The 111,969-nt window shown below is 53.7% G+C and overlaps 8 protein-coding genes across 11 annotated transcripts; 5 read left to right on the forward strand and 3 right to left on the reverse strand.

Annotated features, from left to right (window-relative positions):
• Positions 1 to 1,519: 1,519 nt before the first annotated feature.
• RBPJL (recombination signal binding protein for immunoglobulin kappa J region like) lies at positions 1,520 to 18,043 on the forward strand. Its single transcript, XM_059480560.1, has 14 exons — positions 1,520 to 1,549; positions 3,629 to 3,732; positions 3,941 to 4,293; positions 4,332 to 4,407; positions 10,874 to 10,999; positions 12,822 to 12,892; positions 13,120 to 13,235; positions 14,100 to 14,274; positions 15,031 to 15,168; positions 15,631 to 15,740; positions 16,158 to 16,298; positions 16,939 to 17,094; positions 17,282 to 17,385; positions 17,770 to 18,043. The coding sequence occupies exons 1-14, from the start codon at positions 1,520 to 1,522 to the stop codon at positions 18,041 to 18,043; spliced, it is 1,974 nt and encodes a 657-aa protein (XP_059336543.1).
• A 9,786-nt stretch (positions 18,044 to 27,829) lies between these two features.
• SDC4 (syndecan 4) lies at positions 27,830 to 46,689 on the reverse strand. The gene is made up of 5 exons (XM_059480637.1): positions 46,568 to 46,689; positions 32,942 to 33,083; positions 32,021 to 32,073; positions 31,596 to 31,779; positions 27,830 to 30,261 (listed from the first exon to the last, which is right to left on the reverse strand). The coding sequence occupies exons 1-5, from the start codon at positions 46,640 to 46,642 to the stop codon at positions 30,110 to 30,112; spliced, it is 606 nt and encodes a 201-aa protein (XP_059336620.1). The 5' UTR covers positions 46,643 to 46,689; the 3' UTR covers positions 27,830 to 30,109.
• Positions 46,690 to 53,278: 6,589 nt separating this feature from the next.
• SYS1 (SYS1 golgi trafficking protein) lies at positions 53,279 to 55,730 on the forward strand. The gene is made up of 3 exons (XM_059480793.1): positions 53,279 to 53,448; positions 54,084 to 54,151; positions 54,700 to 55,730. Exons 1-3 carry the CDS (start codon positions 53,287 to 53,289, stop codon positions 54,938 to 54,940), a joined length of 471 nt encoding a protein of 156 aa, XP_059336776.1. The 5' UTR covers positions 53,279 to 53,286; the 3' UTR covers positions 54,941 to 55,730.
• A 3,729-nt stretch (positions 55,731 to 59,459) lies between these two features.
• On the reverse strand, positions 59,460 to 62,854 carry LOC132078820 (neuritin-like). Its single transcript, XM_059481147.1, has 3 exons — positions 62,806 to 62,854; positions 62,300 to 62,447; positions 59,460 to 59,724 (listed from the first exon to the last, which is right to left on the reverse strand). Exons 1-3 carry the CDS (start codon positions 62,852 to 62,854, stop codon positions 59,499 to 59,501), a joined length of 423 nt encoding a protein of 140 aa, XP_059337130.1. The 3' UTR covers positions 59,460 to 59,498.
• Positions 62,855 to 66,393: 3,539 nt separating this feature from the next.
• Positions 66,394 to 73,801, forward strand: DBNDD2 (dysbindin domain containing 2). 2 transcript variants are annotated; one of them, XM_059480835.1, is made up of 4 exons: positions 66,394 to 66,565; positions 71,681 to 71,836; positions 72,290 to 72,433; positions 73,205 to 73,801. In XM_059480835.1, exons 1-4 carry the CDS (start codon positions 66,559 to 66,561, stop codon positions 73,411 to 73,413), a joined length of 516 nt encoding a protein of 171 aa, XP_059336818.1. In that variant the 5' UTR covers positions 66,394 to 66,558; the 3' UTR covers positions 73,414 to 73,801. The 2 variants fall into 2 exon arrangements, with proteins under 2 accessions (XP_059336818.1, XP_059336817.1); XM_059480834.1 differs by lacking the exon at positions 66,394 to 66,565 and adding an exon at positions 66,971 to 67,113.
• Positions 73,802 to 75,590: 1,789 nt separating this feature from the next.
• Positions 75,591 to 81,017, forward strand: PIGT (phosphatidylinositol glycan anchor biosynthesis class T). Its single transcript, XM_059480674.1, has 12 exons — positions 75,591 to 75,787; positions 76,187 to 76,364; positions 77,273 to 77,400; positions 77,870 to 77,970; positions 78,124 to 78,210; positions 78,458 to 78,545; positions 78,620 to 78,717; positions 78,989 to 79,154; positions 79,243 to 79,443; positions 79,981 to 80,146; positions 80,265 to 80,348; positions 80,473 to 81,017. The coding sequence occupies exons 1-12, from the start codon at positions 75,598 to 75,600 to the stop codon at positions 80,723 to 80,725; spliced, it is 1,740 nt and encodes a 579-aa protein (XP_059336657.1). The 5' UTR covers positions 75,591 to 75,597; the 3' UTR covers positions 80,726 to 81,017.
• Positions 81,018 to 89,781: 8,764 nt separating this feature from the next.
• BLCAP (BLCAP apoptosis inducing factor) lies at positions 89,782 to 91,384 on the forward strand. The gene has a single exon (XM_059481127.1). It carries the CDS (start codon positions 89,851 to 89,853, stop codon positions 90,112 to 90,114), a length of 264 nt encoding a protein of 87 aa, XP_059337110.1. The 5' UTR covers positions 89,782 to 89,850; the 3' UTR covers positions 90,115 to 91,384.
• Positions 91,385 to 94,888: 3,504 nt separating this feature from the next.
• SRC (SRC proto-oncogene, non-receptor tyrosine kinase) lies at positions 94,889 to 107,398 on the reverse strand. Of its 3 annotated transcripts, XM_059480890.1 has the most exons (12): positions 107,158 to 107,398; positions 106,484 to 106,583; positions 106,000 to 106,017; positions 102,662 to 102,760; positions 101,821 to 101,924; positions 100,145 to 100,294; positions 99,730 to 99,885; positions 99,390 to 99,569; positions 99,233 to 99,309; positions 98,705 to 98,858; positions 98,462 to 98,593; positions 94,889 to 97,926 (listed from the first exon to the last, which is right to left on the reverse strand). In XM_059480890.1, the coding sequence occupies exons 1-12, from the start codon at positions 107,396 to 107,398 to the stop codon at positions 97,718 to 97,720; spliced, it is 1,620 nt and encodes a 539-aa protein (XP_059336873.1). In that variant the 3' UTR covers positions 94,889 to 97,717. The 3 variants fall into 3 exon arrangements, with proteins under 3 accessions (XP_059336873.1, XP_059336874.1, XP_059336875.1); XM_059480891.1 differs by lacking the exon at positions 106,000 to 106,017; XM_059480892.1 differs by lacking the exon at positions 106,000 to 106,017 and having other exon boundaries at positions 106,484 to 106,562; positions 107,158 to 107,389.
• Between the last annotated feature and the right edge of the window lie 4,571 nt (positions 107,399 to 111,969).

Here is a 111,969-nt window from a genome sequence, read left to right on the forward strand (position 1 = left end):
ACAGATAAAAGCCACATTCACTTGCAAATTAAAATGTTAAAGATCTAGCCAAGAGGAAAACACATCTGCCAAATCTCCTTGTTCAACTAACCATGTCAGAGATGACTCCTGTTTCAGGACTGCTGGTGCCATTGCTCTGTTCTCTCTGTCCCACCCAAGACCTTTAGGCCACACTTGTCCCCTGAGCTGCACAACTCAGCTCATCTCCTAACTGCTATTTTCAACAAAACTGGAGTACTCTGATTTTGATGAAGAGTGATCAACAGGGGACAGATCCACTCTCTTTAAAAAGCAAATGCTCTTCTGCAAACAGGTCCTTGGAGGACAGCTGAGCTGGGCCAAGAGACTTCAAACCTTGGAGAGAAGGATGTCCTGGCCATCCAGAAGCTGACGCAGCAATCCATTGCCCAAGTTTTTGTTTTGGGAGGAAGGTGTTAGCATTTTTTTCCCCCAGAAATATGCATGTTCAACCACAAAGGAAAAGTCATGGGCCCAGACCAGCCACTGGGCTGGTGCAGAGTTTGTCAGCTAAGCTCCTGATGCAGCAGTGCTGGTATGAGATTGAGAGTTCCCAGCAGGACAGCTGCCTCCCAGATCTGCTAGGACCACAATCCCAGATGACCTCAGGAAGTTTGCATGGCACAGACAACCACAGAGCCCGCCTGCTATTCCAGCCCAGCAATCACAGATTCATTGCCTGACCTCCTTCTCAAAGTCTTTATATCATATTTCTCACTCTAGAGATGTGACTCAATGTGTTGGCATAAGAAAACACGCCAGGAGAATTATTCTTGTGCCTCTCCCCTTTATCCTACCCATCCTGCTATGTGTTTAATTGAAATAGCAGAAAGTGAGGAACGTCTGGCAGCTGCGGAAAGGCACGCGGGGACTTTTTGTCCCTCCTCAGAACAGAAAAGCAAATTTGTGTAGATACTTTTCACAGGGAGAACCTCAAAGGTAGCACAGGAAATGTCTCACACCCAAATTCACAGCTTCCACGTCCCTCTGGCAGCAGGAGATCTGTCCTGGGACTGGGATGCTGTCACCCCTTAGGAGATGCATCAAAGGAGAGCTTCACCAGCAGCACAGTGGCTGTGGCCTCCCTTCTGCCCACACTGAAGAGCAGGTGACATTCTGGGAAAGCCATCCAAGCCCAGCTGCAGGTGTGTGAGCTGTGAATGCCCAAAGGCAGTGTTTGAGCTGTATGAACTCCCAAAGGCAGTGTTTTTCCACATGTGGAGCTTGCCTGATTTTGCAGCCCAGACAGAGACTCTTGTACAGGGGGTTATCTCTGCTGCCAACAGATCTGCTCCCACTGGCTCCTGCCACAGAGCATGCCCTCATATGGATCCACAGACTGCAAAGATTCCTGAACTTACACACTGGCAAAGCACAACACAGCCCAGAGACAGAAAAGCTGGAGTCTGGAGAGAAAGCAAGGTACTGCCACCTCTCTGCAAGGGACAGCAGCTGAGCCCTGTGGATGTCCCTGAGGGGCACCAGAGGGACCAGGCTAGGGATGGACTCGTGTGCAAGCAGAGCCTTCAAGGTGAGAGGATCAGAAGTTTGCAGATAGACAGGCAAAGACAGAATATTGGTGGGAAAGATGGATTCTGACTCCAGTAAAAAACGCCAGGAAGGACAAGCTGTGTGAGAACCAAGAAAGATTCAGGCACAGGACAAGACTCAGTCTGGAGCATCCCACGTGGAAATGCTGCCATTGCTGTGAACCAGCCTCTGGAGTCTGCTGGGCACACACCTCTACCCTCTCCTGCTTTAACAGAGCTGGTTTAAAACCCTTTCTATTTAGCCCAGGCAGGAGAAAACCAAAGCCTTCTAAGAGCTGAAAACATTACCTGTCACCCAAAGGTACATCTGTGCTGTGAGTACCTACAGGGGAGTGATGCTCACCAGCCCCAGCAGGTAATGCAGAGCACTGGGTCAGGGTCCCCAGGGCCAGCAGATCAGTGCAGCCCTTGTGGCAGCTGCATGAGCTGCTGAAGGTGCCCAAGTGCTCAATTTGCTACTGTGTGAGCCCACAAACAGGATTACTGAGAGGTAATGACAAGTGTCAGGAGCCACTCAGCCTCCTGGCTTGGCTGGAGGAGACATCTGGCATGAAAGGGCCCAAGTGGTGCAGGGGGAGTAGCTGACTTTTATAAGTTTCTTCATAAGCACCACTCCCATCTATTTTATTTTTTTTTCTGTTTTTTCTAGGTCCCACTTATTCACTCACAGTAGGGCCTGTCTTCTGTAAGTCCTGTGTGTGTGTGTAGGTACAAACTCTATTTATCTCCCCTCCATGTTTCAGCCCTATTCATCAGGCATTTGTAAATGGCATTTTATGAGTGCTGAGTTTTTAACAGGGCAGGCACGCTGCTCCAGAGCGAACAAAGGGGCCCCTATTGGAAACTTTAAAGATGTTTAAACAAAGACTTCTCTTGAAAACCTTTAACCCCTCATGCCAACCTCAAGGGAAACGCTATGTTATGAGCAATGGGAGCACAAACATCTTCTGTGACCACAGATTTTCTACAACAGGCTGCCTTGTTGGCCACAGCTCCTCTGTTTGCTCCAGCCACCAGGCAGGGCAGCCCCTGAGCCCATCTTGTTCTGAGCACATACGGTTTCTTTAATTCTTCAACAAAAAATGAAAGTTACAACTTCCACAAAAATCAACAACAGCTTTTTCCCATTGGATGCAGCAATACCCTGCCTGCTTTGATGAAAAGTGTTGTTTTACTGCAGACACCAAAATCCGTCGCCTGGTTTCCAGAGGGAAGTTTGCATTTTGGATGAGGCTGAATTTATCCATATCCTGGTGGCAAAGATCAGGGCTGAGATCTGAGAGATTTCCTCACACACAGCTTTTTGCTGGTATCAACAGCAATCTAATGAACTCCTGCAGAGATTGCAAGAATCTGCTTGTGAAATGCAGTTTCTACTTGTTATTGAGAGCCTGCACACTCACTGCCTGGGATTAACTGCTCCTGTCCTTGAAAAAATAAAAATCTTTACTATCAAGAGATGCTACAGAGTGTCCCACAGGGAGATGTCCCACAGGGAGAACTTCATAATAACTTTATAAATAATCCGGGTTTAAGTGAAGCAAAAATCCAGTGTGATTAAGCAAAAGAGGCAAAGCCCCATGCTTTGTCTCAGAGTTGGACTGAGAACAGGCCCCTCTCACGGACCCCTGCTCCCCTCAGTCCCACTGCACCCATGGTGGCTTCTATCGACACAGGACTGTCCCACTTCCCTGCCAGCCTCCTTACCCACTCTGCAGCCTGCCTGCTGAAGGATTCAGCAGCTCTCTGCTCCACAGCAAAGGCTGTCCCTGCAAAACCCCAGCAGAGCACATACCACCACCACAGCATGGATCTGCTCAGCTCACTCGAGTGCAGGTCCACACAAACACCATGAGTGCAGAATAATCTGATTTTCCAAACAAGTTTTCCCATGCAATTGCTTGGAACAGAAATGCCCAAAGCTAATTTTATCCTGTGTAACAGTTGGAATGATAAGCCGAAGGTGGGTGATTGCTTGTGCAAACGAGTATGCACAGACCCAATTTTCCAGTCGTGCAGAAACAAACTTAGGGTACACTTCTGAGCTTATCTTTCTGCAGGATCTCCATTTCCTGCTGCTCAGCACGCCTTGCCCAGGTGTACCAGACATTATTATTCTCTGCTATGAGATCCTCGGCTGTATAAGCAGGGACCTGCCCGACAGGTAGGCAAAAGGCGAGCAGGGCAGGCAGCGGGAAGAGCTCACTCACATCGCTGCCACAGCACCGAGGAGCCGAGCGGGTTCCGTGCCCCGGCACCGTGCGCCCGGGGACCGGGAGGGCTCCAGCCCCCAGACGGGAAGAAAAACCCTTTGGGGCGAAGGATGTGCTCTTCCCCTCCTCCCGGCTTTGCTTTCTCCTCCTGGCGCCCAGGATCGCCGCTCCCCTTCCTGCCAGCCCCGCTCCGAGGAAAAGCGCCCTCGGAGGGTGCCAATGTCCGCTCGGCACGGCGCACAGCCCCACTGGACCGGGCTGGGACCGGCACCGGGACCGGGATCGGAATCGGGACAGAAATCGAGATCGGGATAGGGATCGGGATGGGGATCGGGAGCGGGACCAGGATGGGGATCGGGACGGGGACTGGGATCGGGATCTGCATGAGGATCGAGACCGGGACCGGGACTGGGATGGGGATCGAGATCGGAATGGGGATCGGTTCCGGGAGCGGGACACGGATCGAGATCGGGATGGGGACCGGATCACGGACCGGGACCGGACTCACCCGCGCCCTCCTGACCCTGCTCGTGTGCTGTGCTCCCCGCAGGAGCGGCGGTGCCCGCGGAGCCGCCGCCTCAGCCGTGCCGGGCTCGGAGCCGCTCCCCGCCGCGCTGCTGGCTCAGGTACGCGCTGCGGGCGGTGCGGGGCGGCGGCAGCGCCGGGGCCCGCCGGCTTTAACGGGGCGGGGGAGCGAGCGGGGGGGCGGCGGGGCGGGCACGGCCCGGCCCCGGGGCTGCGCCGGGAGCGGGGGGGAACGGGGGGAACGGGGGGAACCGGGGGCTCCCCCCCGCCCCGCCGAGCGCGGCCCCGCGGGAGCTGCGCGCAGGTGGAGCCGGCACCGGAGGGTGCCGGGACGGGACGGCCGGGGGCTCACGGGCGAGGCGGGCCCCGCTGCTTTTAGCGGTTTTGCTTCATTTTTTCTTTATTTTTCTCTGTTTTTCCTTTTTTACCCCTTTATTTCTCTTTCTTAATTTTTTAAAATTTTTTCTTTATTTTCTCTATTTTATTTATTTATTTATTATTTTCTCTAATTTATTTATTGTTCTTTTTTATCTTGCTTTATTTTTTCTTTATTTTTCGCTGTTTTTCCTTTTTTACCCCTTTATTTCACTTTCTTAATTTTTTAAAATTTTTTCTTTATTTTCTCTATTTTATTTATTTATTTATTTATTATTTTCTCTAATTTATTTATTGTTCTTTTTATCTTGCTTTATTTTTTCTTTATTTTTCTCTGTTTTTCCTTTTTTACCCCTTTATTTCTCTTTCTTAATTTTTTAAAATTTTTTCTTTATTTTCTCTATTTTATTTATTTATTTATTATTTTCTCTAATTTATTTATTGTTCTTTTTATCTTGCTTTATTTTTTCTTTATTTTTCTCTGTTTTTCCTTTTTTACCCCTTTATTTCTCTTTCTTAATTTTTTAATTTTTTTTCTTTATTTTCTCTATCTTATTTATTTATTATTTTCTCTAATTTATTTATTGTTCTTTATCTTGCTTTATTTTTCTTTATTTTATCTATTTCTTCTCCTTTCGCTTTTTTCTTTTTTTATATATTTTTATTATTTTCTCCTTTTCTCCCTTTTTTTTTTTTTTTTTTTACCCTTTTGTTGTCTCTTCCCCTACTGGGGTAATGCATGTGGTAGCCCCATAAACTCAAAAGTTCATGAAAAAAGGAGAGTCTAAGCTTAATACCCATTTGACTTGCAGTGTCCTTGGAGTTTAGGAGCATCAGTGTCCTTGGAGTTTAGGAGCATCAGCAGGTAGTGGTGCAGTGTGGGGAGGTGGGTTTGAGCCAGGAGACTGCAGAGCAGAGCTTGGAGGGCTGTAGAGCCTCAGGTTAATTTTCCATCAAGAAGGTCAACTGATGTGCATTGGAGATCTTCAGCAGAGGCTTCTGGGAAACTCTGGAATAGACCTTCCCAGTCCCCCAGCGCCTAGATCAGTCTGGTGGTGGCAGGAACCACCTTTAGTGCTTTTTAGGACTGTGTTGTGGTGTTTTAATAGCATTTCCCTTCTTCTTTGCACACGAGGAACAGAGAAAGGAGACTCCAGTAAATCACTGTCTGAATTTTCTAGCAGATGTACCAATGCTGTTTTATCAAACTTGGGCATTTTGGGGGTGTTGGTGCTGCTGAGGTGCCCAGCCCAGCTGGCCCCTGCTCCCTGCAGAGCTCACTGCCACAGGCTTTTCCTGCTCTCAGCCGCTGCTTGCCCTTGGTGTGGTCAATAAATCCCCCAGGCCTAGAAAAGGCTGAATTTCACTTGTGTGTGCAGTGAGGAAAATACAGGATTTATAAATACCCATGCATATACAAGGGCTGTGGGTTGGGTTGGTCTGGATTAAAGGAGGTATTGAAAAATGAGGGAAGCCAGAAACTGCAGGCTTCTCATTTCTGTGATTTCTAATGGCTTTTCCTTTTGCATAAACATTGCCTTGACTCCATACCCAAGAGCACTGCAGGCGTTTTCTCCCCTGATCTGCACAAAATATAACCCAGACCTCTAAAATGGATATTTTTTATTAGGATGTTTGGTTTCCCCAAACTGAGGGAAGAACAGTTGCCCTCTGTGGCAGCAAATCCCCACCAAGCTTCAGGGCAGCTGTATCCTGAGCAAGGCAAACCACAGCTCCTTTTTTGGGGGGGAGAAAAGCAGAAAATTAGGTCTCTGCACTTCAATTCAGAGTGCTAACTGCACTTGGGGACACTGTTACTGTGAGTTACAGTTCTTGTCTAAAGAGGTGATTTAAAGACCCAGTTTTTAAACAATAGCTGCTGGGATTGCATTTTGGTCTCCAGAGTTGGGTACTTTCATTCCCAGGGGACCAAATATATCAGATCCTTTCCTGAGCTGGTGGAGCTCACTGAACTGAGCTGGTGGAGCTCACTGAACTGAAAAGCAGCAGGGCAGAGGGCAGTTTGCTTCTCCCGGTGCCTGTAAAGCGCTTTTTCCTTCTGCTGCGGTTGCCCCAGGGTGTGGGCATCACACAGAGGTGATGTGTGGAGCAGGGCATGTCCCACACAGGGAGCAGCATTCCCCAGCTGCAGGCAGCACAAAGCACTGAGTGATGCCCCTGAGCACTTGCTGCAGGGAGGGAGAGGGATAATTTTCAGCTGTGGTGTTAAACATCACTTCTCCTAAAATCAGCCACGGGGCTGTGGGGTCCAGCCCTCCCAAAGCCTCCCGGCGCCTCGGTGTGCCCACATGAAACAGCCCCGTGCGAGGTGGTCCAGCTGCGTGTCTCCTGTGGAAAGCACACAGAGCACTCCTCCTTTTCTGCCTCATTTCCCATGGGAGAGGGCACAGGAACCCAGACAGGGTTTACAAATCCCCCGGGGTACCCTGGGTGTCCCCCAGCTCAAGCAGCAGGGCAGAGACACCCTGGAGATGCACCACAAATGCTCTCACAGCCTCTCCTGAGGCACAGCCTGACCTAAAGCAAAGGAAAAGCCTTGGTGAGTGGTGCCAGGCTGAGCAGGGGAGGGGAAAGGCTTACAGAAATCAGTGTAGGAGAAAGGTGGTGGATGCCCCCTTGCTCCCCCTCCTTTTTCCACATAATGCCCAACTGTGTGGAGAGCAGCAGAGCCCCAGCCAAGACCTCAGGCTCTGAAAAGGCAGCTTTTAGTGAGAGCTGTGAGAGCCCAGCCCGTGTGGGGCTGCTAACATGACACTGAACTAACACTGCACTACAGCCTAAGCATTTTAATAATTTAATATAATAAATGTCAGAAGGAGTGAATAATTCTCTGTAACCCTGAGGAGGCTGGAGGTGCCAGAAGGAGCCAAGTGGGCATACTGAGCTGCTTTAGCAAGAGCCCTTTGACTCTCTGAAGAGAAATTTATAGCAGATGATGGATGCTGGGTGGTCGCCTCTGTGGGCAGAATGGCAAACACTGTTCAGGAGTGCGTCACTCACACAATTTAGCCCCAAAATTTGGAAGGCAAGGGCTGCAGAAAATGGACAAAGAAAAGAAAGCCAAGTTTCTAGGTAGCTGTTCCTCCAGCTGGACATCAAATCTGAAGAGTTCTCATCTGTTTACCTGCCTTTGGCATGCACATTCCCCCTTCAAGCAGTGAGTAGCACGGGGATAATTGTTCCAGAAGGTTCTTTAATCATCTCCAGGCAGTGACCCACGTGCCTCTGGAATTCTGCAGGGATGGCAGGGAGCAGTGATACCTGCACAAGCCTGGCCCTGCCCTGAGCCAGGGCTGTGGGAGGCTCTGCAGAGCAGGCACTGCTGCTGCCCACACTGTCAGCACACATCTCAATCCACAGCTTTTGGCAATTCACTCCTGAACACTCCCTGGCCTCCGTGCCAGGCTGTTCCACACTTTGCCAAGGGGTTAATAGCAGAGGAGCCCCACAGGGAGACATCAAGCTGCGTGGATGGGCAGTGGTGACTGCATTGGTGACACTAAGAGGGATGGAGCATGTGGCTCTGCAGCTGAGGCACAAGTACCCAGCTATGCTCCTAATTTTACACAGCACACTGAACCATGAGACTCACCAGGAAAAAATTCACACACCCAGCCTGGTTCTTCCCTGCTGTGTGCCCGTTGTCTCTGACAAACTGAGGGTGAAATGCTACTGAACAGAGCCAGCCAGGTTCAGTACTCATTTAACACTCTGTTAGTTAATTTAACACTGCATTAGTGTAAAAGGGTATCCAGGGTCAGGCCAATTTCCTTGATATATTTCCATATTTATCCCAATCATAATAAGTTGTTCTGAAAAAAAAAAAAAAAAGAAAAAAGAAAATAACAACTAAACCAACCAACCGGAAAAAAAAAAAAAAAAGAAGAAAGACCCAAAACCAAACCCAGAGTTTTGCTGAGAGATTCCCAAATAGTGCTTTTATATGAAGGAAAGGAAAAATAGCAAAGGCAGATCAAAGCTGAAATCACACCATTGCTTGGCAGCAGAGGAGTGAAACAGCTGCAGATTGCCACTATGGAAAAAGATGAAATAACTTTCTTATGGGATCTCTTTGGCTGTGCAAAGATATAAACTATTCATTGCCTAGGAAGAGGAGTGAAACTCCAGCAAGCCTAAGTGACCCACCCTGGAGCAGCCACTGGTGGGATACTGGTAAATATAAAGCTCTGTTTCAGTGTGCTGCAGTGCTGGAGCAGGAGTCTCCCAGCACCTGGATGGAGGGAATAGGTACAGCCTTGGCAAAGGAGCTGCTTGTCACAAAATGAAAGCCTCGTCCTTCATTTGCAGATAAACAGCTTTTAAAAATGTCCCAGTTGATCCCAAAGTTCAAATCCTTCAGCAGAGCTCTGGCATTTTTTGATTGGAGGGGAAAAAAAGGAGAAAAATCATTATCTGGGGTCCCATTGAGTGCTGTGGGCTGAGCCCAGAGCCCTGTGCTGGCAGCAGCTCTGGGGCTGCCACAGGAGCAGAGCCTGGTGGCAGCCTGTGCTCTGCACTCAGCAATGGCCATAAAACATTCATTTTCCAGGCACAGAGCAGCAGTTAATGCTGTGGGTGACACTGACACTGGCCCTGGCTGTAAATCTGATTCTGGCAGGGCTCTGGTGATTTATATTTACTAGCTAACACATCTAGGATAAGGAGCTGGGAACAAGGAGGGCAGGAGATTATATTGCCCCTCTGGTAACCTAACAGAGCACATCTGTGCAGTGCAAAGTGTCAGGTCCCCGTGGCACTGCTCAGAGAAGACACTGGGCATGGATTTGTTTATATGGGACATGTGGTTTTCTTCCTCAACAACAGCAGAGCATCAGCTCCATCCAAAGGTGGGAAAGCTGGAACTGAAATGTGTTGAAAGTGAATTGCAACATGGTGTAAAAGCTGTAAGGGGCACAGCCTTTTTAAAGCACTGCACTGTGAAGAACAGAGCTGGCAGGCAAACCCTGCTAGCAGGATGCCTGGGGTGACTGTGTGCAGCTTCTCCTGCTCTGCCCTCTGAGCCCAGAGGAGCTCAGCACGAGGAGCCTGCCTTGGGGTGATGGCAGGACCAGACTTACCTCTCCTCGCACATCTGATCATTTCTGCTCTCAACTTTCTCCCCTTCTAGCCCACTTGAGAGAGAGACTTGTGTTTAAAGGGAATGCTCCCCTGCACATCTCTTGCAAGCTCCTCCTTGGGTGGCCATGGCTGATGCCCCTAGTGTCACCCCTTTTCCCCAGTGGTGCCCTCAGCCCCCAGATGCTCTCTCACAGTTACTCTGCCCTGTGTTTTCCACTGTGGCTGGAGCTTCACAGCCTTCTCTGGGCATTGCTTTGCCTCTGCCTCTGATAGGAGAGTCATTGACCAGCTGGGTCCCCTCAGCAGGAGCTGTGTGTTCCCAGTGACCACATTGACAGATGTGCCAAGGAGGGACCCCTAGACAGGCATCTCCTCTGGTTTCATCTTATCCAGTCAAATATCCCAAACTCAGAGAATGCTCCTGTCCCAGACTCAGGGGGTTTAGGGGCTTTCAGCAGGGCAGGAGCTGTGCTGTTCAGTGAGTGGTGCACCACAGAAGGCCTCCACAGCTGCCATCCCAGAGCTCTCCCCCCCTTGCACTCGTGTCCCTGGTGGCAGAGCAGGGCATCTCAGACCCACCTCCTCTCTCTGCAGCTGGTTAACACCCAGCCTACCGAGTTAGCAGAGTTAAATGCCAGGTGTCTGGAAACTCCTTCTAGTTAATAGAGCAGAAACAATCAGCAGAAGCACCTACTCCTTAGGTCTCAGAGAAAAACGCAGCTGTTTTCACCCAACATCCCTTGCAGAAGCCAGTGAGTGGCTCAATCTTGCAATGCAGCTCCCAGCTCACCCAAAAGCCATACAGCAACAAGCACAGCAGGCTGAAAAACAAATTAATAATGAGTTAGGGTTGCATGGGGGGCTGGAAGTCTTAGAAATGCTCTCTGTGTGTTTGGTGGCAAACTGGTGAAGCAGTTACTCCATCGTCCAAACTTTCTGTTTTTCAATGCCAGCCCCATTCTGCAGTTCCTTCTGAAGCCTTTCCACCTTCCCCACCCCATCAGGCTGGGGATGGAGGGAGCTCCTTGCTGCCTGCAGGGCTGGGCAGGAGCTGCTCTGGTGCCCCCATGCCAGGGAAATTGTGTCTTGCAGACCCAAGCCGTGCCAAGGCAGCCTGCTCCAGGACAGCGTGAGGAGGTACCTGCAGCTGCCAGCAGACCAGACAGTGCTCATCCTGCATGCCAAGGTGGCTCAGAAGTCCTATGGCAACGAGAAAAGGTGGGAGATTGTCAGGACCAGGCAATAAGTTACATAATCTCCATATATCACACAAAGCTGATTGTTGTTTATCAACAAACCCATGCTTTTATATCCTAATGCACTACAGGTTGACCTAACTGGTCCTCCAGTCAAAACACCATCACCATGGGCTAATTAAAAAACACCCTTTGGTGAACAAATCTCCATAACTCATTCCACATGTTCACAATGCCAGGTGCAGCAAGTGAAGATAAGAATTGTTTCTCATTCTTTTCTCTGATCCTCTCACAGCCTTTCCCAGAATGAAGCTGTAAAGTTGTGTGTTCCTCTCTTGTGTGGCCAGAGAGCTGCTGCCACAGGAGATGGTCCCAGCTACCCTGATAGCCACTTCTAAACCCAGCTACCTAAAGCTTCATTTCAGCCTTGCTGGATTTCACTGATCTAAACTGGTGAAATTTAACCCCCCTATTCACTCATCTTTTCATCCAAAGCCATCATTTATTTTCCATTAATTTAATTACACAAGAAAGAATTATCTCCAACCTGTATCCATCCCAGTTAGACATTCCCAGTGGAGAGGTTCTTTCCATGCAGCAGTAAAGAAAGACAAAGTAAAAGAAATCAAGATTCTGTTCAAATCTCAGCCCCCAAGAAGGAAAGGCTGATGTTTTAACTGCCCTCTAACTCTTGCATTAAAATCAGCATGGCCACAGGAGGGACTGGGCTGTTTCCATCCATGCCAGTGGTCTCCAAAGCTGCTATTTTTGAAAATCCTCCCCACACTGAACACCTTGAGGTTCTGGCTTGAATCTCCAAAATTGCCACTCACTAGCAGTGACGTCAGACTGCAGCACTGCAATGTAATTAATCCTCCATTAATCCTTGAGATATAAATACTGCTCCGTTATTACCCAGCATGGAGCAGCTGGGAGGGAACCAGCTCAGCCTCCAAGGTGCAACCACCCAGACCCCAGGAGACAGCTCTGGGATGGGCTGGCTGTGCCTACAAAGCTCTCACCACATCCACTCTCCTGCCAGGGGCTGCTGGTCCACAGGTAAAAAAAGTTATTTCAGGACTGAATCTTCCAGCCAGGAGGGAGCCCTCTCATCACAGCCTCTGCTCCTGACCATATGCAAGGGGTGAAAATCAGATGCCAGGTCTGAAAAGGGAGAGAAAAACCTGCACAGAGCTCCCAGGTTTAAGTTTGAAGGTGCTGCTGCCATTTTCCTTAATAATGAGAGTCAGGGGCCTGCGCTGTGGATGAGTTGTTGAAATAAACTTGGACCTCCAGGGCTCCAAGATATCCAACCCCCTGCACTGGTGTTTTCTCTGCTAGTGCTTTACTCAGTGTCCGTAGAGGATGAATTTACACCATTCACACAAGTGCAAAGACAGTGGAAACCCAAATAAAACACAGGAAAATGGGCTTGCAAACTCCTGGCTATGGGTTTATTTGCACTGGGCTGCAGAAGTGATTGTGAATGCAAACTCTGTTCCCAGCCTGCTGAAACTCCCACATGGCAGGCAGGCAGGCAGGCAGGCAGGGGCTGATGGCTCCCTGTCTCTGGGAGAGCTGGGGATGCCAGGCTCCCTGTCCTCCCATGCCAGGGCCATCTGTCACTGCTGGGATTGTGGCCACAGTGGCAGCACCAGATGTGGCAGCTGCCGAGGCTGGAACCAGGCACAGGGTCCCCAGCCCCTGGCTGAGCTCCCTGTGCCTCCCAGGTGCAGGAGTGTCCCCAGTGAAGGTCTCTGCTCTCAGCACAGCCATGCAGCCCCTCCTGAGCACCTTCTCAGGGTGCTGGAGGGCAGTGAGAAAATGCCCTCTTGTCTCTGCAGGTTTTTCTGCCCCCCACCTTGTGTTTACCTGAGCGGGCCGGGATGGAAGTTAAAGCAGGAGCAGATAAAAGGTGAGCAGAGCCCTGGACCTCTCCTCCCTCTCTTCCTCCACCATGCCTCTGCAAAGGGGACAGTGAGTCTGTTTATGTTGGTTTTGGCCCTCCAAACTCCTTTCTTGCTCAAGCCTGAGCCCCCCGAAATCCAGACCCAGGGAGAGCTGGGGCTTGGTGATGCTGTGCTCCTGGAGAAGCTGAGCCTGTGCAGGGGGATGGAAGGTGCTGCTCCTTGTCTGTTCCAGCCAGGGACCTGGGAGAGGCTGGATTTCGGGTGTGTGGGTACATGGGGCTGGACAGCATGGGCAGCAGCCTGATGGAGACGCAGAAGCTGAGCTTTGAGGAGCAGCCAGATGCAAAGGTAAAGCCCGTGGGGCTGTGGGGATCCCCCTCATGCAGGGGCTGGGCTGTCACCAGCAGCACCCCACACCCTGGGATGTCACACCCTCCCCATCCTCAGGATGTCACAGCTCTTTCTTCCTAGCCATAACTCCCCACTCCCACTCCCCACACCATTCACACGAGTGCAAAGACTGTGAAAACCCAATAAGACACAGGAAAGACTGCTGTGGTATGTGCAGCAATCCAGGCAGCCCAAAGATCCCTGTCTTTCTCTGAAACCATATTTTCAGGTCAACAGGACTGTAGCTGTCAAAATCTGCACAGCTCCCTCAGCCCTGGTTCCTTTTCCTGCTTGTCACAAAATGAAAGCCTGGTCCTTCATTTGCAGATAAACAGCTTTTAAAAATGGCCCAGTTGATCCCAAAGTTCAAATCCTTCAGCAGAGCTCTGGCATCTTTTGATTGGAGGGGGAAAAAAGGAGAAAAAGCATTATCTAGGGTCCCTGAAGAGCATGGGGTCTGAGGCAGGCCAGGAGCTCACAGAAAGAGCCTTTGTCCACAGTGCTTGCCTTGCTGCTAAAGCACAGCATATCGGCCAGGCTGAGGGAAACCATAAACCCAGGGTGATTTCTCATGTTATGTGGGATAAATCACACATGAACATTCATTTCCATAAGGAATACTCTGCGCCCAGTGTAAATAAAGCCTCTGCTGATCCCCAGCTCTTCATTCCACCTGTAATAACATCTCTGGTCGTTTCTCCCTTTAAATGAACCCGGGGCTCATTGAAGGGAGCTATTATGTCATTGTGGGGTGGTGAGGAAGGTGAGGAGGGCTGGTGGGGCTGGCTGGAGCTGCTGGCAGCCCCTGTGTGCCCCTGGCAGGGGTTCAGCTGTGCCAAGGCCCTGTACATCTCGGACACGGACAAGCGCAAGCATTTCCGCCTGGTCCTGAAGCTCTTCTTCAGCAACGGGCAGGAGATCGGCACCTTCCACAGCAAACTCATCAAGGTCATCTCCAAACCCTCGCAGAAGAAGCAGTCCCTGAAGAACACGGACCGTGAGTGGCTCTCTGGGGAGGGAGGTGGGTGCCAGCCCAGCATGGGATGCTCTCTGCTCACAGCTTGGCTCTGGAGGGACCCAGGCTGGACCCAAATGTTTCAATGCTGTGAAGGTCCCAATGAGGAGAGAGAATGATGCAGCTGACTCCATGGATATCAGAAGGCTAATTAATTATTTTATTATACTATATTGTTCTATACATCTAAAACTGAACCTGCCAAGCTCTCAACACTGCTCACACTGCACTGAATCTTGTGTTGTGACTGTCACCTGACAGTCCTCACACACACACTTGGCCCTGACAGGCCAAGGAAACAAAACACCATCACTTTGGGTAAACAATCTCCATATTGCATTCTACTTTTGCATAAACGCAGGCACAGCAAATGGTAAGAATTGTGTTTTCTTTCTCTGAGGTTCAGAGAATGTGAATCCCAGAAATATTATTGGGAAGAATTGTGCCTTGCTTTTCTCTGTGAAGGGAAACGTGGCTACGTCCACAGCCCATGGGAACTCCCAAAAGAGGATGTAGAACTCCCAAAAGAGGATTTATCTGGCACAGTGATGTCTCATTTCCAAGTGGTTCACCCAGCACGGGGTGTAATGCCGTGATGCCAATGTGGTCCCCACACCATGGGCCTCACCCCACTCACACAGAGGGGAGGGTTTTGGCTTCTGGATACCCAGGAACCAAGGCTTGACAGAGCCATCATTCAGTCCTGGCAAGCACTAACCCGGGCACCTCTCCCCTCAGTGTGCATCTCCTCAGGCTCCAAAGTGTCCCTCTTCAACCGCCTGCGCTCCCAGACCGTCAGCACCCGGTACCTGTCCGTGGAGGGAGGAGCCTTCATCGCCAGCGCCCGGCAGTGGGCAGCCTTCACCCTCCACCTGGGTAAGGACCCTCGGGGACAATGATGCCACCATGCCTCCAGCCCTGGCTCTCCCGTCCTGCAAAGCCGGTTCTTGGGGGCAGAAAGCATGGGAATTAGCCAGGGGAGGCAGGAATCCAGCTCAGTCTCACCTCTGCCCGGCATTCCTGGTGCGTCTCTGGACATTTCCCACTGGCTTTGAGGGCACAGGGCTGTGACTAGGGCTGTACTGGTCTGGAGGTTTACAAATCCAAGCAAGAAATTGCCTGGAAGAGGCCAGAGCCCAACAATATTCCTGCCTTGCAAGGAATGGGCCAGAGCCCAACTGCTCTCCCGGGCTGGGCTCCCAGGAAATGATGCTCTCTCCAAGCATCATTCCCTATGAGCCCAGGTAAGACAGCAGCAGGAGCAGGGCCAGACCTGTGCCCAGCTGGGTTAACCAGCTCTCCAGGCTGACTCTGCCTCTCCCTCTCCCTCCCGGGCAGCCGACGAGCGCTGCAGCCGCAGCGAGTTCCCCCTGCGGGAAGGGTACATCCGCTACGGCTCCGTGGTCCAGCTGGTCTGCACGGCCACCGGCGTCACGCTGCCGCCCCTGGTGAGCCCCTCACACCCTGGTGAGCCCCTGGTGAGCCCCTGGTGAGCCCCTCACACCCTGGTGAGCCCCTGGTAAGCTCCGTGCCTGTGCTGCCAGCGCACAGAGCCGCCCACACCACGGCTCCGAGCGTGGCGCCGAGCCGGGGATCCATGCTGGGAATCTGTGCTGGGGATCCACACCAGGGATCCATGCTGGAGATCCATGCTGGGGATCCATGCCAGGATCGATGCTGGGAATCCGTGCTGGGGATCCATGCCGAGATCCACACCAGGGATCCATGCTGAGGATCCATGCTAGGGATCCCCACCAGGAATCCATGCCGGGGATCTGTGCTGGGATCCACACCAGGGATCCACGCTAGGGATCCGTGCCAGGATCCACACCATGGATCCATGCCGGCGATGCTGCTGCCCACAGATCATCCGGAAGGTGATGAAGCAGTACGCCATGCTGGACGTGGATGAGCCCATCTCCCAGCTGCACAAGTGTGCCTTCCAGCTGCAGGGCAGTGACCGCATGTACCTGTGCCTCTCCACAGACAAGGTGATCCAGTTCCAGGTATGCCAGTGCAGGAGCAGGATGCTTGCTGCCGTCTCTCCAAGCTCCTGTGTTGCTTCAGGCTGGGGAGCGTGTCCCTGGGAGGAGCCTTGCATCCAAACTCAGGGCAGAATCATGGCAAAGCTTGAGTGGGGACGCTGGAACTGAGGTCTTTGAAAGGAATCACAATCCCCATTTCCCCATGAGCAAAGCAGTCACTTGCTGGAACCAAGATGCTGAGGGTAGAAGCCAGGCATCCCATCCCCATTCCCCACCACCTCCTCTGCAACAGTAATCCTAGCTCAACTATTCATCCCCCTAGCCTTCTCAGCCTCAGAACTAATACTCTTACATCACATTCAAAGCCGCCCTCATCCCCACTCCTATCCTCATCACACAATGAGGAAACCAACCAGAACACCTGAACGCTGGCATTTACCTCCTATTTTATACACTCACCAGCTCACTCTCACTACTAATTGCTATCCTCCACCTGCACAATCAAATTGGTACACTACACTTCCCAATGCTCAAACTCTCACATCCTACATTAAACTCTTCTTGATCGGGCCTGGCTGCAAGCCTAGCTCTTCTACTAGCCTTCATAGTTAAGGCCCTCCTATACCACCTGACATATTTGGAGCTCTGACACTCTCCACAGGCATCTCCCTGCCCGAAGGAAGCCAACAGGGAGCTGCTGAACGACGGCTCGTGCTGGACCATCATCAGCACGGAGACAGTGGAGTACACCTTCAGCGAGAGCCTGGCGTGCATCCGCGAGCCCGTCAGCCCCGTGCCCCTCATCGCTGCCCTGCAGGTGGGCACAGCCCCGGGCTGCCCCTCCCTGTCACCTGCCTGCCTCGTGCCTCCTCCTCCTGAGCCCTTCTCCCCCTGTGGCACCTCCCATTCTCAAGTGGGAATGAGATGCAGAGGCAGAGCAGCCTGCGGGAGAAGCAGTCTGGCTTCATAACCCACCCAGCCCTGCCACACTCTGCCTGTCACAGCTCACAGGTGGTGGGGACGTGGCCATGCTGGAGGTGCAGGGGGAGTATTTCCATGCACACCTCAAGGTCTGGTTCGGAGATGTGGAAGCAGAGACCATGTACAGGTAAGGTGGATAGGGGAGCTGAAGGCAGGGAACAGCAGGCAGGTGTGGGCTGTGCTGGGCAGGTCTGGGAAGGATGTGGCTGCAGACACTGGGGACAAGGACACTTGCAGGAGCAAGGAAAGGCAGGAATGGGTCTGGTGCCTGCTCTCTGCCCTGGCTGCAGTCTGGGCATAGCCATGGGTGGGGAATAACAGGGATTTCAGGGAACTGCAAACAACCAAGCAGCCCTGGCAGAGAGGAATGCAAGACTGGGAGGAGAGAGGGAGCTGGGTGGAGACTCACACTGAGCTCCAGGATGGAGGAGAAGTGCAGACACTCAGTGCTGGCTGCCCCTGCATGGGATCTTCCCTGGTTAATGCACGTTTTCCTCTCCTGCACTGACAGGAGCCCCAAGTCCCTGGTGTGTGTGGTCCCTGATGTCTCTGCCTTCGGCAGCGACTGGAGGTGGCTGCGCTATCCCATCACAGTCCCGCTCCTGCTCATCAGGGATGACGGCCTCATCTACTCCAGCTCCTTCACATTCACCTACACCCCGGAGCAGAGCTGCATCCCAGGGCAGCAGGTCCTCTCTGATGTTCCCCAGGACTCAGACAAATTACTGGACAGCATCCACCAGGAGTTCACCAGGACCAACTTCCACCTCTTCATGCAGACCTAGCAGGCTGGGCTGGAACAGGCTTGGCCTCCCTGCTGGCCTAGGGAAGGGGAGCAGCCCTGAGCCATGCTGGAGGGGCTCATCCAGGGCTTGGGGTGGCCCTGCCAAAGGGCTCTCCCCACTCACTGAACCCACACCGTGCTCCTGTGATTTACTGATTTATCTCTTTCTCACAGCAGCATCTCACGCTGCTAAGATCTCACATGAGAGCATCAATAAATCAGGCTTGAAGGACTCTGCACTGCTTCAATTGCCTTTTTACTGACTTGCATGATTTACCTGCATGCTGGCATCGAGCACCACAGCTCCCTCAGTGTCCCCAGGCCATATATTCAAAGTCCAGGAGGGACAGGGATAATGCCCAAATGCAACCTTAAGTGTTACTGATCCATACCAGGAATCCCTGCATCGCTGCTGTGCTTTTCAGCTCAGCAGGAGCTGCTTCCCAGCAGCCAAATACCCAGCACCAGATGTTTTGGTTTTTTATTGGAGGCCCAAATGGGGTTATTTAAGAAGGAAAAGGGAAAAAGAGAGAAAAAACTTCAGTGTGAAACCCAGCTCCTCCCTAGCTGGCGTGGCTCTGCCAAGCTCTGTTGTTTTATACAATTAGACACACTGCTGGCATCAGCAGCAAACTGCTGATTTGGATGCCATAAAAAGCAGCCAGCTTTCCTGGAGCTGGACATGAGCATTTTGCAGAGTAGGCGTTAAAGGCTTTATTTAGATCTCCGTGGCATCCAAAGGCCCATGGTGTACCTGGAAACCTTCTGGTTTGGCAGTCCTGAGCTGGGGTTTGAAACAGCCCAGCAGCCAGACTACAGTGGCAGCCAACCCACCCTGACCTGGGGGCAGGGGAGCAGGGGAAGCACAGCCCCCATGGCCTGCAGCACCCGGAGCAGCACCTGGGTTACCTGTGTGTTCTCAGTGATCTGGAATGTCTCAGATGCAGCACTGCCCTGTGTGCAGTCCGTGCTCAGCCTTGTTGTATGCCCCCCATGCCTCACTGTGGCCCCAGGTGCTGAATTTGGGGCTGCAGAGGACTCACAGCCTCACACCAGCCAGCAGGAGATGCTCAGCCATGCCTGGATCTTGGCCTCCCCCCTCTGCAGCTTGTACCTGTGTTCCCATGGGAACACAAGAGCTTGGGTCCCATCATCCTCACCCAGGGCTTCCCAGGGAGCAGCACCTCCCTAAACTCCACCAGGAGACGGGATTCCTTCCTCCTCAAAACAGGAACCTCACTGAGGGCAAAAAGCTGTAGCAGACACATCTCTGCATCTGGAGCTGCTGTGGAAAACTGCGAGAATGTTACAGCCTGTGCCAACAGCCAAGGGCTGGTGGAGGAAAAGGCTGGAGGAGAGCAGAAGGATGATCACATGGAGATCCACAAGGGATCCAAAAGCAAGTTCCTCCAGCAGGAGGCAAAGTCCTAATGTGCTCATTTGGTGTTGGGAGAAGTGGTACAGGACTCTACTGCTCCCATTTCTGGAAAATGCTCAAATATCTTACACAGCTCTGGGGGCACTGGGGGCTTCCCCTGTGCCGCTGCTGGGCCACCTCATCAGCCCACACTTACCATGCCCTGCACTCACCTCCCCAGCAAATCCACCCCAGCCCTAATGCACCGAGGGTGAAATGCAAGAAAATACTTTAATCAAGTATTTTCAATCAACCCAGAGGATCCCCCACATTTCCCCCAACAGCATTTCCTCCCCCATCTGCTCAGTGGAGGGCTGGAGGGCTGTGCAAGGATGGGCTGAAGCCTTTTGGTTGCTGCCTGCATCAGGAGTATCCAGAGCCCTCAGCTCCTCAGCCCATTCTCCACCCTCACAGGCCAGGGCATAATTCACATTTTATGAATGGAAAGCATCCTGGGTTATATTTAGCACCAAAGGGCAAGAGGAACGCTGCTTCTTGACTTCAGGGGCTTGGAACAAGCCTGCCTTGTTATGTTTACAGCACTTTGCTGGATGGAGAGGCCAAGAAAGCTCTGAGTGGCTCATTCTTGCAGCCCGATGGATTGAGCAAACAGCCGCAGTAATTCAAGCCACATGGGGAAAGGGGAGAGGTGGCAGGGCGGGCTGGGGGAGCCTCCCGGGGCTCCTGCCTTCCCCACCGGCCTCTGCCTGCCTTTAATCTGCTTTTCACAGCGGGTCCCACGCTGGGGACGAGGAGCCGGGAGCTCCTGCAGGGGACACTCGCCTGCCACAGGAACAGATGCTCCCATCGCGCCGGGAGCGTGGCAGAGCTGTTTATTTGCATAATCGCTGATTAACACAAATGTCTCGGACAGGAGCCAGGCAGGCAGTTGCGTGTTCTCGCTCGGGAACGTCTCTGCCGGATCCCACAATAACGCAGCGTGTGTCCGGGCAGGGAGCACGGCCCGTCCGCCGGCCCTGGCTCTGTGCTGCCCGTCTGACAGCGCTGCTCTGAGCTCTGCCAGGCAGCCAGGAACACGGGCATGAAAACACCTTTACATGGCTCCAAGAGCTGGATTTAGGAAAAGCATCGAATGCTTGAAGGATGCACGGGATAATTCATGTGTAGGATGTGGTGTGACAGGAGCATCTCCAGGTGATGGTGAGGCTGGAAGGCGATGGGGATCTGCAGCTTCTGCCCGTCCCCAGGCAGCAGAAACACGTCTGGACATAAAATCGGGCATGAAAACACCGTTATATGGCTCCAAGAGCTGGATTTAGGAAAAGCATCGAATGTTTTAGGGATGCACGGGATAATTCATCTGTGGGATGTGGTGTAGCATTAGCACCTCCAGTGATGGTGAGGCTCGAAGGCAATGGGGATCCCCTGCTTTCACCAGCCCCACCACATCAAGCAGTCACTTCAGGTCCCAGAGCAGAGCATTCCCTTTAAAAACATCAAGAAGAAAATGAAATCCTGGCTTTCCCGCCGTGACACAGCATCCCAGAGGAGCGCTCAGCCCGTGTTGGTGCCTCCCTCCCTGCCCGGGCTGTGTCACTGAGCTGTGTGGAAGAAGCTGCTGCCATCTAGTGAAGCCAGCCCGGTGATCACAGTGACTGCCCATCGTGCCCGGGGCTCGGGACAGCCCGGGACACACGCTGGGCACCTCCGGGGAACATCTTCTGTCCAAATCAAAGGGTTTGGCTGCTTTCTGAACAGCCCCTGCGCTGCATTTTGCCCCACATCACCCAGCAGGTTTTCCTGTGGGTTGGTTGGGTGTTTTTCAGAAAGGGGAGGGCAGCTGTGGGACAGTGGAGGGTGGGCACTGTCCCTTCCCTGCTCACTCAGCCCAGCTGGTGGCACTGCTCCTGGCACTGAGGTGGCAGCTGGGCTGGATTGCCTGTAGGACAATTTGTAACCACACCTGCAGGAAAACCAGAAAAACTCTGTTAAAGCAGGGGATTTACAACCCCTGAGTGCAAGGGGTGGGTGAAGGGGGAGCTGTAAAAAGTGGGGCTGTTCTGTAGCAGAGGTGTTTGCCTCAGCAAGGACAGCCCCAGGGCAGGTCCCTCTGCTGTGCTGTGACTCGGTGACCTCCCTGACAGGAGTGTGGCAGTTCTCCAGGTTCTGTCCATCCCCTGTGGAAAAGCACCAGCAGGGAATGTGCACCAGGATGAGCAGCAGACACTCACTGAGAGCAGCCTGCCTCCCCTGCTCTGAGCCCCCACAGCCCAAGCACAGCCTCCAGGAGGGCCAGGGGCCCACAGCCCACCCTGTTCAGTGTAAATATCTGCATCCTGGCCCTCAGGAGCAGGGGATGTGGGAATGCTGCTCTGCCCATCAGCCAGGGGAAGGGAGCAGGGAGAAACCTCTTATTGAAAGCTGCCCCCAAGGTGTTGGTGCCCAGGGCACAAAAGGGACTCAGCCAGCCAGACTGAACCAAGGGGCTGTGTTGTCATCGTATTTCAAAAGTTCCATACATTCTCAGTGATTTCTCACAGGCATCTCCTTGCAGCACTGACTTCTTCTTCTGCACAATCCAGCCAACGAACACCAAATCTCTTCACAGCACAAACAACAAACTCCATCTCTCTTCACAGCCAAAACCTCCAACTCTCTTCTGGACCAGCTAACCCACTCTTTTGTAGCACTCTTCCTTACTAGTCTCAGCTGTGGCCTATCAAGGGCAGGCCTGTTCCTAATTTTTGGTGATCAGTACAGCTGCAACTCCTCAGGGGTGAGATTACCTTCTGCACTATCTTTATTTTCTCACATTCTATCCTCCCACAGGGCCAGTCACTGCACCACAAGGCATAAAATCCCTCTCCTAGCAAGGCTGGTCCCAGCACTGCCCACACACCCCAGTGGGGTCCCTGAGCATCCCACCATGGGCACTCCCAGCCCCAGCACACAGGGCCATAGATCTGCACAGTGCCCAAAAACGCTGTGCTGATTTTATCCTTTTTCTGACAGAGCTATAAATTACCCAGCTGGGCCTCAGGATGCAAAACTATGCTGGGGCCAAAATAAGCCAAGCTGGGTTGCTGAGGAATTACAATTACCTGCTCAAGAGGCTTCAAGCACATCAGGAACTGCTCAGGCGTGTGGCCCTGCTGGCCAGGCTCTGAAATAAACCCAAACAGCAGCAAGGACAGAGTTAGACACCCGTGGGTGCCTGTGGCACCAGCAGTGCCAGGAGTGGGTGTTATTAGCCCTGAGACTGCCACGCTTCTGTGCCCAGAGCCCTGGGCACTCAGCCCTGCCCATGCAGCCAAAAAGCCTGTGGAAAATTAGGCTTGCTTTTTGTCAGTGGTTTTGGGTATTTTGCCTAAAAGCAAGCTGAAAACAAGCTAATTCCTGTCAAGCTCTGGGCTCCCTGCAACTCAGGGAAGGACCAAGCCCAGTGGTCAGCAGTGTCCCCAAGGCTGGAACTGGGGTTTGATGGCCTCTTTAGGGGTGGGGTCAGTGCTGGCACAGCTCCCTGTGGTCAGCCCCACGCTGCAGCACTGCTGGGGGCTTTGGGGATCCAGTGAGGGGGACAGAGCACTGGCAATCTCCTTTCATCCTGCTCTCAAAAGAAACACATGCATAGTTTTCTTAGGATTCACTAGGGAAGGAAAGTTGCTTTTTAAACAGCTTAAATAAACAACTGGGCTTGAAAACATGGCCCTGATTTCCATGCACTGCTGCAGGAATTGGGGTGCAGAGCAGGCAGGCAGTCACAGATCAGCACTGAGGAGGAAAGGACTGGACTCAGCTCCCTCCCCGTGAGGCCAGGGGGGATTAGGCACCAGTGGAGCTGCCAATGGAGGGGCTGAGCAGCACCCCTGGGTGCCCATGCACAGCCCCAAGGCTGTGGGGCTTGGCAGGACCCATGGCTTTGCCCAGAGCACTGTGGGGAGCAGGCAGGACCGTGCAGTGCCATGTGTGTCAGTGTTCACAGGGGTCTCAGGTTGAGGGAAGAGACGAGGATCTGACTCCATGTTTCAGAAGGCTGATTTATTATTTTATTATATGTATTACATTAAAACTATACTAAAAGAATAGAAGAAAGGATTTAATCAGAAGGCTAGCTAAGAATAGAATAGGAAGGAATGATAACAAAGGTTTGTGGCTCGGGCTCTCTGTCCAAGCCAGCTGACTGTGATTGGCCATTAATTACAAACATCTAACATGGGCCAATCACAGATGCACCTGTTGCATTCCACAGCAGCAGATACCCATTGTTTACATTTTGTTCCTGAGGCTGCTCAGCTTCTCAGGAGGAAAAATCCTAAGGAAAGGATTTTCCATAGAAGATGTCTGTGACAGCCATGCATGGAGCACACTGGCACCCGGCTGCGTGGTGGTGCTGCCTGCAAGAACCCCCTGCCCCACGCCCTGCTAAATCAAACCTCCCGCCCTGGCTGGTGTGGGCTGGGACAGCTTAGGGGTGAAGCCTCAGCTGTCCCACTGATGCCCCTTGCTTCTGCAGCAGATTTGGCCAGAGGCAGAAGGAAAGGCACTTCATAAATGAACAGCAAGAGCAGGGTGGGTGCCAAGAGGCAGGGTGGGATTTGCTCTTTGCTTTCTGCCTTGGGGTGCTCACCAGGAGTGTGGCTGTGCGAGAGGAGCCTCCCCACTGCAGCTGTGGCTCCCAAGGAAGCTGGGGATGCACCCAAGGTTTGTTCTTAAGCCCTGCCCAGTGTCACCATCCCCCTGGGCTGTTTTTGTGGGTGTGCATGGTCACTGTCCCCTCACACCCTGCTGAGCACCAACACGTGTGTGTGCCCACAGCCCCGGGCTGTGCTGGGGGGTTTGAAGGGCTCTTTGTTCCCCTGTGTAATTATACCTGAGCAGCGGAATAGGAACGTGCTGAAAACCCCTCGCTGGACCTTTCTGACGGAGCCGGGCCTGAGGCTGCACAGTGGCTCCATTGTTCCCCTCCATGTGCCTCAAGCAGCCAGACCAGCTCCTGCACCCCCCACTTCCCCAAAATAACCAGCCTGGGAGTATAAACCAGGTCTTTTCCCTCCAATACTGGGCAAAATGCCCCAAGGCTCCGCCCTACCCAGAGCTGGCAGGGCAACACTGTGGCAGCAAGGGCAGGGCCCACAGGTCAGGCAGTGCCTTTGGCACTGGGGACATCCCCAGCACCCAGGACCTTCACAGAGCTATGGGGACATCCATGGGGACATAAAGGGAAATCCATGAGGACATCCATGGGACTTGTATCCATCCCTGCCCATGGCCAACCCCACGGGCGGAATGGGGCAGGGGGGAAGGCAGAGGGGGGGGGAAAAAGGGGGGGAAGAAGGGAGGAAAGGGGAAAAAAGAAAACAGGAAAGGACAAATTCCTGCATCCAGCAGGATTCACCACCATTAGTGAGATCACAGAATTCCCACCCACAGCGGGGCAGGTCGGGCAGCCTGTAACCAGCAGAGACGGCCCCTAAAAGATGCTCTTGACTGTGGGAGCCAGCAGGAAGCCCCCTAAAGGAGCCCTTGGCGGTGGACGGCAGCAGGAAGGTTCTTAAAGGTGCCTTTGGCTTTGGGAGCCGGGGCAAGGCCCCTAAAGGTGCCCTCGGCTGTGGGAGGCAGCGGGAAGGTCCCTAAAAGTGCCCTTGGCTTTGGGAGCCGGGGCAAGGCCCCTGAAGGTGCCCTCGGCTGTGGGAGGCAGCGGGAGCGGGGCAGAGCCGGGGGCAGGGGGCCCTGCAGTACCGGGCATGCCCAGGAGGGGGCAGCAGACACGCGGGGAGCGGGACGGGATAACGGGGAGGGATAACGGGGGGAACCGGCGTAACAGGGGGGAACGGGGATAACGGGGAGGAACCGGGATAACGGGGAGGGATAACGGGGGGAACCGGGACAACCGGGGAACCAGGAGAACGGGGAGGGACAGGGATAACGGGGGGAACAGGGAAAACGGGGGAACCGGGATAACGAGGCGAATCGGGATGACCGGGGAACCAGGATAACGGGGAGGGATAACGGGGGGAACAGGGATAACGGGGGAACCGGGATAACGGGGGAAACCGGGACAACTGGGGAACCAGGAGAACGGGGAGGGACAGGGATAACGGGGGGAACAGGGATTACGGGGCAACCGGGATAACGGGGGGATAGGGATAACGGGGGGAACAGGGATAACGGGAGAACCGGGATAACGGGGGGATAGGGATAACGGGAGAACCGGGATAACGGGGGGAACAGGGATAACGGGGGGAACAGGGATAACGGGGGGTACTGGGATAACCGGGGAGACAGAGCCGGGATAACGGGGCGGGGGGGGGGGGTTGTGGCAGAGCTGGGGTAACGGAGGGAACAGGGACAACGGGGGAAACGGGATAACGAGGGGGATCGAGATGACGGGGGGGGGAACAGGGATAACGGGGAGGAGCCGGGATAACGGGCAGAAGCGGGATAACGGGGGAAACAGGGATAATGAGGGGAGGCGGATAAAGGGGGGAAACAGGGATAATGGGGCAGGGGGAGCAGAACCGGGATAACTGGAGTAGTCAGGATGATGGGGAGGAACCGGGATATCGGGTGGGCCAGGGCGTGTCACGGTGTCCTGCCACAGGGAGCCCAGCTGAGCACCTGGCTCAGCACCCAGGGGTCTGGGGAGGGTCATGGGATGCTCATGGCAAACACCACAGCTCCAGGCCACAGGAATTGTGCTCTCCCAGACTCTGCAGGTTCCAGGTGTTGGGAACAGACACAATCACCAGCACATCACTGCTGTGAGCCATTTTGGCACCTTTGGCACACAACCCAGTGCCTCAGCTCACACTGCTAAACAAGGGGCTCAAACACCCACAAACATCACCTCAAAACCCCCTGGAAACCATAAAGGTCAGCAAGGTTACACCTAATTTTGCAGCTCCTCCATGTCCCTCATTCAGGGAGCATTTGGGAATGACAGACCTTCCCTGGCTGCTCAATCACATCAGTACCTGGGAGGGTTCCAGCTATTTTTAAGCCAGATAAAGATCCTCAGCCTTTTGGTTTTAAACCAGAGTAGCACTAAGAAAAAAAACCAAAAGTGCCATCTGTGAGGTCAGAGATGAAGACCAGGAATTGTCACAGTGCTGGTGCCTCTCAGCACACAACCAGGTACAGGCAGGCTGGCTGGAAGGGCAGGAAGGCAGATGGACAAATCCATCTCAGGAGCTGGGGCTCTGCAAGGACAGGCAGGCAGCCAGGCTGGAGCTCTGGGGATTTGCAGGCTGCCCGTCCAGATTGCTTTGCAAAAACAAGGCACTTCTACGCTGAGCGAGGGCAGTTTTGGAAAGTACACAGCATTCTTGCAACCAAGAGACGAAGCCCAGGAGAGAAAGAAAGGGAAAAGCAAAATAGAAAAAAAAAACAACAAAAAGTGACAAACGTAGGTTGTTCCAAGCAGCAGCACTTCCAAGAAGCTGTCAGAGGCAGGAGAACACGGAGCTGGCAGGGTACGTCAGCCATGTGCTGACAAACAGCAGCTCCCATGGGCACTGCAGGGCCCTGGGAGCACAGGGCTCTGCTTTTCCTGGCACTGCAGGAGACTCCCAGAGCACCTGAGAGCACACCTGGCACAGGGCAGGCAGCAAGGAGCATAGGAGCACGTGCTCCCTCACCCTGAGTGCTAGTCCCAATTTGTTTCCTCTGTCCGTGCTAATCCAAAGCACCTGGAGCAGGAATTCCCACCGGGGAGAAGGGAATTAGATTTTCTCGAGGATGATAATCCATTTAAATGCCGCACTTGTGAGGAGCCTCACACTGTTCCCAGTGAGCAGCCCCTGCTCTCCCACCTGCCAGGGGAGAGGTGAGCCCTGTCCATGGAGAGCACCAAGCTGACAGAGCAGGGGAGCTTGGATGAACTGCTAGCAGATTCCTCCTGCCTGAAAGTGCAGCTGTTTAACCCCAAACAGCATGAAATCACTGTGGACTTGCTCCCAGAGCAGCTGATCAGCTCTGCACCCTGCATTGGTTAAACAGGGTTGGCTTGAAACTTGATTAAGCAAAACACCCAGTGCACTGCTTTCATTTCAGGGGACGGGCACAGGGGATGTGCCTTCTACCTCCCTCTGCCCCTCCTGATCACAAGGGGACAGCACCCTCAGAGTGCCATCACAGAACTGATCACAAGCAGGACACTCACCCCATGGCTCTGTGCTGTGCCTGCTTCACCTGAGCAGCTCCAGAGGCCCAGGGCTGCTGCTGCTCTGGGAATCCTGCATGGCTGAGCACTGCAGGCAGCTCAGGAGCTGCTGACAAAGCCCCTTTGAGCTGCAGGCCAGGTCCCAGCCTGCCTCCCCCTTCAGTAACCAAGCAGTTACACAAACATTTAGCTCCCAGTTATCCGGCTCCCAAAAGTAATTTCAGATCAGAAACAGTCCAAAAAGCCAGTTTTAGAAAGTACCATTTATTTGAAGGGAAAAAAAAACCAAACAAAAACCAAAAAAAACCAACAAAACCAGTAACAGTGGAAAATCCCCAAGAGCAATTACACAAGAGAATGTGAATATCCCAAGAAGCAGCCACAGCTCCTGTCTGCCTGGCAGTGCTGTCCACAGGCAGTACAGCCCTCCCTCTCCTTTCCAGCCTCCTGTGAACTCTGTGCAGCTTTGAGAGCCTCCCAGAGCCCCCAGTTTCCCAAAAACACTCATACTGGGACTGAGTCACCCAGAGGAGGATCTCTCCTCTGCCCTGATGTCTCAACACACATTCCTGCCTCACCCCGACAAGGGGACACATTTTATTCTATCTCCTCCCTGGATTTGGCCTCAAGCCCACAAGCAAAGCCTCAGGAAGGAGCTTTCAGGAGCCATGAAGATTTCCAAGCAGCCTTTGCAACTGCCTGGCTCAGTGCTGCCTGCTCAGGTGCTCAGTCTGGGGAGCCACACACAGATTTTCGTCTCACACCACGTCAGACTGGGAGATGCAGGAGGACCCAGCTTGCTCATGGTTCTGTAACACCTTCCTGGCACCAGGCACACATCACCCTCTGCTCTGGGGACTGGGGGCTGCTCCCACCCTCAGGGGAGGTTAAAGATCCAGAGCAGGGGAGCTCAGAGCCTGCCCCAGTGGAGATGCAGAGCTCAGACCCAGCCTGCCCTGAAGCAGGGCTTGGCACAGCACCACAGGGGACAGAAAGTTGTCACCTCCACACTGAAGCTCCCAAGGGCAGCTGGAGGTGGGGATCTCTGCTCTGACTCTGTGCATCCAGCCCTGCACATCTGGACACAGCCATGGATGCCCCAGGCTCCTTCCCAAGCCCCTGGTGCTCCACACTAGACATTGGACAAACAGCAGCACAAACAAGATCAAAAAGCCTCTTACATACCACACCATGAGGCTGCTGAAGAATTAACTCCAGCCTTTTCATTCTCATCTGTATATATCTCAGTAAAATATATAATATATAGCTCTATAGGACTGATTGAAATATATTACAGCCTAGGATTACTCCTGTCTTTTCCCTACTTCAATCATATTTATGCATCCAACTTTGCATACAGAAGTTATTGCCTTGAATTTGTAATTGAAATTCACAGAATAAAGCTTAAATAGTTTTCACAGAGACTCATTATATTAGTGTTTTACATAAAAAGGATAAAAGTTACCAAATGAGAAAGCAGCCATTTCAGAAACTATAAATAATTCTATTTTATTTTTAAAAATCCTAGAAAAGTTATGAGAAAACCATAAATATTTTTACCCTCTATAGTAGCTGCTGTAGAACTAGAAGAAACCTGTAACACTCTGTAACTAACTCTGCTTCAGTTCAGAATAGGAATCATATAAAACAGCATCTCTAGAGAAATGCCCAGCCAAAGGAAACACAAAGGGATTGAAAAAATAAATCTGAGGAAATTAAAAAAGTAGATTATTTTTTTTATTATTTCAAAACAATTTCTACAAACTTTATATAAACATTAGGCTATTTTCTTTAAAATTTTGTTATAAAAAAAATCCTACAAGCCATCCTTAAAAAAAGGTAAGAGACTGAAGGCAAGGAAAGGGTGTTGCCATAGCCAAACACAACTGGCTGTCCTGATTTCAAGGACTAATGACCCTTGCCTGGGGCCAACAGGAAAAGACAGAAATCTCCTGGGGAGGACATTCCCATAGGCCCTTTATGGCATTCAGGGATATGGAGCCCTCGTGGGCCTTTTACTCCCTGATAAGGCAACATTATCTGTAGTGTAAGAGATTCATAAATAGTTCTCCACAAAAATGCTTCACATCAACAGCCTGCTGCAAGACATCTAGTAGCAAGATTTATATAAAAAAAAAAAAAGCCATCTTCTATGGAAGCAGCCAATCCCAGGACAGCACGCTGGATGCAAACACATGGTGTTTGCTTCCATACAGTCTGGTTTGTGTTTATATACCCTCCATAAAACCAAGCAGAAAATTTGGCATCTTTACTCTTTTTACGCTAACTTATGGAAAAAAAAACACACTGAGGTCTTTTTTCAGACTCTTTGTATTTCATTGGGCCCTTGTTAGCTGAGTGGGATGGGAAGGGTCACGAAGGAAGTTTGTTTTTTCTCAAAGTCACTTTGAAATTCAATCCAAAAAATAAAAAAAAGAAAAAGCATTTGTTCAGCACATCTCATCTGAGGGCACAGTGTTTCAGTACAGTCTGCTTGTCCCTTGATGGGCACAAGGTGCTGCTGAGCTTTAGGCATAGAACTCATTTGTGGGGGCCTTCTTGTAGATGGGTTTCTTGCCCAGGTCGTAACTGCCCTCGTCCTTTTTCTTCATGCGGTAGACCAAGAGCAGGATCAGGAAGATGGCAAACAGGAGACCCACTGCTCCTCCTGCGATGAGAGCTGGGGAGGAAAGAGACAGGAATGAGCCTGGACAACCCCAAACCACCACTGCTCCAAGAGCAGCAGCCTCAGACAGTGTCCGTGTGCCCGTCACAGCCTGTGCTGGCACTGTCAGCAACAGCAGATGTTACTGGGGAAGGCCAGGATGGCTCCCAGTCCAGCCACAGAATAATCACATGTTCCACACTAACCAGTTTGAGCTAATCTTCCAGTTCAGTCCAAAAAAGAAATGTTGACAAAAGATGTTCTCCCTGTATAGAGACAGAACAAAAAAAAAAAAAAAACCAACCCCCCCAAAAAAAACCAACCAAACAAAAAAAACCCAAAAAAAACCCTCAAAAAGACCACAAAAATACCTACCAAAAAAAAAAAAAACCCAAACAAAAACAAACAAACAAAAAACCAACAAACAAACAAACAAAAAAAAAACCCACCACCCAAAAAAGCCCCACCACAACCCACAGAAAAATGGTACAGCTCCAATCTGAATGCTTTGTTAGCAATCTGTGTGAGCACACCCTGGGGACTGTATTTCAATTCATCAACACCCAATTACCAACACCACTTCCCTCAAAAAAAGGAAAAAAAAAAAAATCATAAAACCTCAACAGCCAAAACCCACAAACCTGCAAAACACCACCAAGATTTCCTCTCTCCTCACACCAAGCATGGCCACAACAGTCACTGAAGTTTATTCCTTGTTGTGACACGTATTGCTTGCACTAAATCAGCTTCTTTGCTAAATGGTTTTGCAATCCACTCTTCCCATCTCTTCTCTGACTGGGAGGATGGCTGCAGATCAGCACAAAGGGTTTGGGTTTGTACCTGGGCCATCAGGCCAAGTGCTTGAAGCAGCAATGTGCTGGGGACACGCCTGTCCCACACACTGAGGGGAAGGCACTCACTTGGTTTTGCTCTGGACATTGGTACTCAGATTCCTACAGCTGGAACCCCTTAGAGGGGCTGCTTGGCTCCTGGCAAAGCCCAGAAAAGGCAGAACTTGGGCAGAGGTTGGAAGGAAAATGCCTGTGCTTGATATGAAACTGATGTCACTGCTTTATGGCCAGAGACACCTCTTGTAGAGGCAGTACCTGGGTGCAGAGCAGCTGCCACATGAGTCAAGCCAGCAGTCAGCTGGCAGGCTCAAAAATGAGCTGTTTATCCCAGCAAAGGCAGCAGCAGGCTCTGGGAGGCAGAGCCACCCTGCTGCAGGCAGCCACTCATGGTAAAGCAGCTCATTCCCCAGGGAGCTGCTCCCCAGAGAAACAGGGAACAACAGAAGCCATTCTCATTTTCATTATTAATGATTTACCCGTTCAAGGTGGAGTTATTACCTGTAAGGACTTCTGTTCTCTCAAAGATGCTGCTGTTGGCCGTGCTTGCCATGGAGATCTTGTTGGACAGGTTCTCCTCCAGAGGTACAGCTTTGTCTGGAATGATTTCATTGTCCACCATTGTGTTTTCCTTCTCACCTTCTATCTTTCTGCCAGTATCTCCAGGGATATAGTTGTCAGATATCTACAGAACACAGACAAACCACACCCATCAGCAAGCAGCACCCAGCCTGCCCACAGCTGAAACCAGGAGGGTGTGCAGGGAATGCAAAGTTTGCTCAGAGCATTACAAACACTCTGTGCCTGCTCATGCAGGTGGATTTGTCTTGATGCCACGTCCTGCAGGGCAGGAGGGTGCTCAGAAGGTTTCACAGACAGACCAGGGGAGCTACATGCTGCTTAAAGACACACTGAGTAATACCTACCAGAGGGGTTTCCATGGTGGTCAGATACAAGCCATCTTCAGAGTCTGGGTAGTCTGCAGAAGGGGCAAAAAAAATAGAAAGGGCTCTCAAGGTTTTGCCTCATTACATGTTGTTTTTACAGGATTCAGACACTTCCTGCAATACCAGCAACTGCACATATTAGGACTCTTGTCCTCTACAATTCCCCCTTATCTCCTAGCACTATTGATCACTGAATGGCTTGGATTGCACAAGACCACGAGGTGAAATCTTGAAGCCAACACCTCTCCACGGGGAGGGACCTGAGGCTGGACCCACTGGCCCTGCAGAGCAGGTCTGCCACAGCTCCCCAGGTAACGCCAATGGAGGGCACTGCTCCCACCACCCACCCCTACAGGATCCTCCACCAAACCTCCAGATCTGCCCAGACACGCCAGGCACCGATTGCAGCATTTGTTCTTTTGCTTTTAGAGAACAAATGTTCACATAAAGGGACACAGAGCTACAGAAACTGGTTTGGGCAGGGAGCTTTGCATGTCACAGAGAGTTCACTTGAACACCAGTTACTCCTTTACCTTGTTTGGCCTCAACTGAGACATTAACTTTAAGCCTTTTAACACTGCCTCAACAATAGATTATTTTTTTTAAAGTTTCTCAGCAGTTCTTTGGAGTTCAACAGGAAAAAGATCCAGCCAGCACAAGGCTTTTTTATTTGCAGCAAGACAAGCTTGGCTGGACTCCATCTGTCCTCCCTGAGTGATTCAACATCACAGCACCACAACTCTCACTGTTCTCATCGGAGTGACTGGAGTCACAGTTTTCATCTCCACCTGGCACTGTGCTGTCTCTGCAGCTCTGGCTGTGATTTAGCCCATCACTCAAGGGCTGGTGCTGAAAGAAATTCCACAGCAGCTGCTGAGGGAGATCCACTTCGCCACTCACCTCCTGACCCAGATGTCTCATCTATATCTAACCCATCAGAGGTTAAGTGAGGCCTGAATTCACCAATGTCTTCATCATCTGGCAGGTCCCCAGAGGCAGGGTAGTCCAGCCATCCAGCATCCATGGTTTCAGTTTCCCTCACCTGTAAATGGGGGTGAAGACATGTTAAACACGTGTTAAATATGAAACAACTCTCCAGAAGCATTTCACAGAAGGTTCAGAGCCTGAGCATATCACTTCCACCAGAAAAAAAAAAACATTAAATGCTGAATTTCCTCTCCATCAAAAGCATTATCTTTATCAGCTGAATTTCCCTAGAATTTCTCAGAACAGAAGTGAGAGCCAGGCTGGGAGGGGAATTTCCCGAGGGCTACACATTGAAGAGGTTCACCCAAACACACAGGGTGAAAATATCACAACAGGATCTTGGTCAGGAGTTTGTGGCAAAGCATTTGGAACAGCAGCACCTTCAGCTTGTGATAAGGGAGAATTAGGAGGGAATTGTAATTCCCAGGGAAAAAGCCTGATGGGTGTAGGGCAGTTTTTTGCATAGCACCACAGCTTCATGTCAAAGCAATCCCTCACTCTTTATAGGAGAACAAGGCTATTTTATCAGCCAAGGGTTAAAAGCTGCTCTGTGAGTTCAGCTGAACTGCAGTGCAATATAGGCTGAGTTCAAGAGCACTGCTATCAATAATGACCTGCCTGAAGGAAGAGCTTCCCCTGCATCACCTTCTTTAAAGGCATGTAAACAAACAAACCCATAAAACATCTCCAGGATCCAAAGGCCCAAGGAGTGCAGTCACAGCAGGAAAGCTGGAGAGCCTCCCAGATATCAGCTGTTTGCCCACAAGGGCAATTTGCACACCAGAGCTCATTTGCACTTGGACCTTCGAGGAGCCACAAGCCCCAATCTCCTGCCCTCACCAAAGTTATGCAACTCCCCAGAAGTATTCCTCCTCACCCCACAGCCCTGGGGCCAGGCCAGTGAGGGTACCACAGGTATGAGCTCTGGGGTTGCTCAACACCACCCCACAGACTCCAGATGCTTCCAGAGCCATGAAATCACCACCAAGGAGGGGGCTCAGCCCCTTGCCCCAGGCCAGAGGCACAATGCAGATGGACAGGTCCCTTAGCTGGGGGCTAAGCTGACAACATTCTTCTGTGCTGGCCTCACAGGACAGCTTGGGGAGCCTTGACAAAGGTTTTGTCCAGCCAGAAGAGCATTTCATGAGGGTTTTTCTCAATGCAAGGTTTCCAGGCTACAGCCTCACTGGGGTGAGGAGGATCAGGGACTGCTGGGGACACTCAGAGCTGGATGGCAGCACCACAGAGCCCTGGGGTCACCCCCCTGCTCACCTGGCCAGGTGTGGCCCATCCCACAGCCCAGAGGTGATGAATGACATCTGCTATTGATCCCTAACCAGGGCTAACAATCAGCCATGAGCCATGTGTCAGCTTCCTCTGCCCACAGCCCCGATTCCAGCCCCATCCCCCTGCCCACAGCCCCGATTCCAGCCCCATTCTCCTGCCCACAGCCCCATTCCCCTGCCCACTGGCACACAGGGCTGGCCACAAACAAGCACAAGATGTTTCTCAGTTTGCACCAGGAGCAGCAGCAGCACTGGATGTGCTTTTCCTTGCTTATTGAGGCATTTTTGGTTTCCCCAGCAACCCCTCTACAGGACAAGCAGATGAACAGCCCAGAGGGCATGAAGTGCTGAGGCCAGACCCTCTCTCCCTGCTATGCCAAGCCTGGCACTAGGTGCTGGGAAGGGGGCTGGGAGCAAAGGCAGCTTGGAAGGAATCCTCTCCCAGCCTGGAATCAGGCATTCCTGCCGCTATGGATCACTTGCTCCAAGGCAAATTAATTTCAAGATATGTGAAACCCAGCCTCAGCCAGCCCTGCAGTGGAAGCTGCTGCCAGCAGGCAGTAGCTGCTCCCAGGGCAGCTTCTGGCCACTTCATGGAGGGGCAGGAAGAACTCAATTCCTGGGGCTGGGGAGCACATCTGCTGCAGATCCCAAAAGCCCTGCACCAGGCACAGACTGGTGTTGGCAAGAGCTGTGCAGAGCCACACCCCAGTGCCAGCTCACCCTGTACCTCACCATGAGTCACAGGCAGCAATGTCCAACAAGGGCAGCTCAAGAAAAGCCAGGTTTAAGCCCTGGGGTGGCTGGACAGCCCAGTGGCCTTATCAGATCAGCTCAGCCACGAGCTGAGTGGTGGCACACAGCCACAGTGATTAGTGCACGCTGTGGGCTGCCTATCAAAAACCCCTATTTAAATCAGCACACACAGTGTTTACCAGCAGGGCACATAACAAGGAAATTACTGACTCACAAGCATAAATAAGATTAAATGGGAGCGTTCCCTGAGCTCATTTTTCATCATCCTCTTGAGCAAGGATAGGGAAGTTCCTGGAGGCCGCCAAGAACTCCTCAAACCATACAGGAAACTTTTCTTGTGGGCAGTGGCCTCACACGACAGGTTCATCCAACAGGGAAGTCCAAGGGCTGCTGGGCACCTGCACAATTACTCTCCAGGTTTAAAGGCAGGTCCTTCTAGGAAGCAGCCCTGCCTGGGAGCTGGGGTATGGCAGGCTGGGAAGGGTTAACACTGCAGTGCAGGGCTGGGGCAGGCACATTCCTCACATACACACCTGTGAGAGGGCACACACAGGCACCCTCACAGCTCTGGGCCTTCCCAAGTGCCACATAAGAGCTCCCTAGAGGGTTGTTTAAAGAAGCACATCCTTTTACAAGAGCACACAGTGCTCCCTGCAGCTCTGCTGCCTGGTGCACCACGGAAGGTGTCTGTACATCCTCTGGCTTGCAGGATGTGGGAAAAGCTCCAAAGTGGCCACAGGAGGATGGTCAGCCCTTGCCAAGAGGGAAAAGCTCTGAGATGACCACAGGAGGATGGTCAGTACTTGCCAAGAGGGAAAAGCTCTGAGATGACCACAGGAGGATGGTCAGCACTTGCCAAGTCATCCCTGGCACATCCAGCTGAACACCTCCTGCAGCTGCCAGCTCTGAGCCTGCCTTCCCCACCTGCTGTCCTGCACTGGAATCCAGCCTGTGCAGCCCCACCTCACCCTGGCAGCTGAAATGCAGTCCTACAACCAATGTGCTCCTCTCCAAGAGGGGTCTGTACAGGAATCAACCTTCCCTGCAGGAGTCCAGTTCAAGGATTTCTTCCTCATGTTAAGCAGCTTTATCCCCAGTAAGCACGAAGGGAGATTAAACAGCTGAAGCTTTTCCTGCCTTTCAATGGCAAAAATAAATAAATAAATAAGAGTTTATTCCCTGCCAGACAGCCAGCACGTCAGGCACGTGAACTGTGAGAGCCATTCCTGGAAAAGCTGGGCACAGAGGGCTGATGTTTGAGACAGGCTGCACTAGTGAATGAAGGCAGACACTCTTTGCTCAGTGGAGACACAGGAACAGCACCCCTGGGAGCCCGGGCAGCCCTGCTGTGCTCCATCCCTACCCCATCCCACCCCATTTCGTGCTCCTGGGGTTTTCCCTTGCAGCCCCAGAACAGCACTCACCTCCTCTCAAAACAAAATCAGCTCTTTATTGAGGCAGTGAGCAAAGTTTCTGTGCAATGTGTGAATTTCCCCAGCCACTGGCAAGTCCGGGGAAATAACAAACCCAGGCAGCTCACCTGCCCCAGCCTACATGTCCTCACCACAGCCTTTGCAACCCTTTTGAAAAAACCCAAATGGTGTTTTGGGGCAGAGACAAAGTTTTCCAAACATGGAACTGCCTTTTACAGCTGTCCCTCGCCTCTGATCAAACACAGAGTTCATTAAAAGCTCCTTTGAAGGGTCACAGCCAGCAAGCTGCACAGGGAGTCAGACCTGCAGGGTACTCACAGTGTACAGAGCCCTTTATCAAGTTTATAATTTTGGCATGGAGACCCAGCGCTCGCTCCTGGCCTCCCTTCCCAGCACTGTGTACATAAACCTGGGGGTAAACAGGAACAAGGTGAAAGTCAACCTTTCCTAGACAAAGGCACATGGAGCTGGGCCAGCCTGGGGGGTGGCAGAGGCACAGACCTGTTAACCCTGTGTGCCCTGCAGGGACAGGTGGGTGTAAGGTGTGCCCAGGGCTTCTCAGGCTCTGCACTCAGGGTCAGGGTACGGATCACCACCTCATCTCACTGCAGCAAGCAGCAAAACACAAAATAAAATAGCCACAAAATAAAATAGCCTCACCAGCCCCTGTGCTGTCACAGACAGGTGTCACCTGCCAGCACCACAACACACAGCATAATCAGGAAGGGCTCCTAAACAACAAGAGCAGCTGCAAGGATGCAGAGCCCTGCAAACCACAGAACCCAAGAGAGGGGATTTCCATACTTCCACCCAGCCCTTGCAGGAGCCCACAAAGCAGGAAGGCTTTAAAGATCACACCAAGCATGTGAAAGAGCAGGGGGTAGGAGTGAGCTCACCCCCTTGATGTCCCAACATCTGCTCCCCCAAAAGCAGAGGAGCCACACAGCACTGGAAACAGGGCAGCTCAAATCAGGGTGAAACTGCCAGACAGAGCTCATCTCCACAGCAGGGAGGAGTGCAGTGACAACAGGCAAAGACTGCTCTATCTTCCCATCTAAATAAACATTAAAAAAACTTATTAGAAGTGACATGAGCTTCCAGCAGAGGCAGCTCCTTCCACACAGGTAAGGGAAGGGTCTGTGTTACCCCACAAAATACCCTTCACTCCCTTCATGCTTCAGCTCCACCTAAGGGAGAAGAAAATAAACACCCAGAAGTCAGTTTAGTCCTGAGAGCAAAGCAAATATCAACATTTCAAGTGAAGTCACACCTAACTCCCTAAACACACCAGCCACAGTAAAATAATAAAAAAATCCACTTGTGCCAGCTCCTTGTGATCATGCCTGGAGGTATCATTTTACCACCCATTCCTGGTCAGTCTGTCCCACAAAACTTGCAGCACACATGGCCTGCACTGGCCTTTGTGCCAAGGGACAAAAGTTACACAGCTCCCATCCAGGCTATGTTTGCATTTAGTTGCATGACAGGATCACCTGAGGCTTCCAGACATAGTTAAATACCACCTTTGCGCCACACTTCCCAGGCAGCCCTAGAGCAGGGCCAGCCTTGCCCATCTCCCCTGACAGCACTCCCACCAGAATGACCCAGAAAGGCAAACCCACAGCAGTGAGGAAAGGTGAAATCAGAGTGGAGAGCAGCCCAGGGCTTGCAGGCAGGCCCAGCACCCACAGCAGCTACTGCATGGTCTGTGCCTCTCACCAAAGGGGGGAAAACAATTCTTTTTAATTGTTCTCAGTAGCAAAAAAGAGGGTTTTGCTCAATAAGACAGCAGAAGCATGAGGTAGGCCAGGGAACTGCTGAGCTGCTTAGAGCATCCCTTGTTCCAGGTGAGCCCAGTGCCTGTCCAAGCAGGTCTGCACCTCCCAGTGTGCTCACCCTGCACAGCCCACGTGCAGAAGGCACATCCAGCCCCATCCCAGCCCTATCCCTCTCCCCCCTTGGTCAGTCCCTGGGTGATTCTTTAAGCCCTGTGGCCACGAGCAGCTCTCAGGGCTCATGTGGCAGCAGAGCCATAATCCCCGTGACAGTGACAGTAATCCCGGGCTCCCAGGGCCACTCCTGTCCCCTGCAGCAGGGATGAACCCTCCCAGCCCCTGCCTGCTCAAAATAGGCTCCTTGCACTCACAAAGTCAAACCTCAGCCACCTTTGAGCTGCTCCTGCTGACACACAGCCTGCTCCCTCCAGCCCACACCACGCTGCAGGAGCAGGAGGACAGAGAGATTAAAAAGGAATGAACTCTTGTTTAACTGCTTCTGCCTGACTATCAGCCAAGAGCAAAGCCATTAAGATTGAGTCCTTTGCCAGACAGGCACATGCTGGGATATGTTTACTGCAATGGTGGCAAAATAGCTGCTCTAAACACTCAGTTCCCAGCTCCACACTCAATTCCGAACTCTAAAACCTGAGTGGGAAGATGACTGCTCCCCACTCCAGCTCAGGGACATAAAGCTCTGCAGACAGTTGCAGATGGCTGTGTCTTCATCACTTGCCCTGAAGCCAATGAAGAAAGCTTAGAGGAAGAAGAAAGTTTGGCTGTGTGTCCATCACTTGCCCTGAAGCAAAATGAAGAAAGTTTGGAAGAAAAAGAAAGTTTGGTTGTGTCTTCATCACTTGGCCTGAAGCAAAATGAAGAAAGTTTGGAGGAAAACTACAGGAGGAAAAAGCAGGAGTTCTCATGTGACTCAAGAGGAAAGCAACTGTGACAGACATTTCACGCCCCTGAAGGGTTCTCTCGGTCACAGGCCATGATACACACCTAGTTCATAAAGAGATTTTTTTTTTAATGGTATTTACAAACCTAATCATAAGTAGTTCATATGCTTCACCGTCCAGAACTCAGATAAGAAGCTGGAAAGATTCTGTTCAAGCTTAAAAAAAGGAATTTATGATTTTTCCAGCTCACAACTCACTCGGAGTTGCCCTAGTCTAGAATAAATGTTTCTATCCTTGTCTGTGGAAGAAAAAAAGGATATAAATGCCCCAGCAAAGCAGCTTTTCCATCAAGGATGGCTTTTCATGCTGACACTTCAAACTTGGGATCTCACATGTCCCACTTCCCCCACATGCCAGGAAGAAGCCTGCCCTCACTGCCCTTTCCTAGAATCCAGCTACACCCCAAAGCTTCCCCGAACACGCACACAAGCAGAATTTCCACTCTGCAAGAAATCTCTGACGTGCACTTTTGGGATCTTTCTGCTCCCCCATGCCAGAGCCTTAGCAAAACTCAGCCAGGCAGACACCCAACTTCAAAGGGTGCCCTTCCTCCCTAGCTCACCATGCAGCTAATCTCAGCTTGTTTGTACAGCCACGATTCCCAACGCTGCGCCCTACAAATGCTTCCCCTCCCACCATCCATTTTAATCTAATCAGAAGTAGTAAAGATTCAGGCTTGGCCCAGGCTGTCGAGCTCTGCCAGCAGCACAGTTTTGCTATTTCAAAGCAGAGGTGCCAGCAAAGAGCAGCAGCAGGGGAAGTTATCGGCACAAAGCACTCGAGACACTGCTACGCTATCAGCCATCCCCGTGTGAGCATTTATACAAACAAACATTTCACCAGCAGGGATTTTCCTGGCTAGCTGCAGCACCACAGGCTGGGTGTTCAAGGCACGGGGCTCGGCGGGGATTTTTTGGTTTGTTCCTTCACAAAGACATTGCCTGCTTCTGGCTTGGCTTGGGCCCAGAGAGCAGCAGACACAGCACGTGCTGTTGGGGATAATACAGCTGCACTTCAGGAAACCTGTCACTTCCAGAAGCATTTTCCTCCCTCTGAGGGCTCTGAACTCCCTGTCAGGTTCCTTCCCCTCTCTGAGCATGGGGTGAGCAACCAGCAGCGGCTCTCCAGCCCTCCCTGACCACATCTGTGCGGCCACAGAGGCAGAGCAGAGGGACCCAGGCGTTGTTTTGGTCACTCCTTCCCCTGCAGAGCCACGCCGGGCTGGACGAGCGAGTCTGGGAGCAACCAACACGCAGGACCTGCTCCTCGTCCTCAGCCTCAGGAAATTTGGAATTAGCGCCAAGAACAGCCCGCACATAAACAGTCTCCTGCAAGATCCTGGCTCCAGACCCTACTCCGCTGCACACTGAGGAATTGCAATAAATATTTACCTCGCTGGGGAACAGAATCTTCCAAGCAAAAGCTCCTGACATCAATAAGGGGCTGTATTTCCATTTGGAGAGTAGGAGCTTCTCTGTTTTTAAAGCAGGGCATTAGCCCATTAAAGCAGCTTCTGCCACCCTCCTAGCACCACAGCAGGCAGGATCTGTCCCTCCACCTATGGTTCCACTCCTCTCCAGGCCAGCACAGCAGCACACCTGGTGCCCTCCTCCCAGCCATACTCATCTCAGTCACTCTGCCTTCTGCACAGAGATTTCTGGCTACTGTGCTGTGCAGGCCACTTCAGTGCAAGTCCAAGCACTTTCAGAGTCATTAATACACATTACCTTTGCTTTTCATTGCTCTAGTTCGACTGTGGCAGCAGCTAAAGGGCAGGAGGCAGGGTTAGCCTCACAGCAAGGTAAGTGGGGCAAGGCCACATCTCTGTATTCAAGTTGGACAGCAGCACAGTTTTACAGGAGCAATAGTGAAGATGCCTTTTTCCCTTCAGCAGCTAAGGCAGAGCAACATCAAGAGAGAAACCCTTCCCATGGAAGGCTTTGCTTTCCCTGACAGAACAGGATTTGTTTAAGCAAGGAGCAGCCGTGGTTTTGGTTGACATAAGCCCAGCTGCTTGGGTAACAGTGCTATGGGTCTTCCCAGTCTCCTTCCTGCCCCAAGGAGTGTCTCCCTGAGATTTTAATTAACTGCTTTGATTTTTAAGTTGGCCCAATAATTTGTCTAACAAGAGCCTCTTGGCATTTCACAAGCAGAGTCTCAGCCTCAAAGGATTTAAGGCTAAAACTGACAAGAGTGCATACTTCCAGCAAAAATAAAGACTTTTACAAGAAGCACACTTTGCAAGTCAGCCAGCCTTCAGAAACTGAGAGGGACACAGCTATGTATTGCATGCTTTCCCCTCCTACGCTGACATTTTCTCCAGATTCGGGATTAAGTATTTAACCCCCTCTTTTGAGACTTTACGCTCCTTTAGCTTGCTTTAAATGCTTTCAGTCATTTCAGATTATACTGCTGCTTCCCTGTCTCCCATGCAGCTCTTGTTTCCAACAGTATCTGCCTGAAAATGAAGGAACCACTGCACTGCCAGAGCAAGTTACAGCTCCTCAAGACAGTTCCATTTTCTGCTCTGTCCTTGCCAAGCCAACTCAGCTGCTGGCAGCAGTCACACGGCAGAGCCCGACAGCTTTTCTGCCCACCAAAGCCACAACCAGATTAAACAGGAGGCAGCAGCTCGGTGCCAAGGGCAGCACAGACCGGGTGCCAAGCAGAAGCACCAGTTTTGCCTGTCAGCCCCTTTTCCAGCCCCAGAAGAAGAGATCCACCTCTGTTCAGAAGTCTGAGTCACTGCTTTGGGTAAGGGGCCAGGGCCGTTACTCACAGGTGACAGCAGTGTCCCCGGAGCCGGGATGCCAAGCCAAGTGCCAGAAACCTGAGTCAGAGCATGACTGCTGCAAGTCAGGGCAGCAGAGCTGGTCCTCGGACCAGCAGCATTTACTGGACAAACATTCAGGCACACGCTTAAATACAAAAAAAACTAAGTCTGAACCAACCCAGCAGCACAGCCCTAACTGCTCATTAGGGTAGGATCTTTTACAGCCCCTCGGAGCAGAGGCTTATTACAAGTGCAACTCTTTAACTAGGCTGCCCTGTCTATTCAGAGCCACCAAGCCCGGTTTCATCACAAGAGTCTCATTCTAGTGCAAATCATTTGAATCCTTAATCTGGAGCATTTGCATTCCAGCGAGTCTCAAACAAACAGCCACACAAGCTCCTCAGCAGCAGCCCCGAGGTCAGGCGTGTGCAGGGCTCGTCCCCTCGCCTCTGTAGTGCTTCAACTGCATCAGCTTCTCCTCTGAGGCTGCAAAAGCAGCACAGCCGCCCGGCTGTTGTTACAGGGCATAAAGGAACAGGATGTACTGAGCACAGGGGGAGAATGCAGCTGCAAGACCTAAGAGCAGGCTCAAGAGGATAAATGTGAACTCAAGAGCTGGGAAGTGTTTTGAAGGATGGATGCTGAGTTTAGTCTGGCCCAAGTGATAGCTGGGGAGCTCTGTGGGATCACAGAGCCATGACTACTTCATCAAGTCATCTTACAAGTCAACCCAAGTAATTTACATGGCAGACTGTGGAACCACAGCTACCATGCCACCCTTACAGGTACAGATACTATCGCTAATCAAAAAAAAGAGCCTTTAAACCTAAGTCCATCAATCCATTCATTTGAGGGTAAACAACTTACAAAATACAGCACAACTTAGGGGTAACTTATAGTCAAGGGGATTCAAGCAACCGGGATATTTCTAACAGAGCATTTAGCAGCACCTAAAGGGTGGAAAAGTAGCTGTAGGAGTCAAAAGGGAAGGAAAAGTAGCTGTAGGAGCTGTGCTGAAGCCTGCATGCTGAGCAGCAAGCCAGTGTGCCCCCTTCCCCACCAGCATCAATGGGAATGTCAGGTTAGCAGCTTCCAGCTTGTGGTGGAAGTGGGATACACACATTTTGAAAAGGCACTATGGCACTACAGGAAAATCATGGCAAGGTCACATTAAGCTCTAGTTCAGGTATTTGAGAGCAAATGGCCTCCCCAAGCCATTCAAACAGCTCAAGGCAATAGTACAGCCATTAGGAGAGGCTTGGAAGGGAAGGAAGAGGGGAAGACACATAGGAAAAACATCTTCCCTGTTGCTGGACTGGATGCAGAATCTCAAAGTGCCTCGACAGAGAGCAACCAGAGGGGCAGGAAAGAGAGCAATCAGGTTGGCTGACAGCCTTTACTTCCCAGGGTGAATGAGCCTCAGCTATCACAACTCTGAAAAGCACCAAGTTCAGCCCCAATTCGCCTCTTGCGTAAGATGTTCGGGAAAGCTCTGAAGCACAGGAAAGCACTCTGCAGCATGGGAGCTGGCAGCAGGGGGACAGATAGAGCTGGGCAGCAGTGCTGTTCCCCTGACTGTGCCCCAAGTGCTGCAGGGTGACTGTTCCTACCCATGGAACCCCCACATCAAGGTGCTCAGCAGTGCAGGGACCCAGCAGCCCTGCATGGTCCCACCTCACCCCAGGAGTTGTGCACGCAGCTCAAGAAAGTACAGGGTGCTAAAGGAGCTGGTTTTTTCCTACACATTACAGTCATTTCATCCCAACAACTATAGGTTTGACTTCCAAAAGTCATGAGCTCCTTCCCCTTCAGGGCTGAGGGACATTGCTTCAGACTCTGTCATTTTGCTGCTCTGTGTTTTAGGGAGACTGAAGCAAAGCAGAGATTTGCTCTAAATGTGAGCATGGCAAGTAAAGGTAAAATAAAGTAAAACATGCAGATAGCAATGTCTTGATTTGATTGGGAGGGACAGATGAGAAACTGGGCAAAGAGCAGAAAGAACAGGCCTCGGGGATCAATGGCAGCAGGACAAGCCAAACCGGTTTTAACATTAATAATGCTGCACTACTTTCCAAACACAGCTATCATCAACAAGACACCAGCTTTGCCAATCAGGAGGCCGCTGAGCATGATTGCTTTAAACCAGCAAACAGAGCCCACAAACAGCACGAAGCCTCCCCCACCTCTCCCTAAGCAATCCTCTGCCAGCAGCTTCTGGGTTGGATTTGCGCTCCTCTGCACTGCTGAGGACACACAAACACGATTTGGTGCTGCACGAAGACTTTTTCTGCAGAGTTCAAGGCACTAAAGTAGGACAACTGCAGCAAGCCTGCAGCCCACTAGCACTGCTCCAGCCCTGCTGGGCCCTTCTGCAGCCCAGGAAACTGAGTAGAGCCCAAGCCTGCAGCAGAGGGAACACCCTCACCATGGGACAACACCCCCTGCTCCCCTCCTGTGCTGCCAGGGGCACTGCTGGAGGCCAAATGCACAGGGAAAGCTCAGCCACTCTGCCCTAGCAAGGCAGACCTCACATCTTTTGTTAACTCCACCGATCCCACATCTTGGATGCATTGGTGACTTTCTGTGCATCCCCACTCAAGCATCTTCTGCAGGAAGCCCATCCCTGCACAGCACAGAGGGGAGCATCCTGCCCACGCATCCTCTGCTTTCCAAGGCACTCAGGCAGAGAGGGCTGGGGACCACCTGGGGACATCAGGCACCAGGGGAAGAAGGCAATGTTCTCACACAAAGCTGCGGGGCTGTTGTAACACAACCCACCCACCCACAGCCTGGGCTCCCACGTCACACTGAGGCACTTCAGTCATACTCCCCACCCTCTTACACATCCAGGATTGCTTCACACGGAGAAATCCCATTTACACCAGAAAGCTGCTCAAGGGGAAAAGAGCCAAGGCACTTTTGTTTGTACAGGCGTGGGGAAATATTCAAGCACCGATTCACTCCCTACGTCCATGCTCTTACATAAGCACAAGAAATACAATCCCCATCTTGTTAAGAAACAGCTACCTGTCCTCACCCTGCCCGCACAGAAAAACCAAGAGCCACATGCTGTGCAGCCCTGCACGTTTTGGCAGTGCTATTAAAAAAAAAATATGGGAGGAGTGCCAGCAGAACTCTCCCAAACCGTGTGTCATCCCTGTCTCCTCCCCTGTAACCCAAACAATTTGTTTGGATTAGGCTTTATAGTAGGCCAGTGTTACTTCTCAAGCATACACTCAATCTTAGGTAGCTTAAAAGACACGGATAAATATTCCACGTAAATTCTATATAAGTATTTACAGACCACATCTGTGCAAAATTTGTTGTCTTTGTAGAAACCCGATGCTGGCAGACCAGTCCAGTCCCCAGGGACACCAAGTTGCATTTCATACCAAACATGGTCAGTGCAACTTCCAGATGCTGTCTGCCCCAAAGGTTTGCCCTACTAGTTTGGGCCAGTTCCCAAACGACCGATTCACGTGCTTAATGGCCGGGATAAACACACCAGATTAGAGTAAAGTGGATTTGGGCCGCTTGGTTTTAGATAGTAGCTGACAATTACTACAGATGCTCTCTGTGGGAGATTCCTGCTCCACGATCAGCAACCCCCCAGCCCCGTGTCCCTACAAGAAAGCAGCAAAACCTTATCAATTCTGATCGGCCCACCCAGCCATCAATCCAAAACAATCCAATGTGGATGATTAACTCTACTTTGGGAATCCCTGATCTCCTGCAGTTACCTTAATCTCAGCAGCTCTTTCACACTACCAGAGGAATCCGCCCCGATTGCACTATCAGCAAGATGGTCACACACAAAAACAAACAAACAGCAGGGAGGCCAGAATGCCCAGACCTCTGATTCACCACGGAGACCCCACATGCGCCGGACTGAAGAACATCCAAATGTTTCTTTGTACGTTTAAGAGATTTTGAAACCCTCCACGGTAATGCATCGCTTTTCACTCCCATGTGGATGCGAGGAAGGTTTGATAGACAGAAAAAAACATCAGGTACCAGCACCACCAAACTCAGGTAAGGCTGGAAAGCCTATCCAGGTACTGTAACACATCCATACGCACAAGAAAATAAGAATTACAGGATTTTCACGACCAGAAGTTGAAGATTAAAACCGTAATGGAGAGCGGCTCATTTCCACCAGGTAGCCGGGAGCAATCCCAGCACCCTGAGCGGGGCAGAGCGGGATACGTGAGAGGCGGCACAGCCGCGGGGCACCGGGCACGGCGACAACGGGGCACCCACCGGGCACGGCCGAGCGGGGACAGCGCGGGGGCACCCACCGGGCACGGCGACAACGGGGACCGCGGGGCTGCCTCGGCATCTGCCGGAGGAAGCAGCGCCCGAGCCAAGGGAACCGGAGGAAGAACGGGAACGGCCCCATGGCTGTACTTCGCTCACCCTTCCTTTTCCCCGGAGAAGGGCAGACCGCCCCGGGGGGCAGCGGTGGCACCGGCTCTCGGGCTGCCAGCGAGCGGGGCGCGATACCCAAGGCTCACCCACCCCTTTCCCCCCCGTCCCTCAGGGCCCGGCCGGACTCACCGACTCGGCGGCGGCGGCTTGCAGGAGGAGGCCGAGCAGCAGCGCGGCGCACAGGGGAACACGGGGCGGCGGCATGGCTGGGCTGGGACACACGGAGCGACAGCGGCGACACCGAGCGGAGCGGGCTCTGGACGCGCCCTGCCGCCGCCACCGCCCTTATAGGGACGGCTGAGCGCGGGGCGGTGCCTCCGGTCTGCCGGGAATGCCCCGCACCGACACCGGGGGTGCGACCTGCCCCACACCGACCCCGGGGCTGCGAACTGCACCGACACCGGGGCTGCGACCTGCCCCACACCGACCCCGGGGCTACAAACTGCCCCACACCGACCCCGGGGCTACAAACTGCCCCACACCGACCCCGGGAGTGCGACCTGCCCCACACCGACCCCGGGGCTACAAACTGCCCCACACCGACCCCGGGGGTGCGACCTGCCCCACACCGACCCCGGGGCTGCGAACTGCACCGACACCGGGGCTGCGACCTGCCCCACACCGACCCTGGGGCTACAAACTGCCCCACACCGACCCCGGGAGTGCGACCTGCCCCACACCGACCCCGGGGCTGCGAACTGCCCCACACCGACACCAGGGCTGCGAACTGCACCGACCCCAGGGGTGCGACCTGCCCCACACCGACCCCGGGGGTGCGACCTGCCCCACACCGACCCCGGGGGTGCGACCTGCCCCACACCGACACGGGGGAAGGGACACTGTGGGGCTGACGGCGGGCGGACACGGAGGAACCCAGCCCCGGACCCCGCTGTGCATGGAGGGACCCCCGCACGGCCCGCGGCCAGCGTCACTGCGTTATGGGGAGCGGGCGGAAAGGAGAAAGGGGAGAAAGAGAGACGAAAAGGAATGGAAAGGGGGGAAAAGGAGAAAGAGGACAGGAGAAAACGAAAGGAGGAAAAAGATGGGAAAAGGGAAGGGAGAAGTGAAAAGAGAGAGGGAAAGCGAAAGAGGGGGAAGAAGTGAAAAATTAGGGGGAAAGGAAAAAAGGGAAGGGAAAGCGGGGGTAAGAAGGAGGAAAGAGAAAGTGGGGGGAGTGGGCACCCAGTATCCGCTTTTGCAGCATTCCACAAGTGACGATGTCACATTTACAGAAAGCCCTGTCCCTGGCAGCGTGTCGCCGCCGCGGTTGCATCACTCGGGGATGGAACACGAAACCGCTCCCTCAGTCTTCTAAGTAAGCGGCAAGCGCAAAAACCCACACTGATAAAGGAGGCGGAAAACCCAACGGCGCAGTTCAACTATTTCCGTTTCTCTTCTCACATGAATAACTTTGCCTGACCATAAAAACTTGCTTGACAATCTCTATTTCAACCCCTTAACCCGAGGGGCACCTGAAACACCATAACACTACAGCCCCGTGCTCGTGCTGCAGCCACATCAATTTTTCACTTGGGTTTCCAGCTGGTTTTCTCTGGTTTGTAGAGAATGAAAAAACTTCTTAACAGGGAAGCAATGCATAGCAAAGCATATGTGCCATGGTCCCACCTGCCAGGTATGCCAGCTCCTCTTGGTCAGATTCTCAGCCTTCTCCAGCACTACCTGAGAGAACCTGTAGCCTTCCCCCTGTCCCACCTCCAACCAAAAAGATCCCTAAGGTGAAGCAGCTTTTCCAAGTGCCTGTTCCTTTGGGAATACACAGCTGCAGAGGGTGTGAGCTGAGATCCATTGGTGCCCTCAGTGTTTACTAGCACTGTGCCCAGGCACAATACCACTGGCAGGAGGGATCCATGCTGAGCTGGCTGCAGAACCTGTTGGCACAGTATGAAGTGACAAGGGGCACTGCTCAGGGCTTAAAAAAAGTAGTTAAGATCTGAAGACAGCACACATGTGGGTAATGGTAGAGCCAACCTGAACAGGCTGTGGGGGAGTTTGCTGACCTGCTCTGCTCCTCCACCTCAGCATCCAAGGCCATCAGGGAGGGGTCTGTGCTATAGACTGGGTGACTACCCTTCCTTATTACCTTTACTTCGTCACACAGAGGAACTGATAAAAATCACTGCTGGTGCAGCCAGGGAGCCCAGCTCTCATAAATATCCAGCTCTGGACACTCAGCAGAGGTGGGGAGCAGTGGATGGTGAGGAACAAGAACACACAGGCTGGGTCAAATGTGCAAAGAATGGTCCTTACCATGACATCTGTCAGACAGGAGGCAGCCTCAGCAGCACAAAGTGACCAGAAGTACTCCATGCCCCTGAACCCTCTAAATGCCACCTGTATTTGTGTGCATGTGGCCATGACCCCTCTGCACGTCCTTCCAGCTAAAGCAGCCACCACAAAGATGCTTTCAAAACCAGCTTTCTGTATTGTGGCTACAAATATTGCTCACTCACCTGTTAACTTCCTCTCCAAACCAGCACAATATGCCAAGCTCCTGGTAATCATACCCTCAACACATACCCCTTCCACCCAAAAATCCCCTTGCATGGCACAGGACAGTGTTTTCCCTCCCAGGGAAGTTCTGCTCTGATGGGATGGAGAGGAGTCAGTCTGCCTGGCCTGGGGACCACACACACTGTCCATCCATCTCACATCTGTGTGCACAATCCTTCAGGAAAACTGATCTTGGGCTTCTGGAAACGGAAGAGAAAATTAAACTACAGCCTAATGTACTTTTCAGCCTTGAGAACAAATTCCTGTAACTTTACTGATGACATTTTTAACGTGCATTGCGTAGATCCACCTCCCTTCCTCACACACACAGAAACGTTCTGTGACTGTATCTCAAGAGAATAAGAGGAAATGCAGTCAGAAAAGTCATCATATGATTCTAAACTCATGGCCATAAAACAGCTGCCTTCATTTTGCCCTTCAAGTGTTTCCTTTCAAGATGCTGACATTCTCCTCTCTGGAATAATGCAGGAAATCCGTGTGTATGTGACACTCTGAGAGAGCAACAGGACAAATGGGCCCAGAGAGCAAAAATGTCCTTTACTGAAACTTCACCACGAGGGAAAGAAGCAGAAGCAAAATGAAATGCATGTCGAGAAACACATTTGTTCTGGGCAATGAATTCTCACATTCAAGGTGCGTCAGTTGCATTCTCCACATAAAAATTATAGCTGGCAGAGAAATAACACAGGCTGGCCACCACTGTTCCCAACCTAGTGAAGGATTACCTAACCCTCATGTTGAAAATATAAATAAACACCTGTCAATTACCAACACAACACAAACATGCTGGAAGTGGAATGGAGTGTCCAAATACAACACATTTGGAGGGTGAAGGGAATCTCACTTCTACATGGCACATCAAGAAATAATCTAGAGATAAATAAAAACAAATAATAATAGAAATTATAGAAATAAATCATAATAGAATAATAGAAATAAAAAGAAATAATCTAGATAATCTTGGGAAGACTACACACAAGGCCCTTTAAACAACTTGATCATAAATTCTGTTGCACTAATCAGGAAAAGAGATTCTCCAGTCAAGCTCAGCACAGTTCCTATAGCAAATTTTTAGAAAGAGCTTAGAGCAGGATTCTCAAGCGAGAAGAAACCTTAAGTAGAGTTTTAAAAATTCCATTTTAAATTATTTAATTCCATTCCAAATTTTAAAAAGTCCATTCAGTACACTGAATTCTTTGGAAAAACACACCTGCACACCATGTGGGCAGAGGAAGAGGAGTGACTGAAAACCCTCATCCCATGGTTTGAGCCACTTAATGTTGAATTATTCTGGAAATGTGTGCTCTTTGCCTTGCTGTCCCTTAGCAAAGGTGACCTTAGCACAACTGCTACCTTCCAGTCAGGAGGGAAATGAACTCCAGCAAAGGTCATCCAGACAGCACCACCCTTTGTACACCAGCTGGTAAAATACAGACCACCTAAATAAACAGCTTCCTGTTTAGCCAATGATTCCTGGGGAGGAAAACAGTACCCTCCTAGGCAGCTATTTTTTATGTAAAGAATCTGTGGCTAAATAGGGTATTCTTTTCCTACACTCCTGATAAAGAAGTGACCACAATGGTTTCGTGTGACCTGGGTACACCCTCAAATCATCAGCTGCGTCCTGGGCGTATCGCCGCTGCTCCTTCCACCTGCTGCTCTCCACAACACACAGGTGGCACTCACAGAACAGTCACTGCTTAAAAACGATGTTCTAACCAGAAGTCAGGCCAGCAGCACCCACTGTGGCACCCTAGAAATCATGGTCTTTGTGTTTCAACATCCTTTTCCTCTTTAACACGTTTCCTCCACAGCTGTCTCCAACTTTTTATTTAAACAAAGAGGAAGAAAAGAGAAATTAAGAAAGCTGTTTAATTCCCAATGCTGTTTGCTTTCCAGCTCCACTTTAAACCTTATTCCACAGAGCAGGTGTGGGGGGCAAGGCATCCCCTAGGGAGAACACCCTCTTTTCAAGGAGAAGAACACAGTCCCTTATGCTGGAGCAGCCTGGAGAGGAGAGAGAGCCAAATCAGGAGCAGGAACAAACAAACATGACCATGAAAGATGCTGTCACAAAGTCAGACAGGAAACAAGCTCACAAACTCAACTGCAGTTGAGTCACAGCACAAATGTCTTTGTGCCACAGCCCTTCCCCATGTCCATATGGGAACTCTGTCCAGGGCAGGAGGGAGCCTCAAATCACACCTGAGGCTATTCCATACCTTCAGTCACAAGGGCAGCAACCAAGAAGGGAGGAGCCTCAGATTCCAAAGCAATTCAAGTCAACACCTCCCAAAACACCAGCTTGTATCCTGTGATGCCATGGACTTTGGGTAAGTCAGATATTTGGCTGTGGAAAGATAACCAGCAATGATACCAACAGTGCTACCTTACACTAGCTTGGAGCTTTAGTCAGCTTTGTCTAAACTGACAAAATTTTTGCTGGCAAAGGAAAGTTAGTCCTATGAGGGACTATAAAAGAAATAGGTAAGTGAGAATTAATATCTAAGTGATGGCTTGCATGTCTCTGAGAGCCAAACACAGCAGATTTCAGGAAAGGAAACCAATTTCTACCAAGAAGTAACAGAGGAAGTGTCGAGCCTCACAATTTAGGCTCAGCAACGTGTTGGCAGCAGACAGCACTGACATCGCTGGGATTTTCCCCTCTTCATTTCTACACTGGCTGAGGCTGGAGCTTCTGCAAAAACAGATTCTCCAAAGGCCAAAGTGAGAACTTGGCAGTAGTGGCCCACGTCCACCACACATGTGCCTCTGCCTTGCACAATCTTTCCTAGGGAAAGGGAACAGGGAACAAAATGTGTCAAACCTGGCTCAGCACAGAAATTCACAAAATGAGGAAAGGAAAACATACAGCAGAGCTGCATAGGGAACTTCCCATACGAGGCATGGAAAAAACGTCATGAGAGCCTGTCAGAGATCATAATCTGTGTTCCCATAGCCAGCATATTCCACACCCACAACTGATGTGAGCCTACCACCTCCCTCAGAACCTGGATTCCCCTTTTCATTCCTTCTGCTCTCTTTTCCAGGTGAAAACAGCTCTTGTGGCAACTCCCCCATCGACTGAAACAGCCCGGGGGTGCCTCCTCTTCTTTTTCCAGCAAAGATTTTATCTCCAAAATGCTCCGTTGTCCCACACAGCCTTGGGGATTTTGCTATTAAGTCAGTGACAATTCTTATACCTGAAGCCAAGCAATCAGGACAGCTCACAACAAGCCCCAGCAGCCAGGAGTTGATCACAGAAGGGGTACAGTGGAGCATGAGGGTATCTGGCACCTGGCCATGTCATGAGGCCAAATAAAGATATCAGCACGTACCAGAAGAAACCTCCCAACTCAGCCCTGTAATGGAAAGGTGCTGCCAGGGCACACCAGGACTCAGAACAACATCGTGGTATGGCCTAGAGCTAAAATGAGCACAGCTGGGCAGCAGCTGCCAAGAGCCTCAGCGCCTACAGGAACTGGCCTGGAAATGAAAGGAAATACCCGGGGACAACAATTTCTTGTATGGTTGGTATTTGTGTCCTCAGCAAGGGCTGCTCGGCCACGTTACTGAACACGCTGACACCAGTGCAGGGGCTGGGGAAGCCTTATCTCCAAAATCCTCTGTTGTCCCACAAAACCTCGGGAATTTCACTGTTCACACAGCGACAATCTCATAGCTGAAGCCAAGCAAACACTGCGGCGCACTGAGGGCACCAAACCGAGCCCCGCAGCCAAGGGCTGATCACAGGAGGGGGACGGGGGAGCACGAGGGACTCTGAGTCTTTTTAGCAACTTTTAGTGATGAAGGCACCGACCCAGGGCAGGCAGATATGGGAGAGCTGGACACTGGGCACGGAGGGCAGCCGGGTCCGAGGTGGTAGCTGGGAGTCGGAGGCAGCGGGCGGGGTCGGGATCGGGATCGAGCGGGGTCAGGATCGGGGTCAGGATCGGGATCCAGCGGGATCGAGGACACCGAGCGGGGTTAGGATCAGGATTGGGATCGGGACCGAGCGGGGTCGGGGCAGCGGGCTGGGGTCAGGATCGGGACCGAATGGGCTCGGGGACACCGAGCGGGGGGTCGGGATCGGGATCCGAATCGGGATCAGGACCGGGACAGAGCGAGGTTGGGATCGGGATCGAGCGGGGTCAGGATCGGGATCGAAGGGGGTCAGAATCGGAATCGGGACCGGGACCGAGCGGGCTCGGGGCAGCGGGCGGGGCTCGGGGCCGCAGCGGGTCCTCCCCCCCGCCAGGGGGCGCTCTGGCGCGGCACCTCCGGCACTTCCGTCGCGGGCGGGAGGCGGGCGGGCGATGGCGGCGCAGTTCCGCAGCTACGTGTGGGACCCCGCGCTGATCGTGGCGCAGATGGTGCTGCTGCAGGCGGGATACTACAGCTCGCTCGGGCTCTGGCTCGCCCTCCTCGGCACCCTGGGCAGCACCGGGCCCTCCCTCCAGCAGGTGTTCAGCGACGAGGTGAGGGCGCGCCCGGGAAGCCGCCGCCGTGGGCACAGGCCGTGGAGCGGGGGGATTGCTGGGGCTCTCTGGGGAGGGAGAGCCCGCTGCCGTGTGGGCATTCCCGGTGCTAGGGACATCTCCCCGCCCTGGGAGCACCCCGGTGTGCGCTCAGGGCTCCCATGCCCCATAGCAGCCCCCCAATGCATAGACCTGTCCTGTGTGCGTGCCCCAGTGTGGAGGTGAAGCCGTCCCTCTCAATAGGTACCCGGGGTAGAGACAGCAATTCGGTGTGCGGTGGGGGGTACCCCCATGCAGGGACAGACACCCTGTGCAGGTGGTGCCCCTGTGGAGAGGGAGCACCTCGTTCTGTAGGTGATACCCCCTTATAGAGATACCCTTTATAGGTATCTCCGGTATAAAGACTCCCTACCCCCTAGAAACACCCCCACTATGGACGCACACCCTCCACCCCCAGTTTAGGGGATTCCCCTCAGCACAGAACCAGACCTTTCCCTTTCCCATAGGTGCCCCCAGACAGACAGACAGATAGACCTGTCCACCTCCTCCTGTAGATCCTGATCCATGCAGGGCTGTGCCACGGGAGACTCGGGCTGCGATTTGTGCCGCGGGTTCCTACTAATAGTCCCATGTAGATTTTAGGCTTCTCAACCCCGCCGGGGAGGCTCTCCATGATGGCTTTCATCCTCAATGCACTCACCTGGTAAGTCTGCAGCTAGCTGGACCTCCTGTATCTTGTCCTTTCATGCCATTAAGCTGTAAAAGAATTCAGTGTGCTGTACTGCCTCTCTCCAAACATCTCCCAAAATCCCCGTGCCTTCTTAAGCATGTCTGCCGAGGGCAGTTGGGAACTGCTGACTCTTGGCTTTCTAGAACCTGGAAAAGTCATTTCACTTCTCTGCCTCAGTTTCCCAGCAGCTGGGACTGAGATTTACTTTTGTGGGAGATTTTACTAAAAGTTAGAATTAATGGATTTCAGCAAACACTAATGTATTAGGAGATAGTCTATAAATTCCTGCCGTTTTCTGCACTAAAATCTAATTTTCCTGCCATCATGTAATTAAAAGCTGTAAGCCTGCAAGTCTTGCTGCAGCAGCCAGGAGAGAGGTCAGAAACAACCTACTCTTAAAATATTTGAAGAAGTTTTAAACCCACTGCATAATCAGCAGTGAGAACTGCTGACAGCTCTTGCTGCAGCACCTTTTCCACAGGTCTGGTGGAGTTCATTAATCCCTTGCCTTTGCTTTGCAGCGCTCTGGGCTTGCTGTACTTCATCCGCCGAGGGAAGCAGTGCCTGGATTTCACCGTCACCGTTCACTTCTTCCACCTGCTGGGCTGCTGGATCTACAACTCGCGTTTCCCCTCGACGCTGACGTGGTGGCTGGTGCACATCGTGTGCACGGCGCTGATGGCGGCCATCGGCGAGTACCTGTGCATGAGAATAGAGCTGCGGGAGATCCCCCTCAACTCCGCCCCCAAATCCAACGTATAGACTGCCGCAGGCAACCGCGTGCTGCGTTTTGTCATTGTTCCCAGCACAATGCATCCAACGCCTCAGAATCATCCCTCAAGAAGCACAGCAGGTCTGTTCAGACTTTATGGTTTTTTCCTTTGGACCTCGGTGACTGCATGAGTGTGAGCGTCTCCTCTGGCATCGGCTGACAGCAGGGGAGGAGCAGAAGTTTATTTTGTTAACACAAAGTATTAATATGGACTGGATGGAGAGTGTGCCCTTCAGCTCTTCACTCGTGAGACTGTTCAAGGCCAGGTAGCAAAACTCGGTGCGTGAGGAGTATTTGGAATGTAACGATGTGGGAGTGCCCTGGATGGGTAACACAATGGTCACCTCTGCTTGCTGGAGCTGCCAGGGTGAGCAGTGGGGCTGGGAGCTGCTGCTTCCAATCTGTGACTTCTTTGGGCTTTGCTTGGGAAAAGAGTCAAGGAAGTGAATGGATGGGGAGAAAGAAAACAGTTGTACTTACCTGAATCACCAGCTGAGACACTAAATAATAACCTGTAACGTTAGATGGGTTTGTTTGCTGTTTCCATGTTTGATACACAGAGGTGACAGACAGCAGTTTGCTGAAGAAATCTTTTGTAATAATAAAAATATAATGTTGCTGTGAGTGTTACGGCTCTCCCGGGAAGCTGAGCACTTCAGGAAATACCAGAGTGTCTGTATCATGGCAACAGGAGGATGCAGCCTGAGAACACTTGGCTGTCAGGTGCCCACTGTCTGGGCACATAAAATTTCCTACAATAAACATTTCATACCTCTGCTCTGGAGGGGAGGCATCACTGAGTGCTGTCTGGGGAAGTCAGCTGGCATAACCCCACTTCAGGGGGAGTGTCAGCAGTCCAGGATCTCCACGTGTGCAGCCTGAGCCTGGAGCTGCCCTGGGGAAACCTGCAGAAGTGTCCTGCAGCCATGATGCTCTTCCTTGGATGGGTTTTCCCATCAGGCTTCAGCAGTCCAGCAGCAGGTCTTGCCTGGTAGAGGTGATGTTAAGTAAGAGACTGTTGTTATTTCTTGAATATTTAGAGGTCCTTCAAATAAACTTCACCAGGCAGGGACATCCCCTTACTGCTGACGGTCCAGAGCTGGGTGATTCCTCCAGATCCAGCAGCCCAAGCAAGCAGCCCCATATCCTGCTTGGTTTCCACTGAGGGATGGCCATGTTGTGCAGCTCCAAACGAGGGCAAAGCCAGGTCTAGAGACAGATTTTTCTCCTGTGCAGCATCTTGCTGCAGTAACTTCCCTTTGTATTTAATATTTGTAAGGCTTAATTTGCAGAAATTGTTTGCTAATTCAGTTTGTTGAAAAGTGGTGGGATGATGTGAGACTGATAAACTCTCTGAAGGTGCTCCTGGGCAGCTGAGCTGAATTTCAGTCCCTGCTCTCACACTCAGACACTGTAAATGGGGTCAGGATGACATCCTGCTGCTTTACATGCACAGCAGGTCTCCAAAGGAAGATTTCTGTCTAAACAAATGTAACCAGCACTTTTTATACTGGGAGATTTCACCAGGAGCCCTTCCTGACCAGAGCCCCTGTAAGCAGGGTTTCAAACAGCAGCAGCTTTCAGAGGGAAGAGTTTACACAAGTGTTTCTCTGGGCAGGAGCTAGCCTGGAGGGCCACCCAAAGGTCACTTCCTAGGGCTGCCCCTGCAGCAAGACAGTCCATCTTCTCAAAATCTGCTTATTTTTCATGTACAAGGATACTTTCCTTTGTCCCAGCCATCTCAGGCTGGATGTAAACTGGTCTCCAGTAGGTGCCAGTATGTCCCTCAGAAAGGAGCAGGGAGTGCTGTGTTGGGATCAGGGTGAGGAGCAGAGGGCAGTGCTGCCTCGGGGTGACGAGCACTGCCGTGCTGTTAGTCATGTTTTAAAACTCCTGCAGGGTCATGTTGTCCTCTGCTGCTTCGTGGTGCTATTCTTGAGAAAGAACATCCCAGTCCTGCAGGGACAGGGAAAGCTTGCAGGTTCGCTTCAAGGCTTAATATCCCACCAAAGCCTTGTGTGAACTGCTGTGTTCAGGGCTGTTCTTGAGGCAAGCAGGAGCTGAGGATTAATTACAGTGAATTTGAGAGCAAGGAGACAAAGCCACGTTCTTCCAACTGCTGCCAGGGTTGCTGTGGGTCTGTATTATCAGAGCTGCCACCTTTGTTCCCCTGCAGGAACAAAGGTGAAGACTTTGGACTAAAGAACACTTAACCCATTTCTTTTTAAATATATGAGATATGCTCTAACAGCTTCAGCAGCTTCCCTGGGGGGGAAAACTGGGGACAGCTTTGTATCTGGAGAAACTCACAGCAAGGCCATGAGAAGAATTCTTGACAAATGGGGCTTTAACACTGAGGCTGCAGGACATCCCAGGAGCTGCACTGCACCAGCATGAAGTGTGCTGTAGGATCAGAAATCTTTCTGAAAGGCTGCTGACTGCCCAGGAGAAATGAACCTGTGTATTACCTTTTTTTTTTTTCCTAAGGACTTCTACTTTAATTGTCCTAGTCATAGAGGAAGTTCTGCTAAAAATGAAATACTGATTGAGGAAACTCATCACTCCCATACTGTGAGACCTAGTTTTCTCTCACATGCTTTCAGTCAGATTTAGAAGCACCTTTGGCTTACAAAAAAAATCTGCTGCTCCATACCAGAACAGTGGCAGATGGTCTTTGTTTCTTAATGAATCTTTGGGGTTTTTTTGTGTGCAATAGTTGAGGGATTTGCTTCCAGGGAAGATATGTCCCAAGACCTGTTCTTCTCAGAGATGATGGCAGTGGCAGTCAGCCATTTGCATCCATGGTTTTGCAGAAAGATTTCTTGCCAATCTGATTCTTTTACATTCCCTTTTCCCAAAGCTGTTTCAATGTAGAAAATTTTAAGAGACGAATTGCCAAATTCAAAGACAAGGCAAGGGTTGTGGGATTTTAGGGGGCTGTGCTTATTTCTTTTCTTAATGGCATTAAACAGTTGTTCTAAACAAAGAGCAGGTACAGGATTTGGAGCCAAAATACTCCAGTCTTGGTTGTACATCACTCTCCCCTGCTTCAGCTTTCCCCAGCCACTAAAGTTAACAGGGAAAGGGGAACAGGATGAAACAGCAAACAGTGCTGTTGGCTTGGAGTACAAAGAAAAATGAAGCATCTGAGTGGTTCACTCCAGGTTTTACAATGTTCTGATTTACCCTTTCTCCAGTGCTCACCCTAAGGCTTTGTGCCCCAGATGCTGAGTACTGAATACATAAGTAACAACTTGTGCACTGAAGTGCTGTCTGAACACCAGCTGCTCTGGCTTATTTCTTGGAATTTGCTCTAATTTCTTCATTATCTCCTGCTGCTGCTGCAGGAGCAGAGTGTTGAGGGACAGTGAAGGTAAGAGGAAGAACACGTGAACGCCAGAGGAAAGCAGCATGACCCAACAGCACTGTTAGGACTAAGATCCTTTGCTCCAGAAGCTTGCCCAATGCCTGGAATGCATCTGGTGGGATCTGTGGAGTTAGCAGGGCTCTGGTTTCCCTGCTCACACTGAGCACACACCCCATGGCAGGGCACAGAGATCCATCAGCATCCATAAAACACAGGCTGCCTTGGGCTAACCAATAATATTTCTATGTTTCTCCAACATACTCAGAAATCACTTGCAAACACCTCTCTGTTCCAAATACTTCCATGCTTGTACTGAAGCTGCAAAACTGACAACACTGAGCCACAAAGGAGACAAGAGGAGACTGTGCTGTTGAGCAAGAGCAAGGAAAAATAACTTCTGCCATGCTGTTGGCTCTACAACAAACTTTAATACTCTGGAATTACATATTCTACCCACAGCTGCTTACAGGTACCTTGGGGAAAGCTTTAAAGCAGAAGAGTTGCTATAAATCCCTTTTGTCCTCTTAGCTTGATACTCCCTCTCCCCCCAAATATTTTTCACCTCTGTCCATAGAAAAGGGATTTACACATAACACAGAAGTTACTCAGAAATTCAGATGTGTGCAAGAGAAGTCATGCAACTGTGATTGTTGTTCAGCAGGGGTTTTACCACATCCTCAAAGAAGAAAGTAAGGACTCCCTTCAGCCTGTGACAGGACAGACACCATCCCCTGCACCTCAGGGAGCAGTGGGAAAAATACCCATCTTGTTTTGAGTGTCCAAATCAAAACCCTGGAGAGTTGATCTAGTGGAAAGAGTCAGCAAAGTAAACAGGTTTCCTTCCAGTTGCCATAAAAGAGTCCAGCATTCATTTTTTTTTCCAGAATTTATCATTTCTCCCCAAATCCTGTGCCCTGTATTTACAAGTTCCCAAATCTGACAGCCAGATCTGTGCCTGTGCCTTGAGGCAGAAGGGGGAGAGGAGTTACTCCAAATTACAGAGAAATTTCAACACCATGGAGATGCTGCCAAGCTCTTCCATGTCTCACAGGTGCAGGATGGAGCCGGGAGTTTCTGGGCTCCACACAGTGTATTCCTCCAAGGTTTGGAAAACACATCTGAAATGTGCCACACCACACCCTGCCACCACTTTTCTGTTGGGATACTCACAGAGCTGCAGTTTATAAGTTCAGCCAAGTGACGATGAGGGGGACGCTGAGGATGGAAATGTTGGGAACGTGGGTCCAGGCAGAGCTTTGGGCCATGCTGGGGCTGCACAGGTCGAACAAGCTGCCTTGAAATTTGGTTTTTCTGGACTCCATTCTCAGCATCTCCCAGACAGCTGCTGCTTCCTTCTGGCACTCCCAGAGCACTGTCAGGGCACAGGTGTGGAATTCATCCCAATACCTGCAGCCAGGAGACACCACACTGTCAGTCCCTTTGCACTGCCACAGTGCTGGATGCCAGGCAGAGCCTTGCTGCCCTGAGCCTGCCCTCTGAGCAGCAACAGCCCTTGTGTTTTGTGCAAGCTTCCCAGACTATTCATCCCCTCCATCATCTCCCAGAGCATCTTGGCTAAAACTCCAAATCTCAAAACACTGAAATTATTTATTCCTTTTATTCCCCCCTCCCTTTTCTCTGGAAGTCAATAAAATCCATTATTTTCCATCAACAAATGTTTCCCTGAGTATCTCACACAGGCTGCAAACAAAGGCCCAGCACATCTCATTCATCACTTTCTCCAAGCAGAGTCAAGGGCAGATGGGAGCACAAAGCAGGGAGAAGGACAAGAGCTCCCACAGGCTGTCTCAGATTTCCTGAGGTACGGGCAGGGGCAGCAGGAGTTAGTCACTGTGTTCTCATTAGAATCATCTCCATTTATCTCCTGGGTATTACTTTCACAAGTAGAAGCTGTTCAGTGCAAAGAGGCTTTTGGAGACTACTAGAAGGAAAAGAGAGAACAGGCAAAGACAACCCGTGTTCCTGCAGGAATGAACAGGAGCTGCTCTGCTGTCCTGTCCCACATGGGCTGGGGCTGGCACCATGCCCAGCTCCCTGCAAGCTGTAAACAGGAGTCTGCAGGACAGCAGCAATTGCTCTGACACCTTCCCGTGTCTGCCAACACACCAGGCACACATGTCACCTGTCAGGAGGGGGATGCAGTCCAGCTGGCTGGGAGGGGACACTGTGCACCTCTGTAAGGTCCTCTGTAAAGTCCCCTGAGAGGGGACACTGTGCACCTGTAAAGGACAGCACGGTGCTGTGCTGTGCCCTGTACTGGGGATGACACTTTGTGCAGGCAGGCAAACCTGAGCACTCTGCCTGCTCAGAGCCGGGGCTTACGTCAGAACGCCAGCTGTGAGGGAGTTCATTAAACCGAGTCACTGTGGCAGAATAAACGTCCCCAGATAATGAGAAAAGCTGGTGCCAGCCCTGGCAACCTCCAGTGCTCACTCCCAACCTGCAGCAGCAGCAGGCAGCTCAGACAGGTAAGAGTTAAACCTGCCCCATGTCTTCAGGCAAGACAAGCTCGGGAAGGTGAAGGAGAACACAGCTCCAGCCTGGATCTGCTCTCAGCTGGGATGGCAATTCCCAGCCTTTCACCCTCCACAGCCCCCATCTGCTCAGGCAGGCAGGCTGCACACCGAGCTGAGACACCACAGCCCCCCAGAGCAGCTCCTGGTGCCCTGTCCATCCCTAAGCCACCCTCCTGGAGAGGGGACCAGCTCCAGAAATGGATAAGGCTGGGTGTCAAAGGCAAATAATTCAGAAATATTTCCTGGCAGGAAGCTGGGACATCATCAGCTTCCTGCCAGGGAAGATCCCAGGACCTCTTTGGGGATGGTCCGTGCCTCTGGGCTGCAGGAAAAATCCAGATCACACGTTTCACATGAGCTTCAGCAAAGGAATCTCTCCTCCAGCAGCCAGCAGCAGCATGGACTACACTGGCTGCTTGGGTGTTTTCTAATACCAAGAAGCCTCCTTTTAAAAAAACCCAAACAACCCAAAAAGCATCAATTCTGTCCGAACCAGAGCAGTTCCCATTTCAGCCCACCCATAGGCAGGCCCCAGAGAGGCTGTTCAACCCGATCTGGGTTTCTCCTGGAGAAGGGGGAGCACAGAGCAGGTCCCAGCCTGCAGGGTGGTTTCCAGCAGCACAGAAAGTGTAACCCCAGGGCACCCAGCCCTCCACCTCGCTCTGCCAGGTTTCCACCGCCCCCAGGCACCTGGGTTTTCCCTTCATTGCTATCTGCGTTTCCTTGTAACTCCTGTTCACTCCCCACAGCTCACTCTGGAGATGCAAAGCTGCCTCCATTTATCTCTGCAAACATTTTCCATCCACCTTGCTGCTCTCCTAATCTGCTTTTTAAGCAGACCTTACTCCAAATCTGCCCAACACCACCCCTCATTGTCCAGCTCTTCTTCAGCTCTGTTACAGTTGACATCCTGCCAACATCACCATCTCAGGGCACTGCCACAAACCTGGGAAAACCAGGGCTGGGACAAATCCACACCTGAAGGGTGAAGGGTCCAGACAGAGAGGGAGAAAACTTCTTTTGGGCTGTCCCTGGCAGCGCTGGGCACCAGGGCAGAGCACTGACAGAAACCTGGGGTGCAGGGGAGACTTTCCTGGGGTGCAGAACGGGTCGGGTCCCTCCAGCCCTGCTCCTCCTGGCTGCAGGCATGCAGGGGGTGATGGGATCAGTGCTGGGGCTGGATCTGTTGCCAAGGACCAGGGATACAAACTCCAATGGGACACGGGTAGGAGATGATGGATGGATGGATGGATGGATGGATGGATGGATGGATGGATGGATGGATGGATGGATGGATGGATGGATAAAGAAGCTCGCTGGGTCAGTGTGAACCCGGAGTGAGGTGTGAGCACACGTGTGTGTGCCGGCACGACAGGATTCGGGAGGGCAGGAGCTTTCAGACAGGGACAGTACCAGAAGCCAGGCTGGCCATGCCCCGTACTCACCTGCAGACCCTGTGCAGCCCCTGCAGCTCGATGCCCTCCTCCTCCTCGTACGTGGCCATGCTGTCCCCCAGCTTGAGCACGCAGTCCGAGAGGCCGCGGTAAGCGTCGGCGCAGGCGGGTCCCGCTGCCAGCAGCCCGGCCAGGTGCCCTGCCAGCCCCGGGGCCAGGTAAGCACCGGGACCCCTGGGGACAGAGCCCAGGACCCCCGCCCCGGGGTGCCCCGGCTGGGCTAGCGCCCCTTCCCCGCGGGACAACCCCGAACCCGCCGCCCCGCGGCTGTGCCCGCCGTTGTCGGGGTGTGCCCAGAGCCCGGCGGACACGGGGCGACCCGAGCCCGGTCAGCCCGGGCTGCCATCCCGGGACCGGCACCCCCGGCCCGGGGACAGCGATGGGGGGAACCGCGCGGACCCGCCCGGACGAAGGGAGAGAGAGAGGGAGGGAAGAAGGGAACCCTGATCGCATCCCCCTCCTCCCGGTCCCCCCGCCCCGACCCCCGCATCCCTCACCCAGGGCGAGGAGCAGCACGGCCGGGCCCCGCCGCTGCCGCTGCCCCATCCTCCGCCGGGCTCGGGCTCCAGCCCCGCTCCGCTGCCGGTGCCAGTGCCAGCTCCGGTGCCCGTGCCGGTGCCCGCACCGCCGGGGCCGGCAGCGCTCCCCTCCCTCCCGCCTCCGCGGGGAGGGCACCCGTCCCCAGCCGCCGCTAATGAGCGGCTCCGGCCGCGGCTAATTAAGGAGGGGGCTGGGCCGAGGCTGTCGAGCGTCCAGGGGCACCCCCGGCCCCTCACCCGCAGCCCCCGGATCCCGAGCCCCGCACGTCCCCGCATCGCATCGGGCCGGGAATCTGCCAGCACCCAGCGCTGCCCACACTGCATCCACCTCCGGGAACACGGCACCCCGTACCAGCATCCTCACCCCAAAGGCCCCCACCCCCTGCCCACCGCAGCCTCTGCTGCCCACTCCGGGTGTGACCGAATCGGGGACCTGGGGAAGTGCCCGCTGCCGGCAGCAGGATTCCGGGCAGGGCAAGGAACTCTTCACTTGGCTTGAGTCTCTTGAACAGCACAGCAGAGCACAGTGAAGGGTGGGAAGCAAAACCCAGAGCTTTTGAAGGGTCAAAGGACTAAACATCAGCACCCACAGCTCCAAAACCTTCTGCCCAGACCCTGGCACAGCAATTCCTGAGGCTGCGTGGTCTTTGTGGCATCAATTGGGATTTTGCATGTCTGTAGCTCGATCCCAGCTGTTGCTCCAGGAATCCCTTTGGCTCCAGCAGGAAGGGAAGTAGAAAGTTTCCTGCCTGCTTTGGTGGCATCGCTGTGGAGGCTGGGGATGTCAGCTCCTCTCTTTGCTGGTGACAGCTTTGCTCTTGGGGACACTGCTCTGCACCAGCCCATGGACATGGCTGGTACCAGGACCCCCATAAGTGGGACCCCTCTGTGCCCGGGTACCCTCACCCCGGGACAGCTGTGCCACCACAGCCAGACAACTCCAGCCCCAGGAACCCGGAGCAATTGGAAACCACAACTCTGCAACCACTGCATGTACCCAAATCTAAGCAAAAAGGGCTGGGGTGTGAAAACCAATGACTATTTTTTAATGAAAGATCAACAAAACCAACAAACTACAACATTTATTTACAGACGAGTGCCACGTGCTGCATCTTCACCAGTCCTGTGAGAAAATCAAGCAGCATGGTCATTTCAGTCAGGCACATCCCATTTGCCACCAGCCTGGAGCACGCAGGGGAGAGCCTGGCCCAGAGGTGTCCCCACATGCCCACAGCTACCTGCAGGGACAAGCCAGCTCCGAGGGCTCTTCCCAAAAACCTGCACAATGGGACCACACAGGGCTGCTCCATGGCACTGAGAGCAAAGTCTGCGCAGAGCAGCTCAGCTGCCTGAAAAGAAGTGGGATATGATGAAGAGGGAATTCCTCTGGGACAGGCACCCTCTGCCAGCCCTGCCTGCTCCTCCTTTGGCCCAGGCTGGTGTCCTGCTGTCCCCACAGCACCTCCCAGCTCTACCTGCCCCCGTGCCAGCAGCTGGCAGGCAGGAATGTCTGTATGGCACGGAGCCCGAGGACGTGGGGACACGACACGCCGGGGCTGGGCAGGAGCCTGTCCCAGCACCGCACAGGCACTGTTAGCGCTGTGACACGGGGTACTCCCTCGGGACAGGGCATGGCCAAGGAACAGGCTGGCTCCAGGCTGGTGCAAACCCCATCCAGGCTCCCCCCACCTCGCCTCGCCGGCGGAGATTCTCGTTTCTCGGCAGCCACATTCCTTTGAGGGTGTTTATGGCTTTTCTGTCTCCCCGCTGTCCCAGGCTAAAATCGCCCCTTTTAAGGGAGCCGCAGGACCACGGGTTGCTGGAGCTTTGCCGGCTGCAGGCTGCTCCCTTGCAGTGTATCGCCTCATTTACTGGAAAAGCAGCCTTGCCTTGCCTTGTTTTTTTTCTTGACTCCACAATTTTCTGATGGAGTCAAGCTGCAGCTCCCTCCCAACCCCATCCACGCATGCCTCCCAGAGAATAAGATGTATTTTCACCAGCAAGTGATTCACCTGTGCCTGGAACTGGTTTGCCTTTCCTTAGCTGCCGATTCCTCCCCAGCTCCATCCTCACCCCGCAGCTCCTGACTCACCCCCCAAACCTCTAATAAACGGGAAAAACCTGAGCAGGAAGGGCAGGAGGAACAAGTCACCTTACATTTTTCTCACAATGACAGGGGCACTTTGATGCTGCCCCCCCTGGGGTCTTTTGGCAGAAGCTGGGGAGGAGAGGTGACATTGCCACCAGGGATGGTGACCGGGGCATTTGGGGAAGGGGCTGTTGGCACAAGGCAGCGCTGAGAGCCCGCTCTGGAGGCACCAGGCAGGCAGGGATGCTGCGGCAGCCGAGACAGACCCTGCAGGTTTCTGGCAAGAATCATTCCTAGGGCTCCGTACCAGAAGTGGAGACTCTCCGCTGACTCCCGCGTCACTTCTGTCCCCTCTCACCTTTTGGCCCGGGGCAGGCACGCTTTGCTACGAGTAAAAAAAAAAAAAAAAATCATTATGTAGAGCTGGCTTGCCTGCAATGGTTTAATGGGAATAAAATGTGTGCCCCGCTGAGCGGCACGGCTTGTGCTGAAGAGCCAGGATGAGTCAGGCTCGGTGCCGATGATATCAGTGCTTCTCCAACGCCCTCCCGGCAAGGGAGGATGGAGGGGCCACGACAGCCAGGGATCTGGGGACGTGTCACTCTGCACGGGCAGCACCCACATGTGCCGTCCCGCAGCGGGAACTGGGGATGCAGCGAGCTCTGGGGACCTCGGGGTGCTCCGGAAACTCGGGAGTGCACAAACAGCTCCACGCCTCGCAGCAGTGCCTGCTGCCAAAAGACACAGACGTGTCACATAGCAGAGACCTGAGCTAATCCCGGCGCTGCCTCCTCGCCCCTCCGCTGGCAGGGCCGGCCAGGGGGCAGCAGGGACGGTGCCCACAGGGTGATGCTGCCCGGGGCCACACGGAGCTGTGAACAAGGCAGGTACCCGGCAGAGATCTGGTCATGCCGCTGCTCAGAGACCACAAGCCCCCATTTGTGCTACACCAGCCCGGTCCCCCCAAACCGCAGTGCTGGCACCCCACAACATGCCAGGCAGGAAGGACTGGGAGTGTTATGGACAGGGATAAACATTTACGTGGACAAAATTCAAAACCACCGTGAAAGCTGAAGCCAGCCCCGGGGTGCAGGCTCCGGGTACCCAGCACAAAGCCGGTTTTCGGCAGCAGGAGGTCCCAGGAGAAATAGGGGGGACAGCAAAGCAACAGTAGCCAAAACAGAGCTGGGACACAAACAATAGTTATCTTTTGTTATGCAGACAGCGAGAGGAACACACTGAGAACGGGACAGGCGGGACGCGCCACAGACACTGGAAACTCCCTTCCAGCCCCAGCAAAGGGCACAGTGGATGTCCCCCGCTCCAGCTTGGCACTGACCGGGCTCCGGGCAGAGCTGGCGCTGGGCACGGCGAGGCACTGACTCACCCTGCTGAGACACAGGAAGGAGGCGGCGGCCAAGCCCTCGGCCCTGCCAAGGAGCAGCCCTGATGTGCAGGGCCGAACGTGGGAGAAAGCAGCCCCGGGTGGGGTCTGCCGGGGATAAGGGTCTCACAAGGCCAGGAGTGACATGGGGAGGGCCCATCAACACATGATGCTGTCCTCTCTGCGCGGGAATGCGTGAGCTGGGCATTTTGAGAAGATAAGCAAAGAAAAGGCGAGCATGAATGGTAACTGTTCTCCCTGCCCAGGCACAGCTCCTGCCTTCCCCCTCTCCCCCTGCCCATCTCCCGCCAGCGGGGCACAGCTGCTGCCGGGGCAGGCACCTGCAGCCCAGCACTGATCTCTGCTTGGGGCGGCCGCGGTGGGGAGGGACCCTCTGCAGGACCAGGGACCCTGCATGGGGACACCCCGTGTGTCCCGCAAAGCAGAGACCCGGGTACTGCGCACGGGGACCCTGCTGTCCATGGGTACCGGGGACCTTCTGACTGTCCGTGTGCACGGCAGAGCCCATCCCCGGCGGCGGCGGAGCGGGACCCGGCGGGCGGGCGGGAGGCGCGGCCGCGGTGCGGCGGCAATGGGCGCGCCGGTTCCGCCCCGTGCCGCGCCGAGCGCCGCCCCGCAGCGCGCCTTGGGAGAGCGGCGGCGGCCGGGGGGGCCCGCACTGATCCCCGTCCCCCCGCCCGGCCCGGTCCGGCCGGGCCCGGCCCGCTCCGCTCCGCTGGCAGCAGCCGCATGTCGGGGCCCGGGGCGCAGAGCCGCAGCCGGCGGCTGCCCGGTAAGTGCCGGCCGCGGGGTGGGCTCGGCGGGATGGGAGAGGGGCACCGGGCGGGCGGGCAGGGCTGGGGTGCCACATCCTCCCCGCAGCGCACACCTGATGCCCCTGGCCAAGCCCTGTGCCCCACCTGCCCCCGGAGCCTCCAAACCCCGAGCCCCTCCTGCACCAACCTGCTGCCGGCCCCGCTGCTTTAGGGGCTGCCGGGAGCTCCGTGCCGGGTCGGGCATGCTCGGGGACCGGGGGGATTGGAGGGACACCTGCTTGGGAAGCGGCAGAGCTCGGGAACCTGTTGGGTCGCGGGCTTGTTCTGGAGTGGGATCGCCGCTCTCAGAGCGCCGTGGCTGCCGCAAGGAGCGGATCCCCCCGTGCCCGCAGGGCTGAGGATGCTGGGCACAGCAAACTCCGTGGCGAGCGGCAGCCGGGGGAGCCGGGCTTGTGGAGGAGCAGCCTGCCAGGCACCGTGCCCGGGTTGTGCCTGCCGTGCCCCGGGCACAGCGCTGCTCCGTTCTCATGCTTCTCCTCGCGTGAAAGGAAGCAGGGCCCCGCAAATAGCAGGGTCTTATGACACAGCCTCTGCCGGCGAAGAGCTCCGGGCGGCAGGGAAGGATATTTTTAGTGCTGAGACGCAGGGGATTTGGAGATCGCTCGGAGGAGTGCAGGCGATGAAACCACGGTACACACAGGGGTTACGAGGTGCCGTGTCCTCTCTCTCCATTTCTCCATTCCCTCCTCCCTGCTTTTCCCAGCGAGCAGCCCTGCCAAAACCACTGCCTCCCTCGCACTCGCCCGGTGCATTTCCTCTCATCAGGACCACGGTTATTTTTTGCTGTGCTGCAACACGAGGTCAGACGTGCCGATGGAGAGCTGTGCAGGGCATTAACACTCAGGCAGCTGGAGTCTGAGCATCCCATCTCTGCGTGGCCTGACCCTGCGTGATTCTCTGGGCAGTCCCAGCTCTTCTCCCCAGCCGCTTCTCCCAAGGCTGAAGGAGCTGAAAGCCCTTGGGAGTTATCCTTGTTCTGCAGGGCTTGTGCTGGGGCAGGGGGGCAGGAAAAGGTTTGCCATCTCTGCACAGACTCCCAGAAGATGCTGAGGCAGCTGAGGAGCTGCACTGCCCCCCACCCATCTCCTTGCAAACCTGGGGGTGTGGAAGGTGCATTTAGGCAAGCTGGGGCATCCTGAACTTCTCTGAAGGAGCAGAATAGGAGGTTTGGGCTCCAGGAAGGCTCTTACTCCAGCCCTTTCATTCACCAGAGAACTGTCCATTGTTGGAGTAACCTCCCACTTAAACTCTGCTCACTTCGCCAGCACCTGCTGCTCCTTTCCACAGCCCATATTATTTTTCAGGACCTTCTTTAAATCCCTCGAAACCACTGCAAGATATTGCAGAGCCGTGGCCTCAAGAAAAGGCCATTCCCATCCTCTCTTGGCCTTGTGCCTTCACTAACAATCCTTCTCCCAACCCAAACACACCCCTCCCATTTACCGGCACAGAGCGGGTGTGCCAGGATCCCGATGGCCATGAGGGATGAAAAGTGCATTCCCTCCCAGCAGAAAGGCAGCTGGGTCGGAGTACACCTTGAGCTGGCGCTCCCAGCCTTCTCCAGCCCTGTCTGGCCCCTGCCCTATCCAAAGTGCATCCAGAAGTTTCTCCTCTCCCAAGCCTGCTTTGGCGAAGGTGTGGATGGGAGAGCTGACAGAGTTCTGCCTCCCAGCCCTCCCACGCCTTTCCCCACCACGGCGTGGCCACAAGCCCACACAACGAGAGGGGTGGTGGCTCTTTGGTGTGCCCTGACAGGGCAGAGGGACCACTGGGGCCATCCTCCTGGCCCACAGCCCACCCTGCGGCCATCTGCCTAGCAGCAGGTGAGAGGAAATCCCCGCGGGGAATCCTGCCCAAACTCCGCAGCAGTGTTTGGCCCCGGTTGCTGTCCGAGCAGCGCTGAATGAGCCGTGAGAGCCGGAAGGATCTGAGGGCAGCGGGGCGCTCGGAGCCGCCGCAGCCGCGCTGGGAGGCTCGGCCAGCGGGGCAGAGCCTGGCTCGGAATGCTGATCAGCCCCCAGCCCCTCGCCTGAGCGGGCTCCAGCAATAACCATGACAATGGTAATAAAAGCCAGGCCACCAGCAGGTACCGACAGATCCCCCACGGTGCACAGGGGCCGCATTGTGCGCGCTAACGTGTCCCGCGGTGGGAACATGCCAGCGGGATGAGACAATCCCGGCGGCTGACAGCCACCGAGTGTGACCGGCCGTCACATGGGCAGGCCCGCGGCAGGGAACGCCGCGCTCCTTTATTCCCGGCCGGGGCTGCCGAGGGGCGGCCGCACTGGCGGGGCTGTGCGCTCCCCTGCGCTCGGAAGCGCCGTGCGAGGGGGGCAGGCTCCATCCCCGGCTCCATCCCCGGCTCCATCCCCGGCTCCCACCGCCGTCACGGGTCAGGCAGGGCCGAGCGCAGCCCCAGCTGCTGCCTCCCGCTGCCGGCGCTCCTTACATAATGGGAGCTCAGTGCTCGTGCCCAACTCCCCGAGCAGAGCTCGAAAACAAGTTCATAAACATGTCCTGCTAATTTCTCCCTCAAGAGAAACCCCGGCGCCCACAGGAATGCTGCCACCAGCCGCCGTCATCACTCTCCCGAGCGCACTTAGTGCGAGTATCGGTCACGTGCAGGGAGAGCATTTACAGCCCGGATCGGCCGCATTCATGGCACTCAGGACAGCACACAAGAGCTTTCTGCTTTATTCTGTGATTGCGCTGCAGAAGGATTTGGACACTGGTCCTTAGCTCCACACTGAGGTCTCTTTGGAAGATGTCCCATGGAGAGCTGGTCTGTCACCCTGGGTCCTGGAGCCAGCACAGCCTCTGCCCTGAGCCCAGCCTCTGCGCAGCTGGAGATGGGCTCCCCTCGGTGTGGTGAACTGCGGCAGTGTGCCATGGATTCAGCACAGCTGGGCTGGGGAGCACAGCTCTGCCTGGGACAGCCAGCTGCTGAAGGGAGACAGCTCCATAATCAGAGCCTTGATCACCCCCTCCTTGTCCCTGGCTTCATTCTGTTCTGCAGATAGCACAGGGAGGCTGGAGGTGTTTGCTGTACCCCAGCAGCACCAGGCTGCAGCCACCTGGTGAGGTGGCTTTCCCAGCAGGGAAGGTTCACCGGCACCACCATCCTGGGCCCTGCACTGAGCCTTGGCACCAGTGCTTTGGTCAGACATACCAAGGCAAAGAGCCCTTCAGGGAGCCTGGACTGCTGCCCCAGCCATTGCAGGAAGAGGCTGAGCAGCCAGAAGAGGATCAGAGCCTCTTCCAGAGTGCGTGGTGAGTCGCCCTGAGTCACGGTGCATCCCCACGTGGTGCTGCCAGCACAGCCCAGCCCGCGGGGCAGCACCTGCAGATGATGGGTTTCACTGAAGGATGCCCCAGAAACAGGATGCAGAGAAGCCCCGGAGGAGCTCTCAGGAAGATGTGACATTGATCTCCATGGCATCTCACCAGGCTCAGCACCTCTCTCCTGCATGGCTCCTGTGCTGCTCCATGCTGCTTTTACCCAGCTCCCTGCTGTCCTTGCCCCTGTTCCTGCCAGACAGGGTGGGGATGCTGCTCCCTCTGTTCCCTCCTCCCCAGCCTGGAGGAGCAGAGGGTTTGGGTTGTACTCAGGCAGAGCACAGGATGTTTGTTTGGTTTCCTTGGTTATTACACTGCCTGCTCCAATAATCACATTTTCCTTGTGCCGGTTGGGCCAAGTGCAGCAAAAAGGAAATGTGGAATGGCTGAGGTCAAACACCAGCCTGGGAACAGCTGGGGCCACCAGCCACAGCCTCTCTGTGCCACTTGGGTCCTTGTTATTTTGAGTACCCAGCCCAAAAGGAAGTTACCAAGACAGGGAATGCAGCAACAATCTCCTTCAAAACAGCCCAAGGGCTCCCATCGCTCCCTCCCGTGAGCTGGGGACACAAGCACCGGCAGTGAACTGCTGGAGGAATTACAGGAATGAAAATGTTTGTGCAGGCAGAAGCCAAGCTGGCTGTGAGCGGGATGTGAGCCTGGAGCGTGGGCGCGGCTGCATTTACAGTGACGGCGGTGGCGGGGGTGTGACAGGCAGGGCTGTGCACGGGCAGGGGTGACACGGCTGCCAGATCCTTTCATTCCTTATACATCCTTCGGCCCAGAAAGCCTGGAGCACTAAGGCCAGCTCTTGACCCTGGGAGTTCCCCTGCTGGTTAGCATTCACAGACAGCCCTCTGTTTGGTAGCAAGGAAACTGAAACTTGAAAGTGTGCAAACCGCGGCTGATCTCACCCCAGCTCCCCTTCCCCCTTGAGAACTCCCTTCAGCAGCTGTGAGCACAGCACATGAGCTCCCCTGCACCTCAGGGAGGGATCCGAGGCTCCAGCACAACAAGTGCTGGTGATGCTGCTGCTCTGGTGTGTCACATCCATCCACGGTGACTAAATCAATGTGTGCTGGTAAAGCAGAGCAGAAGGGAACCACCAGCCATGCAGTGTGAGCTGGGACAGGCAGGAGGGCTCAGACAGCCCTGCCTGCTCCAGCTCTCCTGACCTTCTCTCCCCAGCTGAGATGGAACAGGCCCAGCGGAACCTGGACGCAGAGCAGATGCAGCAGCAGCAGCTGAAGCTGCGGGACAGACAGAAGTTCTTTGAGGAGGTTTTCCAGCATGATGTGGATTTCTTCTTCCCCATGTCCCACCTGCAGATTGAGCACCGGAGACGTACGTGCTGTGGGCACCAGCAGGGGGCTGGGGTGTGACACAGGGGACAGTGACACAGGGGACAGTGACACAGGGCTTGGAGATTGCTGGGACATCCCCAGCCTAAACAGGACACCCATGTCCTGAACCAAGGTGGGAGCACAGTGGCCGTGTGTGGGTGTGCTGTGGGTCACTCACACCCCTCCACTGAAGGCACATGGGTACCAGGCTGTGCCCTGTAGAGTCTGCCTCTGGGCAGGCTGCATTTTGGAGCAGGGACAAGGACTGCAGTGACACAGCAGGGGCTTCCAGAGGGATCTTTTAAGGAAACATGATTTTCCTGGCATCTCTTACCAGCAAGCAAAGTTCAGTTCCTTAGCTGTTCTCCCCCCTCAGGGTCCTGCCTGCCCAGAGCTGATGGTGCCCTTTGCCTGGCACTATCACTCACCTTTTCACTGATCTCTGTCTCTGCAGCCCCCTTAGGCAGCATTTCCTCCATGGAGGTGAACGTGGACATGCTGGAGCAGATGGATGTGCTGGACCTGTCAGACCAGGACACTGTGGATGTGTTTCTGGGCTGTGGGACAGAGGAGAGCAGCATTGCTGGGTCTCTGCCAGGTATGTGCAGTTCCAAGCCCTTTGTGGGCCAGGCTGGAAGCCATTCCTGCCTCCAGTGCCCACACTGACTCATTCCTCAGCCCTGGGGCAGATCCACACCCACCCAAAGGCAGATATTGGTGCTGGGCCTGTGTAGTTGGAGGGACCTCATACTGGGCTGTTCCACATCAGTATCCACCTCCACAGCCCAGACATCCAGACCCCTGTAAATTCCTTGTGCTGCAGAAGACAGAAGAGCCTAGGCACCTTCCAGAGTCTATGAGTCAAATTCCCGTGTCCTGATGACTCTCTGGAGCAGCCAGTGCCTTGTCACAACTCCCAGGGTCCCCTCCATGCTGCAGAAACCTTTGTGCTGAGCAGGGAGGCTGCAGAACCTCCCCACCTCCCAGCTCCACCCCAGGGAGCTGGGCTGGGGTCTGCAGGGAAAGCAAGGGCTGCCAGCACATTCCTCCCCACTCACACACTGTAGTGAGGTCAAACCACAGGTCTCCTCTCAACTGCTGCAGCCAACAGCCTCACACAGCGTGGCTCTGAGCCGTGCTTCAGGCAAGATGGAAGAGGCTCCACTGCCAAAAACGGGGAAGGAATGTGAAGCAAGTGCCCTGAGCCAAGCCGGGGGTGTGAGGTGGGGAATGGCTGCAGCAGCCACGTGGGGAGTGGTCAGGAATGCACAGCCCACTGAGGAGTGAGATTGGAGGGGCCATCCATGAAGCTTAGACAGCAATAAACCTCCAAGAGCCTTTTGCATTCTCATACTGCTCTCCTCTCCAGGGGCAGATACCAGCCAGTGCCCAGAGGAGATCACCCTGCAAGTGCCCAACACAGCTGAGAGCAAATCTCGCATTTCCTCCACCTCCTCTGCCTCCACGGACCTGAACAGTCTGGACACCAGCGAGGAGGGGGCCGAGACCCCCGTGGTGCAGTCGGATGAGGAGGACCTGCAGGAGGACAGTCCCAAAGAGCAGGTGGTGAGGAGCTAGCAGGCAGCTCTGCCCTGCTCCCAGCCTCCTCCCTACAGACTGGCCAGCTCAGAAGGAAAAGCTGCTGGTGCTCAGTGAACCCCATCCTGGACTGCTGCCCTGCCACAGGGGAGAGAGGGTTTTCCCCTCCTCTCCCTCCATGTGTTCTCCTGGCAGCTAAAGGAGAAGGAAAGGGGTACTGTAAGCTCCCAAAATTAACTCTTCAGGCTTTGCTGCTAACACTCCCTGCTTCAACCCCCCCACCCCCCAACATGCTCAGCATCCCACAGCCCCACCACCTGCAGAAAGCCATCCCTTGGGATCCCCTTCCCCCTGCCCTACTGACAAAGGGTCTGTCCAGACAAGCACTTAACGATGGCACAGAGAGAAATAACACTGATCTAACCAAGCAGTGGGCGTGTGTGTCATTGGGGAATGAGGGCTCAGAGGGGACTGCAGGAGGGAGAGCAGTGCAGAGCCACTGTGCTCACTGTGCTACATATGCATGAACAAATGAAACCTCCTGTTGCACAGCCCAGGGCTGGCTCCTGTGCCCAGGGCAGGGACAGACAGCACAGGCCTTGGCAGGGAAGGGCTGCAGGGCACCATGGGGAGCAACTCAGGCTCTACAGAGCACAGACACAGCTGGCCTGAGCAGGGCTGGGGTGCCACCAGCCATGAGCACAGGGGGCACTTCCAATGCAGATGGGCTGAGCAGAGAACAGCAGCAGCTGCTCCCCCCGTGCTGCTCCACAGGATGGAGAAAACACCACCACCATGAGGCCACTGTACTGCCCACTTGGTGCAAAGCTGGGCACAAAGCTGGCCACAGGCCTCTTGCCACCATCAGTGGCTGCAGGCCAGGAAAGCGCTGTCCCTGCCTCTGCATCAGCACAGCCACGGTCACCATGGGGAAAGGAGCCTGGCAGATAAGCAACAGAAGCCAGGGAATGCTCTCCTCATCCTGGCTGCTCCCCAGGGGTGTTGAGACATTACTGCACTGTTGCTGTGCAGCCGGCACTTTGTGGGACCAGCTGGAGTGCCCCATAGCCGAGTGCAGCAGAAATGTGTGGCATGTGCTGCCTTAAGCTGGGGAATTGATCAAGAAAAAAGGGGCAGGCTTCATGACTGTTCAGGCTGTAGCACAGGGACTTCCCTATCTAGGTATAGGGTAATTAACAGCTCTGGGTGGATGTTTTTACCTTTAATTTGGCTGATCAGTTCCAAAATGCATCTAAACCTTTATTACCTACAAGTATCCTGTTGCAAGGAGTTGCCCAGTGTAAAAAAAAAAATCAAATAACAAAGCCAACAATATTATGTAAATATTACCTTTATTTTTTTTCTGGGCATGCTGACTTTCTGGTTTTATGTGATGCCATTAATTAGCAAGAGGGGGAAAAAGATATATAAAGTAACTCCTTATTCTTCACAAACACTGAATCACATAGTCAGTTCCAAGTTAACTTGCATGAGAACCTAAGATCTGGGCAAGTGGGTAATCAACAACGTACAACAGCTGGTAAGTGGCAACCACACGTTGCTATAATTTCTATGCTTATTTCCTACTGGAACAAATCACCACACTCAAATCATCACGGGGAGAACGGAGATGCTGTGAGCTCCATCGGACCGTCAGCGCCGGCGCTGTGCTGCTGTGGCCGCCGTTCCCGTCCCCGGCAGGCGGGTGTGGGAGCGGGGCGCTCCCGGACGGCTCCGCACCCGGAGATGGGCGCTGCCCTGCGGGAAGGAGCCGAGGAGCGAGGGAGAGCGGCGGGAACGGCTGAGAACTGGAAGCCACCTGGGGACAGGGACAGTTCTCGCAGCGTCCTGCGGCACTCCGGGGGAGCCGCCCAAGCTGGGACGGCGCCAGGGCCTCCCCTCAGCCCCGATTTCAGAGTGGCGGAGGGAGCGCTCGATCCCCCCTCACAGCGCCAGAGTTAACCGCGATCACCCCTGGGGTCCTTTCCGCGGTTCTGTGAGAGCGCTGGCGCTCGCTCCGGGGCTGGGGCAGGCGCAGGCACAGCCGGGCTGGCGCTTCTCCTTCTCCCCGCGGGGGCTCCGTGCTCGCTCCGTGCAGCGGCTCCGGTGCCAGGCCGGGACAGCCCGGCGCTCACAGCGTCTCCATGGCGTCCCCGGAAGCGCCGCCATTGCCGGCACGGCGGAAGCGGAAGCGGCGCGGGACGGGGCGGGGCGGGCGGTGGGATGGCGGCGGCGGTGCTGCTGCTGCTGCTGCTGGCGGCGGCAGGGCCCGGGCCCGGGCGGGCGGACGCGGGCCGGGAGCGGCGGGACGCGCTGCGGGAGGAGCTCCTGCTGAGCCCGCTGCCCACCGGCGATGTGGCCGCCACCTTCCAGTTCCGCACGCGCTGGGACGCGGACCTGCAGCGGGGCGCAGGTAGGGCGGGCCCGGCCGGGGCGGACCGCGCCGCTATTGGCTGGCGCGGGGGCGGACCGCGTCGCTATTGGCTAGCACGGGGGCGGACCGCGCTGCTATTGGTTGGGGTGGTGCGCAGGAGCGGGGCTATCGCGGAGGGACCCCGCGACGTGATGGTTTGCATCGAGCGATGACGTCACGGGCGGGAATGACGTCAGAGGCGGGGTGAGGTGAGCAGGGACGGGGCAGAGCGAGGCTGTGGGGACGGAGCGGTGACATCACGGGGGGCCCGTGACGCCATCGGGCTGTGTGTGGTGGCGCAAGCAGAGGCAGTGCCGGTGATGTCGCGTTGGGGCAGGCCCTGGTTGATGTCGGGAAGGGATCGGGGATGCGAGAGGCAGGGACTGACGCTGCCCGCAGTCTCTCACTACAGGCTCTTCCCGAAGGCGCTGGGGCGGCTGGTGGCAGCGCTGGGCGTGCGGGAGCTGCACCTCGCGCTCACCCAGGGCTTCTGGCGCACCCGCTACTGGGGGCAGCCGCCCCTCCAGGCACCCGCTGGCGCCGAGCTCTGGGTCTGGTTCCAGCCCACGGTCACCGAGTAGGTACCCCAGCCACGGATCTGTCACTCTGGGTCCCCTCTGTGGCCACTGCTCCCAGGAGCGGTTGTTTGTCCCTCCTGAGGCAGCCACGGTGTGTGAGTGGGCCTCCTGGGTTGAAAAATGTCTGCTGGAAAGAAGAGCCCAGGAGTAGCTCTAAAAACCCACAGAACATACCCCATCTGTTCACAGGACAGGATGTGGTGCTGAGGGCAAATCCCTGTTCATTAAAGGCCCAAGTAATTCCCCTGTGGGCTCTGTGATGGCAAGCACTTAACGATGGCACAGAGAGAAATAACACTGATCTAACCAAGCAGTGGGTGTGTGTGTGTCATTGGGGTACAACAGCATGGGGGATGAGGGTTCAGGGTGGATTGCAGGACCCTTGCTGCGCTGATACAGTGGGGCTGTATCTTGGCCTCTCATCCATGACTCACTTCCTTTGACTCCCATCCAGTACCTGTCACCACCTCCCTGAGCACACCAGCCCTGTGGGGACTCACAGAGCCCTCTCCTCCCTGCAAGTGTCCCATCCCTTGTCTGCTGGTTGAGTCAGCCTTTGGAGCTGCACCAAGGCGTTGCTGTGGGCCTCACAGCCCCTTCCCCATTCACACATATCACCTCCTGTGTGCTCCCAGCTCCCCTGGCCTCTCTCCTCACATACCAGCCGTGCCCACCACCCTGTCCCTTGGCTCTGTGATGCCTGTGAAGCCCTGCTGTGTGTCCCTCAGATCTGATGTGTCAAAATAAAATACCAAGAGAGCTGGAGAATGCCAGCCCAGCAGTTTCTCTGCATACTTCATGCAGCTTTGGTAACCCAGTGTGGTCATTTCTGAATGTTACTGACTTAACACATGTTGTTTCAAGGATTTGAGCTGCTGAGTAATCTCTGGTGTCTCTTCTCACACAGTGTTGACAAAGCCTGGAAAGAACTGAGTAACATCCTTTCAGGAATATTCTGTGCTTCTCTCAACTTTATTGACTCGACCAACACAGTGATTCCAACAGCATCCTTCAAACCCCTGGGTTTGGCCAATGGTGAGCCTGGCTCTGCTCTCTCACTTTAGTTCTGCCCTGGGCCACTGCCAGCATTCCAGGTGCAGGTCCTGCAATGACTCTGGGTCTGGGTGTGTACAACAGCATCCATTAACCCTTCCCAGGAAGGATTTCCTCTCCCTACAAACAAGGCTTGGATTTAAACAGAGGAAACCCACAAGTAATACATGGCAGGTGCTCCCAGGCCCTTACTTGACTCTATAAAAAATGTTTTATGAAACAGTGAGGACCACAGGATTTAAGGCACTCACAAAAGAAGATCTGCTAGGATATATCCTTACCATTCTTTCCAATCACTCTGAACAGAGTGGGATCTAGTTCTGGTGGAGCTCACTGCATTTCAGGCATGCTCTGAGGGTGGTGGGATGTGGGGCACACTGGGTGTGGAACACTGCTGCTGTGCTCATGGCTGTAGCACTCCCAGCCTGCTCTCCTGCCTCTCCCTGCCCAGGGACAGATCACCATCTCCTGCGTTACGCTGTCCTGCCCAGGGAAGTTGTCTGCACAGAGAACCTCACCCCCTGGAAGAAGCTGCTGCCGTGTGGCTCAAAGGTAAAGAGAAGTCCTGCTGCCCAATGGGGCCACTCCTGATGGAGCTGGGCTCCCAGCAGCAATGTGGGAGCATGCACTGGGAGGTTCCCTCAGGACTTTCTCTCGGTGGGAGCAGAGGACAGGGCAGGGCTGAGTTTCTCCTGTTCCCTGCAGGCTGGGCTGGCTGTGCTGCTGAAGGCTGAGCGCCTGTTCCACAGCAGTTACCACTCCCAGGCAGTGCACATCCGCCCCATCTGCAGGGTAAGTGCTGGCTCAGCTCCCTCCCTGAGCTCCTCAAGAGAAAATCCAAAGCCCCCTTGTCACATTGCAAGGTATCACAGTGATTTGCTCAGCTACCCTGTGATGGGTTCACTGTGTCTAACACAGCTGTCATCCTCCTTCTCTGATAACCTCAATGGAAATCTTGTAATCCTGGTGGAGGTCCAGCTCCATCCTGGTGTCCTCCCTCTCCAGAAGGTGTGATCAGAGCTGCTTGTCTCTTGTCCAGGATGCCTCCTGCCTGGCTATGTCCTGGGAGCTTAGACAGACTCTCACTGTGGTCTTTGACTTCTTTTCCAGTGGCCAAGGAAAGAAAGGTAAGCGTGGTGGCTGTGCTGGCGTGCTCCCAGCCTGCAGCACTTGACCTGCCAGCTGACCTTGCTTCCCACAGACTGGTCCCTGTTTAAGATGTTCTCTCGCACGCTGACTGACACGTGTCCTCTGGCATCGCAAAGCAAAGTCTACGTTGACATTTCCCCCAAGAACAAGGTAAGCTCATGGGCCAGAAAGCATCCCCTGCTCCCTCAGTTCTGCCACTTCTTGTGGCTCTGAAACATCCTCACCTCCATCCTCTGCATGGCCTGGCCTCTCAGGGGCTAACACAGGGAGGTGATTTTCTTGCTCTGAGCAGGGCTGAGGGGAGAGCACAGAGCTGGCTGTTGGGTGGCAAAGCTCAGGGCTACCTGGAGGGACTTTGCTCAGTGCTGCCAGTTTCTTCAAGGGGCACTTTTTCCTTTCATGGTCCATTTGCTTTCCTCAGGAAAAGGAGCTGCTGGAAGTGTCCCCCCCTCCAACATCAGTACACGAAGCTATTGTCCAGGGAGACAGGAGAACCTACGCTGTCTATGACCTGCTGAGCCCCTCCCTCTTCAACACATCTCGCAGCCTCAATGTGCAGCTGAAGTGGAAGCGGCCCCAAGACAGCTGTGAGTGAGCAGAACTTCACTTCACCTGCACCACTGGCCAGGGCTCCAGGGCTGAAAATCACCCCTCTGCTGTCCTTGCTCTTCACAGCGGAAATGCCCATTCCCACGCTCCATGCTCAGCGTTACGTGGGCGGGTACGGGCTGCAGACCGGGGAGATCTGCACCCTCATCTACAACACCCACCCCTACCGAGCCTTCCCCGTGATCCTGCTGGAGACTGTGCCCTGGTACCTGCGCCTCTACGTGCACACCCTCACCATCATCACCAAAGGGAAGGAGAACAAGCCCAGTGAGTGAACCCTCCAAGCAGCACATGCCACCCCATTCCCTTGGCATGAGCAGCTCATTCCAAAGGTGGTTTAATCCCTCCCTCAGGTCCCAGTGATCCCTGGGAAACTGGATTGTGAAACAAAATATTTCAGGATGTTTTCCTAGCCTCAAGTTCAGTGCTCACAGCAGATGAGACCATTAAATTAGTTTTATTTATAAGAGGCACAAGGATGGTGTTTGATAATCCAATAAGGATTTAAACCAACATGAATTAATTTTTGTAGCACAGGAAGCTCAATTTAAAACTGATAATTGCGTTTTATTTTGCATTTATACCTTTCCTTATGAATACCTGACCATCATGGGTCAGTAGCTTTAAAGACCAGCTAAATTTACTTTTAACACATACTTTTTGCTATGGGTGCATCTTCACTTGCCCAGAAAACCTCTCTCATGACAGTGGAAGCAGGAGCACCCACCTCATGGGAGGTGTCCAGGCAATGTGAGATTGGACAAGGTTTCCCTGGTGCCAATGTGGAAATCTCTTTGGGGTTAGGTTACATCCACTACCAGCCAGCCCAGGACCGGAGCCGGCCGCACCTCTTGGAAATGCTGATCCAGCTGCCAGCCAACTCCGTCACCAAGATCACAATCCAGTTTGAGAGGGCCTTGCTGAAGTGGACAGAGTACCCACCTGACCCCAATCATGGCTTTTATGTTGGGTAATGACATTCCTCAGCTCCTCATCCCTTTCTGGGCTTTGCATAGGACTTACTGCCCAGGTCTCTGGAGATGTCTTTCCTGCCAGGACTGACACTGGCGTGTTCTTTGTCCCCTTAGTTCATCTGTGCTCAGTGCCCTGGTGCCCAGTGTCACTGCAATGAAGGACATGGATGTGGAGCAGAGCCCTCTCTTCACCTCACTGTGAGTGTGTGGGGAGCAGGGCTGTGCCACAACCTGCAGGCTGTGGCTGCTCTCATTCTCTCTGGTGAGCACAAACACAGGTCCTGTGCAGGCTGACCTTGCCTTTCCTTCTCCCACTCTCCAGGTTTCCTTCCTCCGATGGCTCCAGCTATTTTGTGCGCCTGTACACAGAGCCACTGCTGGTGAACCTGCCAACCCCAGACTTCAGCATGCCCTACAACGTCATCTGCCTCACCTGCACCGTGGTGGCCGTGTGCTACGGCTCCTTCTACAACCTGCTGACCAGAACGTTCCACGTGGAGGAGCCCAGCCGGGGCGGGCTGGCCAAGCGGCTGGCCAACGTCATCCGAAAATTCAGGGGGGTGCCCCCACTCTGAGAGGGGCCAGGGCAGCCAGCACTGCTTGCAGGGCTCTGTGGGAGACAGACAGCAGAGCACTGCTGCCTCTTGACTTGCTGGAAGCAGCTTGTTGTGTTTTGCTGCCCGGAATTCTCTTTGGGATCCAGTAAGCCAAGAGATCACTTCCGTTGCTAAGATGGGAAATGGCTCTAAGCCCATTGACTACTGAGCTGCACTGCTGTGGGACTGGGAAAAGTAAAAGACTTCTGTTTGGGAGAGGTGTAACTTACATGCTGGGAATGGTGCTGGAAGTAAACTGGAGTGTTTTGTACGTTTGTGCTGCTCCTGGTTGGTTTTGCTTTCTCAGCTCATGGGCAGAGTTGCCAGGTCTGTAGCACACTGCCTGGATCAGCTGGGATGTGATGCAGGCAAGACCAGGCAAAGGGGTTTGATCTGCAGATCAGAGGGATTCATCTGCTCTAACATCTCACCTTTCACAATTGCCTTGTTTCACACATGTGTCCTGTCACACTTGGCCACATTGCAGCCAGTTTGCAAATTAATTGTTGGTTACAGGGTATGTCTGCCCCCTCACCAACAGCAAGGGTTTATTTTCTTTCACAGGAAAAAGCTGCTCTTGCTCACAACTTCTGTTTGCAGGATTTTGAAACCCTCCACCTGCTCAGCCCTCTGCCACAGCACAGGATTCTCCTGTGCACCCACAGTGCCCCTGGAGCTTTGGGGAGCCTTGGCTCAGCAGACCCCAAGAGCTGAGCTGCAGCCAGCCCTGGGCTGGGAATGCAGGAGCACTGGCACCACTGTGCTCCTCAGTTATTTTCTCAAAACACAGATTACCACCTTGTGGTTCACCCAGAGCAGTGGGAGGTCAGTGGTGGTGCTGCTTGGCCTCTGACACTGCTGCTTTCAGGGCTACACCCTTTCCATCTCATATGTGGCTTTTGTGATTGCAACAGACAATCTTACAAAGGACAGGGAAATCACTGGAAGAAATACTGCCCAGAACCAAAGCAGAGCACTGCCAGAGGTCCTTTAAAAGCTTCTGCTTGAACAGAAAAGCCATAAAAACCCCATGGCCTCCTGTCCTGCACAGAACAAGCTGTTCCCACTAGCCTGGAATTACCTTTCCCTTTCAAGCCAGAGATGCTTTTTACTCTGCAGCTCCTTACAGATCCACTCCACTGGATGGCTCCATGCAGCCTGCAGAGCCTGCTGAAATACAAGTTTTGGATGATCCCTCTCTGTTCCTGCCTGCTGAAAAAGGTGCCACAGGGCTGGGGGCTCACAGCCCTGCCAGCCAGGCTGCAAGTGCAAAATGGAATTTCTTTATAGAGAGCTGGAGCTACAACCAAAACCCCAGCAAGCACACAGGTCCCACAGCAGTCTTAGGCAGGAGGGTCCACATTACAGTTTGCAAAAGGATTTGGAGACCTCAAATTGTATCAGTTGGATCCAGTGTGAGTCCTGCAAAATGCAACCAGCAGCATGTGCTGGAGCAGCCCAGTTCCCTGGGTGAAGCCTGCTCGCTGCTGGTGTTGGGTGGGATCCTGAAAGCTCGCTGAGTGCCATGGGAATCATAGCTGGTATCCAGTAGTTATTTTTACTATGAACCATCAGAGCTGGCATCAGCCAAAGGCTTTAGGGCCATTCCTGTGCAGTGCCATAAACCAGGAATTTTAAACACCCCATAAAAAGGTCAGCCCAGAATAATGGCAGAGCAGAGGGAAATTGTTCCAGGCTGGATACACGCTTGAAGGGCCATTGGGAGAGCAGGTCTTATCATAACTATCAAAAATACCCAGGCAGCCAAGTGGAAAACTGTGGGAAATGTGGGTGGCCCTGCAACTGTGGCTGGGTGGGTTTTAAATGGTTGTGAAAATGCCAAATCTTGGTCTTTGGGGTTTTTGGTTTTGTTTTTCTTGGACTGTTTTTCTTCTTTCCTTGGGTTACTCAGTACAGGAGAGACACGGAGCTTTCTGAGGCGAATCAGGGGAGGGCTGTGAGGATGGCATCTCTCTTATAAGGAAAAGCTGAGGGAACTGGGGCTGTTTAGGCTGGAGAAGAGACAACAGAGAAGGGAGCTTATCACTGCCTGTGCGCAGATGCAGGGAGGGTGTTGTGAGGATGGAGCCAGGGTGCTGAACAGTGGCATGAGGTAACAGGAACACTGGAAGTTTCATCTGGACATGAAGAACTTTACTGCATGGAACAGGCTGCACTGAAATATTCCCATGGACACAATCCAGAGCACTGTGCTCCAGGGGACCCAGCAGAGCAGGGACCTGGAGGGATGGCCGGGAGGGATGCCCTGCAGTGGTCCCTGCCCAGCCCCGCTGTCCTCCGTGGCTCTGAGGCAGCACAGCACAAGGTGCAATGGACCATGCAAACACAATGGAATAATAACCACGGAATATGCTGACTTGGAAGGGACCCCTCAGGATCCTCGAGTCCAACTCCTGGCCCTGCACAGGACACCCCAGGAATCCACCCTGTGCCTGAGAGCGGTGTCCAAACGCCTCTAGAACTCAGACAGGCGCAGGGCTGTGACCACTGCCCTGTGACCACCCCTCCGAGTGAAAATCCTTTCCTAATACCCAGCCTAACCCTGCCCTGACCCAGCTTCAGGCCATTCCCTCGGCTCCTGTCCGTGCTCGTGAGAGCCAAGAGACCCGAGCTGCCCCTCGTGAGGAGCTGTAAGCAGCGCTGAGGACCGGAGCTGCCCTTCGTGAGGGAGCTGTAAGCAGCGCTGAGCTCTCCCCCTCAGCCTCCTCTTCCCCAGGCCGAACAGCCCAAGCGCGGCTCATTACAAGCGCCCACAAACACAAAAATCTCTTCACAAAACGCGAATCCGGCCGGGGCCGGCTCCCAGCGCCGCCCCGCCGTGCGCAGGCGCAGCGCCGTGGGCGCAGGCGCAGCAGCCGCCGCGCGGGGCTGCCCGGACCCGCCTGAGGAGCGGCCGCTGCCCGCGCCCCCGCCCCGCCGGCCGAGCAGCAGCGGCAGCAGCAGCGCCCCGCGGCCGAAAGCGCTCCGGGGACAGCCCCGCTCCCGGGGACAGCCGCCCGGCCGCCTGGGGAGGCCTGGCAGGCTTCTCCCTCCTTCCTCGGGGCGGCCCCGGGATGGCGGCGTGAGCGGTGAGTACGGGCCGGGGCCCAGCGGCGGGGCTGGCGGAGCGGGCAGCGCTGCGGGCTCCGGGGCTCGGCCGGGGGAAAGGGGGAAGGTTTGTCCCGGCCGAGGAGCCCCGCGCTCAGAGCTCTGAGTGCGCCGGGATGGGAGAGGCTTCAACCGACCCCGAGCTCGGTGCCAGCATGGAAATAACAGCACTGTGTGCCTTCCCTCCCTCCCTTCCTGCTGCTCTCGGGCGCGAACGTCTCCAGCTCTCGTTAGCGCCTTCTGAAAGGAAAGCCGGGCCCGTTCCTCCCCAGGGCAGCACAATGCTCTGACAAGCTTTTGTGCAGGCAGCTGGACGGGATGGGCCCTGTGGGTCCCTTCCAACCGGGGTATTCTGTGATAGTCTGTGAATACAGACTGTTGTGCCTAGCCAGGCACCCTACCCGAGCACCCATACGTGCTTTGAGCCAGCTACAAAGTGAGTTTACAAGCTGTGCTGTCATACCAACATTGCTCATGATATCCCAGACATGCAAGTGCAAGAGAAGAGGAAAAACAAGCTCTAAATACAGTCCACAGCATGCTGAACTCTCCCATACTTCATTGGTACTGAAACATTTCAATGGACATTTCAATGGACCTTGCAAGTACTGTCATAATGCAGTAACCTTTGTCTTTCCAAACTGTAGGAGATCATAACTCCTCATAGCTGCCCAAACAGCATTTCTGCCTTTCCTCATCTGAGATGCAGAAAACTCACCCTTATCTGGCTGTCTTTGGACCTCTGAAGCCTGCTGAAGGCACAAAAGATAGAAAAGTGGTCCAAATTAAAAAGTTCCCTGCTTTTCTCAGGGAACTTGGGCCTGGAAGTTGTAATCTGTGGCAGTTAAACAAAGGCAGAGGGTGGGAATGAGGACCTCTGAAAATCAATGAATTAGTCCAAATGGAAGTAGTAATACTTCAGATGACAGCTGTGGCTGCTGACATCTCTTCCCATCACAGAGCTGGCTGACTTAATCTTCTGCTCCTCTGATTCCTGATGATTTCTAGGCCCATTCTAAGCTCTCTGAGCAAAGCAATTAGTTTTAGTTTGGATCTCTCCTCTGCCTTCCTGCTCATGGGTGGGGAAGGATTCACCCTGGTGCTGTGAGGGCATTGCATTGCAGATGGAGTGGGCACTGCCTCTGGACAAAAGCTCATCCATTCCCATCAGGAATGGAGCTCAGAGGCAGCTTTGGAGGTGGTTACAAGAGTGGCTCAACAGAGAGCCTCCACTTTTCACCAAGTGAGTTGCTTTGGCTTGTGTCTAGCATGAGAAATCAGAATACTAACCCCAAGGCTTGGTTAGTAAAGGATTTGTTGCTCTTTTTGGAAGCTGTTGTGATTATATTGCACCATATCTGACTCTACACAAAGTGTCCAAGGCATGATCCAAGACTAGGCTAAGGCCTTTGCCAAAAAGTATAGACTCACTCTTTCCAGCTGAGTCATACCAGCAGATAAAGCTTTTAAAAAAATTGAAATAATAGTGGCAGGGCTAAAAAAAAAAACCCTAGAGAAGTTAATCCCTGCTGCAAATAGGTCTTAAAGTTTGAGCAGTTATGGTTCTTGGGTTTACGCCAGAGGGTTGGCATCTGGGAAGCTGGTCTGGTGTTGCTTTTCTTAGCTGAACTCTTCCAACTTGTCACTTGATAGTTCTTCAGCTCTCTTTTTGTCCCAGTGCTTTAGCTGTTGTGTATTTTTCAGCAGCTGTTTTGGGTGCTGTGTGATATTTGAGTTGGTGTGAAGCACTGCCCACTCACATCAGTTGGTATTTGTGACAGGGTTTTTGGTTAAAACCATTTTAAGCAGACAGGTGAGAAACACATCCCTGAGCCTTCCTCTTCAGTTTATATGCACTGGATGACTTGAGAGACTTTTATCTAACCAGTGTGGCTTTTCATCACAAGCAGAGATTTCAGCTTCTGGGAAAGGGGGAGGATGATAGCAGCACGCCCCAATAAAAAGGTTACTCAGTGTTTTATTGCAGACCTCTCAGCTCTCAGCCTCTCTTTCTGTAGCATCTGCTGGGGGAGTTCTGTGTGGACAGCACTGGCTTAAAGGCTGCCTTTGTAAGGGCTGAACAAGCGTACCCTTGAAGTGCTTAGGGAAAGCTGGCTGATTATTCTCCCCTTCCAGGGTAAGTGGACTGTTAAAGAATTCAAATGTTCTTGAGAAAGGTACAGACTTGGTATTGACACACTGATGTGCCAACCTGTGGTGTAGGAACACCTCTCAGTGTGTTAATTGCTGAGTTAGGGTGTAGAATATGAAGGAACAGCTTGCTAGCTCCTCACATGGATTTATTCCAAAACGTGACTGATCCATTGCAGAGCAGTGCTCTGTGCTGCTCACTCTAGACCTGTCATTATTGAGATTTTGTTTCTGCTTGGGAAAGGTCTGCTGCTGCCTTTGCACTGGAATTCCAAAATCCTCCGCACAAACACACACCAGTAGGACCTGAATGTTTTTGGGAGGGAAGATGACAGCAGGGAGGGCTGGCAGTGCAATGGAAGCCAGCTAATAAGCATGTGGAGAAGTGCTGGTGCTTGCTTATTAAGGAGGTGTGCAGGGAACCTCCCCTGGCTGCTCCTGTGCCTGCAGGAACAGGAGAGGCTCTGGCAGCACATGGAGATCAGGCTGGGACACAGTGGGAGCATCACCAGTTCTGCTGCTGAGGGCCTGAAGGGAGTTCAAGTGGCTGCAAGAGCTGTGGAGGGTGAAAGGAGGAAGTGGGAAGGAGCTGTCAGGTAAACATGAGTGGCCACCAAATCAGGTGACATGAGGAGCAGCACAGGAGCAGGTTTGGGGACAGTGGGACATGGGGCTCGCTGAGGCAAGAGGTGAGTCAGGCAGGGAGGGGAGAGCAAGAGCGGCTGGCTGAGGGAAAACAGGACGCAGTTGTGAAACCAGTCCTGTTGGGTGACAGGTTATTATTTGCTCTGGAACATGGTAATCTTTGGCTTGGGTTGTGAGAAGGGGACAAACACAACAAGGGAGGAATCTTTAATTTGCAAATTTCACCTTGCTTGAGAAACCAGGCAAAACCAAATATTGTTGTGGCTTCTGGAAGGATCTGCCTGTCCTGGGCATGAAGGAGAATGTTCCCTGCTCAGTGAAGGGCTGATACAGGAGGTGCTGTTTCTCTTGGATCAATAGAGTGTAAAGAGAACTCAGTGCCAGCTGTACAGAGAATCTCTTAATGAAGAGCACATTTCTTACTGGTGGGAAGTCCCTTGAGGGACACAGAGCTGTGGCAGCCTCCTGTAGTGAGTGCTTGGTCCAGGATCAGCTGTGGGATACAGCAAAGGATCCTCATCCTTTAACTGCTTGGTAGTGAAGGGACTCCTGAGAATAAAAGCAAACTGACTACAGACACAAAGAGCAGCTGTTTGAATGGCTGCATTTGGCAGAAATCCAAGAGGTTTGCAGGTTGAAGGGCATTGGCATTGAAATTTCATAGTAAGAATAACTACTATTAAATGGTTCTTTATTCTGCAGTGGTTGCATTGATTGCTACAAGCAACTGGTTCTTGCAGGAAATACTAATATTTAAAAATGAGTAACTTGTTGTGAGGTGGCTTTGTGTTTGTAGGAAGTGCTCAAGTAAAGCTTAGACACTTAAAATTAATTCAGTATTTAGAGTGTTATGGTTAAGAGCATTGTAGGAGTGAGGATGCCAGACCATGAAGTACAAAGTGTAGCTACAACACAAATTATAATTATTTTCTAACTGTAGTCAGTTGTAAGGTTTGGGGCTAAAGGCTCAAGAGTGACATATGACCTATTTAAGCTGAGAGATTTGTGACATTAGTTCTGAAAAATTCTAGTTCTTTGTTTCAGCCTTTTGCTACTTAACAGACACATTCTTTACCCATTTCTATACTCTGGATACAGAAACCCAAAGCAAAGTAGGCACTTTAAACTAAAGTTTTGAGAACAGCTGACACAAGTTGCCACAGAAGTCCAGCTGATGCAACTGGATCTGGCAAAAACATAACATGGTTGTTTAGGCACTCATTTTTAATGCTTGGTGTTTGGAGCACTTGTGAGAAAAAAAATGCAGGAAGTTTCAAGAAGGGAACATTTCAGGAGGATTAAGGCAGCTGCAGATCATTGATTTAGTAAAACTTTACTACATTCAGTGAATTGAAAACTTGGGTGATGGGGTTTGGTTACCTTCCTGTTCAAATATTTGTTGTTAGATTTTTTTCTCTCCATTCTTCCCCTTGCAAAAAAAGTTCTCTAGTACTTCTGTGGTATTGTTTACTCCAGAGACATCTGAGCAATTCACAAAGGCAAGCAGGCAGCATGTTTTGTTATGAAATGAGTAATAGCTGATAGCAATTTACAGATGGGAGAAAAGGCTTGGGACTAGACTTGCCCTTAAAGATGTGAGTGAGTGACCTGCCTAAAACAGGACTAACATTGGGAGCTGTATTCCTGTGACTTGGCTTTATCTGTATTGCAGCATAAAATAACTTTTTCCTTACTCTTTGGCTACTGAGCTGCAGCTTAGTTTTACTAATTGAACTCCAGCTGCTCTCTCTGCAGGAGAGCACTCCCTTGCAGGAGCACCAGCACAATGTACTTTCCCCACATAATGTTTGTGCTGGTGGAGATGTTTGCCTGCATTTTCCTACTAACATTAAATTAAAATAGATGGTGCTGCTCAGGATGGCAGCATTTCCTGCTGCTGACAGCAGAGCCCATTGCTACCTGCGAGACAAGTCTGACCTCAGTGTTGTTTTGGAAGAGAACCTCCTGTGGTTTTCTCTTGGCTTTTCTCTGCAATCCCTCATTCTCTCTCCCTTTGCCAGGAAATCCCTTCTCCTGCCAGCAGGAGCCGGTGGAATGTGCTGTTTGTTTACATTCTCACTCCTTCATCCTACTAACCTTCCCACCCCTAGCTGTAATCCTGACAGGCTGGGCTGAGCCCTTCATCCTTCTGAGGGAGCACTGCTCCATTGAGTAATTGCAGACACAAGGCTTTCTGCAAGCAGCTGTCCCCAGCAGACTCCTCTTGGTGGGGGTGAGGCATTGATTGTTTTTAAAGCCATTTGAAATTCTTGAAGGGGTTTGTAGTGCCTCAAAAGAGCACACATTTAATGTCATTAAGGGGGTTGCTAAAGGTAGGAGCAGGTTTTCTGGACTTGCAGTGTGCTGCCATCCCTGCCTAGGAAAGCCCTTAAAGCCCAGTTTCCAGAGGGTTTTATAATAATCCAAGTGAGGAAATCCTGTGTTTACAGCACTTAATGGAAATTGCCATTCTGAGCCTGTCCCCCGTTTGATCTATTCACATACTTCATCTTATCTGACTTTAGCTGTTTGGCAAGGATTATAAATCTGTAAGCTGAGACTGTCCTCCCCTTTGTTTTACAGCCTGGACACTGCTGGGCCTTTCCTGGGTACCTTGATGTGTAGCTGATTTGGTGCTGTCCTGCTGGAACACTTTATTGTTTGTGTGCAGAACAATTCCTTACACAAATGTTTCCTTAACACTTCTCTGTAGCACCAAATAATGATCACCCTTCAATTGCATTTCTTTATATCATCACTCAAGCCTTTGGGCTGTCTTGGATCAGTGTGTGTAGGGAAGGCTGTGGCAGCTTGTTTCCCATTTCCACCTCTCCCTTTCTGTTCCTGCACTGTGCTAAAAGGGTCTCACTTGTTAGCCTGGATAAAGGCCTGAGGAACAGAGCACACAGGATACACTTCTGTACCAGCATTAGCTGATCCTGTCCCCAGCTGAGTGGTTCAGAAAGCAGGAACCTTTCCACCAGCTCCAAGGATTTAGTACTGGGAGTTCAACCATCAGCCAATGATGCTTGGGAGTAAATGAAGGTTTAGAAGCATGTCAGTTGATTTTTTTCCCTTCATTTCTCTGAGAGTCTGACATTTCCTTCTCCCCGCAGAGCAGCCTGCCTCGGGAGGAGTTGCTGGAGCCTGTTCCGGAGCACATCTGCCTGCTACTGCCCACGAGGCCCCAGCCAGCCACCATGTACTGCCTGCAGTGGTTGCTACCTGTCCTGCTCATACCCAAGCCCCTGAACCCAGCCTTGTGGTTCAGTCACTCGATGTTCATGGGATTCTACCTGCTCAGTTTTCTCCTGGAACGGAAACCTTGCACAATTTGTGCCTTGGTCTTCCTGGCAGCTCTATTCCTCATCTGCTACAGCTGCTGGGGGAACTGCTTCTTGTATCACTGCACAGGATCCCAGTTACCAGAATCAGCTCACGACCCCAGCATAGTGGGCACCTAGAAAATCGTAATCTTCCAGTCTGCTGAGGGCTCTTGTTTTGATTTTTAAAAAAGGGGTGGGGCTGGGGAGGAGGGGGGGTGTTTGGTGTGGGACTGGAGTAAGGACAACCTATTTCCTGTAACTGTGCGTGGACTGGAGTGGCAGATTCTTCCCACTCCGCCTGTGAAATCGACTCGTTTACTGTGTGAACTCTGGCAGCACCACCTGCTTTTTTAGGAGCAGGAGTCTTTCTTTTTCTTTCCCGTATCACCGGGAGCAGACACCAGCCCTCAACTGAGAACTGCTGGAAGCCTGAGCTGCTGGTCCCTGCCCAGCTGGGAGTGCTGGGGTTGTGTGTCACTTGTCTGCATTAGGCCATGGTGGTCTAACTCAGGGCTCTTGGCCCTCTGATCCTGCTTGAATAGCTACAGGAGTCTCTCAGTCTCTCTTTGTGGGGAGCCAGCCTTCCCACCTTGCTGATCAAGGGAGAGTGCAACAGCTCACAAATGGACTTGGCCAAAAGCTGCTGGAGCCAGAGGCAGTTGAGTCATCTCCTCCTGCTCAGCCTGCCAAAGAGATGTGTGCACTGCCCAAGTGCTTTCTGAACTCTTTGCTCTGAGATCCCAGCCTGAAAGCCTCACTTTGCTGCTGCTTTTATAAAGCCTCACAGGCAGTAGAGACTCTCTTCCCCTCCTCCTCCATGTCCTGGGTTTACCAAGGTATTGACCATTGGGAGAAAGAACCAGCATGCTGCAAGACACAGGGTTTTGGAAGCCACTGTGAACTTTACCCTACAGAACTCATCCCAAAAGGCTGGGTGTGGACAGGGCAGGAGGGGATCCATGAGGTGGGGGCATGGCTTGAAGCAGTAAATGCTTCAGCCATTTCAGAGATGATGGGTTTGGGCCAGAGGTGACAGAAGGTGCTGGTGCTACTGACTAGAGAAGGGCAGAGGCTGGAAAATGCCTGATGTCTCCAGCTTCCCTGGCAGAAGGATGTCAAGAATCCAGGGTGATGATGGGTCTACAGCCTGGGGCAGAGGTTGGTTTGTGAGAAGCCTTAGAGGTTGGCACAAAACACCTCTAAACTTTGAAGGTTTCCCTCCCCTTTGCCATCTGTTTGTCTTTCATACAGTCTTCTGGTGGAGAGCAGCAGAAATGGCTGTTGCTGTCCTGAGGCAGTTCAAGCTATGAGGTTGTGAAACTTCCAGAGTATTGTTTGTTCATTGCACAGCTGTTCAAAATGTTTAATAAAGCTTTATAAACTTTGGTCTATGGCCTCCTGCCCAGCATGATGCATTGGCTGCTCATTGTGGATGCCTTAGCCCAGCAATCACGTGTCCCTGCATTGTTCTGTTCCCAGCACAGCAACCCCCAGCAAGAGGCAGAGCCTGTTTGCCCTGTAGCTCCCAGTACTGACTCTTGATTGTTTGGGCAGACTGGGAGCCAGACTGGCAATTCCTAAACAGCCTCACATACGTCACAACCAGAAGCACTCCTGTGTCCTGTGTGTTTCTGTGCTTAGTGACAGATTCCCCTTTTCTTGCTGCTTAGGAAATTAAACCCCCGAGCTGTGTCCTGGAAGCCACTAATCCCCAGCAACAGTAAAAGTGTCTGCTGGGTGCCCACGTGGTGTAAGCCCTTGCCATGACACCACATCACCCCAGCCTGTCCCTCTGCTCAGGGCAGCCCAGCTGCCACCAGCCATCCAGGGGGACACACGTGCTGCTGTGAGCCCTTGCCCAGCCTTGGCCATGCAGACTGTGGGGTCCAACAGCACCCAGGAGCACCTGAGAGTGTTAAAGGGTGTGGAGCTGTGTTGCTGAGCTGAAACAGGCTTGGCTTTATCTCTTCTCTGAAGACCAGGTCCAAATTAGAAAGAGTTCAGGGCATATTTATTGTTTACATGATTAAAGGAAAGCATGTGCCACATCAAAAATAGATGTGACGGCTCTGTCACCTGTCAGGCTGAGGGAAATCCCAGTAGCTGTCACATCAACTCAGGCATAAATAACAAATGGAAAGGAGAGGGGAGGGCACCCATTGCAAGTCATGGCACAATTGTGCTCTGAGCAACTTGTAAGTTTTAATGTATTAAAGCTAATGTTCTGTCAAGAGAACACTTCTGTTGCTCACTAGCCAAGGCACTTCACAGCAATTTAAATAAATGCTAGCCACCAACCAGACTGTGCTTTGGATGAGAGCAAGGCCTGGCTTTGTATGTGGGGTTCAGGACAAGGTACAGCTGCAGGCTCTTGCCTTGTATGAAACCCAGCTCGAAAAAAGCACTTCAAAAGAGGGAGGCTGCAGGACAGCTTTCAATGGGGTAAGAAGCTTCCCACCCCTGCTGCAGAGAAGGAGCACTCTTTGATGTGCACACAGCATTCTCCAGCACTCTCTCTTACCCTCCCTCAGGGCCTGAGATACCATCTTCATTGTAAAGATAGAAAAGTAAAGCAACTTCGTCATGGTCAGACAGAAAGCCTCAGGCAGAAGGAGGAACCCAACCAAGTCTCACATCCCATGCTAATGCCTGCTTCATCCTTCTCCATAAAGAGACTGTGAAAAACCAGCCTGTGACTGCAGAACAGGTCAAACCCGATGGCTTCTGAGAAGCAGCATCACAGCTTCCCTGCCTGAGCACCACAGATGGGGCTGAGCCTGGGCAGACACAGCCAGAGAGCTCAGCCAGGCGTTTGCCAGCTCCATGGAAAATGCCCACACGAGGTGTCCTGCCCCTCTCTGCCAGAACAACAGAGGGGTGGCTCTGTCCCTGGGTATCCTGGGGCACCACGGGGGCTCTCTGTGGGGACACACAGCTGGACAGCTGCACCAGGGGCTCAGAGCAGTGGGATTTAGAGCAAAACCACTGCTGTGCCCGGCCCCCCTGAGCCTGGACACCGCCCACAAGTGTCACTTGACACTTTGGCACGGAGTGAGTGTCATCACCTTGCTGAATTACCGAGTGTCCATCTGCCTGATGCTCCCTGGATACAGGAGCTGGAGCCTTAAGCTGTTCCTTTGTCTTTCCGTGTGAGGGAGAGATCATTTTCTAGGTCACATAACAGATCAGTGACACAGCAGGGTCAATAAAGGAAAAAAACAAAACAAAACAAAAGCCAGCCCAGGTTCCAATCCTTAGAAATAGAGATGCAGCTTGGCTCAGGCAGTCCTTGGACTCGTGAGTAGACCCTTAGGGCCCAGGGGCTTTTCATACTCCTCCTCAACCCTTCTCAGGGAGAGGGAGCACCCCCAGGATGAGCAGCTGGAATACCACAAGGCTTGCCCTTTTATTTTAAGCTTTAGATCTGGCTGATATCTGTCTTAGTGCATCATCTTTGGGTCTGATACTTGGCAGTTGAGCTCCCTAGAGTGCTCAGGGTGCAGGTAGGAGTCATCTCTCAGCATCTGCCTCTCAGCCAGGTATCTTGCTGGGTGATGAGTGCCTTCTGCATGGATTCTCTTCCTGCTCACCCTGAGACAAGCCCACAACGTGGCCTTACAAACAGCAGCAGCCAGAGGAAAGAGGCTGATCTCGTGGAGGAGCCATTAGGGCTGGAAGCACCCACCAGTGGCTCAGGGAGGCAGCCAAGTCTGGAGGCACAGTCCCACTGACAATAGCACCAGCCTTGTCCCTCATGCTGTCACCCAGGCTGGTCCAGCCAATCTCCTGAGCCAGGCAGACACAAACATCACTCAGGGTCACAGTAGCCCTGCCCTGCAGCTTTTCTCTGCCACCAGGTGGTTTCCCAGCCGTGGGAGGCAAGCTACAGTCAGGTAAGAACTTCAGCCCTCCCCCAGAGCCTGAAGATTACCCCTTGGCAAGAGGGTTTTGCTCCTCAGTAAAGGCAAATCCTCTGGTAGTAGGGCAAGGGAGGACAGATGGCTCAGGTGCCACCCAGACCTGCTGCTGGAGGGGATGAGATCCAAGTGACAGCAGGCTGTGTCCTCTGAGGGAGCACATGCTGGCAGCCTCCTGTCCACCCCTTGTTACCAGTGAGTAACAGGCACTGTGGGAGCTCTGGTGGCACTGCCAGCAAAACCTGAGAGCCTGACACAGGGGGACAGTCCTGCTGTGAGCCAACCATTTAACTACAGCACCCTGCTCCTGCCCCAGGAGACCTTCTGCTGCATTTAGGCTGTGGGAGAGACCCCAGCCCTCAGCACAACTTGGGATTTGCAGTTCAGGGCTCACCTGTGTGCTCAAAAACATTTATCCTGTGGGAGCCAGGAGTCCACATTCTTGGGGAGTGCTGCCACTGAGCTTTGGGTAAGTGAAGGGGATGCTCAAGTCAAACAACTCCTCCTTGCCATTTTAGAGCCCATTGCCAACACAAACTGCACAGCACAGGACCCCTGCCTCCTCACTAGAGCTGCTCAGGGGCAGCCACAGCCCCACCCCAAGGCCCTCTTAAGATGCTTCAGCTGCTACTGAGACTGAGGACAACACAGGGAGAGGAGGAAGCAAACAGTGCCATAGGCAGGGCTTGGAAGTTCTGAATTCAGTCCCCTCATCCCCTGCACACAAATCACCTCAGTCCCCTGCACTTCCCCAGAGGTCAGGCTGACAGCAGCACCCTGGCCTCCCCCAGCACCCATCTCCTCATACACAAGCTACACTTCTGTTTTGTGAGGTCTGTTTGTATTTAATTATCAAATAGCAAAGTATTTACATCAACGTTAGAGTTTCAAAGTATCTCCACCCCCCCACCACCCAAAAAGCCGGACCTTTTCAGGTTTTTTTTCCAAAGTTGTATTATTATCCAAAAAAAAAAAAAAAAAAAAAAAAAGCTAAATATTTTACTGAGACACCAAAAAAGGCAAGTGAGGAAGTGAGGGGAACTGGGGAGAGAGACACAGATCCACACATTCTCTGCATAGTCAGTTGGAGATCTTACAAAAGACTGTGTAAAAAATGGTAACAGCAGAGGAGAATGACTTGTAGGATTTTATGGACCCCAGGAAGCCAAAGAGCATCCTAAGGTGGGGGCTCTCCTCTGGAGTTTATTGGCTTAAAAAGTAACTTGGCAGACAGAATGATGGAGGGGAAGCTCTGCATTCCCAGGTCATGCTGGCTGTGGTGGCGAGTCTGGTGATGCTGGGTCCCACCACAAGCACTGCACAGGAACACGGATGGACACACAGACATGTGGACACACAGCCCCGTGGAGGAGGGCTTCTCTGGGATTGCCTTACTGCCCTAAAGTGTCCCCAGCACATCTCCTTCACCAGATCCTGCTGAAAGCCTGAGGGAATTCAGCCATCCTGGGCACCTGCTGCCCTCTGGGAAGAGCCACAGGCTGCACTGGCCTTCCTGTCCTGCTGCACCCAGGGCCCTGCACACAACCAAAGGCCAGACCACAGAATATGTGCTTGCCTTCTCTCTTCCCAGCTTCCAGACCAAGTCTGCCTTCCACATGTTACAGCTGTAAAAGGTTTCTTCCAGGGATAGGGATTTGTGTAATTCAGGCAGAGCTATGGCACAAGCCACCCCTTGGAACAGCCACCATGGGACAGGGATCTGTGGCAGCTGCCCATCCCAAAAGGCTGCAAACATGGGAAGAGCCAGAACACTGAGGTTTGGGGAGTCCCTGCCCAAATGCAGAAATGCCAACACAGCAAACCTGCTAGGAAAGGAAGCGGGGAGAAAAGGCTCCAATTCCCAAAATCATTTAAAAACAATTCATTATCCAGGTGCTGCTCTTCAAGCTAGCATGTCCTCTCCATACTGCTGGAGAGTCTGTTCAAACTGACTTTAAAAGCTTTACTATTAAAAAAGGAGCCACCAAACAATCAACCATGTACTTGGTTCATAAATAAGTGGCCGGGTCAAACCACACCAGGGCACTGTGGGAGGGAGTGAGTGAGTGAGAGACAGTGGCTTGCCTGCGTCCTGCTCTGGTGGAGACCTGGGGAGGGGTTTTGGCCACCTCCTGCCCATGCTTGGGTCCCACCCAGCTTTTGTAGGACACTGGCAGCATGGCAGGGGCTGGTGAGGGGTGGGTTGGGTCTGCTGCCCGCCAGGAGGCTGTGCCAGAGGCAAACACCATCCCAAAGGTGATGGGGAGGCACAGAAAGCCTGAGGGCTGAGAGGAGGACACAGCCACTGGCTCCCCTCTCCAGGTCCTTCCCTCCAGCATCGCTGCCCCACAGCATCCCCCAAGCCCCCAAAACCCTTTGGGGAGCATTTGAAGACCCCCAGGTCTCTCTGAGCAAGGGTCTCTGGGACCCAGGAGGTGAAGGAGTGAAGCTTTGTGAACCACCATGGTGAAGGCTTTCCAGCAGGGTACAGCCACAGGACAGGGAAAACTGACACATGCAATGAAGCCAAGGTCTGGGGCGGTGCAGGGACCACTCAAGGGTTATGTACAAGCAGGTGCTGGGTGGGAGAGGGCAGGGGATGAGCCTTGCCTGCCTACACCAGGGATCAGCCCCACAGGGTGGGTGTGGAACAAAGCTGAGACAAGGCTGAGGCCTCTGGGAGCGAGCAGAGGGGAGATGAGGATGCAAATGTGACACAGCACTTCCAGAGGGGGGATGTGACTGGGGACGCTGCATGGGGACTGCTGCCTGGAAGTTGAGACACAGTGGGTAGAGGGAAGGCAGCTAAAAACACACCAGGTGGACAAAACCATCTGTGAAAGTTGAGTACTTCCTCCAAAACATTCCCACACCCAGAACACTCCGTGGGCCATGCACCCAAGCACCACAGTGGCACTGGATTTGGTGGCAGGGCCAGCCCAGGGGACTCTGCTGGTGGGAAAGCTGGTGGCAGAGCTGGGGAGGGTGGCTGGGGGGTACTTCCCAAGCGTCTGGCTGGAAGACCTGGAGCATGTGGAGGGGCAAAGCACAGCAGGGTGAGGGCTCTGCTGGTATCCCCAGTCCTGCTCCCCAGAGAGGCAAGATGTGTCCCTTGGGGGAACAGACATAGCTGGAAGATTTGATTGTGTGCTTGGGTGCTCCAATGGGACAGTGTTGGTCACTAGAGCCTGGAGCTGTCACATTTCAGAGTCCCAGAACCCACCAGCCCTTAAGGTCATGGTGAGGCCAGAGGGACCACCAGAGTTCTGCTGTCATCCCTTGCCGCCACCACCACTCTGGCACACCATCCCATTCAAACCAGCCTGGAATTGCGACATCCCTGTGGTAAAACATCTCTGCCAGCACCCTTGGGAGAGCTGGAGCCAAGAGGGAGATGGTGGGGAGGGTGACGGGGCAGGGAAATTTGTGCTGATTTAGAAAGGGGTTGCAGGAGACTGAGACCGTGTGTCTGAGGTGGGGTGATGCTGTCCCTCAAATCCTCCTGGCTCACCCCAGAGCTGTGAGGGGGAAAGTCTCCCAAAACCCAAGTCTCTTGGCAGGAGATGCTCTGCTTGCCCTCCTGAGCTGGCTGTGTTGGTGCCCACAGGCTCCTCTCGCCAGCAGAACAGCGCCGCTTCATTAAACACGGGCCACAAGTCTTAATGAGCGATGGGGGATCCCAGGGGCTCCCCTGGCTGCATCTGCACACAGTGCCCTGTCCTGCTCAGGGCTGCTCCACAAACACAGCCCCTCGCTGGGAGGCCAACCCTCGGCGCCCCGCGCTGGGGACAGCAGCGTCCCTGGTGCCAGGAGGAGCCCCGTGTCTATAGGTTCTCTCCAGGCTGGTACTGGGGCTCTGTCGAGGTGAAGTAGTCCTCCAGGAAAGCCTGCAGGTACTCGAAGGTGGGTCTCTCCTCCGGGTCCTTCCGCCAGCACTGGCACATGAGGTCGTGCAGGGACTCGGGGCACTCGGGGGGGCAGGGCATGCGGTATCCCCGCTCCACCTGGTCCAGCACCTCCCTGTTCACCATGCCTGTGTGCAGCCAGAGGAGACATGGCACTGGTCAGAGCCAGGCCTGCACCCTCCTTGCCCCTGATCAGAGCCAAAGACATCCTCCCTGTGCCTGAGCAGAGCCAGGCCTGTACCCTCCCTGTCCCTGAGCAGAGCCAGGCCTGTACCCTGCCTGTGCCTGAGCAGAGCCAGGCCTGCACCCTCCCTGTCCCTGAGCAGAGCCAGGCCTGCACCCTCCCTGTCCCTGAGCAGAGCCAGGCCTGTACCCTCCCTGTCCCTGAGGGACACTAAGGGTGCACTGCCAGGACCCGCCTTAGGGGCAATCCCCATGACCCAGGGAGAGAAGAACCCCAGGCCTAGCAGCACTTGTCCCTTGTCACCAGACTAGAGCGGGACAGGGTGGTTGGGATGCTGCATCCTGGCCAATATCTGCTCACGCCATGGGGCAGGATCCAACATGGGAAGAGGCAGCTCAGGGGCAAGCACTGAGCATGGACAGCTGGTGTTGGGCATCACAAAGGGGACAGCGCCTCTGCCAGCAAGTGCCAGCCCTCACCTGGGTATGGCACTCTGCCCTTGGTGGTCAGCTCGGTCAGGAGGATGCCAAAGGACCAGACGTCAGACTTGATGGTAAACCTGCCATACAGAGCTGCCTCGGGGGCCGTCCACTTGATGGGGAACTTTGCACCTGGATGGAGAGGCAGGGTGAGGGGGTGCCTCCAGGGTCACATGGTGGCTCCAGGCACACACATTGTGGGACCAGTGGCCATTGCTCTGGCCAGCAGCCCTGGGCACACACCTTGCCGAGCCGTGTACTCGTTGTCCTCGATGAGTCGTGCCAGGCCAAAATCAGCCACTTTGCACACCAGGTTCTCCCCCACCAGAATGTTGGCTGCCCGGAGGTCCCGGTGCACGTAGTTCATCCTCTCCACGTAGGCCATGCCTGATGCAATCTGTGGGGAGCAGCACATGGAGCACTGTGGCTGACAGGATGACACGAGGGTCCCCAGGGACAGCCTGCCACCACTGAGGGGAACAGGCCTGCAGTGGGACCCAGCTGAGGTGTGGGGAACACCAGCTGCCCAAGAAATGCCATGCAGACTTCGGTTTGCTGGCCAGGGAGAGCTGGTAGCAACAGGAACAGGCAAAATGATGGTCCAGGAGTGCAACCCTGCTCTGGGCTGAGACCCAACAGTGGCACCCACCCAAGCGAGGCTGCAGAGCACCCCACTGCCTGACCAGTGACAGCCACCACAGCCCAGTGAGGGGCTCAGGCAGATAGTGTCCCCACAAGGAATGAGGGAGGCCCAGGGATGTGCAAACCCACCTGAGCAGCCATATCCACGAGCTGGGGCAGCCGCAGGTACTTGCCCATCTCACCCTTCAGGAAATCCAGGAGGCTCCCTGTGAGAAAGACCATGGTGAGAGCAGTCCAGAGGAGCAAAGCCCCTCATCTGCCCCCCCAGTGTCCCTCCCCTGCTCACCCTTGCTCATGTACTCAGTGACAATGTAAATGGGCTCCTCTGACACCACAGCGTAGAGCTGAACCAGCTTCTCGTGTCGCAGCTTCTTCATCACCTGGGCCTCCTGCAGGAAGGCCTCTGGGGACATGGTGCCAGGCTTCAGTGTCTTGATGGCCACCCGGGTGGTGCCATTCCAGGTCCCTGTGGCACAGGACACGCTGCTCAGGACACACGTACGGGGCAGGAAGCTGTGTCCCTCCCCTGCTCCCCACCCCACCACCAGCTCCAGGCATCTGCCAGTGGCTGGGGACAGGATGCAGGTGGTGACACGGGGGGACAGCAGGGTGGGAACGGTCCTTACCCATCCACACCTCTCCGAAGCAGCCCTGTCCCAGCTTGACCTCCAGCCGCAGCGACTCCCGGGGGATTTCCCAGGCATCCTTGGCAAGGCCTTGGGTCTGGGGCTTGGACGTGGGGCAGATGTTGGTGAGACGGTGGCACAGGCCATCAGCATGTTCTGGCACGGGAAGGGACAGCAGCAGGGTGACACTTGGGTACTTAGGCATGCAATGTCTTTACCCACAACTTTCCTGTGAACACCCTGGGGACCCAAACCCAAACCCTCTGCCTGAACCCAGCTTTGCACCACAGTCCCACACAGCTGCTCTGGTGTCCCCTGTGCAGCAGTGACTTCCAGCAGCACCCACCCTGCAGCAAGGGCAGGGACAGCACCCAGGGTGCCCCCCAGAGCCCAGGGGACCCACATGGCTACCCACTGGAGTAGTAGGCCACCAGCTGCTGCAGGCTGTTGAACTGGGTGCGGGAGGTGATGTAGAAGCCGCCGCTGTCCAGCTTGCGGATCTTGTAGTGCTTCACGTTGAGCCCCTTGGCGTTGTCAAAGTCAGACACAGAGAGGCAGTAGGCACCTGTGGGCACAAGAGAGGAGCTGCAGGGGCTGTGCCATGGGTGGGTGCTCCCCATGGGGTCCCACTGCAGGGCTGGGCATGGAGGTGCTGCCTTCACCTAAAAGCACAGGATGGGGAGAGGCTCCTGGCTGCACCAGTTGGCATCACGTGCCAGGGAGGAATGGCACACATCCCCCAGCTACAGCCATGCCACACCATCACAACCTCAGCTGCCCTCTGCTTGCACAGCAGCTCTGCCAGCAGCCATCCTATGGGATGTGCTAACAAGGGGAGAGGAGCAGGCAGAGCCAGGCTGGGGGGAGCTGCTGACCAACAGCTCCTCAGTGTTTCAGAGAGGAGCTAAGGGGCTGGTGGGCACAATTCCCTGTCACAGACATATTTTATGAAAAATTCTTTCTTTAGGATTTTTCCTCCTGAGAAGCTGAGAGGCCTCAGAAACAAAATGTAAACAATGGTTATCTGCTGCTGTGGAATGCAACAGGTGCATCTGTGATTGGTCTCGTATGGTTGTTTCTAATTAATGAGCACAGTGAACTGGCTTGGACTCTCTGTCCAAGCCACAAGCTTTTGTTATCATTCTTTTTTTTTCTATTCTTAACTGGTCTTCTGATGAAATCCTTTCTTCTATTCTTTTAGTATAGTTTTAATATAATATATATCATAAAATAATAAATCAGCCTTCTGAAACATGGAGTCAGATCCTTGTCTCTTTCCTCATCCTTGGACCACTGTGAATTATGTCACAGTTCCCTCCTGCACAAGTGCCACCATAGGCATTGCTTCAGGAGCCTGGCTCTGCTCTGCCCACATGAGAAAAATGTGGTGTTGCTGGGGCCACAGATAACAGAGGGCAAGATGTATGCTGCTGCTTGAAGAAGCTGCTTCCATCAGAATAAAACAAATAGTGAAAAGTTCAAGGCATAAAAACCAGAAAGGAACATCAAGGAGCTTTTCCCAAAGGTGCATTTGGAGCCAAACTAAACCAGGTAAGAAACATCCTCAGGCAGTCAAACCTCAAAGATCACAACTCGCACTTTCAGAAGTGTCAGACTTGAAAGGACTAAAGTTCATCATTCCCTCAGCCTGGCTGCCCAGGCAGCACGTGTTCAAGATTTTGTCACTATACAGGGACCAGGAGAAAACAAAAAAAACATCTAGTTGGGGATGTACAAAATCCCAGCCAAATAAACCACCAATAAAAAAAACAAACAGGAAAAGAGACCATCCTGCCTGGTGGTCTTGCCAGAGTTGGTGAGACCCCTGGCTTCCACCCTGCCATGAGCTGAACCACCTCTGAGAAGGGCATTCACTGGGTGGGCAGTGGTGGGAGAGAAGTGGCCACATCCCACATGCCCAGTGGTGTAACAGTGCCTTTGGCACAGGCATGTCACCGGTGATGTGATGGCCGCATCAGCATTGGCTCCCTGGAGACCAGCACCAGCAGCAGACACTGAGGGGACTCAGGGTACCCCCACACCCCCCAGAGAGGGTCTCCTCCAGGCCAGCAGCCCCCCAGCCCTGCTCACCTTTTGTGGTCTCGCTCTCCCGGACCAGGAAGGTCCCTCGGGGGTTTTCGGGGTTGAGCAGCAGCCGCTCGGACTCCCGGCGAGTGATCTTCCCAAAATACCACCTGCAGGACAAAGGCAGGGGCTCAGCCCCTGGCACTGCCCCCCTCCACTGCCTGCCCAAGCAGGGGGCTCAGCCCTGGCCCTCCCACTGCAGGTTTGGGAGAGCAGGGGCTGTGTCTGGGCTCGGGCACCTCGGTGTGCGTCACATCCCCACACAGCCTGGGCTGGGCATTGCCTCCTTGCCAGAGGGGCTGGAACCTTCCTGCCACACCTTCAACTCGACCAGGTTACTCAAAGCCCATCCAAACTGGCCTTGAACACTGCCAGGGATGGGGCAGCCACACTGGGCAGCCTGTGCCAGTGTCTCACCATCCAATGGGTAAAGAATTTTTTCCTAACATCTAAATCTCTCCTCTTTTAGTTTAGTTGCCCCTTGTCCTTTCACAGGCCTCTCTGCCCGTGTAAAACACCTCTCTGTTTTTAAGAATCCCTTTAAGTTCTGGAAGGCTGCAATGAGATCTCCCTGGAGCCTTCTCCAGGCTCTCCACAAAAACCAGAGCAAAAGCATCCACAGCCCTGCTATGCCACCACTCACCCCTCCACCATGCAAGCATGCTGCAGCACTGCACTATGGCCTTAAAGAGAGCCTGGTTTGCACATTCACAGGGCAAAACTAACAAAAAGGAAACACCCAGAGGGCTTGGAGGCTTCTCCCAGGAGCAGGGCAGGGGTGGAGGGGAAGTGCTCAGGGTGTGTTTGCTATCACTTGTCTATAAACTGTCTAAAAGATGGCAATTACTCTTCAGCCTGGATGGAGTCTGAGGGCGCGACATAGTTACTGGGGATGTAGCCCGTCTGTCCTGTAGTGAGGGAATGAGCCAGCCACCAGTCACCTTCCCTGCAAGAGAACCAAAACACACTCAGTGTGGAGCCAGGAGCCCCCCAGCCAGCCCCTCACCCGCCCACAGGCACCGGGGCAGGATGAGCCAGCACAGAGCCCCACTGGGAAAAGGTGCAGCCCCACAGCCCAGCCCCACAGTCAGACCCCAGCCAGGAGAGCTCCTGCTGCCAGCCCCTGCCCCTGGCTGTCTGGGTGAGCTCTCGCTCCTGGGGCCATCCATCCACATATGGAATGCTTTAAACCCGAATCAGGCGGGGCAGCCAGCAAGCCAAAACACCTTCAGAGCCACCTGAATGGGAAGGGTATCTGGCTGGAGGCTGGGGGGCACTGGGGGTCCTGGCAGCAGGGAGCAGCAGGCAAGGGGAGGGACAGGAAACATGGAGCAGCGACAGAATGATGGCAGCGATTGAAAAAGGAACCAGGAAAACCCAAGGGAGTTAGTTAAACACAGGCTGCAGAAAAGCAGCAGGACAGGGCTGAGGTTTGTGGTCTGTGGTGTCCAGCCTGGATGCAGCAGGATCTGTCCAGCCCGGGTGTCCCATTCCTTGCCCCTGCAAGGCTGCAGCCCGACCCTGAGCCTCCTGCTGCCCCAGTGAGGGCTGTGCCTGCACAGCCATGAGTGAGGCTCCTTGTCCCTAAAAACCTGCAGCTGAGCCCCAGCCAGCCCTTCTGCCCCGGGCACAGTGACCCCAGGCATGTCCCCAGGAGCTGGAGGGTGCTCTGCCATCCTTCCCACCGGATGGGGCTGGAAAGGACAACAAATAGAGAACAAGAGCACTGCAGGAGGTGGCTTCCCCTTCCTGTGGACAGCAGGGCTTTTCCTCCCACCACCTGCATCTTCTTGCCCATCAAAGACAGCCTCTGAATTCATCCTGACCACAAGGGAGACGAGGCTACGGGAAAGTGCAGATTCGTGGGAACGGCCCCGTAAGGATACAAGAACTTGGCAGGACAACCTCCACAAACAAGCTACAGAAAAACACCAATAACCTCAGCCACCACTACAAGGAACACCAGACCACATCCAGACCCATCCCTGACCCTGCAGACGTGTAAACCTCCATCCTTGCTTCAGACTCACCAGTTGCTTGTGACCTGTGCTTTTCCCAGCTAAACCAGTGATGCTTCAAAGCAATGGGATAACCCAGACATGGCCCCCAGCTCCCTGTGATAGTGCCACTTGGTGGGGACCTTCCAGGCATCTCTTCCTACTCACAGAGCTGGGCTCTGCCCCTGGAACAGCCTCACAGCAGCCCTGGATGATATTTTAGCTTCTTCCAGCCCCAGCACACCTCACTGTGCTCCTCAGCCAGGGCTGTTTCCCCAGTCACCTTTACTGAGGTGGCTCTGAAGGGGACAGGAGGCTGGTTGGGCTCCTTTCCCACAGGACCATAGTAAACATCTGCTTGAAAAATGCCCAGCTTTTGACTTGTGGCTTTATTCCAGCTTGGCCTGCAAGGCTACAAGCTGGGAATTCAGCAAAACAAACTATTCCAAAAATGTCTCAGTGGGGAAAAAAAAAAAATAATCATCATCATCATCAAAACAAAGCATTTCAACAATTCCCTGCACAATCTTACCCAAAATATCCTACCACATCCCAGCTGGCTGCCTGCTGGCTGGGAGGAGACTTCTTCCCACTGGAAATGGTACCACAAGAGCCCTTCTGCACTGGGTGGGTTGGTAGGATGACCCAGAGCAGGGAGGTGAGGGATGTGGAGGCTTCTCATCTCACCCTGAGCAACCCCAGCCCTGTCAGGACAGCCAAAATCTGGTACCACCCTGGCCACTGTGCCCAGCACCTGCCAGCCCTTCCTGGACTGAACCCAAGTCCCCTCCCTGCGGCTCCAGGGCACTCCCTGTCCTGCCAGGGAGACCAGAGGAAAGGGACATCACACATTTGTCTGTGGCTGTCCCCACAGTGCAGCAGCCTGAGCTGTTCCCAGACTGTGTGAGCATCTCTGGGAGGTCATTGAGAAGAGTGATTCACCCCTGAGCACTGCACAAACTCCCAACTTCCTCCACCACCTCTCTCCCTGTGGAAATCTCACCCACACAGGCACTGGGAAGGCTGGCAGCCACATCCTGCACCCTCCACCAAAGGACTGTGTCACCAACAAAAGCCCTTTTGCTCCCCAGGGTGCTGCAGAGCCCATCACAGACTGAGCCTTCCCTGTGACTGAGCCTTTGACAAATAGCAGTAAAGGGAAGAAAAAGTGTGGAAACCCCAGAACTGATAAAAAGGTGAAAAGAAAAACCCCTCATAAATGGGCCTGATCTGGACCACCATGGGCAGAGCTCACTTTGCAACAGCCAGAGAGCAGAACTCAAGCATGGGGCTCACACACTGCTGAGGCTGAAAGTAAGAAGCACCAAAACTCCCAAATTCAGGCTTTTCCTACAATGTTGAAACGCGGCACATCCCAGACTTCATAGATGAAACAAACCATTAATAAACAGCACTGGAACAACGAGAACAAGGATCAGATTGAAAACATGTTTGAGCCACACTGCCCAAGCACTGCAGGAGAAATCTCGCTCCTGGGATGCTCCCTCATCTTTCCACCCTTTGACTTTGCTGTTTTGGATGCCCAGGTTGGAAGACAGCAGTGGAGGGGGAGCAGGAGCTGCAGACCCTCAGGACCCTGTGGCAGCTCCACAGCTGGGGACACTGGGGACATTGGCTCTGCCAGCCAGGCTCTGGCCTGTGTGTGCCTCCTGTCAGGACAGAGCACACATGGGGTTAATACAGGATCATTTTTAGGTGCATCTTCCAGCTGGCCATGCTGCCCTGCTCGTGATGGATGTGCTGTGGTGACCAGGATGGGGAGCAAACCAGGGGGTCCTCAAACCAAACCCTGAGGAAATACTTGAATACCAGAGCCACTCATGAAATATAAAAGTAAAATTTAAAAAATGCAAAAGAAAAATGCAAAAGGCAGGGGGTAGTGAAGAGCCAGCTGGAAAGAGAATGCAGAGGGGAGCCACACATGGGACAAGGAAAGGGGATGGGTTCAGAGCTCCCAGGTGCAGACACAGCTCTGATGGAACATTTCCCCAGCATGGGAAGGGACTCCCTGCTCTATTCTGGTCACTCAAAGAGGACAAATGCACAAAACCATCTGGAAACCATCTCCTCCCAGCCCTGCTCCATCCAACCTGCCCTCAAGTGGGCAGCAGACAGGCTTTGATCATTTAGGTCACTTATAATAACAGTAAGAATGTGCAATACACACCTGACATCCACTTTTCTCCTAAAGGACAGCATGGAGGGAGAGAAAGAAAGAGTCAAGAGAGAAGCTGAGACCAGAGACAGTGTACAAGCACAGGGAAAAGCACCCATGAAGCTGAGGGAGGTGTCCAGGCCAACAAGAGGCAGCTGAGCATGGATGGGGACAGGACTGGTCAGGACTGTGCTGGAGGGCACAGAATGGCTCTGTAGTGGCACAGAATGGCCAGCAAAGAGAGGACACGGCTTGGTGACAAGGCTGTGAGACCACAGTGACCAGCAGCAGGGTCAGGAGGATGAGGGAGCAGGCAAATGACTGCTTTCAGTGTCAGTGTCCTTGGACCAGCCACCGTGTCCGTGTGCATTTTGGCACATCCCTCTGAGCACCCATCCATCCCTGGCACAGCTGGTCCTGCCAGGCTGGGCTGGGGGCTCCACAGGAGGGACAGAGGTGACAGCTCACCCCTGGGCTCGGCTGCAGGGACACTCACGTGTTGTTGACGATTTGCAGGCGCTCTCCTTTCTTGAAGGACAGGTCGGTTTCCGTGCGGGACTCGTAGTCATAGAGCGCTACGAAGGTGGTGACTCCCCCTGTGACAAAGAGCACTCAGGAGGGCACAGCCACAGGGACACTGCCTCCCACTGATAACACAGACCTGCTCCTCCCCCAAGCCCAGTCCCTCAAAAACCCCAAACCTCAAGAAGCTGGACACAAACCGATAGGGATGTGCCCCCTGTTGACGGAGTGACAAAACTATGGTTTGTCCCCTTTAAAAGGAAACAAGCCCAGAAGTTTCACTCCTCAATTAGGTGAAAAGACATCTCATAGGACCTGGGGGACTTCACCCCAAACTTAAGGACAGCTAATGGGACAGGAGCCAAAAAGTCCCACCTGAGCAATTTACTAGAAAAAAAAGAGAACAAAGAAACTAATGGCTTTTGTGAGGTGTTTTACCAGGGGCAAGGACCTTTTGCACCTGGCTTGGTTTTTCTCAGTAAAGAGTTTTGTTATTTTGCCTTTTATTAAAACCTTTCTGTTTCCAACACTACCACAGAAGCCATCCTACTGATTTTATGACTTCTAAGGTAGCTGAGCTGGCTTGAGGAGACCCCTATTTCACAAACCCACCACGACCCCACCCTGGTGAACCCCAGCCCCACGGACCAGCCAGCGCCCCGGCGCGCTGCGGCGAGGTGACGGTGTCAGAGGTGTTGAAGCCCCCAAAGAGCTTGGATTCAGCAGCCATGGTGCCAAAGGATCTGCTGGGGGTGCGGTGGGCATCGGGGGCAGCCGCCTTGCTGGGTGTCTGCGAGGCTGGGAAGCCCCCATGGTGGGTGTTCTCCGTGGGCTCCAGGCTGCGCCGCCGCTGGCTGGGGTCTTTGGGCTTGCTCTTGCTGCTCCCCATGGTCCCGGGCTGGAGGACACACAGAGGGCTTCTATTATTATTATCATCATCATCATCGTCGTCATCATCATCACCATTATTATTATTATTGTCATTGTTATTATTATTGTAATTATTATCGTTAAGAACAAGAAGTTGTTTCCCAGGGCTCGAGTGACAGATGCCTGCCCACCAGGAAATGAAACAACCTCTGGAGTCAGTTCAAGCAGCAGCTGCTGGGCAGTCTGGCCATGCTGCCCTTGCCCTGGGATACCATTGCCCCTCATTAGCATGGAGACACCTCCTGTGTGGCTGCAGCAGGCAGTGAAACTGCCAGGACACGGTTTGGGAGCAGAGGGAAGCATGCTGAGCTGTGGGAGTGCAGAGCAAAGATGCTGAGTGTGGAATCTGGACCTGTGCTGAGACTGTGGCAGCTCTGGGGCCAGGCACCTGCCATGGGACACAGCTCAGTCCCCACGTGTTTCCTCCTACACATGAGTTTCTACCAGGATGGGGATTTAAGTACTGAAGACAGACCTTTGAAGTCCAAAGCCTGCAGCCAACAGGATAAAAGTTTAAATCAGAAGCAGTTTCAGGCACTTTGCAGCTAAGGACCAAGGGATCTCGCTTTTATATATAGTGAAATAGTTTATATATAGCCTTCCTTTCCACTCAAGACCACACTCTATAAATACCTTCAAGGTAATGACATAAATGAAGGCAGGGAATTATTTGCAGTCTCTTAAGATGGCAGGATACCCAGCAGTGTCCTGAAGCTATGGCAGGAAATATTTAGGCTAGATCACTCATGGCAGGAGGGAAAAGGGAGGTGGAGACAAGCAGGGAGGAGAGCATCTCTGATAAGAAAACAAGCAGGGAAGCAGCAGAGGAGGCAGCTGCTGCCCACGGGGTGCAGACCTGGACACAGTGAGGCTTTGGGAGGGCTCAGCCTCATCCAGCAGAGGGTTTTGAGCCCAGCTTTGCAGAGAAGCTCAGGCTGAGCCCGCCAGAGCCATGGGCAGCCCCAGCAGCCTGCACAGCCCCAGTGCCACTGGGGCAAAGCCTTGGCTCTTGCTGTGGGAAAGCTGAGGGGTGCCAGGCACAAGCTGCTCCCTGCCCCCCTCGGCTCCCCTCCCTCAGCAAGGGCTTTGACTGACGATCAGGGCTTATTTCCCAAAAGACACAATTTCCATCTCCTGCTCTCCAGCTCCCACACTGCACAGAGGACCAGCAGTGTCCTTGTGTGACCCATGCTGGCAGGCTCAGATCCTGCCATGGTTTGGGAAATGTAATAAGCTGAGTTTTTCTGTGCTGGGTATGACTCCAGCAGCCACTCCAGTGGGCAGCAGAGCTGTCCTTCCTCCTGTGGGTGCAGGTGATGAGGAGGGACCATTCCTCTATCTGTCACAGGACTCAGTCCACCCATACCTGTGCCAGACTTAGGGGGTCTCAAAGCAAATAAGGGTCAAATAAAAGCTTTGGACTTGCAAGTGGTCACTTCTGGCAATTCAGAGGCAGATCCTGCAGCCAAGGGGAAGGAGTCTGCCCCATAAATGCACTCTAAAAGCTTGTTGCAGTAGGGGAGAGCAAGACCTGAGGAGTGATGACAAGGAGCCCCCACCTCCCTGTCCCCAGCCAGCCCCTTGCTCACCTCTGCCTGGGGCTCTGGCACCCGCTGGGGCTCCCGGGATGCCAGTGGCAGTGCAGGGAGAAAAGTGGGAGCATGGCAGGGCTGTGACCGTGTGGCTTGTGACTCCCCACGGGACAGTGAGCCAGAGAAGAGCTGCTCAGAGTTTCCCCTGCAAGCAGCACTTCCCCAGGCAGGAAAACACCCCAGCCAGGGTGGTGGGTTAGCAGCACTCTGGGGACACAAGTGTCCCCAAGCACATTTTCTGAGCCTGGGTCAGAAAATTATTTATCAGCGTGCTGAGGAAATCAAGGTATAAAACAGTCAATATGCCCAGAGATTAGATAGAAGCAGAGCACAGAGAGGGGACAGGGACTTCCCTAAAACAGGGGGTCCTCACCTTCACACCTGTGAGCCTGTGGATGTGCAACTTCCAGCCATGTGCTGGCCAGGAACACCATGAACTGTGAGTTCATCCCTCCTCACACAGCAGTCTGGGCAGGGAGAGCTCCCACCCTGCCCTGGGTGCTGACCCTCCCAAGCAAGGGCTCTGCTGGATGTGCTGGTCACTGGGACAATGCCCTGGCAGGGCTTTGGCTGCAAGAGCCAAAGATGGAGGAGGAGGAGGCAGGAGCCCACAGCTCCCTGGGGAAGGGGCTGCATAGCCCCACTCCAAGCTCTCCTGTTGTTTTGCATGTGAATACCTACACACTCTGCCTTCAATCTGCAAAATACAGGCTGGCAACCCCAAACTGTGCCCAGGGACACTGGCAGCCTCGAACCATCCCCACTCTGAGTCGTGGGTACTCAAACAATACGACCGTTTTGCTTTATGGCTTTATCCCTGTGGCTCTCCACCTGTCCCCAGGGAGGAGAGGGGCTTGAGAAAACCCTTGCAGCTCCCACACCCCCTTGGCAGCTGGAAAGGAAAGGGTGCAGATTCCCCTGAGAGAATGCAGGGTTGTGCAAGAGCCTGGCAAAGGAGTGATTAATGACAACAGGAATGTGCTGTGCACTCAGGTCCTCAGGAGGCACCAGGGAGAGATCCCCCTGCCTCTGGCACAGTCACCAATGAAAACCAATGAAAAACCCTCTGGAGTCAAAAGGAAAAGGAGGAAGTGTTGGTGGCTCCCAGCACACCCCAGCAGCATCACTGGGAGCTGTGGGATAGCAGCCAGACTGCAAAAACCACCCATTGCCAGGAGCTATGCTGTGTATATGTCTAATAAATTTATGTCTAATAAATACAGCATTTCCACACGCAGCAGGCTGCAGGGATGCTCAGCACCAGCAGCACCCAGCCATGGCAGCCTGGCTGATGCCCAGTGGGATTCTGCCCTGCTTTTCACAGCTGACAGCGCTGGGATGGGGGGCTCAGCATCACTCCTCACCCCTTGCCTTTCAGCAGGACTGCCCCTGTCCCCCTCCCAGGGCTTGTGCAGGGGGCTGGAGCATGGCCAGCGCTGCCTGTGCTCGGCTCACAGCTTTCCTGCGGCGGGGATTAGCACCCCGGGCACGTTGCAGCCTGCAGGAACTCCCTGCCTTCCGCTCGGGCGGCAGCGCCAGCGGCACGGCACGAACCAGCACCAGCATGGGCTGTGGGGGCTCAGAACCAACACCAGCATGGGCTGTGAGGCTTCAGAACCATCACTGGCATGGGCTGCAGGGCCTCAGAACCATCACTGGCATGGGCTGCAGGACCTCAGAACCATCACTGGCATGGGCTGCAGGACCTCAGAACCATCACTGGCATGGGCTGCGAGGCATCAGAACCTCAGAACCTCACCGGCATGGGCTGTGGGGCCTCAGAACCATCACCGGAATGAGCTGAGGCCTCAGAACCAGGATGGGCATGGGCTGTGAGCCCTCAGAACCAGCACTGGAGTGAGCTGAGGCCTCAGAACCAACACCAGCATGACCTGGGAACCCTCAGAACCACCACCAGCATGGGCTGCGGGGCCTCAGAACCACCACTGGAATGAACTGTGAAGACTCAGAACCATCACCAGCATGGGCTGTGAGCCCTCAGAACCATCACCGGAGTGAGCTGGGAGCCCTCAGAACCATCACCGGCTTGGGTTGTGGGGCCTCAGACCCATCACTGGCATGGGCTGCGGGGCCTCAGCTCCACCAGAAGCACCGCAGAGCACTGTGCCTTCTGCACCTGCAGCCAGCCCCATGTGCACCCGGGATGCTCCAGGGCCCGTCCAGCCGTGGCACAGCACGCATTGCCACCGCTGTGAGCCCCCCAGAAGGTGACACAGCCCAGTGCCCGGTGCCCACTGCCCGGGCCATGGGAGATGTCTTACTGGTGCTTTCAGCTACAGCCTGGCCGCAGGGTGGGGAGGTGCTGCCAGAGAACTCACCTCACACTGCAGCCTGTGAGGAGAGGGAGCGTCAGCACCGCGGCAGCCCCGACATCCTCTCCCACCACGCCATGGTTCACTGCCCAGGGCTGCCTTCATCACCCTCCTCCTCCTCCTCACCCTCCCTCCGGCGAGCTCACACCGCTCGCTCTGATCTCTGCTGTGTGAAGAGGGGATGATTCTCTGCTTCACTTCATCAACCCCACCGGAGATGGGAGAGCAGGCCCCAAGCCATGTCCCAGAGTGGAAGGGGAGCAGAGGCACCCCCAGCCCAGCAAGGGATTTTTCAGGGGAAAAGCAAAGCCGGTTCCTCCAGACACACCAGCATTTCCAGCCCTGCTGCTCCATCTCTGGACAGCCACGACCTGCGGCAGGGCACGGTCGGCCACCAAGCAGAGACCTTGTCCCCCGAGATGAGTCATCTGCTCCAAGAGCTGAGACAAACCAAGCACAAGGTATGGGAGCAACCTGTGCTGCTCAAGCCCTGACTCATCCAGAAAAGCATGTTTTAGCTAAATTTTTCAAAAAGGACGGTTTTCTGTCACAAGTGTGCGTGATGGGGGGACCCTAGTCAGCAGCAGCAGCCTGGGGCAGAGCTG

Source organism: Ammospiza nelsoni, chromosome 12, assembly GCF_027579445.1.
Source record: "Ammospiza nelsoni isolate bAmmNel1 chromosome 12, bAmmNel1.pri, whole genome shotgun sequence".
NCBI classification, from domain to species: domain Eukaryota; kingdom Metazoa; phylum Chordata; class Aves; order Passeriformes; family Passerellidae; genus Ammospiza; species Ammospiza nelsoni.

Bases quoted from the DNA above. Each gene is read 5' to 3' on its own strand.
- RBPJL (XM_059480560.1), top strand. From the start codon at position 1,520: ATGGACTCGTGTGCAAGCAGAGCCTTCAAG. The intron at 15,169-15,630 runs GTAAGGACCCTC...CCTCCCGGGCAG, and splicing joins AGCCTTCACCCTCCACCTGG to CCGACGAGCGCTGCAGCCGC. The intron at 16,299-16,938 runs GTATGCCAGTGC...CACTCTCCACAG, and splicing joins ACAAGGTGATCCAGTTCCAG to GCATCTCCCTGCCCGAAGGA.
- SDC4 (XM_059480637.1), bottom strand. From the start codon at position 46,642: ATGCCGCCGCCCCGTGTTCCCCTGTGCGCCGCGCTGCTGCTCGGCCTC. The intron at 33,084-46,567 runs GTGAGTCCGGCC...CCCCATTTACAG, and splicing joins AAGCCGCCGCCGCCGAGTCG to GTGAGGGAAACTGAAACCAT. The intron at 31,780-32,020 runs GTAGGTATTACT...TGTGTTCTGTAG, and splicing joins CCACCATGGAAACCCCTCTG to ATATCTGACAACTATATCCC.
- SYS1 (XM_059480793.1), top strand. From the start codon at position 53,287: ATGGCGGCGCAGTTCCGCAGCTACGTGTGGGACCCCGCGCTGATCGTG. The intron at 53,449-54,083 runs GTGAGGGCGCGC...AGTCCCATGTAG, and splicing joins AGCAGGTGTTCAGCGACGAG to ATTTTAGGCTTCTCAACCCC. The intron at 54,152-54,699 runs GTAAGTCTGCAG...TTTGCTTTGCAG, and splicing joins ATCCTCAATGCACTCACCTG to CGCTCTGGGCTTGCTGTACT.
- LOC132078820 (XM_059481147.1), bottom strand. From the start codon at position 62,854: ATGGGGCAGCGGCAGCGGCGGGGCCCGGCCGTGCTGCTCCTCGCCCTG. The intron at 62,448-62,805 runs GTGAGGGATGCG...CGGGGCTGGCAG, and splicing joins CGTGCTGCTCCTCGCCCTGG to GGCACCTGGCCGGGCTGCTG. The intron at 59,725-62,299 runs GTGAGTACGGGG...TCCTGGCTGCAG, and splicing joins GGGCTGCACAGGGTCTGCAG to GTATTGGGATGAATTCCACA.
- DBNDD2 (XM_059480834.1), top strand. From the start codon at position 67,071: ATGTCGGGGCCCGGGGCGCAGAGCCGCAGCCGGCGGCTGCCCG. The intron at 67,114-71,680 runs GTAAGTGCCGGC...TTCTCTCCCCAG, and splicing joins CCGCAGCCGGCGGCTGCCCG to CTGAGATGGAACAGGCCCAG. The intron at 71,837-72,289 runs GTACGTGCTGTG...CTGTCTCTGCAG, and splicing joins GCAGATTGAGCACCGGAGAC to CCCCCTTAGGCAGCATTTCC.
- PIGT (XM_059480674.1), top strand. From the start codon at position 75,598: ATGGCGGCGGCGGTGCTGCTGCTGCTGCTGCTGGCGGCGGCAGGGCCC. The intron at 77,401-77,869 runs GTGAGCCTGGCT...CTCCCTGCCCAG, and splicing joins ACCCCTGGGTTTGGCCAATG to GGACAGATCACCATCTCCTG. The intron at 80,349-80,472 runs GTGAGTGTGTGG...CCCACTCTCCAG, and splicing joins AGCCCTCTCTTCACCTCACT to GTTTCCTTCCTCCGATGGCT.
- BLCAP (XM_059481127.1), top strand. From the start codon at position 89,851: ATGTACTGCCTGCAGTGGTTGCTACCTGTCCTGCTCATACCCAAGCCC.
- SRC (XM_059480890.1), bottom strand. From the start codon at position 107,398: ATGGGGAGCAGCAAGAGCAAGCCCAAAGACCCCAGCCAGCGGCGGCGC. The intron at 99,570-99,729 runs GTAAGGACCGTT...CCTGTGCCACAG, and splicing joins CTTCGGAGAGGTGTGGATGG to GGACCTGGAATGGCACCACC. The intron at 97,927-98,461 runs GTGAGGGCTGGC...GGCTGCACACAG, and splicing joins GGGCAGAGTGCCATACCCAG to GCATGGTGAACAGGGAGGTG.